Raw genomic sequence first — 129,765 nt, forward strand, 5'->3', positions numbered from 1 at the left:
TCTGGCGGTGGGTCCACCTCCATGGGCTCATCCTCTGGCGGTGGGTCCACCTCCATGGGCTCATCCTCTGGCGGTGGGTCCACCTCCATGGGCTCGGGTTGGCTGCTGCTCCCCATGAGCCGAAGCCTTTTTGCTGGAGGAGGATCCATCCTCCTCCACAGGGGCTGGGAACACTGGGTGGGAAGGCTCAAGCAGGTGGGAAGGCTCAATCTTAATTGCTCCTTGTCTCAGCCAGGTGCTGCCAAGGCGCAGGTGTGTCAGTGACTGGTGTTCTGTTGATGGGGTCCCCGTATTTATACCGGTCGTCAGGGAGGTGGCTGGTGACATCAGAAAGCCGTTCTCAGGTGTGACCCTCAGAATGCCCTAAGATGTCCACCAGGACATGGCTGTGTTGGGCAAGGGGAGGCTATGGCCTGAGAGCTGCCCTAGTTGCCGCCAGTGGGATTCGTCAGGGCCTCATGTTTGGACAAGGTGTCTTCAATGTTTTTGTCAATGACTCCAATAAAGATCTTGAAGTTGCATTAAGTGAATTTGTGGATGATGCTAAACTGGGCAGAGTGTTGACTCCCTCAAGGGCAGAGAGGTCCTGGCAAATCAGAGGGCAGTCCCCATCTGCACAAGGAAGAGCAATTGCTGGGTTCTGCACATGGGATGGGGCAGCCCTGGCTCTGTGTACGGGCTGGGAGGTGAGGGGCTGGACAGCAGGCCTGAGGGAAGGGATCTGGGGGTTCTGGTTGGCGGCAAGTTGCATCTGAGTCAGCAGTGTGCCCTGGCAGCCAGAGGAGCCAACCATACCCAGGGCTGCATCAGGGCCAGCACTGGCACCGGGCGAGGGAAGGGGTTGTCCTGCTTTGCTCTGCCTGGTACGGCCTCTTGGTGCAGGTTGGGGTGCCTCAACAGAAGAAGGGTGTACAAGTGTGAGAGACTGTCCAAATGAGGGCTACTTCCTCTGACCTAATCCAGTGTGATGATAGCTGGATTTCTGACATGCTGATTTCTGTAAGTTCTTATGCAAAGCCAAACAGACAAAGGTGTTGTTTCTGTAATTTGGCGTTTCTCTAGTCTCCTGCTCCTGCTTGTTGGTGTGCCTGCAGTTGTAATACACCTGGTTTTGTAATTCAAAGGGAATAGAGCAAAGTGGATTTTAGGATAACTGAAAGCATAGGATTTTGTTTTAACCTTAGCAATTGCATCTTTTCAATTTCAATCTAAATGCAATAAATTCAGTCTAAATTCATCTAAATGCTTAATGCAGCATTTAAGGTTCAAAAAGATAATCGAGCGCGTGTTGTTCTTGTAGGGTGTTTTGTAGAAAGAGTTTTGGTTTGTTATGGTCAGACTGTAAATGACCCTTACTGGAAGTTGCTGTGCTCGGCTGCTGCACGTACTGCTGCTTTTTTGTTTTCCCCTCCCCTCTTCCAGAGTAGCTACACTGTAAATTTAAATCCCAAACTGTCCCCTTTTTGGGCACGGATAGAATAGAATAGATGGGTCTTTCATTTTTTTCAGCAGCTTATAGGCTTTCCTGCGACGCCTTCTTGTGTGCCCCCGTGGTTTTCAGCTGGTGCACTTGCTCCACACGAGGGCTTGTCTTTGCTCTCACATTTTTATCTGTAACTTTCCTTGCTTTTTGCTATGCTAGGAACGGTTCATGGAGTTCCATTGGTTTGTTGTGGCTTTCATCCCTTTCTTTTTTACACAAGTAGAAGTAAAAATGTATACAAAATGGCAACAAAGTTGATCAACGTTGATGTGCAGTGTCATCTGTATGAGTTTGTATCAAATTAGTGATGGTTCAAGAAGAGCACGGGGATGTGTTCGTGTCTCTTTATCCAGCGTGTAACTAAACTTGAGAGTCTGTGAATTTCTGCTGTGTCCAAGTTCACGTGACTCAGCATCAGAAGGCAGAAATTGGAGTTGGTGATGGTGGTGTCTCCATCAGAAAAACAAAGCTTATATTGCAATTGGGCCCTCATTTTTGTGGGAGCGGGAGAGGTGAACGTCATGGTTTTGTGATTTTTGTTGCCAGTATTCCACATCGTAACGTCATGTAAAGCACTGGCAGTTAAAGAGTTAATGTTCTGGTTATGTGGACTGCTGTTTCTGGGTGCTTGGTTCTCGGAGGGGGAGGGAGAAGCTGCATGCCCCAGGGGTCTTAGCGCCTGGAGGGGGAGGTGGAGCTGGAGCTGCTTCGCACCTCTGGAGATGCGCTCTCTTCGTTTGCTGCAGAGAAGCACGTGGTCCTCCAGAAGTTTACAGAGTAAGGCCCCAGTTTTGGACACTCTCATTTTGTTCGCTTTGTTGGCCTCAGTTCCAATTGTATTGTGTTGTATTGTGTTATTTTGCATTCCGATATCACAATTAGTAAATTAACGTTCCTCCTCAGGTGGTTGCCGCTGTTTTGTTTTAGACCCATCTACTATTCCCCTACCCTTGCCCCTTTTCCCTTTTTTCCTGGGGTGTGGGTCCGCGGATCCCCTGCCGCATTTAGTCACGGGACTGGGCTGGACCAGCCCACAAACCGCTGACACCTTTTTTTTTCCTCTTTTCTTTCTTTCCTTTCCGGGCCTGTGGGCCTGCTGACCCCCTCTCATGGACGCAGATAGATCCAGAGATAACTCCGTGACAGGGAAGCACTGCTGCTGTCTTCTTGTGAGGATCACGGCTGGCTGTGCATGGGGTGTAGTAATGGAACGTGGGCTGTGCGGTGCTTTGTGCTCCTTAGAAGTGAGCTGGCAGTAAGCAGCCGCTTCATGCTGAGAGGAGACAGGACGCTGGGCCCTGCGCAGGGCGATGAGGGCAGCGAGGGGTCAGTGGTCAGGAACATCGTGTGTGCAAGCAGCGGCTGGGGCAGGGGTGCTCAGTCCAAGGAGAGCAGGATTGGGATTGATCCTGAGAGCATGCAAGTTCCTGCTGGAGCGAGCACGCAAGCCCTGACCGGCAACAAGGCTGCTGTGCAGAGAAAATCTCACAAAAATGTAGGAAGACTTCTGCTGTGAAGCGGGTCGGCCATTGGCGTGGGTTGCTCATTTAGAGAGGCTGCGGAGGAGATGTCTAAAAGCTGCCCTGGGCCAGAGCAGCCTGCTCCGCTTGGCCCTGCACTGAGCAGGGGTTGGACCAGAGGATCTCGGCAGGGGCCCTCTGGCCTTGCGCTGCTGGTCCAGGGTTCTGAGCCCCCTCCCCTCCCCAGAGAGCCCTATGTTTGTGGCCCAGCAGCTTCTTGGCCCTGTGCTGTCTGGATTGTATTTTCTTTTTCAGCTCAGATGCGCTGGTGCGGGGACAGCGCTGCAGCATGTGAGCTCGGAATGGGGGGTTGTATTAGAGCTGTCTTCAAAAGCTTTCACCTCAGCTTACATCGTGATGCCTGAGGTGTTTGTGGGAGTGCCCTGCTTCTTCTGTTCCCCACCCCCCCATCAGCTGCCCTCCACAACACGTTGTGCTAGTGTGCCCCGTCCTTTGAAAGCGTCTGACGTAAGCTGCATCTGCCATGCCGTGGGTTAACCGTGAGGGGGGGTTGCGGTTCGCTAGGATTTTGGTCATGTACCTCCGGCTACACAGCGTGCACACGTGTTAGGCTTTGTGTATGTATGTATATTCAGATAGATGTGTGTTACATACACAGATACAAATATGTATGTACTCGTATAAATTCTATACACTTATGCTACCATACGTATCCCACCATCTGTGGTACTGTAGTGTATGTATTTGATACCTAGTATTTTGTATGTGTATATATAATATGTGTAGAATGCTAGTTAAACTGTGATACTTTCATTTAGATTAAAACGTATGTCGTGTGTATATATATGGTATTTTTGTACTTATGCCTGTTGACAGTTTAGTCAGCTATTCACGAAAGAATTTGGCTTCATCCATTTTCTGTGGCACATGCCAGACAGTGTTGTAGGAAGATCTGCATAGGGGGTCTGGGCACACCCACGCTGCCCTCAGCCCCTACCTGGTGCTGTGGCACTGGCACAGCCTGTGGTGGTGACAGTCACTGTCCTGCCTTTCTTCTGCCATCAAACGGAGCTGTTAAGAGGCCATTTAACTGTTTCCCCAAGTCTGTGGTTTGCCTTGTTGTGGACAAATGTTTGTGGGTTTAGTTGTGGAAGCATCCTGCCTGTAGTAATATTGTATCTTTGACGTCCTCCAAGAGCAGCAACTTCCAGCTCTAGCAGCAGAGCTCCTAGCTGTGTAACAAGCAACAAACCTTATTTGGGTTTGTTTTTTTGTTTTTTTGGTCTAGTGTGTATCCTTCTAATCTTCAGGGCTCTTTGCATCAAAATGAAGTTGGACAAGGGGCTGGAGCACAAGACTTAACAGGGGCAGCCGAGGGAATTGGGATTGTTCAGGCTGGAGAAGGCTCAGGGGAAACTTGTCACTCTTTACAGTGACCTGAAAGGAGGCTGTGGCGAGGCCGTTCTCCCAGCTAACAGCGATAGGATGAGAGGGAACATCATTGCCTTAAGTTGTGCCGGGGAGGTTCAGGTTGAATATTAGGAAAAATTTCTTCTCTTGAAAGAGTGGTGAGGTTTAGGAGCAGGAGGCCCAGGCAGGTGGTGGAGTCCCCATCCCCAGAGATGTTCAAGAAGAGGATGGGCGTGGCACTTGGGAACGTGGGTTAGTGGGCATGGTAGTGATGGGTTGATGGTTGGACTAGATGATCTCAGTGGTCTTTTCCAACTTTCAGGATTCTGTGATTGCCTTTCAGCAAAGCAACCTGTAAGACTTAACGTCTTAAGTATAGAGATAAGCCACAGGGTTTCTTTTGAGAATTTCTTTTTTTCCTGTGTTGCTTTGTTTTTTTTCTGTCTTTTCCGAGTTGAAACCAGACCCTGTGACCAAGTAGTTGCCTAGCAGACTTCTCTGCTAGGTACAGAGGCAAGTCAGACCCTTGATTAGTTTTGCTAAGCCCCAGCAATGTTGTGCCCAGTTGTTGGGGTGCTAGGAACTGTGGCAGCTGGCCTGCAGGTGTGAGATTGAGTTATCTGCCCCTCTGCAAAGGGCAGGTCCCCTAGGGGTAATGGCAGTATTTACAGTGGGACTGTTGATGTTTGCAACGTTCAGCCTGCTTTTCTGATGTTCCAGTGAGCCTAGCTGTGGCTATCTCATGTAATTATGGGAAGAAACCACTATTACGATGGTTAATTTTAAAAAATTTATTTCACACATCTATACAAATATCCACAGGTAATTTCTAATAATGGAATGATGTAGCATTTTTAGCTGGTTTAAAAAAAAAGTTCAAAGTAAAAGTACACCAGTGACATGACTTGTTGAACATCATTTTCAGTTTAACACTGCAAAGACATTCATGTTCTTAGGGGAAGGCCACAATCTGCTTTTAAATCAGTCGGGTAGTTGGTTGTCAAGTGTCTTAGCACCTCATTAGCCTGGCTTCTTATGCTGCTGAGCCTTTCGGTGAATAAGCTATTTTTCTTAAAAGCTCAAAAACTGAGTAACAGCTACATGGATTTGTCAGGGTTCATAAAATCAGGGTCATGTACTGAGATTATTTAGTGGGAGGAAGAAGAGCCTACTCAATTAATGCCCTTTCTATAAACATAGCATTTTAGGTGACCATAGCTTCTAAAAAGGTATTTTGAAAGTTAGTAGCAGAAATTAGGCACCTGACAGCTGCCCTCTTAGCAGGTTTTTACCCTCTGAGAGGAAAAAGTACCAAGAGATTTTTGCATAGTTCTAACTGCTAACAACTAGTGAAGGTACATCTTGGGCAGAATTCTGTTTTATGTGGAATGAACAACTGCAAACTGATCTTCATTCTTAGACAGTACCAGTGCTTTAGAATGAGGGTTAAAAAAAAGTGAATTCTTTAAAGAGTTTTATCAATGATTGGATTGCTGACAAGCACAGTGTTGTGGCTGTTCTCTTAATAACGTTCAGGTATTCAAGAGGGTTCAGTAGTCTCAAAATGGATCAGCTCAGATCCTCATAGTTAAGTTAGGCATATACAGCCTCGTCAAGTGCTTCGTAACAGCTGTAGTAGTCAAGATCATTTGCCAGACAGGAAGTCCTTATGAAGCTGGAAAACTGTTACCAGAGAACCTCTCACTTCTTCCAGTAAAGTATAAAACTATCTAAAAACCCTACCTCTGCTTGGTGTCAGAACTGTTAAATAGTCTGAAGTAATGTACAAAGTCATCTTACAAGACCGGGTCGTTCTTATTAGATCAAGATACAAATATCAGGAAAAAAGACCCTACGTACATCACTGGAATAAATATTTACATTTTTAGAAAGCGTTGGCACCTTCAGTGATTTATTAAAATGCAGCGAAAGCCTCAGGTCTCATCTTCTGAAGTTCGTAAGCACAGTGGTTTCAAGATTCAGGTAAGTCTTTGGCCTAACAGTTAGTCAAAGACAACAATTTATAACAAAAATAAATACAAAAATGACTAAAATATATATACAAAAAGTACATCTAATATTCAAGCCTCTTTTTAAAAAACTAACAGACAAAACAACCTGTGTATATTTGTTGTGAGCAAGATTTACATCATCTGATTTTAAAAATTGAGCAACGTGACCGATTGCGCATACAACTGAAGATGATGCTTTTTGTAAGCCCTAGCAGCAAAGCTTATGACTAAAATAGAATTGCAGGTCTTCAGATGATACTTGAACTACGTACGTTAAGGCCACAGTGTGTTTGCAAGGGACCACACGTCGAGGGAAGGCTGGAGAACCTGTGCTGACCTCAGTCATGCATTCCTGCCATTCCCAGGAACGTTAGGATCACAGGAAAAGGTCTGCCAGAGTGGGTATGCATGTTCTGCAGAAAAGAGCCCAGATCAACACAGTGTCTTCTAAAGCCTGAGTTAGATTTGAAGGGGGGGAAAAAGAGGCAGCGTAGAAATTAAATAATGCCAGTAAGGACTGACAAAGCAATTTTAACTGTGCAAACAAAAGCCGCAATATAAGTAGTAATATCTACAATCAAACAGTGAAGATGTCCGTAGTGTTCATAGGTCTAACTCCAAGAGTTTACCATGATGAAAGCAGTACACTCTATCTGAACTTTGTGGAGGGAAACAACAACTTTTCCCTAAGAATAACTTTCATTCTCATTCCATTTTGTGAACCACTGTTTTGTCTCAAGATCTTTCCATTTCCCGCCTTTGATCTCTCGTTCTTCTTTTCGAATTCTTACAGCATGGTAGCGGGGGACACTGTCATCGTACCTGGAACGCTGGAAGAACCCGCACTGGGGCCGAGGAGAAAAAGAAGAGTTTAGGTTGAAGTTGCTGTGGAAGTACTACAGTTACAGAGGCAATGCATTCTTCATAAAGGTAAGAAAACTGAATACAGAAAGATATAGACTCAAAACACACCGTATGAGTCTTCCTCTAAAGCTGTTCTGTCATATATTGAGAAAACTCCGTGCTAAACAAAGATGTACATGCAGCTCAGGAACGCTTACTTCTCCTGAATCAAAGGAAGGCATGTACTTCATTATCTTCCTGCATGTTGACATGATTTACCATTAAACTTATAGAAAGATTGCCAGGGCTTTCAAGAAAAGCTTACACTAGGGTCTTCTTTTCAAAGCACCATCACTACTATAGTCACCTTAACTAACTACACATACGCAGTTCTAGACCACAAGTCTTGCTTAATTTGCCACAGAGTGAAAAACAGACATAAACTGAAATTTTGTAGTATTCTATGATGAACATCTCCCTATATGAAATGCAGGAAACCTTATTTGTGACCCAAAAGTTTTCTTCTTAATCAAAACCATTATAAAACCTGATAAAAAAAAAAAAAACCTACTTAAGAATGGACTGACATGAATGTTCAAAATAAAATGAGCTTTGGCCATAGTGGTACAGTGATGATGACCGGCAAACACTTGACATGTTCACAGGTTTCTGAAGTCAAGACTAAAAGTATGAGACGTTGTGCCAAACTGTCATTACATGCTCCTAGCAAAAAAATAAAGAAGAGGTAGGGCTTCATTTATGACTTGTTTTTAAAAAAGCTTCAATAGACATGTATTTTAAGTGGGGAAAAAAAAAAAAGCATAGCTAAAAATTTGATCCATCACTTAGTAAAAATATCATTACCCATAGTTTCAACAGATTTTAGATAAGAATTCCTTCCCAATCACTCATCTCAAAGCATCTCTAATTAATGTCCTGTCCATGCATGTATTATCTTGAGTAAAGGGTGGTAAAAGCATAAGTTGTCATGCATCCTGGTAGTTTCAGCAGAGAAGTTTCTTCTAGGAAAGTATACTCCAAACTGAAGGAAAATAGGTGTTTCCACAGCAATTACCTTTTATTTATGAAAACTCCTTTTGTTATTAGCAACTTTATTTTTAAGCATGCAGTAAAAGGTTAATAAAGCAAGTTTATCTTCTATGTGGTCTTAGCTGTAAATATTAACTCTGCATTGTTGATTGATTACCATCTCTAAAGCTTAAAAAATAACTTACTTATATTGTTAAAACATCGGTTAAAAAGACTAAAAACCATTGCAACAGATCGATATGTTTTCTAGAGAACTAGAAGCTTCTTAGACCAAGGTAACCACCTGTGTTTATGCACACTAAAAGCTGAAAATTATTAACAGAATAAGCAAGCAAGTACTGACAGTCTGAAATGCAAAAGTTAATAGAACATATGCAGGAAAAGCTTCATCGTTAGCCACCACACCCACAGCATGTGCCACCACAGCTAAAAATTAAAAAATATCATCAATTACCAATTACAGAAGTAGATCAATACTACGCATCAGAAGTAAGCCTCTCTTTATCAGATGGCTGAGCATGGATCTCAGCCTTGTGATATGTGGCATCGTAATGATCTTTCTTACTTCTTTTGAAGAAACCACACTACAAGGAAGCAAGGCATTTAGTCAATTTCAGTGGACCGAAAGAAGTCAAACCTATTAGAAGCGACTAGAACACACTTTCCATAATCCCTTCACAGGCCAGATGCCTGAAGTTCTAGGAAGTTTTCACAAGAAAAGTCAGCTGCTGTTACTAGATTTGAGAACTTCTGGGACTAACTTACTCTGTAAAACAGCAAAATAACCCAGGGTGTAAGGAATATTCTTTAAGAGGCTTTGTGATAAAAAATTTTAATGCATTGTTTTTTGAAGAAAAGCTACTTATAAAGCACATCTGTAGCAACTAAAGCTGTCTGTGAAGAGCAGCAAGATCTCTCTACAAAAACCAATTTATGCACAGGGTAAATGCTTCGACCTGTTCAACAGGAGTGTTTGTCTCATCCCCAGCCATGCAATTGCCTATGATGTACAGTGTTTGTCCTTCCTAAGATGACTTAACTGCTTGCCATCAAAAGAAGGAGTTCACAGTGTGTGTATGAGAGCATTTTCATGTGCAGTAGAAGACTAATAGTTGTAATCTAACAGCCCATCCAAAACATTAACGATAATTCATTAGGAAGACTTGCAACAGAAACTGCATTTCTTTGAGAAGAAGGAAATCAGAAGTATCCTATGAGAAGTTATCTGTAACAAGCAGTAAGTCCACCAATGGCACCTGCTCCAGTTTCTCCAAAAGAAAGTGATAGGATATTTCTCTTCACCCACTCTTTCTAAATGACTGTCTCCTCTCCCCATCAACTTATACTAATTGCCTAAGCCAGTAAATAATAAAACGACTACCCTATTCTACTTGGAACCACAGTTAGTTGGGGAAATGCCAAAGGCAGTTTAAAAAGTACTTGTTTTATTTCTTTTGCAAATTCTTAACTTTTCCTTTTAAATACTGATTTACTCCTTTAGGGTTTCTAAGATAAGGAGCCCATACTACAGAAGCTGAACACACAGGTAATGTGCTATCTTTGTATCTTTTGTTGTTGTTTTTTTTTTTCCATCTACTCTGAGTTTAATGGTATTTCTAATGCTATGAGAACAAAGCCCTGCTAAAACATCTGTGGATCGTTCACAAAGTTTTACACCCAACTGCAGCAGCCCCAGTCATTATCCATCTGTACTGAAGTAACTACGGTCTCTGGCCAGCTGGCTGAAGCTTTGCCCAAACCTCAAAATATTTCCTTTTGAGGATCTAGAAACAGAAATATTTCCTATCAAGGACAGACATGTGTTTTCTTACATGACCGTTTTCACGTCAAATGTTCCAAAATTGAGAAACTGACACAGGTAACATACAGTTTGGGCCATTTTGTTGTGTTTTGAGTCCCAAATGCATAGCAAAAATACAACTGTTCGCTTAATTTGTTTGCTATCCTGTCACTTGTATACCAGGAAACATGAAATAATCAAGTAAAAACTTACCTTCCATAACAAGAATACCAGGAGCGCAAGCATCAGTACTCCAGCAAAAATAGCCACTGCGATGATCCACCAAGGCACTCCTGTATAAAGTGCTACTGGTTTTGCAGGAAAGACAGTAACACGCACCTAGATGAAAGAAAAGAAGATTGAAAGAGCATTTCAAAAGCATTCACGTTTAATATAAAGCTGTAATTTACAGTCTTTTTTTCCTACAAGGTCTTCTCTTATTACATAATGTTTCTGGAGAAAAGGTTTCTATGGGTATCATTTCAATACAGTAGCAAGTTCTGCCAAGCAAAATAAATGTGAAAAGGATCACTAATTCAAAATTTGACTTAAAAAATCCAATTTATTAGCTCCTTTTGCTTTAGAAGGGTTTATCTTTTCCAGTCTTTGAGATAAGCTGGAAACATAACATGATCTGTGGCTAGCATTAAATGCTGAACCTACCTGAGCAACTTCATTTGTGAGTTTGACGTTCTTAGCTGCAGCAGGAACACTGATCGAGGCTCTGACAAGAATGTCTAGGTAGTTCATTTTGGAGTATTCCTGTTCCAAAATAAAATACAATTACTAGACATACGACAGGAAAGAACCCAAAACTTTCAGAAATGGCAAGAGGACTTACTTCCAAGAAAGTACTGTTCCACAATCTGGAACGCAGCAAGATCGATGCCTTGCTGTCAAAACCCTTCAGAGGACATTTTATGTCCACGCACCGCGCATTCACCTTGCAGTCCTGCAGTTACAAATTTTTACATGTAAATAAAAGCATCTTTACTATTCTCCAGCAGGATTTAAAATTGGACTCTACACATCATATTTAGGCACAAGAACCAAAATCTGTTTGTACCAACAGCAGTGGGAAATGCACAAAGATGCAATTACTGTTTATTTAAGCATAGATAACTATGGAGAAATTCTTTCCTAGTTTCTTCTCATCAGCAGGTAGGTAAATATAAATTAACACATTCTAAAAGCATCAATACTTGGATTTAAGATAGAAACAAATCAAAGCCCTATCATTTTTCACACTGCCAAACTCCAAAAAGCCCTCTTAGGAGGGGAGAGGGAGGTATCCAACAAGACTGTAGTTGATGCAGTATGCTTACCAAGGTCTTATATTTTCTTTCTGAAAATAAAGAAAATGACTTGCTGTCTGTAGTCTGCTTCTCTGCAATCTCACGCTTTCTTCTTGAGTTATGGGATTCCTTTAAAATAAAATGTTTTTGTAATTTCTCACAACTGTGTCTTAATTCTGTCTCTTCATATAAGCACAAAACCAATTTTTCTTCCCAAATCAGCATGATATACATGCAGTTTTAATAGCTAGAATTACAACTTCTCCCAAATGACCTTGAGATTAGAAACAGTGAAAATGAGGGCTCCGGGGGTTAGAAAAGCTTGCTAGGTTGGCATAATGAAGGACTGTGAAACTCTTGTTTGATTAAATTTAGTGTATTTCTTGCAAATAAATGGAAGTAAGTGCAGCTCTTTCTCTTTTGAAAAAGTACAGGAAATTCACTCATGGTGGGGGCAATGATTACTGTTTATTTTTTTCCATGTAGGAAAATAAACAGCTTTCAATAACGTTGATGAAATGTGTTAAAGCTAAGAGCAATTTCATCCGGTGAGAGCCACCGGTGCCCGTGCAGATACAGTCACCATGACATAGCATCCATCCTGTAGCTTACCTCATCATCTATTACCAAGTCTCTCAATAAGCTTAGCCCCTAATATATTGTTTATGTATCATGCTTACAACTTTACTGAGACAAAAAATTCCTTCTGGAGGTAAGCTCTTACACCCTGTTATCACATGCTGTAGTGCTTTAATGGTGAACTAATTAGTGAACAGAAGAAGATAGGAAAACATACCGCAACATGCAAAAAATTTATTTCATTCTGTGGTTGACAGGAAACCTTTTCCAAGCCCTTGGAATCTATTTTCATCAAATACAGCAGCCATTTGCCATTACTAATTTCTTTTGGCCACTGGATGTCCAGGGAAGCTGTACCAAATGTTTTCAGTGGCCTGCCCAAGTTGGTTACCTGTGAAAATAAACTTTCTTTATGTTGTGCAATCTGTTCCAAAGGGATTTATCACCGTTACTGACTTGGAGTCATGCAGTTAACAGGAAATTAGAAAGCCACTAAAAGACAGTGACAACAGCTTAAAGGCAAAATGTATATGAAAACTAGCACATCTGAAAGGCAACTAAATGTCAAGCTTGAAAGATTAAAAATCCATAACATTAAGCTGCTGATGTTGAGAAGTCTGTCTTCATATGAAACAACCGCTGTTTAGAGTTAACAAATCTTTTGTCTACATAACAGTAGCAAACTCCAAGTTTATGACAAACTTTTACACAGAAAGATAACCAGATCTTGCTCCTGTTGTTTGGGAAAATCCATTTTCAAATCCAGCAACATTTTTGAGAATCAAAACACATAAAAAGAGAAACCGTTCTTTAAATGTGAAGCAGCTCTTAATCTAAATTACTCACTCTGAATTCATACTCTATGAGGTTTCCAATATTATCTTCAGATTTCATAGCACTCTCACCAACGATGTTACCTCCAAAATACACCTGAGACGGCTTAGCCACTCTGTTCGGGTGGGGTGGAGAGAGGAGAAGAATCAGATTTTAATGAAGTCTGCTGCAAAGGTGCTCTCCCCCCAGCCTGTGCCCCTATTTGTTTTGCTATCAACACTTACCCAGTGAGCGATAAAAGCAATTCAAGAACCACTTTAGCGCTGGCTGTAATTGTAGTCGAATTTAGTTGAGTGCTTGTTCTACAGTGGAAAGGAAACAATGCTGCTGATTTTACAAGTTTAGAAGTTTTTCACTTTACTATTAAACTGCTCTTATGAATCAAACCATTAATTCAAAACATTTTCAGCTGTATGTAAAAACACAGCGTGCACAGACACACACACAAAGAAAACTTACGTCTCTAACTTCAGATTAATGTCCAAGTCTGTTGTATCAACATTAACTTTAGTGGTACTTAAGATCAGATAGAAGGTTACCTAGGCAAGAAAGAACATCCATGACATGTGAACATTTTAAAAAAGATATTACTATATGCAGTATTACAGTAACACACCATCAAATTCTAAACTTAAAAAGACAGGTCTAGACCATATCTCCAGTTACGACACAGAAACTGTGGAAGACTGCAGTCAGGAATCAAATTGTCTAGCATGAGTAAAGTAGGTGCAACTCACATTGGAATTTCTCTTGAACGGATTTCCAAGTTCACACTCTGCTTGAGAACCATTTTGGTTAGCACCACACGTGAGCTGTTTTTCCTGAATAAATAGAATACATTTATAATGCAATTCATGCTAGAAACATTTTAAGATCTGAATACCCTTTCTCTTAAAAACACTTACAGGATATCCCCTCATCTCCCTGAATGCAGAATAAGTCAGACTGTCTGGAAAAGTTGCAATTAGTTTAGCTTCGTATGCATCTTCTCCATCTTTCTGTGGATTTCTTGCATCAGATGGATTATTTGTCACTGTTATTTCCAGGGCAATATCTTTCTGATCTTTTAGAACGAGCACTGGAATGCCATTTTCACTGCAGAAACAGAATATAGAGCCATGCATTAGGGAAACAAATGTTTCAAGGTTTGTTTCTTACTATGGTTTACCCAAACATAGAGGACAAATGAAGAATTACTGTAAGGAACATAAACACAGGAATCGTCATAGTTTTTTGTGGCACCCTCTGCTAAAGGCTGACTGATCACAGTAAGTAAACATTCTTCCTTCTGCGTTTTCTTTTTTACATCTCCTTTGTAGTACCACTGGCCCTCCAAGGAGGAGGGATGCAATGCGGTGCTGGATTTGTGTTACAGTGTAACAATTTCTCCATTAACTTCTCTGTAACGGCTTGCCTTAGGCTACTGGACTAGAGTATACTATAACTATACAGCTAATAGTACCACACAGAACTACTGCAAAGCTGGTTATCATTTCTCCAGCAGTTAGAAACCTTCTTCTAAATTTTAGACCAAATCTCCATGGTTGCAGCCACTCTATATCCACCATTTTACTCTGTACCATCACTCTTCTTCTAAAGCTCAGCCCCACTCCCCCACGACTGTCACCCTGACAGATACAACTACACAGGACTCCATTTGCCAGGCCAACAGACCAAAGCTATTCTATCTCCCAAAATAGTCTAAAAAGTTGGGTTTTTTTCAGCACTTATCAATAATTTGAATTTTAGTAGTCATTGCTAAATCAAGTCTTACATTGGTAAATAGGTAAATCTGTCTTCATTTCCTTCTCTAGTGCAAAACCGGTACTGAAGTTTCAGATTGCTGTGACATTCATTGTCTTCTCCACATCCTTCTTTCAAGAACTCCACCTAAATAAAACCAAAGCACTTTTACTGCATGCCACACGGTACTAACTTAAAACATGATTTCTGACACGCAGTGCATAAAGCAGCTACAGGGAACTCAGTAACTTTCCAGGATATGTCACTGATGCAGAGCTCAAATGCTGTTTGCATCCTCTCCATGAAGGAATTAGACTGCACTTTTTTGTTGTTGTTGTTATGTGGGATAAGTGTCCACGGCAGGAGATGAAAGATTCCAGTTCTTATTTAAAAGCATACTTCCTCCTAAACGTGTTGGGCAATAGAAGAACCCTAACAGCCATATGATCTTATGTTACAAAAGAAATGCAGGACCAAGTTCAGAACATTTTGTAACACATTCATAACAAAATACAAAACATAAGCCAGTTCAGAGTCACACCAGTTATTTCCTTTGGTCATCATTTAGTTTTCTACAGTATTTAATGTTCAGTGACTTATCACAGTACAGATTTCTAGGAAAACATGCTGTTAAAGACTTACTTTTGTGACCTTTGTTTCAGATTCATTTGAATTTAGTATTGGTATAAGGTCCGGAAGCGCTCTCTCTTTTCTGGTGGATGATGAGCCAGACTCCAGGCCAGCAATATTAACACTGACTGCTATAGGAATTGGGCGTAGCTTATCTTTAATTTTTTCCTGATAAAAATGTTAAATGGCATAGTTAGCATACAGTGCAGAGAAGAAATACAACCTCAAGACTATCTTTTGATACACCTTTTACAACAAGAAGTAAAGCAACACCACCTTTGCTACATTTTGCAATATTACAACTATTCACAATTTAGAAACACATAATTTTCTAAAAATATGCATGAACACAACAAATCCTAGCCTTACTGTATTTTTTTTCTGGCTTCTTGATTATTTCTCTTAGAGTTAAGAATTACTAGGAATAACAAATGGTAACTCAGGCAAATGAAACACACTATAACAATAAAATAACACACTTTCTTCCTGTTAAGTAATTCCAAGGTCTTGAATTTCCTGTGGCCAAAAGCAACACTGGAAGTTCATTACTCCTGAGCCACAGATAGAGAATTTGTTCAGCTTCTGGAGCAGAGTCGCCTTTAGGGGCCAGCACAGCAGCGAAGTGTGAAGAGAGCACGTACCAAGCTTTCCTATTGTGCCCATTCAAGCCATCTAAAATCCATGGCTTGAAATCCTTTTCCTAGTCAGTCACACTGCTAAATTCTAGAACTACTTCTGTGTCTTCCAACAGCTCTCAATTTTTGGCATTTGTTGACTCTCTATTGCTCTAAATTGGTTCAGCTCTCTTGACTTCCACAGCACACTGCACTGGCTACAACTTTTATTCACTCTTTGAAAGAAAGGCAGCGGGAGGAAGCAACATGTGTGCAGAGAATAGTAAAGTAGTACTTGGTTCTGGTTTTCTCATTTCAAAGCTTTATATCGTACATGATTTTTAAGTTGCATACAAAGATATCACGAGGCTGAAAGAGCATCATGCTTTGTTTTAAATGAAACAAAAATTAAATACTCTGCCTTACCTGCAGCACAAGCTTGGCTGTCACACACTGTTTGGAGTTCTGCCCCATTAGGGTGGTACTTGCAGTGAACTGATCAGATAGATGGTCTTTAAACCGTACCCTAGATGGCAGGCCTAATTGCCTCCTCTCGTTTTCTGCTTCAAATGTATAGTTGATCTCTATATGAAGAAATAAACTAGTTTGCTATAAGGAAGAAACCTTGCCATGGTTAAAAAGAAAAAAAAAATCAAGTATGATTTTACAGCAGCATTCTAGAATAGTTTCACTCAGTGCTAGGCTTTACAAATTCTTTCAGTTATTTACAAAGCCCTTTCCATCTGTTGTTTTATCCCCCTCTAGTGAGGGGACACTACTTCCAAACAAAATCCTCCTTCTCATCTGTAAATTCCTGTTACTTTACCAATATTTAGAGCTGGCTGCAGCAGTTGTAATTGATGCTGTAGAGCCAGTAGGGGGCTGAGATAAGAAACTGTAAATGCTCTGACATGATTCTTTGCTTTCTGTCTTGTCCCAGATAGCACCTGAGCTAAGCAGCGAGCAGGATTTTGAGGTCAAGGTACATTGTTCATTTTAACACTGAAAGCAGTAGTCTCGAGCTTCCTAGCTATGTCTGCTGAGGCAGGGAATACCATGGTTTGACAGATGTGATGTCTGTCCATCTTTTAACCATCTCTGTGCTTATCAAGCTAATTTGTCAGTCCTTAGGAGCGTGCATGTGAGTGACCTCCAAGTGCTGGAAGCACTTGGGCTGCTGAAGGACCAGGACCCTATTCAAGTACATCTATGGATTTTACATGTAATTTCAAAAACCCAACACCAAAAGAGGAAGAGGAGGTTGGGGCTTAAAATTCTTCTTATTTCCTATCAAAATCCTACAGAGTTTTCAGAAGTGTAGTAACAGCAGCATTCTAACAACTTATGGGAAAAAAACAGGAGATATCAGAAACTGATGCTTTACGTTTTTAACTACATTCATGACACAGACTCCTAGCCTCCTATTAATACAGAGATTTATTACTTCAGTTGCTGTTTTCCACAAAGCTATACACACAAATATGGAACACTTCCTGTAGGGTAAGTCTCCAATGAGAAGCAATGTTTATTAATGATATAATAAAACAGGCTTTAAAACTATTTTCTAAAGCAGCAAACTGGAGAGGCAAACTGGTTGTCATCTGCATGGCAGCCATTTGCTCACTGGCAGCTACAAAGTTTCAGTTGAGTCTTTTACCAACAGAACTTCCTAACATCAGAATTTCTTTACTGGACACTATGTGCTGCTCCAAATACAGATACTGCGTAGCTGATTGTCCTTAGTACTAAGTCACATTTTAAACCTGTCATAGTTTGAGATGAGTCATTATAATTTAAGTACTATTCTTCCATGATACCATCTAAGTTTTATACACACACACACACACAAGACAAAGATTAAAATTATTTCTCTTTAAAACTTACTTATTCTTGGATTTAAATTACGAGGGTTTGCAGTATATTGAAAACATGCTTTCACATCCATCCTGTAAAAAGTGCCAAGAAAGTAAAATAAATAAGATATAGTCCAATGGACTGAAAAGTTTTAACAGTCCACTGAATTATGTTACGAGCCTTATGATTCTGCTTTTCATGCTAGAACAATCATTTGCTGCTTACTAAACTGAATTAACAAAGCAACTAAAAAAGGTTTCATGAGCAGTTAGAAAAAATATTTTCTGGAATTTGCTTTTACATGTCTGTTCATGAGAAAGCTGTACAAGTTAAGATAACATTTAGGTATTTTAACATTAAGGTAACAGTCCTAAGTGGCAAAGCAATATTCATCGGCTGTCATATTCCCCCCACCCCAACAGTCACTGACTGGATGCATTTTGACAACAGAAATCTCAATACACCACAGCTTATAACATTCTTGACAGAATAACAATTTAAACATTACCATATTTCACTGGGGTCTTCAGGGTTCTTTTTCTTTAGATCAAGTCTGTCAGGCTGTACTGTAATGCTTTTTGTGATGCTTATGACAGGTCGAGATCTTTATTTGGAGAAAAAAAGAGGAATGAAAAGAAGGGGTAAAAAAAAAAAAAGAAGAGTTTCAGTTAAAATTAATGCAACAATTCATACAAATCCAGATGTCTTTATGCCTGCACTGATCTGCAGCAAAGACATCCCAAGAAACACGAGGTTTGGCTTTCAGAATGGTAAGAAACAAAACAATGTAAAGCTAAGCTAAGCAAGTCAGAATAAGTGGCTACAACAGTGAGTAGAAAATGCCTAATGAGGGAGCAGGGTACACTAATGCAATGTTATGGTTGTTATTTTATACACACACAGGAAATTCAAAGCGATGGTTCCCATACCAATGGTAATTCAACCCTTGTGAGCAACTGTAGGTACTAAAGTTCATTCAGATTAATGTCCAAAACAGCTTTAATGTGGAGCCTGGATGGCTAGGGGAAACAATGTTTTTAGATCCTGACTCCACTGCATGCAGACTGCAATCATAATTTAGCCTTGCAACTTTTCCTTTCTTTCCCTTTTTGGATGGGGATAAGAAAAGGCAGCTGTTTCAGTGAGGGTCCAAACAAGCCACCTCACCCCTTTCATCAGATTTAACTGGGTGACTCCTTTCGCTGTTCATAAGCATAAAGGTTGAGTTCTCACTTCTATAAGTTTTTTTGTAATGCCCTTATGATTAAAGGTTCTTTTGACTAAGTAGAGCATTTAATAATCTAATGAGCATCCATTCCACCTAGTTTATTCCCTTCCACAAGCAATATGAGCTGCTTTTGTTATACACTGTTTCAGTGTATTTAAAGGCATTCCAATTACATACACAGATTCTATACACCTTAGAGATACGATCATCAAAAGATTGTAGGAAAGGCAATTCTCCCTGAAGGGCAGACTTCTTTTCACCACCAAAATTAGGATAACCAGTTTGGGAGTTTCACCCCTCCCTTTTTGAGACCTGATTATCACCACCAAAGCCTTGAACTTCACACAGGATTCACTGCTCTGAGGAAGAGGTAGTCCTCTTCCTGCTCATTACTAGTGCATTCATCTTAACAGTACTTTAAAAGAAAAACAACCACAAGGTCATCCTGGTACATCCTCGATTAAGGCCTGTGCTACAGAAATCAAACAGGACCCTGGCTGCAGTGCTTCTTCAGTGCTATTTCATAGATCCCACCACAGCCTCAGCACTTTTGAATCTCAGCTATGGAAGCGAGGTTTTCCTTTATTTTGTTCTATCTTCAATAAAGTAGGATTATGGTTATATAACAGCAGCAAAATAGAGCTGCAGTGCCCATCAGCATCCCACATCAACTGCACACATTCACCCTCTTAGCCTGCACTAATCGGAAAGCAGCTTCTCAATAAGAAACTGGGAATAAAGTAACCAATCAATTCATGGATATTTTTTCTCAGAATTTCCAACTTCTAACAGGAAAAATACACTCCAGTCCTAACATCTTTTTTGTTATTTCTAAGCAGTTTGTTTTTAGAAAACTGAAAATCTTGGTATAATTAGTTACAGTCCTGTAATGTAATACCTGAATACAGATACAGAATCTGAAAGGGAACCAACAGCAATATCAGGATAGGAATTTTTATCCAGGTCCATGTTTCCAGCAATAGAGTAACCAAAGAAATTGGTGCCTGTTTTTTCACCATCAAGAATCTAAAGAGCAAACAGATGAGGGAATTCAGACATTGAAAAGCTACAGAAGTGAAATACTTAAGCGAACATCATTGCCTTATGGGAAAAAAAAAAAAAAAAAAAGAAAACCTCTAACTTCAGATAAATGACAATGAAGTCCTAAGGTAGCTTCCTTTGTATAGAAATTTTGTCCGTCTGATCGTTACTTGTAATATTTAGGTAGTACAGGCACTTGAAACTTAAAAATGTATTCTAGAAAATACTCTAACAGTATTCTAGAAAGTATAGTTAAGTTCCCTTCTCACCTTGCTAACTGAACACAGTGGTCCTCAAGAAAAAAAAAGGCACAAACACTTTATATTAAAAAATGAAGGGAGGAAGTCATGGAAGATAAAAATGAAGAAAACAATATCTTCAGAAGAAGAAAAAAATATATATAGTTATTTCCTCTGTGAAAATTCTTCATTAATGTCAGCATTTTATCTGAACCAAGGGCAAGGAACTGTTTCAGAAATCCAAGAATTTCTTAAAAAAAAAAAAAAAGGAAAAGAAAAACTTATGTATCTACAAAATTTTTTACTTCTCTATGTATGATTGGTACCAATGGACTGTCCCATGGAAAAAAATGTACATTAAAAAAAATCAAGAACTCATAATTCCTTCGGTCAGTTGTGCAATCTTTGAAGGTTCCTATAAATTCTGCATATCCACCACCCAATTACAGTAATGAACTGGCAAAAGACAGATAGCTCCGTCATTCCCTTAATTTTGTGCAAGAGTAATTATGGACAGTAGAAGTTATCATTACCTGTGCTGGTTTTGTATTTATTCCATTCTTGGATCCATGATAAATATATACTTTGCCAAAACCATCGTACGGAGCCCCTACTGCAATATCTGTTGAAAATAAGTTGCAATACATAAATAATTCTTACTCTTTCTGCAGCTTTCAGTTGTGATAAAGACAAATGTTCTAAGTGTGGCATTAGCACAAAAATAATGTACATTCTTCTGTTAGTCATTATTCACTCACCTGGATATCCATCCTGATTAATGTCCCCAACATTTTCAACTGCAAGACCAAACATCGAGTCAGTGGTCCCATTTAAGCGAATAGGTTTTATTCCTTCCCATTTGCCTCGCTGGTTAATGTAGATGTACACAGCACCACCAATATCTCCACTTCTATCAAAGTATTGCGGGGCTCCAACAACAATGTCTTGCCATCTTAAAGAAGGAAAAAAAAAAACAGTGTTTGTACTGAAGAACTCTGAAAAGTAACTGATAAAGACTACAGTCTCAAGGTCATCAGCCAACTTGCTGCTGAACAGAGGTGACTGAAAAGTACTTTCCACTTGTTATGCAAAAACAGCTGGCAGACGATCCACTGAGACTGCAAGCCAGTTACACTCCCTGTGTCACATACAAGGAACTTCTTGGGCCTCCCTTTATTATGAAATTTATTTCTTCTTTGTTTACACTAATCTTAGGAATTTAAGTACAACTCATTTCTGTAATTAAAAACATAGACTGCGTTCTGCGTGATTTTCTAACATGCTCACCGTTTCCTCCAGTAAAACATGTAAAACTGTTCCTTACACTTCAAATGTGAAAACCAAAGCAGAAATGCATCAGTCTGCTATCCTGTATAGGCAGCATGAGTTAACTAAGGCCATACCCATCACTGTTGAGATCCACAACAGCCACATCATAACCGAAAGAAGAAGCCAGGCCTTCTCCTTCAAACATGTGCTCCAGTGAAAGTGCTCTCTGATTTTTCTCTTTTTTCAGTAAAACAACTGCTCCGCTATGGTTGGCTCTTGGTGCACCAGACACAAAAGTCATCTCATCTTGGGAGACGATTCCTTTACCAGAGTCCAAAGAGAAACCTTTAACAGAGAAAGAAACAAACAACTAAGTGCTTGCACTGTTAACAGGAAAAGTAAATTACCCTACTATATTAAAGTGGCATATTGAATAGAAGTTTTCTAAAACAGAGTATGATATACTGGGAATTCTGTGTTTCTCTTTGAACTGGTGGATGCATGTTTATAAGTCTACACTCTTTCAATGTATTCCATTTAAGTTATCTCCCCACAAAATGTACTATTTCATTGCTCACTCAGGTCTCCATTTTGCAGACAGCAAATACAAGATAATTTTTTTTAAACACATCGGCATAGAAATGACTAAACATTACCACTTGAATATAGCTTGAGTAGTTCACCTCCAACAAAATTATTATAAAACTTGTACGTACAAGTCAATATCATTCTGTTGCAAACATGCAAGATGTACTGCACATGCTTAACATTCTACATTAAATGACGTAATACGGTATTTGAGAATCACTTTATCCAGTAGTGGTGAAATTGGCAATTTTAATTTAATGCAGCTCTAAAGGACACGTTTGAATGAATTTTGTCTCAAGTATCTTTATAAAAGTTAATTGATTTAAAAATACATTAAAAAATGGAACAAAAGCAATATAATGCATGTACCAACACAGCCAATAAAGCTCAAAGTAAGATGATGCACACTGCAAGGAAGAAAATACCAGCCAGTAATCTCCTTTTTGAAACACTTCACCACTACCATTGAAATTCTCAATTACAGCAATTCACAACAAGACAGTCTCAGAAAAATTCAGGAAGAGGAGTCCACTTTGTGGGAGAGATGAGACGGTTTGGAGAAATGCATCATAAATCAGTGCTTCTCTGAAGCCAACTTATTTTGCAAGTTACTCTTCATCTGAATCCCTGCTGTCACATGCTTTCACTTGCAATCTCTTTGTAATGAGGATGGAAGGGAGAGTATCATGTCAAAGGTCTGGAGATTGTGTTTGACCAGATGCTGTCACCTCAGGTGGTCACAAACCTAAGTAGCTATTCATCATTACATCCACTGATTTGTCCACCTGTATGCTGGGAGGCAATGTTTTGTATACAAACTGATCTGGATGAGTATCAGATACTGCTGTCAAAAATAGAAGACCTGTGAACATATGAGTGAAAGATTGAAGAGAGAAGACAAAACAGTTGAGCACAGCAGCTATAATCACATATATTTACTGTCTAAATATAGGGAACAGCAATGCCAGGGAATGCCGGCCTTGCCTTCAAGTAGTTTTGATTATGACAAATCACAGGCAGCATTTACAGTTAGATAAACGCAACATTGCATTTATTACGAAATTGCAAAAGTTCAGTTTAGTAAGACATATACAGTAAACTGTTTACAGCAACAGACACCCCTACAGCACTACTCTCCTTCCACATGAAAAGGCTATCAGCTTGCCTTTCTGAAATAAGCTCTTTGAATTTTTTACACCCAGTAAACACTACTCACATTTAGCTCAAGTTTATTTCTTCTAATAGACATGCAGCTCTAAGTTGGCTCTTTACTTAGCTTGCTTTTATATTGACGTCTTTCCTATTTGTTCAACTTTTCATCATTAACACAGAAATTCCACCTTTGAGTTACCAAAATTGTATCCGCTGCCTAAGCCAGAAGCACTACATTAGTATAGCACAAAAACCTGTACTAGAGCAGAAACATTCTTCACACTTTGCGCTAGAGGTATTTTCAAAAATAGAGAGTAACCTATTCTCTTTACCAATTTATCTTGTGAGTGCACAGGAATACTCATTACTCTAAGGACATATTTTTGCTTTTTTGTTTGCACAAAGCTCAAGACTCTCCTCTGCAACACACACACACACTTAAAACATAAACACTACTCATGTTGCAATATTTTAAAAGTCTGTAAAAAGGCCACTGTGGTTTTAAAATCTTCAATTAAAAAAAAAAATGCACTCAGCCCAGAAAATTACATCCAGAAACCCAAATGTTAGTAAGCCTTTTGATACCACATAGCAGTGACCTTGTGACTAAGGATTACGGATCTAAACACAGTACTTACCATTAGACTGTGATTATAATCACTCCCTGAGAATGTGTAGCTCTTCATCATCGCTCTTAAATATCTTATTTCTTTAGCAGAACTTCTAGGTACCTCAGCAGAGTACCACCTTACACGTAAATGTGTGGAGGAAGATGTGCATTATCCCTAACAATTTACATTTCACAGGGTCCTCACATGAATAGCTTTCTCCTCCCATTCCATGTTATTGCACCAGACCAGGATCACAAATGTTTAAGAAGCCTAAAGAGATTTACCGTATGTACTTTGTCCTACCTAAATAACTGTTAGCTGGAACAGGAACTAGATTCTTATCTTGGCGGCTCTCATCACCAACTTCGTAAGGCCCATCATCAAAGATACCCAGATCATAAAATGTCTGATTCTTTTGCTCTGCACGAACCACCCCTGAAGAAGTGAAATGATAAAATAAAAGCAAATGAATGGTAAGGGAGAAAAACAATACATAAATGGTTCCCAGCTAGTACTAATTACCATGAATGAGACAGCGACTGCTGTTTAAATGGGACAAACACGGATCAGCACACCGGCCTTTCAACAGGCCGTGAATTTCTAAGCTCAACCTGTGTGACAGAGCTTCTTGCTGTTACATGGAGAGGTCATGCAATGATCTGGAAAACATGACTTGGTGTGGCTCATGTAGCAGGCACAGGTGTACAAGGGGGGGAATATTAATGATTTAAGGATCAATGTTCTAAAGGACGGAAGCACTTACAACTGTTGGTGTAATTAAGTGCAAAGGGAAAAATGACTAAGAAAAAAGACAGTATAAATGTATGGAGAAAAATCCAAGTTTTTTCCCCCAAGTTTTGGAATATTTCCTATACATGATATAGAGTCTTTGTCTCTTAGTCAAACTATCCATGGAATTTTACTTGAGTAAATATCTATGGATTTAGATATGAATATAGGTAGCTTGGCTCTGTTCAGTTATCTTCCTGCAATCCTCCGGTATAGAATTTGGGAAGCACTGCCTTCTACAGGGTTCACAAAGAATGAAGAGAATACTGAAGGATATAAAAAATATCTCAGCACAGCTATCTAAAGTGATCAAATTCAGAAGAAAAGTTTGGGCAAATAACTTCTAATTAATTTAGTAATTGTTAAAGTGCAAAATGTCAAAGCAAGAACTCAGTCCTACCATAAGACTAATAAGGGAAAAAATTGCTGTACATACGTGCAAAGTTCCATTATCGATTCATAAGCAATCCTTCATAAATATTTAAAGGACCTTCAGTGAATATTTTGGATACAGAAGTGAAAAGCGTGTAAAACTGTAAGAACCCTGTAAGGTTTATTGCCCCTTCACAACCCCCAGAAAGGCAAATAAGAACCTCAGGATACAACATTTGCAAAAAATCTAAGAGGTAATGGGTAGTCTAGATTTAGGGCAGTCTAGATTTAGCAAGAAGAAAGCTAGGTCATACCTTTCCAATTGTAAGTGCCTGGGGCACCAAACACAATGTAATGATAGTCTCTAGTAAAAGTAGCAGCAACACCTTGCTGACAGGAACCAAACTTCTCATGGCCTCTTAAGCGACCATCACAAAAACTCCATACTCCATTATCCATATCATCCTTAATAGTGAGATCCTGGCTCAGCACGTAGCACCTTCCAATGATATCCCGGGTTTCCTGCACTGTGTTTACATACTGCCTTTTCTCATAGCGATGTGCACATGTCTGCAAGATAGAAGATAGTAAGTAATTCTTTTTGTATGTTTGTATGCAAGTTATCAAAGAAGGCTGGTCTCCATAAGCAATACTTCATGCTAGCAAAGCTCTCCTTGTAGACACATTTATGCTGCAATGCAGAGAGAGCCCAGAGTTCCCTATAAGCACCTATGGACCCAAGTCAGAGCAATCAGCTTCCTAGTCAGGGAAGGCAGCATGGTTAAATGCCTTTCATTGATACCTAATCCTTCTCTTTCAAAAACAGAGTGGAGAACAACTCTATCTCTTGTAAAAAATGTACCTTTGTGTGTCCCCCCAGCTGTAATACTTAAATAATCTACTTGCTTGTGTAGGACACAAGGAGCTGGTTCAACTACCATCTACCTTTTCCAAAGTCACCTCTTTCAGAAAAGTGCCACAGGCAGGAGGCTGAAAGCTTTTCCAGTGAGAGCAAGGGAGGAAAGAGCTGTTCCTGTTTCTTAAGTTGGGTGTTTCCTTTATGGGATAACCATCACTGGGATGGAGAAAAGCAACAGCAGTGAGTATAAGCCATCCTTTAACCTAGCTGTTAGACTTTTCACCTAGGAAGAGAATTCCAATCAAATACAAATTATGACGAGCCACCAGGATAAGGAGTGTAACCACCAAACCACTGTAAAAAGAGGTGGAACAATCAAACCCCTTTGACAGTGGTGTTTTCTGCAGATCCAGATGAAGAAAGCGCAGGATGAGCATAAACAAGACAGGTTTCTCATCCGACAGAATGCCCTTTCTGTGGCTCCTACTGAGGCTGAAACATTAAGCAGATACACAGCCAATACTCACTGAGGTCACTGCCCTACTCTGAGCTGTGCTAAGAAGTACTACGAGCTGCTTGGCTGCACTGTGATCTTCAGGCTCCCTACAGCCTATCTGAGAAGCATGTTTGCCACTTATCACTCATAAAGTTCCTTCTCAGAGAAACTGCATCTCAGGCAAGATGGCACTAGCTGGTGAGGAATTAACTGAACAGGACCACTTCCATCTACTCTTCCTCCCTTGGGTTCTAAGTCAGACTGGAGCAGCTAGTACTATCCCTATAGCCATAAATAACCCAGAGTTGTACCCTGAAGTTGCTTTATTCGTCTTTGAACGAGTGAGATTAAGCTGCAAGATGGAGAATCCTCACTGCACGCCCATTTTATGATGTAGCTGGTATCCTGCAGCACCATGAGAGGTGAATTTGAGAAAGAGCTATGAAGCTACAAAAATAACATCTGCTACATCCCAAAATGTTTTTCTCTCAGTACTGTATGAAAGAATAGCTTGCATCATCATTGTTAGTACAAGCTCTCACTGCAGCATGCTCTCACTCCTGAGTCCCAGTTGCAACATCCAGAGCTACATGAATACATAGGAGCAACTCAGCCGATGGCCTTCATTAAAGTTAAGGCTGATCATCCTATGCAACAGGCTGATGATAAGAGGGCTCCTTTTTTAAACTTCACCAAGATATTTTTCCTTGTTTCTGTAGGAAGTGTTTTTTTTTAAAGAAACAACGTATCATTAAAAGACTGGTGGACAACCTGAAAATAAACTGTCCCATAGCGAAGATCCATCCTGTTACCAAGATTACAAAGAAAGGCTAACTCAGAGTTAGAAAAATAATTTAAAACTACAATCTCAAGAATCTTATTTTGCTAAGGAGACATTTAAGTCCTTAATTCTAAGACATTACAATAATACAACAAAGGAAATTACCTTTCAGGAAGCTGCACAGAAACACAGCCCATTCTGAACATTTACAAAGGCATTCTGGGTCTACTGTAAACTAGACCTGTAGACTTACCACCACGTTTCCTCCTGGCCCCTGACTTTGGACAGTTACCCCCATCCATTGGTCTTCTTTGCTCTCCGTCTTTGGGTCAGCTGCAAAGCATCACAGTACAGATTCAAATAAAGCAGCTAACTTCTTTGTCTCTGTAAGAGCTTCATATAGTGCATGAGACAGTCTACAGATGGCAGTGTCTGCACGTTCTATCACATTCCAATGCAAGTAAGTTATGTACAAATCCAGAGAAGCAACTGTGTGATACAGTCAGTGGAAAGGACCGCATCAGATCAGAAAAATCAGACAACAGCATAATCTTAAACAAAAGACTGAGGAACTTACTCTCTTCATCAAACACAACGCGTGTGCAGCGCGTGTTTGAAGATGTGATGTCACAGCTGTACAGCCCTCCTGTTCTGTTGGCTTGTTGGGATGGAAAGGCCTTTTCCCGAGGAGCCCCAACCAGTAATCTATAGGGAAAGAGAAATAACTTCACGGGATCTGCAGAGGCAGTATTAGAAAAGAGGAAGGCAGCAGAATCAGGAAATGCTTTCATCACGTTGCTAGAGGTTTGATGTGCAAACATTTAAGGTGGATTTTCATCAGTCAATACAAACTGCTTTCAGACTCTCTTCTGTGTTTGCACCAGTCCTATGCCACCATCCCCAAGAGTATTATCACAAAATAACCACAGACATATATATTTGCTAAATGAGAGTTCTCAGTCAAAAAAATGTTTTTCTTCAGATACTTTTGAGAGTTGCACATATGCAAAGCACAGCCACCTCAACTTCCTAACTGAAACCAGTGTGCAATAACTGCACCACAGTTTGCAGAAGAAATAAGAAACAACAAATTCAGCTGAAAAAAAAAAAAAAACACAAGACTCAGAAAACAGCGTGTAGATGGGTACGGTACAGTGGGTACAACCTCCCTGTGCTTGCAGACACCAGTCAAGATAAATAAATAAATCTGAAAGAAGAGATCTGATACTATATTATCAAAGAGAGGAAAGTTTGTTTAAGGCTTCAGTTATAGAGCTTTTCTGTTGAGACAGAAATTTTTCCACATACTTTGTAACACCCATGGAGCAAAAAGCATGCTGCTGTACCTCAGAATGGGTTCTTTTGGTAGGTGTGTTGTTCTTGTTTTTGTTTTTAATTAAAAACAAGACTCACTTTTATTTCTGTCTAACATACACCAGCCTAAGATCTACACATTTTTGTTATTAAGGAAACATTCACTCATACGTCACTAAAGTAATGAGACAAAACGAAATTGATGTCTTATGAGAAAACATATATTCAGAACAGAAAGTTACATATGTAACAGTCATCTCTTCACCACTTTCACATACATGAATTTTACATGATTTGCCCTCATAAAGGTAACTCCCCTGAATGGTGCAAACTTCAGTTAAAATATTTGCTTTTGACTGATACACATATAAAAACAGGACAGGCAGCTTGGGTGGGTTTTAGTTTACTGTACTTCTTTTTTTTTCCCCCCTACATATGTCTGGCATCTTTTTCAAAGATTTTTTTTCAGAAACACAGCTGTTATCACAAGAGTCTTTACTCCAAACAACCATGCTTTTAGAAAGGCCACTAACAACTTCATTCTCTAATTTTGGCAATAGTGCACTTAACTCTCATCTCTTAACTCTTTTGCAAAGCAGTGGCTTCTGAGTTGCTCCTAATGTAGGAAGAGGTATGTTTTCCCTTCGGTTCTGTTATCCCCTATGGAAAGAGACAACATGAGGTTTGTTGCTGTTGTTAACACTGGCAGCCAGAAATTTATGAAGTAGAGGCACTGATTTCCCACCTCTCAGAAATTTTTACTGTTTCTACTTCTTCAAAACTTGGTCCGATTATACCCCATTATTAAAATACACACCTACCGATTTCCAACTAAAATTCTAGTCTCAGAGCAAATACATCAGTCCTGTTGCTCTATTGGTTAGAATTAGATTAATTATTGCTTTATCTTAATTACCTCTTGGAAAGGGTCCCAGCATCTACTGGCTCTAGAGAGGGATTGGCACAGCGACGCTGGGGCCCCAGCACCCACCACACCTCGCTGCCGTGCCTCCTTGCCCCTGGCAGAACCACCAAGCCAACAAAAACTTCATCTCTTCCATTGCGCTAAGGGCCACTTAAGCCTCAGAAAAGGCATCAAAGCATCTTACTGACTTCCCCAGTGACGGATCAGACCTCGGGGAAACCATATGTACAGCGCGTGCTTCATACAGCCACAGAACTCCAAGCACAGAGAAGGCAGCGGCAACTCTCTCCCTGGGGCCTGTGCTCAGCAAGCACTCCACAAGTCAGATAACAGCAAGAAGCGCTGTCTCCTAACTCCAATTAGCCCAACAGAGTTATTGAATCCAAAGCAAAACACACCCGAAACAGCCTTTCATTTCTACAAGCACCAGAGAATATTAAGCAGTAGGGTACAGCTCTGAGACCCTCTCTGCTCTCATCAGTGACTTACGAGAAGTGCAGCAGTGGCTGTAACATCCCTCTTGGGAAATGAGAATGACAGTGGGAACTAGGAGAGGTTCTGCTCACAGCCACCTGAACCTCCTTCAGTACTGTCCATAGAACTCCCTGGCTGCTTCCAGCAGGAGAACTGTACTTCAGATGAGACGAGACAAGTGCATCAGAAACAAAATCTCCGAGCCCCTGCAAGTATTCCTCTCACTGCGCAGTGAATTCCTTTCCTCACTCACAGCCTGGAACCTTCTGAGGATAACATACAGTTTTCACAACATACTTCAAAGAAGAACAGTTGTTAGCAATTCATTGCAGTATCTCAGGAACAGACACTAACTAGAAAGAAAAGTCTAAAGGAGGGAGAACACCTTTAACATTTTTGGCAGGAAACTCTTGTTCATCAAAGGAAGAGGCTTCCATTGAGTAAGCTACATTGTGATTTCAACAAATACAAAAACACTGTGGTCTGCACTGAGCTCAGACACTATGTCTTCATTCCTTAAGTTCCTTTCTTTCCCACAGTATCTTCTACCCCAAACAAGGCACCAGCCTTTGCCATCTTTTCCTTAAAAGTAACAGCAACACATTACTAGTGCCAGCTCTGAGCTTTAACAGACTGGAGTAGAAATCACTGGAAGCGTTTCCTGGGTAACCAACCATTAGCCATTTCCACAAATAGGCAGAATAAAATAGTCAGTGGTGTAAGTAATTTCCAATTTTGCAACCTTCATTGAGCACAAATGTTCAATTTAATGTTGCTATTCTCAGTAGCAATGGTGCCACTGCACACTTTGCACTTCATTGTGTTTTCAGAAAGACTCCATCAGCACAAGGGGGGCAAAGCTGGGAAGCAATGAAGCTAAATGCTGTACAACTTCTCCCACTCCTGGCTAGACAGAGAGACTCCCCAAATCCCTTCCTCCTGCACTCTGCCTCAGAGCATTCCATTCCACTGATGAAGAAATGAAACTAACAACCACTGATTAAATGTATACTACCAATTCACCAGTCACAGTACCCAGACACCCACCGTGTGTCCAACAGCTCCCAGCAGAGACAGCCTGTCTCCATGCGGACATCTGCCCAGAGCCCTCCACAAGGATGGACCTTCAGCCACCTGCACAGCTTTGTCCACCTCCATTAACTGGTTCAGAGACCCCCCACACCACCTCTTTAGCTGTGCTCTACTCTCAAGGCAGAAACAGCAGGCAGGCACCCACTCTAGGGGAGCAGGGTGCCCCCAGGGGCACTGCTCCTGCCCTCCCTCAACAAACTGTGGTCATGGAAGAACTTCCTCATTAGGGGACAAGTGTATCAAGTGTCCAAACTTTAGGAAAGGGTAGGATGGGAACATCAAACCATAAGGCATCTCAATATAAGTGATGTTGGTTAATGGGACAGACTGTTTTTAATCCCAAGCAGTACTACCTCTGCTGTGCAAGGATCTGGCTTCTAGCAATAGAAGCAGGAACAGGTATGGTGGTTTCACACCAATAGTCAGCTGAACTCCACCAGGCTGCTCCCTCACTCCCTCTCCTCAAACGGGAGGGGACTATGAAAATATGACAGGAAGAAAAATGTTCACAAATTGAGATAATAAAAGGGAAAAGAAAGGAAAAACAAGCAAAGGCTATATGGAAGCAAAAAGAGAAAACAATTATTCTCTACTTCCCATCGTCAAGCAATGTTCAGCCACACCTTGGGAAGCAAGGCCTCAATACACTTGGCAGTTGTTTGGGAGGATGAATGTGTTCTTAACAGGAACTTCTCCTTCCCTTTTCCCAGCTTGTATTGCTGTGACATAGAATATCCCTTTCGTCAGCTTAGACCAGCTGCCCTGGCCCATCTCCTGCCCGTTTCCAGCATGCTGGGTTTTGGGTTTAGAGAGAGTATTTATGCTGTGCCAGTACTGCTTATCCATAGACAAACACTGGGGAGGTACCAAGGCTGTTCCAGCTACAAGTGCAGAGCACAGCACTATATAGGCTGCTATGGGTGAACTCCATCCCAGCCAGCACCAGCACAAGGACAGGAGCACCACAGACGTCCTAGCACAGAGCCCTTCGCACTCAGGCAGTAATGGGGACTGGAGCTCAACCAAGAAAATGGGCTTCTGAAAAAGCAGCTGCTCCCAGCAAAACACAGCCAGAAACGATGTCAGTGAGGAAATTGTTCACAGTGCTTTTTGCAGATACCCACTGTTTCCAGGCTGTTATGAACAGCTATTTTAAGTGACGGATGATTCTCCTAATCTGCTACTGCACTGCTACATTTTCCTACTACCAGCACAAAGCCGTGGCCAAGTACACCATTAATCTCTGTTGCCCATAGGCCTGGCATTTAAAGGAGTGTGATTTTCATTTTATTAGCTCAGCCTTTTTCAGGAAGCAGATTACGATAGGGGTTGGGAAAAGAAGCCAAAAGCAGCATAAGGGCCAGAGCAAGCTACAAAGCAAAATGAACTACAAAGCTACCTGTTGTTCTGCAAAGGCCCCTAATTATTGACTTTCTGAAAGTCGCATGGAAAAACAAACACTTTCCAATGCTTTCCCCTCACGGCCAAGAGCTCAGTCTGTATGGATTTGAAATGGGTTTTGCAGATCTCATTTTCACTGGCAAAAGTGAAAAAGTCCTATTTCAAAATACAGCTTTCCATTTTGTCCAGCATGCTCTTGCTGTAACTGGGAGATACACTGCATTTTTTTTTTTTAAACAGTCAAACAGCACGTGAAAACTGTGTAATTCAATTTTAATTCCTCCCTTACAAACAGTACATCTCCCCCAGATTTAAAAGAAAGAGCACTGGCTCAGGAATAGACCTGAGCATGAAGTGATACCATAAAACATTTATTAGATTGTGTTATAATTAAACTGTGATAAAGTTATTAAAGATACAGTGTTAAAGGGATTTTCAGTCAGATTTTCTCTCACAGTGGTGGTCTGTTACTGCATAAAATCCTTACAGTAACAAGAGGTTTAATTCAAAAAGTGACAAATGTGTGCTCAAAGAAACAAGCTCAGGAGCTGATGCCCTGGCACCCAGCTCCCAGCCACCCTATCCATGTCAGACTCAGGGGAAATCCATGCCAACCCTACCACTGTCAGCCACTTTACCTGTGGGCGGCCATGAGGCGCTGAGCTGCAGCATCAACAGGGCCAGCTGGGGACGTGGCTGCAAGCAGTCCCAGACAAATGCAAGCACAAAAAGAGTTAATTTCCCATCCCAGCCGACCAATGCTGTTCCAAACACCTTTACCTTCCCCACCCTGGGCATGCTCATGACAATAGCATCGAGTGCACCCTCAGCAAGTTTGCAGATGACACCAAGCTGAGCAGTGCGGTCAATACATTGGAGGGAAGGGAAGCCATCCAGAGGGACCTGGAGAAGTAGAGAGAATGAGAACCTAATGAGGTTCAACAAGGCCAAATGCAAGGTGCTGCACCTGGGCCGCAGCAATCCCAGGTATTTATACCAACTGGGGGAAGAACTCCTTGAGAGCAGCCCTGCGGAGAGGAACTTGGGGGTCCGGGTGGACGAGAAGCTGGACAAGAGCCAGCAGTGTGCGCTGGCAGCCCAGAAGGCCAACTGTGTTCTGGGCTGCATTAAAAGAGGAGTGGCCAGCACGGAGAGGGAGGTGGTGGTCCCCCTCTACTCAGCTCTTGTGAGGCCGCATCTGGAGTACTGCGTCCAGGCCTGGGGCCCCCAGCACAAGAAGGACGTGGAGCTCTTGGAGCAGGTCCAGAGGAGGGTGACTAAGATGATCAGAGGGCTAGAGCACCTCTCCCTATGGAGAAAGGTTGAGGGATCTGGGCTTGTTTAGCTTGGAGAAGAGAAGGCGCCAGGGAGACCTCACTGTGGCCTTCCAGTACTTGAAGGGAGCGTATAAACAGGAGGGGGAACAACATGGGTGGATAGTGACAGGACAAGGGGGAATGGTTTTAAACCGAGACAGGGGAGGTTTAGGTTAGATATTAGGAGGAAGTTTTTCACACAGAGGGTGGTGATGCACTGGAACAGGTTGCCCAAGGAGGTTGTGGATGCTCCATCCCTGGAGGCATTCAAGGCCAGGCCGGATAGGGGTCTGGGCAGCCCGGAATAGCGGCTGGCGACCCTGCACTCAGTAGGGGGGTTGAAACTCGATGATCGTTGTGGTCCTTTACAACCCAGGCCATTCTATGATTGTATGCTCACTTCACAGGCTCCAGTGACCAACAGGCAAGGAATTGCTGTCTTCTGCAACATACAATTTCAGAATACATATTTAAATGTCATCTTACTTGCAGGGCTTGTCTTGGTACCCCACAATACACGCCAGCTCCATTTGGACTCATCAAAATGAAAGCAATCTAGGTCCATGTTTTAGACAACAAATGCTGAATTAATCAAAGTACAGAAGCAGCTGCTCAGAGTTCTTTTTCCAAGGAGCAACTTGGCAGAGCAGCACTGCAGGCAGTATGTGAAGGCAGTGCTTGTTGCACTAACAACCAGAACAGGCACGCACTGTTCGTCAGCATGCTAAAGCCATTAAAAAAAAACAAAAAAAAAAAACCTGCAGGAGTTTTAATACAGCACAGAACAGGTATTTAGGTAGAGATGTCATTCCTCTATTTCTTTCACTGGGTGAAGTACATCATTTTCATATGAGATCATGAAAGAAGCTCAGCACAAAGAACAGACACCTTGTCATCCCTCCAGGAGGAGCAGCCATCCCTGTGCTAACCAGAGACATCTCCTGCAGCAGTCTAACTGCTCCGAGACACTCGCTGCTCACCCTCCTCCCAACACACCACCTTCTCCTGCTCCCTCTTAACTACAGGGATAAACAAGGCAGGACAAGATCCTTGCATGGGACGCATAGCACAGGCTCTCTCCGTTCTGATGACGCACAGCAGCTCACCCACATGAGCCCAGGACAGGAGGCTGCATGGAGCCATCCCTGTTGCCAGAGCATGGTCAGTCACTTGCACACTAACGCACAGGTTTGAAATCACTCCTTCAGTCTTAGAACCATCATAGCCCTGTGTTCAACACGTGCAACAGGATCAACAGCTTTGCACGGCTTTTCTTCAAGCCAAGAACTTGATCACAAAAGCAGATATGACCCTAGGTACATGTACTGACACATACTCCCAACATTAATTAACTGGAAGCACAGACTTTGACAGCACTTTGAAGAACATCAATCCAACAAGATGATGTGTGGAACTAAGGAAATGCCCCAACAGTCAGAGGAGCTCTTACAAAGCCTTTTCTAATGTTACTCACAGATACTGAAACAGTGATCAAATACACAACAAACTTCTCCCTGTACAGATCTGCAGAGGACGTTACATTTTACTATGATCAGGAATGTACAAACTGTGAGAATTCCAATAAGCTTGCAAAAGCCGAGAACAAGATTTTCTGTTTGCAGCGTAGCTCACACCTGAGCCATGCCAAGAACCCCCCCTGCATTCTCTGCAGCCCAGCACACTTCCCAACAGGCACACACCCCATTTTACAGCCTCTCCTCCCACATTTTTCTCCATCTCCCACCACTCCCTACGTTCTCACTGGTGCAAAACCTGGAATTATTTCTTTCAGGAACCTTTAGCGCTCTGTTCTCCTGCAGGCAGCAAGTTGTGCAACCAGCACTTCAGCTGTGACTGGGACTGGATCTTACCTGGCATCAAGAACACATTCTTCTGGGATGTGCAGGAACACAGCATGGCTAAGAAGAAACCCAATTCCTCAGCTGTGTTCAGGGGCCAGCCTATATAGTTACCAAACATTTCTCTAGCAGAAAAACAAGCTGAATGAAAAATTTAGAGGTCTTACACATATTGTTAGTAGCTGCTTCAGCAGTTGGTTGCATATGAAATAAGGAAAACATAGTACTGTAGCATCTCAGCCAAGAAAACAATGTGTTTCTCACATAAGGCTTGCTTCACACTAAGCAAGCATGGCTAATCACATCCAAGCTATGCTCCGTTCTTATACACACTGCTGGACACAGCCAAGAGAGCCAGATTGAACCGCCATGCGGTTTCAGCAGCACCAGTGGCAGGCTGACCAGTCTTTGGGATTCCCTTACAGACACCTTGTGGAAAGAGCTATGAGAACAGAAGGACTCAGACAAATCAATTACACATAGGATCACGTGCTTGCTACCAGCAACAGCTGGCTCCCACCTCCAAGCACTTCCAGGACAAATATGCCTTTCCCTCAGACCTTTGACCCACACACGTACTGCGGAGCAAACAACCTCTGGTGTTACAGGCATGAGTTGTTGCCAGAACATTTTCCATCTTGTCCTACTTTATATATTAGAGACATATTTTATAGGGCTACTTATGAGGAGGGTATCAATGCCAGCCCAATCAGGCAGAAGCTAAACGCATTTACCTCCATTTGAAAAATCTCCTTGGCCATCTTCACTAAAAAGGAACTGCTGTCAGAAATTCTGCCATTCCTATGGACACCATCAGCGCAAGTTGGTGATTTCACTGAACAAAATGCTGATGGTTCCTATTTGCTGTTCCTTGCATCTCCAGGATCCCCAAAGATCTCTGAAAGGGAAAAACAAACGTGAAGAACACAGCTGAACAGCAACCTACAAACTCATTAGCTGACAGCGAAATTCATACATGTGACCCTGGAGAGGCCTCAGCTTGTTTTGTTGAGCATCCCACGAGCACCTCACTGCTATCCATGACCCTGGGCAACTTCTCCCTTCCCAGTGCAGACATAACATCCTCACACATGCTATTACTGCTGCTTAAAGGAAATCAATATTAGGAAATTACATATTTTTAGATGCAGTTCTGAATCAGGAAACGAGAAAAACAGCCAACACTCCAGCAAAGCCAAAGCAGGCCAGTCCATACTAGCAAACATTCCAGAAAAACCACCATTTAGAACCAGTACTTCATACCTTCTACTGTCATTTCAAAGCCATAAAATTCTCATCTCACTTCACAGAGGACTACACCTGGACTGCTCTTTAAACTGAAACAAGGTAGCTACAGTTCTCTTTTTTCCAAGCAATAGCTCTTGAGTTCACAGAATGGTCCTAAAACATGTCAAGCTCTCGGTACCTTAGCCAAGGGAAGACCATCTCACGAAGGATACAATACCTTTGAAGCTAAAATCAAGAAGGGAGCTTTATTAACTGTGGTTCAGTCCACTTCTTTTTAATATACTGAATAATTCACTCAAAAATGGAAGAGAAACTTTCTTCCCCAAATTCAAGTTTGCTTTTCTAGGTTAGATTCTCCTGACATTACTTTCAAAGCAGCAACTTGCTTTTATATATCTCAATCAACAATATTAATAAATGCATTATTCAGTACTTTCAGACCATTTTGTATATCAATTCCTTCAAACATTCCTTTTACTGAAACCTACCCTGTTTTATACCAGGATGAGGTGTTGATTTTCTAGCGAACATTTCACAGTACAGATCACTTATTCAATAATATGGATTTTTGCTTGTTTTAAATAGCCATTTACCTGATAGCCTCATCTCAATTGCGTTCTTTCTAGAGCATGCCCCCAAAACGTGTTAATCTTAGTCTTGCTAGACTGAGCCAGCCATCCCAGGCAAGCTCTGAAAGAGTCAAAGACTGATTTTGAACAGGAACTCGTCTGAAATGAATAAGGTGTCTTCTATGGAAAACGTAGCAGATTACATTCCTTACAAAACTGACAGTTGCTCTGGTACTTGGGGAGAAGGTTTTGGGTAGAGTTCAGCACAGGAGAACAAGAATGGCCCATTCCAACTGTTGACAATTTGCTGCTCCAATATGCCGGGCAACCCAATATGGGAAATGTTTCACTGTGTGGATAATCCGGACAGCAACAAATTAGACTGGTGAAACCATTCTTCTCTGCTTGTCATCCTTCAAGAAGAACCATTTATGAGAAGCCAAGATACCCATCTCACTTCTGCGTAAGTTTATCCTTGTTATTTGCAAATTAACATCAACAGCATTAGTAACATGTACCACATGGAAAACGGCACTTGTTTCAGCTAGCACCATAACAGCGATTTTCTCCTCCTATTTTTACAGTTAAAGACAAAGAAACAATAAACAACACTAGAAATTACACTGATATTTTTGGATGAAAGAGCCAATATAACTGCAGAATATTTATTAAAGGGCTTTATTTATTTATTTTATTTATTAAACAGTAAAGAGATTCCTAAGAAGCTTAGATTTTAAAAACTGTTAAATTTACATGCTTAATTTGATAGTTCCACTACAAAGATTTACAATAGTCTTGTACAGTTACAGACCAGCTCCATCAAATAGCCGAGATCCAGGCTGACATGGTTAGCCAATACTTCCAAAAAGGTTACAACACAGAGTATTCATTATCTCCTGCCAAGACACAAAACATTTTTCTACTTGACTTTAACAAAAAAGGCAGGAATTAGGACTACAGATGTGAATTAGTTCTAACAGCAGACCATGCAGTATATACAGCCTCACATCCGGATAAAGATAGATCCATACCCGATGGGAGGGTTGCCTTACGGTTTATCCTTAAAGCATATGCCAGCTTGAGGAGTCTTCCTCGCCATCAAGGCAGGTAGCACAAGAGTGAAACTGCTACAGAGCTTGTCACACACCTTCTGACAGTGATTCTGGCGGAGCTGCCTCTCTGCCTGGCACTACCGGTACACCCCATCTCCACTACTCTCCAGGCCTTGGGAAATTTGGAAAATGAAAACAGAAACCAAAGGAAACTACACTCTCAAATAAAAATGCTAAATTTTAAGATTCCAGTTCACAGATAGTTTAACTGTACAGGGCTCCTTTAAATGCCCCTGTTGAGGAAAGGCTCCTGGGAAGCCTGTCCCAACCCCTGGTGCTTGGGAACACAGCAGCACACAAATGCAAGCCTTGTGTCACGCACGGTACATTCTTCATGCTTGAATGGCACGTTCTTACTCCCTGCATCTTGGCCAATATTGTCCGTCTCCCTTGCTTCCCACCCTTCTGTGGCAGAAGGGGTTACGTTTTAGGTCTGAAGAACACCATGAACCTTCCTGTGCTGGTCAGCTGGTAGGAGGAGGCCAGCAGCTGGGCTCAAGCAGCTGTCTGCCAGCTGAAGGTCTCAGGGTGCCTGTGGTAGGAGGCAGCTGTGCACCAGGCAGGCAGGCAGCACTGCCAGACAGCCCACCCCTCAGGCACTAGGAGGGGCTGCGGAAAAATGCTGCCCAGCTCCCTCCCGCCTCAGGCCTCTGGCACAAGTACTCATTTCAGCCCATCTGATACTGTTTCCAAACAGGAGTGCACATCAAATAAAAAGGGGTACAAGGGGTACTTTTTATCCCAAGCACCTCCCAGTATTTATAACAATATGACATATTACAGTTCCATTTCCTGACAGACTATTTCACAGATGGTTTCACTGAAGGCTGTCAGTCAGACATGCACACACAGGTATGTCTGCTTTGCCCGTCTGTGTACTTCTATCAGCTGGTTTGAGAAGCAAGGCTGGCACAGCAGTGGGGTATTCCAGCTGGGAGCCAACTATCAGCCCCCTGCCCAGCTCTGGGACAAACTTCAGCAGCACTGCCTCAGCCTCTGCACAAGAACAAAACAACCTGTCAAGGGGAATGCTCTTCCTTTGCCCCTAACTCCCACGCTGTGCAGCTCATTAGTTTCCATTCTGTTTTGTGATGTGAAAAACCCCCTCCTCCTTCCTCAGACCAAGGTCTGCCCTCGTCCTGTGCTGCTTTGTTCCCATTACACCACTCTGACCCTGTTGGTTTTAGAGGATGCAAGTTTAGCTTTCTGATCCTGTTCCTCTTGTTTCTGAGGTATGTCGGATACTTTGGCAGCAACAGAGCTCTCTGGGCCAGCATATACTGTGTCTGTCAGGGTTGATTTATACCCTGGTATTATTTAATAAGAACTGCCCAGTATATATTCAACCCTTTGAGAAAGAATAAGTACAACAGATTTGGACCAGAGGAACTTAAAGCAATTTCGGGTAATCGAGCCATTACTTCTATTTTAATGCTCTTGCAAGGGCTTGGCAGGGCTGCATTCGACACAAAACATTCTTCCCTTTCCAAATACACAGCCCAAGGAGAGACAGATTTGTGCTTCTTCAGATACCATTCACATTTATGGAGACATGCAAAAATAAGAAAGCATAAGCCAAAGCACTTCTAAGTCTGCATCGCCTCTACCCCATGCATTTTAATGCCTGAGCCAAAGAGATGATACCTATTATATTACAGTTATATTACAGATACCTATTATATACCAGTTATATTACAAACTGATTCACTGATCAGGCTCAGCACAGTGCAAACCTGAAGCTAGGAGCTGCATCAGGTATATGCACCTACCAGTAAGAGCACAACGACATTAGGGGCTTTCACTGAAGCTGACCAGGCAGGCTGTTCCTCAAAGCTGCAGTCTGAACTGAACATTTATCATCACTACAGACAAAAGCTCTATGCTACAGTCCTCGCTTCTGGAAGGCTTCCACTAGTGCAGCAATGAGTTACCATTTTACTAATGCTTAACAATATCAAGGTAAGTGTAAGATTCTTAAGCACCTCCAGGTTGATTTAAAAAAAAAAAAAAAAAAGAAGTTACTTTTCGCAAAGAGGTATGTGACCTTTTGACAAACAAGTTCCAGGGACGGGAGGACTGGGAACGAGGCCTGCTGTACCCACGCAGGAGGCTCAGCCCTGTGCTGTCAGCACCTGGCATGTCCAGCACCACCGTGGCAAGGCTGAGCTTGTAGCGCACACAGCCACAAGAAAAGGACTGCGCTGAGGCGTGTCCTGGCACAGTCTTTGCAGAGCTGCCCAGACAAAGCTGTCCTCTCAGAAGCCCGCTGTCACTGTGTGGCCTGTGCCTGGGAGCAGACACACCAGAGCAGCTACGTGAACACATCTCCCACATGCGCCCCGTGCGGGCACAGCCCCACCTCCACCTGCAGCACACCCCAGCAACAACAGGAAGCCAACACACACACACACAAACATGCCATAACCAGAAACCAGGTGCTGCAGACACAACTTGCAACAAGCTCGCTTTTGCTGTTCAGGAAACATGTTTTGCCACCGCGGCAAAGAAATCCCCTGCCCAGCCCAACGTGCTCTCTAGAAAGCTGTGCTGGGCAGGCAGGGCCTGGCCGGGAGCTACCGTGCCCCGCGGCCCTGCATTGGCAGGAAGGAGCCAGCCCCACTGAAGCAGTGCGACATGCAGTCCCACGTAACCCACTCTCCTGACAGCATTCCCATTACTGATTTTACTTTTTCAAAGTCACAGATAAAAAACCCTGGGAAATGGTTTAACAGCTGATAGCAGCGCACAAGCCGGCAGAAACACACTGCCGGGCTCTTCAGTTCTGTTTGCATCAGTCTCCTCGCCTTGAATTCACTCGGCTTGAAGTTTCATCTGCTCAAGTCTGTATCAGCTACTGATTTAAATGCTAACTTCTTACATCTAGTGTCAGATTCAATCAAATTATATTAGAGGAAAAGACTGTAAGAAGTCTTATTTCTGTTACTTATAAAACCAAGCTTACAGTGAATTTAAGCCAAACTAAAGCACATCTGGCTTAAGGCAAAAAATAAGCAAGCCCATGTACCCAAAGCGCTGCTCTTTCTCTACACTGACAGAGTGGTTAAACTAGCACAGCTTTCTGATGCTAAATTCGACCTTCCTCCCTCAGCAGCATTGGGCAGGACTGAGTGCATAGTTCTCTGTTCCTGTGTGGAAGATGAAAAATGAAATGAAGATAATGACCTCTTCTTTTTCAGCTGCAGGAATGGGTGACAGATAGTGACAACTACACGATAGAGTCTCCAATCATTTGCAAACCTGACCACAAAACCTATCAGTTGTGTTTCTGCCAGAGGTAACCCAGACTAACTCAAACTTAGCATAGAAGAAGGATGAACTTTCTGCAGTTTTATTGCACCTACAGCAGCCGGATCTACTGGGGGGCAACCCATAGCAGGGGCTTGGAACCAAGTAGGCTTTGCGGTCCCTTCTGACCCAAACCATTCTGTGATTCTATGACTCAGTTCCACATTCTTCCCCCTTATGTAACGTAAACAGCAAAATTATCTCCTTGCTGCTTTTATGCATTGTATGACTATGATGTATCTATTTTAAAATCTTTCCCTTACTACTACAGGGGAACTTTAAGAGTTCTCCCTCCTCCTTCCCAACTTCACTTGATCCTGAGTTTTGCCACAGGACATCCATCCTGAACATGATACGAAACCGTTCTACTATTCACAAATAAAGTAATCGAGCATGCTAAGTAGGTTATCCAAGAACAGCTTTCATAGACAAAAACAGAAACACATAAAAAAAAAATTCTCAGGGCAACAAGACAGTAAGGACAAGGTCTGGAAAGAAAAAAAGGACATTTAATAGCAAGCCAATTTTTTTGCATCGATAGAAGCTCTAAAGATGAGCATTGTTAAAGTCTTTAAATCCTGAAAATACAAACACACACTGCTATGAATTCAGTCCACCTGAACTTTGAATTACTTGGTAACAGCTCTGCAAGCAGAAATTTACATTTTCCAGTGCAGATGATAATAATCCAGCTCTTTTTTGTTGCTAGAGCAGTGAGCACAGGCCCTCAGACAACACAGAAACACTGGCTAAATGCCACTGAGGATGCACTGCAGCAGTACAGCAATGTCAGCAGCCTGCTGACCAAAGGCAACTCTGTTTTATATCGATAGAATGGCTCACAGTAGAGATATGCAGTATCAGCAGAACCTGCCATGAGTAAAAATTCCAGTAAGCAATCTTTTAGGCTTTATAGTTCCTAATGACCAGCACAGACTTGGCACAAAATGCCTACCCTATGCTTTTCTTCTGAAGAGGAGATCCTGAATGTTGATTGCCACAGCCTCATCCTTTTTTTTGCCTTAAGCAATAGGAAGCCTACATGAATTCAGCTTCATTTCTCTATTCAAAGTAATATCAGAATTGATTGCAACTTACATGCAAATGTAGGTGTTCTTAGGACTTGTGCTCTAATTCAAGAGATCAGCTTAAACCATTGTGAATTATAACCAAAAGGACTGAAAAGGACCATCTCACATGCTGTACGTATACACACTCATATTTTATATCACAAGATATATGCACACATTATATATAAAACTATGAGTAAATTAGTACTAAGTAGCTAATAATATTTATAATAACAACATACAGCATACAGTAGCTAACGTACCACCTACAGACGTTAGATACCCTTGCATTCTCCATCACAAACTAATGAAACTAACTCCAATAGCTACACTGTCCCCAAGTCACAGTCCGTAGGGCACGGCTGTCGTACCACCACCACCTCTCAGAAGTACAGGTCCCATACTTTTGTCACAATGACAGATTAAGAACAGAACAATCTCACACAGGCCAAGAAGCCCAGCTCCCTGAAAACTCCATCAGTGTTTTCTGCTACCCGATTCATTGTGCTTGACAATGGACCAGAACTGCTCACAGAAATCCAGGCAGGCTGCCCTCAGTCCATCTAACAGTAACATCCGTGCTTCCTTAATACATATTAAGGCTGCATTCAGCTCTCTTTCACACCCACATGCCATTAGCAGATCACTTTCAGTTACTGTGAATTAATAAAGTTTTTTCTCCCCTTCATCTGATGGACTCCCAAACTTTTCTCACTTGAAAGTATTTATATAGAATAACAAAATGCTGTTACCAGTCCCCAACCTTCTATAAAGTACCCTTTACAAATAAACTCGATGCATTTCTTGAACAGTCACCTACCCATGCCATTGAGAGTTAAGCAATTACTAATTAGCAAATACAACATTAGTATCTAACATGGACAAACACAAAAATTGCCATTCAAAGGTAATACGTAAGCCACAATCTTCTGTAACTAGGAAAAAAAAGTGACCAAAAGCAAACACCATGTTTAAAATCAGTCCATTTCAGCTGTACCTTCATGTGTCACACTTAAAGACATTTTCCACTCCCTTTCTTACCAAGGCATTTCATATTGCTTAACGCGGAATTACCTAGCTGAGGCAGAAGAGAAGGCTGATTGTTAAGTGATTCTTACCTGTGAATCAGCTTAATCAAGTGAGGCAAGAGGAATAACTAAGAATCTGTAGCTTTACAGACTAAAACATCCCTTCAACAGAACTCACGTATTTCACCATTTCTCATTTGTTTTCCCAAGGACTTACTGATCTAGCATACATCAGTAGTAAGTGCGTATAATGTCACGAAGCTGCATGGAGTGGCTGCAGTTGGTGGGGGATTTGGGGATCACGGTTCCCTTTGAGATAAGAATCCAAGTGTCAATTAAGCTCCAAAAATGCAATAGGGTTTGTGTATTTTGGTAACAACTAACTAACTATAACTGAGTTTTAAAGGTGGCACCCAATGGAGAAGATGTGATGAAACAATTACTTCTATCTGCCACAAGAGAGAACTGCACATAAAAGTGCTTCTGCAGTAGAGCTAGGACAGACCAACACCCTGTGGACAAAACACGAAGCTCCTGCAGCTACAAGTAATGGGCAGCATGCAGGGAGCAGACATGTCTCCCAGTACTTGACCTCAACGCGATCTCCATTCCTTCACCTCTCACCTTCACCAGTTACCTGGATGGAAAACACAGTCTGCTCCACCCACAAACATCCAAGCTATTTACAAACTGGCATCCACAGAACATGCCAAATGAGTTGTTCAATATTAATGTCATTCATTTTTATCTAAGCATTTATAAAGATGCAACCTAACATGGGAGCCTTTGCCCCACTGCAACTCCGCGTGCTCCACAGGGCGTAACAAACTGAGCTTAGCGTACCTCAGTCCCTGTGAAAGGCAGTTACAGTTCAGCACATCAACAGACAGAAAAACGATGCTCAAAGCAACCGTGATATGCCTGTGCTACATAAAAGAACCAAACGTGGGTTTTCCAAGCAGCTTCCTTGGGTAGCAATCCAATTCTTTACACTAAAATTCACACAAAGATTTTAAAAACCAACCAAGACATCTCATACTCAGAACCATGCATCATCACAAAACAGTTTCTCCAGTCAGGTTTTGTCTCCACCTGAGACCCCTGCTACCCATGAAGGCTGGGATTCAGCACACCATGCCAACGCCAGCAGCATCTGGCTATGCCCATCCCAGACTGCCTGAGGAAGTACTGTGCACACAAAGCACAACTTTCACGCTCATAATCTCTGAAGCATTCCAGTCAAACACTGCAGACTAGCTCCAACACCGTGACTTCTGCTAATTGGCCTTCTGTCTCTGCGTGTTCTGACACACTCATTCTATCAGCATTTGATAACACAATGACAAACTAACAAGCTTCAAACACTGCTTTCATAGCAGAACTGAACAAGACCAGCGCACGCGTAATCCTGTCAAGAATTAAGATAAGGGCCTCTGGGAAGTAACTCGCAGAGCTGTATTTCAGTCTTCAGGATGTACAGTTGGGACCCAGAATACCAGACAGAAGGTGGAAGGTCGTTTATGCTCCTTTACACACTGTAATTCCTATTAAATCACACAGAACACAAGTCTGAACAAGGCCAGTCCAAAGAGATTTTAACTAAGTTTACCAGCTAACTTTATTGTGGATATGACTGCTGCCCAGCATCCTCCTCCTGCACTCTCTATCCAGACCGCAGCCTCATCTTCCCTTACATTAAAGCTAAATGTTCAGAGACATTTGTTTCACAACAGTGCCTTATAGGAGATGCACTCCGTGCAGCAAGTACTGGCAGGGCAGGTGACTGCTCAGGTGTAGCCATTAAGAGGCACGGAGCCCAAGCCCTCCTCAGGACGCACAACGGACCTCCCTTAACTCTCAGGACGCGGGGAAGACGCCTCCTCACCCGCGTCCCGCCAACCGTCCCAATCCTCTCCGTACCACCCCGTGCCCCGGGAACGATCGCCCAGCAGCACGGGCGCCGCGCTAGGCGGTACGGCGGGGGAAGAGGAGACACGGCGGGGGGAGACGCCCCGAGCGCCGGACATGCCCGCAGAGCCCACGAGCGCCGGCCCGGCGTGCACGGCCGTGGGCCCCCACCGCTCGGCGGCGCCGCCCGCCGCGGACGGCTACCGGGGACTCAGGCGCGGAAGCCCCCCGTCCGCGGTCGCCGCTCGTTTGCCCCCGGCTCCTCCCCGAGTCCCGGCGGCCGGCGCCTCGCCGCCTCCGGTTGCCCCGCGGCAGGTACCGCCCTCCCCGCCGCCCCCCGCCGCCAGGTGAGAACCCGGACGCGCCGCGCCGCCAGGGGCAGCCTCGGCGGCGGAAGGAGAGCCCGGGACGAGGCGCGGCGGCACTTACAGCCGTTTCTCCTGCGGCTGCAGCTGCCGGTGCATGGCCAGCGAGAAGCCGAAGAGGCTGCCCGGCTCCCCGCGCCGGCCGATCACGTTCTCCGTGTCCAGGTTGAAGGCGCCGGCCAGCCCCGGCAGCAGGAGCAGGTAGAGGAGGAGCGCGGCCGCCATCTGCTCCCGCCGGCACGAGAACCTGCCGCCGAGCGCCGCCGCTCCCTCCGCGCGCCCGTCGCGCCGCGCCTGATCCCGTCCCGTCCTGCCCCGCCCCGCCCCCCTCGCCGCGGGCAGCCCGGCCCCCGAGCTGCGCTCTCGCCGAGCGCCCCGAGCCGCCGCAGCGAGGGCGGCGCAAAATGTCGGCCGGGTCCGGGGCGCCGCCCTGCGGGGAGCTCGATCCGCCGCGCCCCGGCCCTACGGCCGTGCGCTTTGAACGGACAAAAACCTGCGGGCGGGCGGGGCTGCGGCGGGCGCGGAACTCGAGCGCGGGGTGCAGGGGCGGCAGCGGTCCGGGGGAAGCTCGGCGCCGTGCGCGGGCGGCGGCCGCGTGCGTCGTGCCTCGCCGGAACGCGCCGCGGGGCCGAGGGCAGCGCCGTCCTCGGGGGCTCCCCCACCACGCCGGCCTTTGAGGCTCTTCCGACGGCACGCTCCTTTCTTCTCAGCATTTCCTATCCTTAAACAGATTTCTTATCCCTACACTTTGTTTGAAAACAGTATCTTCCCTCGTGCTCTCACCCGTAACTCGAAAGCAGAGCTGCAAGCATACCTTAACACAGCCCCGCACCCAGGAGAGGCATCGGCCTGTAACCCAGGTGTGGCTCAGGGCCGTGCCTCGGGGAAGTGAACGCAAGGCTTTAACACCTTCCAAGTGCCAACGGCAGAACAATGCTTGTTTTCCAGCGGTATCTCAAACAGGAACAGAGAAGCTCCTCTTCACACAAAAGGTTCCAGAAAAGAGGGATAAAGAAAAAAAGGAATAAAAGCAATTGTGCTCTCGCACGTTGGTATTCCAAATAATTTCTGCTGGAACAATGCTACGCTCCCTGGGAGTTAATCCATCCACTTTCTCCAGGGTGTTTACTCCAGGGTAACTCCATGTATAGACAAGTCTTTGGCTCAGGACCAAAACACTTGATCAAAAGAGCAGAAAACACACCAGAAATGTGCATCTAATATGAAAACAAAACCTGTTGTTCAGTGAGACTCCCCAGTAGTTACTACTAACAGGAACTGTCCCTGCAGGCTCCTCACGCCTCACTCACAGCCTTAAGCTCTCGCCCCATCGCTAGGCAGGCACAGCTGTGGCAGAAGCACGGCCGTGGCGGAAGCACTGCCCCAGGTTTGGCTGCAGGCACACAGAAGGAAGGTTCCGGACTAATTACAACAAAGCAGGCTTACCGCAATCCCCATATTTCACAGTCATTAGCAAAGATCTGAAAACAAGTCTTTTAAAAGGGTGTTGATGTCTGTACCGAGATCTGAGCAGCGTGGTCTTAAGGAGCACTTAAACACGTATGCTTTTAATACTTGTACGGTAGCTATAGTTACTTGTTCAATAATACTTGTGCTCAGTAACTTCTGTTAGGAGTCACAAAGTACTGCCATCCCGAACCGTGCACTGACACGCACCATGTGAACAATTCTGGCAGGAGCTGCTGACTGCTCCCTCTCCCCCACCAGCACTGCCTGGACGCATTTCACTGCTTTGTTACCCACAGACCCCGCTGAGGGGAAACAGTTCTCCTCTCCAGAGGCAGCAGCACATGGTTACACTGAAGCCTGTCTCAAATGACCACAGCAGAAACAAGAACAGACTGTACACAGCTTGGAGTTACCTTGGATGGTCTCTTGTCATTTTGTACTATTATAATGCGTTCTATGTGAGGAGAGGGGGAAAAAAAAAAGTCTGAAACAAAGTCCATATCCTTCCTTCCCTCTTCCTCCAAAAACCCTGCACTGTGGTTTATAGATAACACACATACCTCAGCAATTCCTCTTCCGCACCACCTACGGGTAAAGAGGCACCAAGGCTAGATACAGCAGCCTGTTAAGCAGCCCCTCTGCTCTGCATAACTTGGCTGCTTTAAGGAAGGCGATGGCCAGATCAAAGTAGAATTTCTTTTTGTCACAAATGCTTTGCCATAGCCAAGCGTTCAAGCTGGCTGCCGATTATTGGCATGCTGGTACTCAGCCAGGTGTGTTCACCTGCTGCGTCCATGTATTGAGCAAGCCTTTGTGCCAGCAGTACTTTCCTCCTTCATACAACTGCACAATTAATTACAAAGGATTAAAAAGAAATAAATAAAAATCTGGAAAGTAGAAGAGGTGAGATGGAAAAGCTACAGCTTGGCAAGATGCTTTAGGCTTTCCCTAGGAGGAGGGCAAGGAACAATGCTTTGCATTTCTAAACTTTTATAATTTATATTAGCAAAACATACTAGGCACAAAAAAACGTACAACTTGCAGTGTTCAGCTGTGCAGTCTTAATGCAGCTCATCTAATGGTCCTGAAAAGCTAAAATATGCAAACATCCCCTTCATGTTTCATCATTAAAAACGCTCGATTTTATAATCTATATAATTCCAGATGAAAGATTGATACAGGGCAAAAAAGTCGGTTTTCTGTGCACGCTCTCACACTACAACGTTGTTCCAGTTCCAAAAGTGAAACTAGCTGTAAGGGTTATTAGCCTGCATCAACATCCTGGATGGTTCCTGCTGAACGCAGCACACACAGCACAGAACTGCTCCATCCTCCACATTTTTACTGAAAGGATGCATCCCAACAGCTACAACAAACAGCTGAATTTTTATGCAGCCAGGCTGCTGGATCATTCACGCTGGTATATCCTCAGTGCATTATGGGTCTGTGTCAGCAAGGTTAGGATGAGCAAACAGTGATGCAGGAGATGAAGGAGCTTATGCCAGTGATGGAGATAAACTCTTCAATATCATATAAACAAAAAGTTCCAGCAGTCAAGAAACCAGAGTCTCTGAGTAATTACATTTACACACTTCGTGTTCTGAAGTATTCAGGACTGATTCTTATACAATTTGTAACTAAAGGAAGATTGTCTCAATCTCTTTTACCACCTTTTGAGAAAGATTTTTAAAAAGCTCTTTTCTTTTTTTTCTTTTTTTTTTTTTTTTTTTTTTTTTTTTAAATCAGAGGAACTTCAGTTGCTGATTAAGGTGTCATGTTCTTACAACTTTTCGTATCCTGCTTGGAGTCTAAAACAGATAATTCTGCCATTGTATGCATGTTTACAAAGTAAGGAACATGCTGCCTCTGCAGATAAATTGTTTAGAGTTAGATATATTTCATACTTAGTCATTAAGTCAGACTTCTAACATTTAGTGTCATGGTTTTAACATTATATCTATAGGTAATACAGCAATACATTTGAGCTGAAAGAAGAATTTCTGTCCAGATTCGGAAGTTTTGCTGACACTGAAACCCACATTACACAGCAGGTGTTTAAGCTTTTTACCAGAAGAGAATATTTTTCCACCCACCCCAGTTGTCAGGTGCATTCCTTTGACAGTTTCAGAATGACTAGCCTAGGCTGTTTGGAGTGTAAACATCTCTGTAAGCATTCCAGCAGGAACCTTCTGCACATAGCTAGGCAGGGATCAGAATGCTGGTGACAAGTGTGACCTAGACACCATACTTTGGATTGCTGGGGAAGGAATTAAGGATGTTTCTTCAAAATTACTGGTAACTGAGGCACAAAACCACAATCATTGTGAACATATTCATGTATTCTAATTCATTGGCCACATACAGGGGGTATCTTACATAGCAATGTAAGGGTAACCTAAGCTTAGACCTTTTTATACATAGCATAAGCCCCTTTGAAGAGGAAAGGGGAAGCTTTACGAACAAGGTATTCATAGGACCTTCCTGGAAACTCTCCCCAGGAACTTGGGAAGAAAACTAAGTCTTCATGGGCATGCTTTAACTCCATCAAGAACCAAAAAATAAAGTCCACTGCTTGGGACAAAGCACGTGTTCTTCTAGCTTACACGGAGTCTGACTGAAGGGCCCTTGGCCATCCCTGATAGCACAGCTCCCCACAGCCTTGGCAGGACTTACCTCCAAAAGCTGCAGTGGGCTGGATGCACAGGGCCCAGCCCCAGACAGTGTCTGCAAAACACGAGACCAGGAATTGTCACTGGGGGAAATCTGCTCCAGGTCACTACCTCGCCTGTTGTACTCGCACAGTGGTGCTGAGACCCCTAGCCACAAACTGGTAGAAGCAGCTCCTTGTTCCTGACCACGCTTGCTACAGCTGCTGCCATCAATGGTCCTGGATCAGCCTCAGCTGAGAAGGCAGCTGGGGGGGAGGAAGGGAGGGAGGCGGGGAGGGGTGCAAAGCCCAGGCAGTTTGCACACAGGTTTCCAGTGATAGATAAGAACAATGGAAAATAAATAAATAATAAATTTTAAAAATGCTGAATCTCAGCAGTTAGGGATAATGAGAAATCTGTCCCTTAGAAAAAAAAAGATTAAAGTTTTTAGTTTTTCACAGTCTCTAGCAGTTCTGCAGTTTTGCTTATACAGTCACCTTACTCATATGCCAACCAGGCTGCCCACCTCTGATTCAGCAGGAGCTGAGTTCAAGACATGTTCCAACACAGATTTCAGACCCCTGGAGGCAAAGCCAGCAAAGGCTGCTTCTCTGGTCAAGGTTGGAGCTAGCAGCCTCTACTTTCCTTACCAATAAAAGTTTTTGGTTTTTTTTTTTCATTTTAAATAAAGTCTAACAAATGTATTCACGTTCCTCTTTACATTAACATCCTGAAGAACAGATTGGACAAGCTAGAGCTGACTGCAGTCATCTTCTTTTATTACTTTTTTTTTTTTTTTACTTCCTTTGGATCATTATTGTGCAGTGCTTCTCTGAACAGTTTCTAGTTCGTATTAATCTTAGTCTTTTAAATCAATACATAACAAACAAATTCCATCTTTGGTTATCTTAAGTCACACTTGGTAACATGCTCACTAACAATACAAATTTAAATTACGTAAAGGCTAAAGAGAAAGCCCAAAAATAAAGTTTGTGAAGGCCCCCTGTCAGGATTTGGGCTGCTGACTGAATGACAGTCAAGTTGTTCTGTCTCCCTGCTCTGCTTGGGTGTGAGCACTGAGAACACACTGTAGTTCTACTGAGCTTCCTTCTGAGCAAAGCACCCTTCTGTTTCTGGAGCTTCCGGTTATTAAACAGAAACAAAGGATTCTTTAACCTTCAGACCAATCTACCTGTCGTGTATTTTTTTTTTATTACATACAAAAACTATTGGATACTTTCACTTTCTCATTTAGTCCAACAAATTAAGAAGCTAGGAAAAAAATAATCAAGAAAATCTGTTATCAAAGAATTTTTAAATGCCATTTTTTTTATCCAACTACTAAATGTGTACATCCAAAGGTAAACTGAGGATTGTCACCATATGCAGTAATTTCCAATTAATATCACTGTTTAATTATTAAACAGAAGCTGTTAAGCTTAAGAAGAAAAAATAGTTTTATTCCATAATAAGACTGTTTGCATGGAGTTAATCAGGACCGATTTCATGTTTGAACAAGCACTACAAATGTACTCATACAAAAAAGAGTTCCTCTGCAGTTCCCGTTTTATTCAGTGAAAAAATTCATTGCATGACACAGCTGTGACCAGGCAGGCTGAGTGAGCAAATTGCAAATCTAATCAGTTTTGTGAAGGGTTTTTATGGAAGCTGCTGTGTTGGTTTCACTAGTGTCGAATGAACTGTTTGTTGCAAGCAACTGAAATCAGGGGCCGGGGAGGAAGGAAAGGTCATTAAATATGAAAGTGCAAATGTCTGTATTGTCTTGAAAAGATTTCAAATGCAAGGTCTTAATAAACCTTCGCATACTTTGTTTTCTCACTATTTTTTCTCCGTTTTTCTATTCTTCTAAATTTCAAGTGCCCTGTGTAGCAAAAGACAAAACGCCCAATGCCTTCCAGGTAATCAAGATCGAAGGTGCAGAGTTTTAAGCAATTATTCCAATACCACGTGGACGTGTACTGGATGATCTTGGAGGTCTTTTCCAACCTTGGTGATTCTATGATTCCAATACCATCATAAACTGGTAAAAGATTATGGCACAAACATACTTCCAAATTCATATACAGTAACTCCTCTGATGCGTATTTTCAGGCCATCATTTTCTTGGTCAATCTCTCCAGATAAATTTTTCCACGAGAAATTTTCGAGTGCTAAAAATCAGTTTTTGAACTTTCCAATGGCAATCTCATTTAAACAAACCCAGACTTGCATGGTAAGAGGAACCACTGTAAAATTCAATTTGTAGTAAACTACACATTTTCTTATCCTGTAATTAACTGTCCCTGTGCAGGGCAGTGGGAGTTCTCTGCCTGTTTGTTTACACACTTCTAACAGCAGCAGTCTCAAAGAGAACACCGGAAACGTAGCAGAGCTCATTCCATGCATCAGTGACCACAAACAGCTGAGAAAGGTAAGATGCTACAGTCAGAGGGAGGTTCTCTCTGTTTTCGCTTGGATTGTTCCTGTGATTTCTCACATAACACACTTAGATAGCTTTAATTGCAGGCATGTGATTTTGATACATACTACACAAAACATACATTTTTCAGCATAAAATCATATTGACTTCTGTGAATTTCTGACCACACTCAGTGAAACACATGCATCAGTTACTATTGTTCAACTCTTTCTAAAGTCAATTGGCATCTCCAAGGTCAAGGTCCACTTTTAAGCAATTCTGCAACCTAACTGGCAGTTAGATCAAGGCTTATTTGACCCCTTGCAAATAGATGTACACTGACGCATTTTCTGTGGATCTGTTCTTCACATTAACCAAGTAAAATGGAGTTATTCAGCAGTAGTGTGTTTTCTGCGCAGAACAAAAAAAGGACCATCTCAAAGCATTTTCATTCCTCCCTCATGAGGTATAGCAGTATTATAATCTCCATTTCACAGTCTACTTAATGACAAGAAAGTGACACAGTATCACAGACAAAAGCTGCAGCGGAACCCACTACCAGATTCCATTTCTGGATTCTCCCTCCCCAGCCTCACTTAAGAATAAATCTGAAAATCAACAAGTTCAATTTTGCACAGCTATCAGCTGCTGAGCTGGGGTACCAGAAGTTATACACACTTGACTGGCATTACCCATCATTTGGGTAACATGCTGTATTAGGGGGAAAAAAAACGTTATGCTGTAGGCAACTACTGTAATGCCCCTCATGATGTTCCATCCCCTCATCTTCAGGAATTTTTGCAGTGCCTTATGAGTTACTGCGGTACTTATCAACGAGTAAGAGTTTGGAACAGAAGGAATATTTTTGACACCACTTTGTTTTCACATAATATTTGAAGATCTCAGCAGTTTGCTCTGTTCCACTCCAAACTGCAGTATGTCAGTTTTCAGGCCCTTCACTGTCATCCCTGCAGATGTAACTGATCTGCCTGTATTTGGGCAGCTACAAAAAACAGATCCACCAGGTGTGCAGCAGCTAGAAAAAAAAATGTGTGCAGATGCATGTCCTGCAGACAATAAACAGCAACCAGCAGATGCCACAACTACTTGCTGACCAGCTGCACACGGCAGGGCAATCACCATGCAGTGGGATCAGGTTGTGGTACAAGCCTGTGCCTGTCAGCACTGACTGCAAGCCCTTTGGATCCTGTGTTCCCAAGGCTGCATGCCAAGTTCATTTCAGCCTCAAGATGCCAACATGACAGCTGGTCTGGGAGAAAAGAGTCAGGGTACCCGTCTTAGGTGGAAAAGTTTGCGTCGTTCAACAATCTGTTTGATAGCAGAAAAGAAGCTATTACTGGAGATAGTCAATTCACAAGCATGAGTAACCACTGACCTGCATGCAGAACCAAGTATGGATAAAGCACAACAATTAACATTTAAGTCAGTTAAGAAACGTAGATGTTTAGGCAACATATTGGCCATACACAGAAGCCAAAACATCGTGAAATATGAAGATAAAGATACCCTATTGTAGATATGAAAAGCTGACATACATTTGGAATTACTCCTACAGTATTATGTGGTCTTCATATCAAATCGCCACATTGCTTAGCAGCAGTTCTGCAACTTCTTCATGGCTGGTGGGTGCATGGCTTTTATTCCAATTTCATTTTCATTGTAATTGAAGATATTCATTATTTACTTCAATTTCAGTGGTGTCTTGTTCAATTTTATGATATGGAATGCTGTGTATTTATGTTTCCGCACATGCATTCCATTTTGTAATTACTGCTGCATGCACACGGTCTTCAGGTGATCTGCTACTTTTAACTGCCAGGTCCTGCTCCCTATCTCCAGGTAGCCTGTTGCTATTTGAGGTACAAAGGAGAAAAAGTGGAACGCCACAGTCCACTGGAAGAGTTACTTTAACACACACTTGATTTACAAAGTACTTGAACTCTTTCATCTTTTGTGGATAACATCACACAAAGCATTGAAATAACTTGGGTACCTAGAAGCAGTCTGACTATGGCAATATACAGATGCCACGGTGAGCCTGCATTCCAGTATGTCAAGCTAGGCCACAAAGGTATGTTAGGTATCTCCACTCTAGCACAGACCTGCCCCAGTGCATCCCTCAGAAGCCCTTCCCTCTTCCACTGGCCAAAGGTGCTTTTGCATAAGGAGCGCAGGAACACATGGGCAGCTGCAGGTTGTTGGTGTGCCCCAGACAGAGAGAGGCTGAAAAAGCTGCCACAGCCTTTGTCCCATTTCCTGACATTTTACTTTATCCAAAACTTCCTCATCCTTTCTGGAACATCTGAATTCCTGCAGACTGCGTACACCTGAGCGTCCCATAGACCCACACTGAAAAGCTCATAGCAGGGCACTTGCAAAAGACGTATTTTCAAACACTGTAAAAGCCAGAAGTCTAAACATTGTGACTCACAGCTGCAGAGCTCCAAAATGCAGCCAGACTGGGCTATGCCAGTGGTGTCATGGAATTGCTGCTGGTGAGCTGTTTGCAATAATATTATAATGCTATGATAACACTGAGGTAATGGAGCAGAAACTCTTGAAGACTGGAAACATTATTCTGTCAGACCAACATAAGCTAAGAGGTATATCAGCAGGACACAAAACAACGTGAATATATTCAACAGGAATAAACATCTCTAGTAAGACTCTGTTGTAGAACAACCATAAGACTTCTTTCAAAAGACATTTCAGTTCTTCCTAATAATTTTTAATAGAAATAGTAAAATAAATGTTTTCAATGACATTTTGCTATCAAGCCTCTGTTATTCTGGCATCATAAAACATAAGACTTTCCATTCTCAGTACTAAGAGTGTTTTTGCCCTGGTTAGATTGAGGTTAATAACTAGCCAAATCTTCTGCTTTTGTTCTTCTCCTCATTATTATTAGTAAGTCAACTGCATCTTTTAGTATCTTGCAAGACAAGTTTCAACAAAGGTGCAGTGTGATTTTCCCTGTGATGAGTAGATCAAGACTGGAATACATGCCCACACGCATCCTCCACGATCAATCTGAGAGAGAGGGAGAGGTGGGGAAAGAGAAAGGGAGAGAGATGTTTACAACCTTTGTTGCACCATTCACTCGTTATCTCTCATTCTCTCTTATAATACATTGCCCAATGTATTATAAGATCATAAGTGAACAAATATTCCTTAGTCATCTTATTCATGATTTTATAAGTTTTTGTCATATCCCATCTCAATCACCTGTTTTCACACAGAAGAATTCTTGTCAAATTAGTTTTTCAAATAGAAATCACTATATATTCCTAAACACTTGTGGCATTTTCTGTGCTTCTATCGTTTCACTCTACCCCTTTCTGAGACAGAACTGTCAGAACATCACACACTTTTCAAGATGCAGCACAGACAGATTTATAGCAGTACTGTAATTATGCACTCTGTTTAATACGGTATTCTGTTCATAATTCCTCATTTTCTAATTCCCTTTGTGACTGCTGCTGAATACTGAGATGACAGCAAGACTAAGATCTTGACTCATCTTTGAACCTACAGGCTTACTGTCTCCTTTAAAGAATTCCAAGAAGTATGATGGCCCTTAGCAAGCACCATATTTCTCATGTATTCACCAATACTGATCTTATTGGAAATCCTATCTTGTTGCTGACTTTGAAGCCAGCTTAATTTCCGTAATTCTCCTGATCAACCTATTTCAAACCATTCTCAGATTTGAGCACTTTTATTCCTCTGGTACCATGATGACATAAGTGACAGTTAAAACTCCATTTCAGGGTGCTCAGCAATTTCATACATGCACTCCTTCCATTATCTCAAGAACAGTAAATCCAGCTAATACTGTACCAACTTATGATGCACTGGGCAAACAGGATGAACACAAGCACAGAGAATCCACACTTCCATGCTAATAATTGTGCACGTATGCACTGTTGGAACGCAAGCAATTGCCAAATCAGAGCCTAAGAGCTGCAAGCTGCTATGTCTTCCTGACCCTCAGTCTTATCAAGTTATGACCTCAGGAAAAGACATGTTATGAACTCAGAAGTCATGTCTGCGATTCAGAAGGTTACTAATATTTTCTCCCTAGCAACATCATGCCACAAATTACCAGCCAGACAGTATGTCTCCTCAGTATAAATAATGCCAAACGCATCTTCTCTTTTGAAGCAGGGTGCTGATGGCAACTGCCTTGTTCTTACAATTCAACTGACACCATCAAAATTCTCTTTGACAGCAAGAACCTTTATCCCATTAATTTCTTTGGGCCCCTGTTCATTTTCCAGCAATGACATCACTACAAAGCAACACCAGTTTTTTTGAGTTCTCAATACTACCTCATTGCTCAGTGTTACTGACTTCTCATCTGCAATTTCAGGAGCATTTGGACTACTGCTGTGCACTTGTTTCTTCCTTGTTCATAAAGCTCCTCATGAAAAGCAGTTCTGAAATATTTTACGAAAAGATATATGCATCTTTTATGTTTAAAAAGCTGCACAACTACAGTAAGCCAACACCTAAGTGCTTCCCTTGTCTCTACATGCCTTTATTAGAGACACATAACCCCAGGTGTTATTTATATGAATGCACATTCATAGCTATAAAATTCTCAGCAGTTCCATATTATCATACTTAGGAACTGCATAGATTGCTACAGATGCTTTTGGTTGAGCAATAACCTTCCAATAGATCAACCACTGTCACCACAAAAGAAGAGAGTTCTCATGCAGGCTTGTTAACCTCTACATGAACAGATAGGGCTCTACGCCTGTGCTATGTTTTTTAAGACTAGACAAATATTTCATTGTGCAAGAACGGCATTTAGCCATTAGCATTTCAGTCCATTGTTATCTAGACAATGCTGTTCTACTAATCACTGATCTGCTAATCACAGGACAAGCTAGGACAGAGAATATAAGGTACTTCAAAAATATTTTTCTCTGTAAATACAGTTTCTTTCCCTGCTGTTTTAGAACTTCAAAACATCCTTTAGAGATGAAATAATCTTTTTTCTTCAAGTCTGCATTTGTCAAAAAGAGGTTAATTTGGAAAGAATTAAACCAACAGTGACAACACTGTTTTTGAACCAGCAGGTAGATTTCTCTCCCTCTCCTTTCCCTCCACTTCCTCTTCTTCCTGTATAAAACAGTAACTTGTATGATTCTTGTCATACAACTTAATTTCTTGACTATTGTTTTCTACTCATCAGTATTATTTAGCTAGAATAATGAGAGAACAGTTGGGAAGAGAAGCGCACAATTTAGTGAAATCTAAGCCCTATTCCCAAAGATGCACATATGCTAACTTTATTAACATGAGTACTTCCAATGATGTTATAGGAAGTAATCACTGGAATATAATTAGGCATATGAATGAATACATGGAAAACAAAGGGCCTACTCAGCTGCTAAATATAGAAATTTACTCACTTTGTAATTTAAAACATGTTCAGGATGAGATCTACAGAACCCTTAGCAAGGCCCATGGATGCCTGACAACTGACTTTGGACAACACAGAATCATAGAATTAGCTAGGTTGGAAAAGACCTACAAGATCATCCAGTCCAACCATCCACCTACCACCAATAACCCCACTAAACCATGTNAGAAAGGTTGCTTAAGCCACAAATCCTCTTGCAGTCAAAGAAGTGGTAATTTGTTCTCCATGGCAGTCTGTATGACCATATAGAATCATAGAATCACAGAATTAGCTAGGTTGGAAAAGACCTACAAGATCATCCAGTCCAACCATCCACCTACCACCAATAACCCCACTAAACCATGTCTCTCAACACAGCATCTAAATGTTTCATGAACACCTCCAGGGACGGTGACTCAACCACCTCCCTGGGCAGCCCATTCCAGCGTCTGACCACTCTTTCAGAAAAGTAGAATTTCCTAATGTCCAGCCTAAATCTCCCCCGGCGCAACTTGAGGCCATTCCCCCTCGTCCTGTCACTAGTTACAAGAGAGAAGAGACCCCCAGCTCACTACAACCTCCCTTCAGGTAGTTATAGAGAGCGATAAGGTCTCCCCTGAGCCTCCTCTTCTCCAGACTGAACAATCCCAGCTCCCTCAGCCACTCCTCAAAAGGCCTGTGCTCCAGATCCCTCACCAGCTTCGTCGCCCTCCTCTGAACATGCTCCAGGGCCTCAGTGTCTTTCTCGCAGTGAGGGGCCCAAAACTGGACACAGTACTCAAGGTGTGGCCTCACCAGTGCTGAGTACAGAGGGACAATGACTTCCCTACTCCTACTGGCAACACTATTTCTGATACAAGCCAGGATGCCATTGGCCTTCTTGGCCACCTGGGCACACTGCTGGCTCATGCTCAGCCGAGCATTGACCAATACCCCCGGGTCCGTTTGCTCCACACAACCATCCAGCCACTTCCAGCCTGTAGTGTTGCCTGGGTTTGTTGTGGCCAAAGTGCAGGACCCGACACTTGGTCTTGTTGAACCTCATCCCATTGGCTTCAGCCCAGAGATCCAGCCTGTCCAGATCTCTCTGTATGGCCTTGCTACCCCCAGGCAGATCGACGCTTCCTGTCAGCTTGGTGTCATCTGCAAACTTACTGAGGGTGCTCTCAATGCCCTCATCCAGGTCATCAATAAAGACATTGAAAAGGACAGGCCCCAGCACCAACCCCTGGGGAACACCACTTGTGACTGGTCGCCAGCTGGATTTAACTCCATTCACCACCCACTTTCTGGGCCCGGCCGTCCAGCCAGCTCCTTACCCAGCAAAGAGTGCACCTGTCCAAGCCATGGGCTGCCAGTTTCTCCAGGAGAATACTGTGGGAGACAGTGTCAAAGGCTTTGCTGGAGTCTAGGTAGACCAAATCAACAGCCTTTCCCTCATCCACCAGGCGGGTCACTCGATCATAGCAGGAGATCAGGTTGGTCAAGCAGGACCTGCCCTTCACAAACCCATGCTGGCTGGGCCTGATCCCCCAGTTGTCCTGCAAATGCCACGTGATCTCCCTCAGGACAATCTGCTCCATCAACATGTTCCAAAATGTCTTTTGCAGAGAAATAGTTAGACACGTTGAATAACGTGGACACAGTCTCAACTCATGCTCGGTGACCATTGCATCTTCTTAGCAGAATATGTAACAATACAAAAGACATCACCTCTAGAGCAAAACATTTGAAGTTAGATTAAGCTTTCCTTCACAGGATCAGAATTCAAAAAATGACCCTTTGACTGAAGCTTTCTAGTCCCTTTAGTTTGCTTCCCAAAGGCATATTTTCTCCCTGAGATCATGAAGTGTTAATCTCTTATACCATTGCTTAACTAATCCTAACAACTTCTTAAAAACACAAACATACTGATATAATCAAAATGTGAATTCAAACTGATTTTAGCTTGTAGGACTCAAGTATGACCACCTTTATTTAGCAACAAGAATAATAAAAATTAAGCTAGTGCTAAGTGATGACAATACTTCAGTCATACTGGAACAACTCCTATCTGATACTTGTATATTTCAGTGACAAAAAAGCGGCAGACATTTACCTGCTCAAGTCTTTCCAGCCCACTGCAGGATTGCACTGGGATGTCAGACCTTAAGTGAAGGACCAAAAGCAGTGATTCAGAATCCCAGATACTACAAAACACCCTCCCTCAGCATGGTGATGACCTAGAGACTAGAAGGGGAATTGTAGCCAGTGCTCCACCTAATTCCTATAGTGCAAATTCATATTTCTCTGAAGCATCGCACCATAACATGCATTAAAGCAAGACTACTTCACCTAGGAGCTGCAGTAGGTAGAAGCTTCTGGTTTGCATGCCTGGTGATGCTGGTGGCACCACAGGAGCTCTCCTCCTCTGCAGAGGAGACTACAATACACTGAAAAAGACTTTTCTTCCTCCCAGATAACATGCCCTATCATGAACCACAGAAAGAATTTACTCAAAAGAACAAGCTTCAAGACAACTAGAAACAGTCTTTTTTTCCTGACCTATTTGACATACTAGAGCTTTGTGTATGGCATGTTAAAATGCATAGATAGCTTTGCATCTACAGTCCTACTCTTTATGGGAGAACATGTTTTCTTCTGCATCTTGCCCTCATTTCATAGAATCATAGAATCACAGAATTAGCTAGGTTGGAAAAGACCTACAAGGTCATCCAGTCCAACCATCCACCTACCACCAATAACCCCACTAAACCATGTCTCTCAACACAGCATCTAAACGTTTCGTGAACACCTCCAGGGATGGTGACTGAACCACCTCCCTGGGCAGCCCATTCCAGTGCCTGACCACTCTTCTCACTGTGTTGGTAACTCAGCTTTTGAGGTGGTAGTTGCAGGTACTTGGCAAGATTTACCATCTTTATTTACTGCCTAATATTGCTTTCATTTTCTACTTAACCTTAGACAATTTTATATAACAGAATGAAACTAAAGCCATAGCTTCAGAGCAACGCACGTAGCTTTAGTTTTACAATATTTCTGTTCTATTTTGTTAGCTATTAGGTACTTTCATAAGCTTTGAATTTCACATGCAGTGGAGGAAAAAACTGTCATGATTTGTCTGATTTCTGAGCTCCATCATGTGATCCATTAACGAATTAAGAAAGAAAGATTTGTTTCATCATTATGAGCCCACCCCCATCTGACTTTCAGAATACTGGCAAGTTTTGAATGAAAATATGTGGAGAATGTGCAGTACTCTTAGGAAGGATACGGCATTTCAGTGATCTAATTTAAAAACCTCACTAAATGAAAGCACTGAAGTGCAATGTGAAAAGGAGAGATCTACAGTTTATCAAGAAAATAAATCCATTATGGTACAATTTTCAACCCATTTTCCCTGTAATTCTCAGTTTGAATAAGAAGTTGCTATGCTACAGTATTGTTTGAGAACATACCTACTCTGTGCTAGAAAAGTAAGGAGAAGTAAACTGAAATTATTCACTGGAGTTTGTCATGGCCTTCGGATCTCAGCAACAAGCAAGGAGATACTCATGATCACAAACCCATTGGAATTGACAAAAAGTTTGGCTAGAAGTGTACAACAAAGGTCATCTTTGGCAAAGAAGTGGGACTGTGCCATTCCTAAGGCAACACACAAGGACTTTGTTGCTAAGTAGCTCAAACTGCAGTATGAAAAGGCTTTTAAAAATTGTCCTTAGCACATATTGCAAAAGCCTGGAATATTTGTTTCAATTTCATTCTGCATTTTAGTCCTAGAAATATCAGAGTAGCAGTCCCAGATTCCTTGGTCACTGCTGAAGGATTTCTCAGGAATTCTTAGATATTTGCTGGGTCAACAAATTGTTTAAGTTACACATCTTTTTTCACCCTCCAGAAAGTAATTTTAATGCACCAGAGTTGATCAAACAAAACACACCAACCCCCACCAGTCCATGAAAAACCACATAGACTGCCTCAGATCTCTGCATAAATACACTTGAAAAAGGAACACTCTCCAGGCTTAGCTAAGAAAACCCATGAAATAAAGCGGACGGATGAAAAACAACATCATGACACTCACTGGCATTCGGGAGAAGGCAGAAGAGAATGCGCAGCCACTCCTCTCTCATGCTCCTCCAGTCAGAGTCAGCTTACAGCCATCACCCCTACTCGCAGGCAGTGGGAGGTTCCCACACTGTTCTTTTTCACAGCAAATTGAGAAGACAGCGGCGCTGCCAGGTGTTTTCACCTCACTTACCACAAGCCATGCCCTGCATCTCATGAGAAGCCTCCTCTATGTCCTGCACACAAACACTCTTTACTAAAGGGGACCTCCAGCTCTTGTTTTTAATTCTTTCACTCCAGTAATTGCTGTTTTTCCCCCTCACCCATGCCTCTGAGGGTGACAGAGTCAGGCTAGGGACCCTCCTGCAGCCACCCAAGACCTTGCCCTGGACAGGCTAGACCTGGGGGCCAAGTAGGGTTGACTCTGCATGGATACAAGTAAGAAGCCCCCAAGTAGCACCCACGTTCTCCTCTCAGCCCTCACCTTGGCACTGTTAGCGCATACCAACAGCACGTTGCTGGCCTCACCCAGCCTGTGCCTTTGGGTCAGGGTGCCCAGTACATGCCTCTTCCTACAGAGAGCAGCACACACAAAAACTAAAATGCCAATACTCTGCTCCTATCCCAGCATGAGATGTGAGGGGGGCATCTCCAGGTCTGTCAGCACTGCAGCTGTTCTCCGCAAACCTTGTAAGGCACAGAGGACAGGATAGGAGCAGGAGGACAGCAACCAGTCCAGGGAGCAACTTCATGGTCTGCAAAGTCACCATAGGAATGGAGGCTATGGGAAAGGAGAGCAGTTCAGACCAGACCCAGCCGTCTTGAGGCCTAAGAAATCAAAGCCAATTAAGACAGGCTGTTTCTCAGTTCCCACCTTCCCACTGCTGGGGGCGCTGCCTGTGGGTAAGAGGCAAGGGCAGTCTTAACAGAGAAACAGTTGCTCCTGATCCTCCAGCTACAGCAGCTGGGCAGCGGGAGGGAACCCGCTGCTCTGGTCAAGGTCCCACAGCTGCTGCTCTGACAGGTGGGAAAGGCACACAGAGCTGCACAGCACCAGCTGGCGGTTAATGCATACAGGAGTGAAACCCAATGCCCCTGACTGGGATTCTCTAAAATCCCAAACAGCCTTCCAAGGGAAGCTATTTCCAGCTGCCCACTCAGCCCCCAGTGGCAGCACAGGAGCATACGGTTCCTGTTGATTTAGCAACTAGGTCATACGGACACAGCAAGGCACAGCGTTAGGCAGCCTGAGGATTTAATGAGGTGAATTTGGTTGCTGCTCAAGTCTTCACTTAACACACAAAGGGAGTTGTCCAGCAGTACCATACCAACTAACACACCTCTTACATTTTTTTGCACCTGTCTGTTCACAAAACCAACTCAATAAATATGGCTTCATACCCAGTATTTACTGGCCCCTTTCTGTGTTTCAGGCCAAGTACCTGACCTGTTGACTTACAAAACACAGGACAGCAGACCTCCTCTCTAAGTTTACCCAGACCGTCTCTAAGGTCAGCAAGGGTTTACATACACACAGCAGTCCAGCTGCAAGAACCTGCATATTAGAGATGCACTAAACATGCAGCTAATGCATGGGACCTTGTAAACCATGGGATTGTATCGTTTGATACAAGAGAAACTCTTTAAAAGCATTAGAAAGAGAACACTGAGCCTTTGTAGTTGTTACACTGTTTAGAAAGAGTTTGGAGTTGCCTTGTTTCCTTTCAAGTGCCCAAAAACTATAGATGGGAAGCAGTTGTTTCCTGCATACCAAAACGCTTCGTCATTCACTCAAGAAAACTGCCTGAAACAGTTGTCAACATTTGTTTTCCCCTCCTCTCCAAATAAAGATGCAAAAACAGTCAGCCTTCTCCATCCTTTCATCCACCTTTGATGCTGATGAATTCACTTTTGGCAGCCAGCATTCCCCTGCTCACCAGAAAGGGACATGTCTTGAATCTAAACTCATGTTCTAGCTGTAAAGTCACTCCCTCCTCCCTCCATGGCACGAGCAGGATATTTATGGGCCCTTCCGCAAGCCGAATAGCCTCTGAGGAGTGGCTTAGGCTACAAGGACAGAAATACCACTGGCAGGAAACTTACGTTGCAGGAATGGTGTGGTGGGATATCCAACATGACATCCAGAGGCCATGAGCCGGGGCATTTGAGAGACCAGAGAAGCGGCTCAGCTTCTTTATTCTCAGAAACCACTGATCTCCAACAGTGGTGCCTTAGCAGATACACCTGCTTTTTGCAGGGATCAAGAACATGATGGAAATGTCTGCCAAAGTTTCCCAGAACTCCCAAGGGCATCTCATGCACAACCTCTCCCCATGGAGGGAGAGGCTGCCTCTCTCCACAGCAGGCTTACCTTATCACGTCTTTACTTTGTCCTCACAACTGGATTTCACTGCTAATTCTGGGCCTGTTCATCCACCTATGCACCTTTGCACCATGAGCAAAGTAGATACAGCCCTTGGAGCAGCAAGGAAAACTCTGAGGAAAACGCAGCAGAAATTGAGTGGAAAAACCAAAGCAGCCACAGTCCCTACTGGTACAACAATACACAACAAAGCCCGTAGTCACCACTGTTCCACTGGCCTAAGACCTCACTTCAAGTATTCTGCTTTTTATTCCTCTGCTCCCTCTACAGCCTGACCATATGCAACACTCATCCAGCTGGACCCATCTCTCGTACTAAGAATTTTTTTTAGTAAAATTTTAAAATACTGGAGCTGCAGCATATGAAATCATGCAGCCAATTGGCCATGTGAGCGTAGAAAAAACCTTGGCAGAGTTTGGATTCTAGCATGCAGCTTTACTAGCGCAGAAAGGAGTGGTAATAATGTTTATAAATTGGTATTTTCCAGCAGCTACTGGGAACTGATGGCCGGCATTCTGGGACAAGGACAAAGACAGTAGCATTCCTTGTGTGGCCACAGGCGCCACTGTGATGGGCACTTGGGTGACTTCAGCACACTGATAGTGACCCTGCAGCAGTGTGGACACTCACACATGGATGAACATTCAATTACTCACCCTGTGGCAAGCAGCAGTAAAAGTGAAGACTACAGCCATGCAGGCCTACGCAACTTCCATTTCATAATGCACCATTAAACTCTCATCAAATAATGACAGCTTTATCCCAGGGGCTGAGGCTGAGCTCTGTCTCATTTCACAGAGCCCATGGGGACCCAGCTCAGCTGCTACTCAGGCCTTTACCTACTGGCATCAGTGCCTGCCCCAGGCAGGACCTGAAGCAGTGACTTTGTGACAAAGCACTCCTGCCCCACTCCCTGTACCCAGATCCTGCCGGCCTGGTGGACCAGACACAGGGACTGTAGCTCTGTGACCTCAGAATTAAATAAATCCTCCTTAAGAGCTGAAATACACTTTTTATTATTATTTAAAACCAAGCCCTAGGTTGTGGTATTGAGTCACAGATGTGAAAGGCGTAGCTGTGCAATGGAACAAAACTATTCCCAGTGCTCCTTCCACAACTCAAGAAGTTGTTTTTGAAAGATCAGTTCTAGGATACTCATGGTTAAACATACCATCAGCAACAGCTCCGTTTCCTTTTATGGACAGGTTCTTAGGACAAAAGGTATTTCCAAGGATCCTTAAGTGTCTAAATAGACAGATAAGCTCTTCAGAGATTTTCTTCGGCAAGGGAACAGGGAAATCACTCAATGACTCTCCAGCAAGCTAAGCTTAAAATCGAAGCTAGAGGCTCAAACACACAGGCATTTTGTAAAATCTACTGTGTACCTGTTTGCATCTTTAGAATCTGTGAATAATGATGATAAATTATCTCTACAGCGTTACTATACTATACATGGGGCCTACATTTTTAAAAGTAAGAACAAAAAAAAGGGGGTTTCCCCTTCCTCCCCTTCCCCCTCACCCAGCTTGAAGCAAGATCTGTTTTCTTAGAGATGAGACTGTACTTTGGCAACTATCATTACTAAAAGAAAACAAACAAACAACAACAACAGCAAAACCTTCATCCATTAAGTAAGTTAAATCTGAGATGCTCAAGTTTTGCTGGGCTTCTGATTGGGACCATCTCCACATATGCAAAGTCATATGGGAAAAGAAACAAGTATAAAAGGAACACAGGAGACATACACGTGACAATTGAAAATAGAATCAGCAGCTTTTTTTTTTTTTTGCCAGTTTCAGCATTCAAAAGAAATGAAAAAAATAGGCAACTACATTAAAACATTTTGAATTTGCTGATGCATCTCACAGCTTTGCAGATACTCTTACTAATAATATTGTCACAGTGGTTGTAGAACAAATTTGCCACTAAACAGATAAAAACTGTACATTCCTGCGAAGGACCCAGCAGCAAGCATTTAGGGAATGGATTCCTTGGAACTGAGCATTCATAATCCAGTGCCTACTGTGCATTCATTCCTTTCAATGGCTATGGTAATTAGGCTGTCTCACGTTATTGTGACCCACAATCTATCTATGGGGACACTCCAGGGGAGCTTTGGGTCCTAAATCTACTAATTTCACATTTAGAAAGACCCAGGCATTGCAACAATGCCGAATTGATATGCAGAACATTCAGATAATTTTAAACACTTGAATCATTGTCCGTAGATGAAAAAAGATCAGGGCTTCCTTCAAACGCACATTGTGCAAATTCACTGGGTGTGTCACATTACACTGAAGGGATGTTTGCTGAAACGCAACTGGGCCATGGAAGTGGTAGCTGATTAAGTGGAAAATAAGGAGCCTTGGGCACAATGACCTTTATCAACCATGCACAAAATTTAAGCTGAGATTTACAGAATGCTTTTCCATGCTGGTAGAAGATAGTGTAATATATTAGACAAGTTAGTTTCCTGGATAAATAACCTTGATATACAACTTTAGTCAGTTATCTAGCTTCTGACTTTAGCAATATAGCACCATTTGATCCAATCCTAATAAACAGTCCAAACAAAGCTAGAGGGCAGTGATACAGTCATGTGAAACAGCACCTCAGCGCATTAGTATTTGCAGTCCTGGATGATAGCCTCACTGCATCCAATATGTTATAGCCAAATGGTAATCTTATGGAAGCTCTGTAAACAAGCTTCCAGTTTAGGGCAGAGCACCAACCCAGATCCAACAAGTAACCCACAGTCTAATTCCACATGAGCAATGTTTCTGGATCTTCTGACCATCTCCTTTACTCATCTCTAACTGAAGTGCCATTTCTTAGAGACATCATAACACAGGCAAACATTCCTGAAGAGTTTGAGGACACTGACAGACGAGCTCAGCAGAAGCCTGCAGCAGCTGCACTTGAAGCTATCGGTCACCCCACCTTCACAGCCCTCCATTAGCTGCTCACGGTAGCACAGCAGCCTGAGGACTGGAGGAGCGAGGCAGGAAGGAGTACATGCTCCCCTTCTGCACTGCCAGAGAATGGAAAGAAAGAAGAGGGCAGGCACCTACAGAGAGATGTCAAACTCCCATAGCAAGATTTACTAGACCTTCCAGAGCCCTTATTAATGCAATAATTTCATTTTGGGGGAGGGTAAAAAAAAATAATCCAAATCACTGCCACAGTGAATGCTTAAATTGCATCCTATGGGTTAGATTAAATATAAAGTATGTACAGGTTCTCCACTGAGAATTCTGAATGTATTTATCTTTTTAATTGAATCCATCCATATAAAATGATCCTCTTAAGTCGATTAGAAATCTGATGTACTGGGCCCCCATGTGGTTTACCTTTAATATTTGTGCACTCAATTACTGTTTTTGAAAAGGCAGGAATTACTCGCTGAATCACTAATGCTATATTTATTCAGGATTTAGGCCTATTTTAAGATTAAGCCTGACTTAATTGTACCAAACTATCAGCAATGTTGGTGTCAGCCTACTGAAACTCATTACCATACATCTGCCTGATACTTGCATTCACCAATCTGTGAAGAAAAGAAATACTTCCTCTTACTTCTGCTGGAACAGAATTAGAGGACATCTAAGGAGCCTCAGAAACATTTTTATCCAGATGGTCCAGTAAAGTATTTATTTTTTGACGAAAAAGAAGTTAAAACATGAAAATTGCTCTAACAAAGGAGAGGTAAGACAGAGGGAAAAGTCTTACTTGCATCTCACTATGTGGAGAGAATAGTAAGGAGCTGCTGCACACTGTATGGACCTGGGAGCTCACAGGAGGTGAATAGTCCATCATTCCTAATCTTTTCCTTTCAGGAGACTCACTGACATCTTGATTAGGCCCACAGAACAAAGAGCTGCACTGCTCTTGCTCAAGGCAGAGCTAGAGAGATCAGAAACAGCCCATCCCCAAGGCAGAGAACAGTCCTCTCCTTACCATGCAATGCCAGCCCTCGGCTTCTTGTCATTCCTTCCCAATTGCACTGCTCCACTCAGCTTCCAGAGGACAAAAGGAAACTTTAGATGAGTAATGGAAATATGGTCAGATATTCTATTACTACCACTGTTTCTGCATTCATGCCTTAAATGTCAACAGCAAATTACATGTATATGCTTGATTTCTAAATCTTTCTTATCAGTGTTCTTTGTTTGACCATTAGCTAAGTAAGCATACATATGAGCATGCACTCTTACAGTATTTCCAGTCTACTTCTCCCTCACTCACATTGCAAGTCTTAGGGAGATTCCTGTCATGGTTTCTGGAAAAGCCTTCCTAAGCATCATGTTGAAGCTCCTGCAGAAACCCTAGCTTTGACCTTGCTCAAAGTGAAAGGTACTGCAGGAGTTCAGCAGTTTCATGTGGTTCTAACTGGAGCTTTGTAGATTAAATTACTTGTCTAATGAAGCTGAAGTGTTACTTTCATTTGTCAAAAGAGATTAAAGAGCAGAGGCAGCAGCTACAAGGACAGAGAAAGATAATTCCTGAGAAAATATTTGTAGTTGTCTGTCAGTAAAATAATGCTGGTAAATCTGTAGTATATTTGTATTTGAAATGAAAACTGTACCTCATAATGTTTACTAAGAGTCTGGTTGCCCTTCCTATACTTAATGACCCTTAATAGTAAAATCACTGTAACACATGAATTAGAGCAGTGAATTAATGACAGTCACGGTAGTTTTCAATGCAAGACAATATATGGTTCCATAAAATAGAAGAAGGCCTTAGACCCTAATAGAAATGCATCCATAAGTATATGGCTATACGGACTTTAGAATTCTCTATCAAGTAAGGCAGCCGGGTTCAGGCCTTACTAGTGATAACCATAATACTTAATGCATTAATTTTCGTCCACTAAAAAACACCACACACCAGGCTTCTAGTTTAGAATGACTTTAACATATATTTTTCTGAGGAATTAAGTACTATACTTGCAGTTAAGTTCTGTAAAAGAAACAAGTGGGCAACCTTCCATTTACAACATACAGAGAACACTAACAGTTGGAGTACCTTAAAATAACAAGATGTCCCATAATACACAATGCCAAGGAACTCTTCAGTTTCATTACATAAATATTGCAGTTTTTCACAAAATATTTATAATGCAGTTCAAAAAAACAAACGTTTCATCTATTATTTGGTTTTAAAAAATAAGTAAATGGATTTTGAGTTGTTAATTTCTACCTTACACAGAACCAATCTGGACAGAGTCCAGATACTTAGTTGTAAGGTTGTTATCAAGAAAGAAACATTCTGAAAATGTAGAGGCCTCAAAAGGTTTTGTTTTGATTTTGAAATAGACGATTTGTCTGAAGGTCAGCTTTACTTCAGTGTCTGGCTAGAAAAACCTTGCCTTTAGGATTTATGTTACATGGAAAATAAATGTTTATTGTGGAGTAGTTCTGTAAGGTACACATAAGTCATTTTTAACCACAAGCGCTATGTTTATAGTGAAAATTAATTTAGCTACGTAGATAGCTCACTCAGCTCATGAAACATCTGACAGAATGGAAGAGGTATTTGACAAGCCCTAACTGGTACTCCCTCTCTAGTCTTTCAGGTACTTTCTGCCTGTGAAAGGAAAAAGCAAGAAGAGTATATTCAGAAAGATGCCTGCTTGGAAACAAAATCCCCCTGAAGTTGCAGGGGCTAGGGAGGGAAGCAAGTTGAAAAAAAAATTCACAAATGTTTGCTCCAGTGATCAAACCAGCATGTAGCCAAGCCCCCACCACAGCAGCACTTGTTTTCATGTAAAGCACAAATTCTGTCTGACAGAACAGAGGGTCAAATCACACAGGTGTTCATTTCCAGGTACTTCTCATATTGCCATTACCAAATTATTCATTCACCTCCTTCACTGAGGCTGTCAGAATTAAAGCCAAGCACCCTTATTCCTCCTACTTCTTCAAAAGCCTACCGTACCTCCAAGTGCAAGGGACACTACTGTGGGTCTGTGAGAGATAGCACCTTGTGCAGAAGCAGTTGCCATCTGAGCTTCTATGCACTCAAAAGGACAATGTGTAAAAACCAGGAAGAGAAACAAATTTGAATTTGTTCCTACAGTTGTTAAGTTTTAAAACGTATCTGGATTTCTAAGGAGAACTTTCAAGCAGAAGTGAGTAGATAACATGTCAAGACAATGAATGGCATCGTCGCTAATGACCTTGACTGTCTTTTACTGCTTAGTAAGCTAATTATATTAAAAAAAAAACAACGGAGGAAATTAGAAAGCATGTTGATGTTTCTATTCCTTCCAAATCAAAACAGCAGCACGAAGCAGGAAAGCCCCTTCAGGCTACAGGCACTGAAAATGCTGTAACAACTAAAGCCAAACAAATGTTCTAAGTCTATTTTGTGTTTTTGTTGGTTTTTGTTTTGTTTTGGTTTTTTAATAGCCAAAGGCTATCCACACTGGTGCTATGCCATGATGCATTATATATGCTCTGTGAAACAGAAACCTACCCTCCATGTCAGGCTCTAAAAGAACATTATAGCTAAATGCAGAGTAAAAGAGCAGAAATTTTCTCCTGGAGACCAACATGTTTCATAGCCTTGGCATAGGTAATAAAACTTCTACAACACATCCAAAAGACTGAGTTTCCAAGAAGCCCTCTGGAAAGAGGACTTCTGAATTTGTGTCACCAAGCTAACATGCAGCAGTCATACCTCCAGCAATACCTACATGCTGATGATACATGCTGCTAGTATAGCTGCATCCTGCCACATGCAATGACCTGACCATAGATCCTTGTGCATTCCAGGCTCTGCCTGCCTGCCTGCTACGGTTAATGCAATATCAGGACCAATAATTGAATTACACGAAGACTGGGAAATTAAGAAAGTAGCAGCCCCATTCTCATGCTTAGTGCTTACCTCACAGGCATAAAGTCAGCATCAAGGAGCATATGCACACAAGGAGATTTATTGCTGCAAACCCAAGTAGTGTGTCTGAGCAGAGCACTAATGCAACAGCATCCTGTGCTGAACACACTAACTGCTAGGTATGTAAAAAGCAATAGAAGCATCTCAGATTCTTGACACAAGTGTAAAAGCACAGATCAGCGCTCCATCTGCTGCAGGCTGGCTCCAGCTGCAGCATCCCACAGGACCACCACTCACTGACCCCCATTTCCCTCATGTTTTGCTGCCCATGCCCAGGTCTGCAGGGCTCCTCCGTGCCCTACAGTGAACTCACTGCAGCCTGCCTGGGTAGCAAGCTGGGCACATTTTTTGTACTACAAAAACTTGTCCAAGTTTGCCAAAACTGGTGACCTATATTGAAGAATAAAAGGCGACCTTTACTGTTGGAAGGAATTTTATTCTGGTAAATATATCCCCCGCATAGTGCCACATACAAAGCAGCTGGTTGGTCACAGAGACAATGGTGACCAGCAAATGCAGCAGGGGTGATACTGGTGGGAATATCTCGGTTTTACACTTATGGTGCTAGCGAAACAACGCTTTATCAAGCAGTTCCCCACCCCCAAGAATCTTGCTCTGCTGAAACACTGCTGCACAGCTGCTTTGTGAAGTGCTGCATTCCTGCCAGCCCCCACCCCCAGTCCTTTCCCAGTTCACCAGGGCTTTTATGTAGCGTTGCAAATCAAGGATTTGTAGTTTCAACTTTTCACTATATCCAAACAGCCTCAGTCTCTTCTCTTCTCACTGACCTCAACAATGCTCAACCCCTCCCTCCTGCAGAAATAATCAAGGAGTTTGGCTCGATACCAGAACAGTGAAAATGAAAATTAGTTTTAAATTCTGCTCATGTAGTCCTGCGTCTCTGAACTGAACACACATTTTCTGCACTTTAACCTCTAGACACAGCAACACAGGAGAATGTGCATTAAACACTAGGAAACATAAAGCTCTAAAGCAGTTACTCTTCTCTTAGATTTACCAGTGACATATTCTGTGATCTTAAACAAATCATTCTGTTTTTATCTCAGCTTTTTTCTCTTTAAAACGGGAATAACACATGCTAAAGTGTCTGAGAATACTTTAAAACTGTAAAAACTTGGAAGAGGGTTTGAGAATATTGGGTCTAAATAGCAACCATCATTTTTACAGAATGCAGACTGGACATCTTGGGATAAAATCTTGACTGAGTAATCACATTTAAGACAGTACCATATGCACTAGAGTATTTTCAAAGAAAGTGTCATGTTTTTAAACTACATGTGCCACAACCATATTTAATAGGGAGCCTTCACAAGGCTTTCAGTGTTGTGAGTCTTCATAATAAAAGCATTTGGTTTTGTATTAGACTATAATGGCTCTGCAAGAGCTGTCAGGATATATCACATCAAAAATCCATGCACTAAAAGAGGAGTGGCTGCCCAAAGAGGGTTTGGTACTTTATAGGCATTAAAACCCATTTCTTTAGAGATAGCACACATTTGTGCACTTGAGTTCTGTGGCTTATCTTGATCATATTGCAGCATTGCCTTTCCAAGAGGCTTTTGTTGTGACATTTCAGCAACAGTTCCATAGACAACACAGGTCAGCGTTTAGGAGTAGTCAGGTGAGAGGTTCAGGTGCCAGGAGCCCTGACAAGCCCCAGAGTCTCTGTGACATCCAGCTCTGCGGGGCATTACTCTCAGCACATCCACATCTAGCTGAGTGTTTTGTGTACAGCCTAATTCAGCAGCATGTTGATAGCATGAAGTCATGTGCTGTCCTGGGTTCAGAAGAACCGTTAACTGACAACAGGGTCCCCCACCATGAGGTTGCCTGAGATACCAGCAAGTGACATTTCTCAAGTGTTTACTGACCCGTGCAGTTCCAGAGGATGAAGACACATGCAAAGGTGCTCGTGTCCCAGGAACCAGCAGACTTTTGTAAATATTCTTTGTGAACATTTGTCAGGGCAAGAACAATATTTTTGTTTTCCAATATCTCATTTATTTCTGCACAGCCCTGGTTGAATTAAAAATAAAGAGATACATCTCTTATCATGCTTTATGCTTTCTCCTGTATGCCAAGAAACAGGATCTTGAGTTTGACAAAAGACCGTCGTGATGAATAATTAAGCTACCTTTTACTTACAGCAACTGAAAAAACTCATGCGACTTCTTCCTCAAAAGAGCAATTCAACTTTTGTTTAAAAAAAAATTGGCTCAACTATCTTCTGGTGGGAAAATATATTATAAGCAGAAGAAAAGAGCTCAAAAGAAAACAGTCCACTCAACAGTTAGAGAAGGATTCTTGTTCTGCCCTCCAAAACTAGATGAGAATTATTAGATAATAACATGCTGTATGTGGAACTGTGATCCCTTTAATTGCATCAAAAGGGAAGACAGTCTACACAGATTCAAAATATTTCAAAGCAAATTAAACTATCAGTAAATCACAATAATTTGCCACTGCCATGTATATATGCAGCTTGAAGTTAGAAACCTGAAAGTAATTAGTTCTGCCAAAAAAAAAAAGTTAATTGAATGAGACAACTAAGTGAGGATCTCTTTACTAAAAGCAGTGTCCTGAATTAGCTGAGGCACAAATAGCAAGAGACCAAACGTGGCTGGTTTTAAGCGGAGTATGAAACTACTGAAGTCTGCCTTAGCCAGCAAAAGATGGATGGATTTCTGAGGAAGAAGTGGAAAGGAGAAAAAAAACACATTCATTGATCTGAAAATTTAAAAAAAAAATAATAATCCATCCTGTCATGTTAGGATACTGATTTTCTGTTGTTCTGTAAGTTAGTACTTAAGACTAGCAGGAATTCCCAGCTACACAGACCATTTTTTACTCTGACATTAAACCAAGACCAAGGCTTTGTTGCAAGAAAGATGCATTGCTGTGAGAAACAAGAGGTTTTGTTTAATCTGTGACATGCACACCAGACTGTAGTATCAGAAAATGGGAAGAGACATAGCTAAGCGCTGGTCACTCCTTGGGGATATTCTCAAACAAGGTGCAACATCTTAATCGCTCTGGAAGTCAAGCAAGACCTTAAAGAACTGTAACCTTTGCTTCTTGTAACTAGTAGCATCTTGTATCTAGTAAAAAATAAAAATAAAAATAAAATAAAAAATCCACTCCTGATTGTTTTATATAAAAATCTGTATAACAGCACTCTAACAGTGCGTTATGTGTACACTTTACGTGCATTTACAATGTCACAATCTTGAAATAGTGCCCAGAAGAGTCAAGCTCAAAAGTATGTTTTCTTGGTGGTGGTTATTTAAAACCAGAGGAATACATTTTGATGAAATCCATTACTCTCCTCAATTAAATTTCAGCTACACCACTTCCAGAGTCAGCTCTCATTTCTTCATATGTTAACAATCTGCCTTCTCAGCTAGCTATGGTTTCCGTTCTCAGTTACCATCCAGTCCAACCTGAGTGTACTATGTATATCAACACTTTAGCAGCACTGCTGCTGTGTATTTGTGTTTTCTTTCACAAAACTTTCACTGAGTTTGTTTTAAAGCTACCAGGCTTTTTTGTGTAACACCTACTTCTCTGATGCACTGAAGCAACAGTTTCAAAAGAACTTGAGTTCAAATTTCAGTTCAAAGATGCCGGTAATTGCTGATCACTTTATCAAGTGCTGTTTGGTTTTAAAACATTTAGGCATTTTAAACAAGGCCACTTACAACTCACCTTTACTGAGAGCAGGAGTAACTCGTAAATCCTGCTATGTATCTTAAGGTTATACTGAATTTCAGCAAGCAAGCTGTTTGGACCCTGTTTAGCCAGCTATTCTTTCCCACTGTGGTACTGACAGCTTATAACAGCATTAGTGGAGCAGGGCAAAGAGACAGATATAGCAGAAATATTCTATTGTCATAGCCCATTAGCTGATCAAATCTAGAAAATTATTTGCCTCTCTCCACTCATGTCTTATTCCTGCAATTGAAGGATAGAGTAGGTAAGGGAAGGGTGAGAAAATATGTTACTACCTTTCCCCTTAGCTTGGTTTTCAGCTGAAGCTATAAAAAATGTGAGCTCTTTGAGATTTCAGGTGACAAGACATAGGCAAAATGCAGTTCTAGAGAGAAACTCAAAGTTTGTTTGGCCTGCCAAGAAAACAAGTGGCTGGTAAAATCATTTAGGGGCACAGTCCTATGGGAGATGAAGGCCAATAATCAAAAGAGTTGAAAGCTGACTCAGCTGAGCAATGAGTCATCTAAGCAGGAAAGAAGAATGCCAAAGCACAGATAAAGTTCTTTATCAGAAATGTTGGTCACTGAGTTTTTTTTCCTTGTCTGAAAACTATCAATTTGCTGAACGTGAGCTTGCAGCTTCACTACTGGACAATTCAGCCCTCTGATCCCAACTATTCCTAATGAACCTGTTAACACACCAAATTATGTACGCTGTATGTATGTGGCCCCAGTCTCCCTGCTCTGCCCTGGCAGCCCACCAGCTTCCCCTGCCAGTGCTCCATCACACCCACTGCAAGTGCTTCTGTTCACTTCCAGTGAGAAGTCAGAAAAGTGAGCTCAGATTACACTACCTTTACCAGCTGTTTAAAACCACTTATTTCCTTACCTGTACTTGACATCTAACATACAGCATGCAGGAGTAGTGGGTGTGTATAGATGCATGATACATATAGAGGTTCTAATACAGGTTTCAGCCTACCTGAAGTTGTTTATACAAGTGTACTGCAGAAATCACCTGTCAGGTGAAATAAACCACCCATTAGTAAATCTACTGACACCCAGGTGCCTGGTGTGAATTCCAGGTGAGAGATAGCCAAGCAGTGTCCTGACAAAGTATCTCAGCCGTTTAATAAGCATGCTAGGCACTTAGCCCTCACACAAAGAGTGTCACATACACTAATTTAGAGGAATCCCAATCAAGAAAGTAAGCTTCATGGATTTGTGTCATGACTCATACACCCATACGAGATAAAAAGAAAGAATCCAAGATATAGGAGCAGACTGATCTTAACACTGAGAAAGCTCAAGAGTGCTGAAGAAAGGTATACAGAACTGCATGAGTGATTTTGACTAGAACAGTTTCTTGTAATAACTGTAGAGAACAGATTCTGCAAGTGTCTCAGGCTCCATACTAAGTGCTTCAGCTAACACATGTCCCCAGAAGGTGTACAGTAAGGCAGAGCTTCTGCGAGAGGAAGAGTGGAAGGTTCTGCAGAGTACGAAGGGCAGAGCTAAAGGGGAAGGCATTGAATGGTATTGTGATGTGCAGCTGGACCATCACTCCTGCAAGCAGTGATAGAGGGGAGCGGGATTCAGAAAACTCCCTTGAAAGGCTGTTCCTCAAGCACAGGAAAAGGAAGAGCAGCCCTGGGAAGCCTAGCAGCCTAAAACAGACCCAGCAATACGTTGATCTGGTATGCATCTCTCAGGAGGTACTTTATGAGGGCTGTGACCAAGAAGTGCCTCTTAAAAACAGGGTTTTTTAAGCTGACCTTGTGATTTGAAAGGCTGACTCACACACTTGCCAGGAATTGGCAGTGTTTTATGTGTAGGCAACTGAACAAACACAAGTTTTGTAGGACTTCTACACTTTCTTGATACAAATGATTTAAGTATCTGGAATAATTAACATGGACTTGAATTAATTTTCACAAGCATGTAGAAAAAATAAACATTGAAATACTATGAGTTTCATGTTATTTACCACCATACAATTTCCTTTATACGACACCAATTCATCATTGTATTTTTAATTAAAAAAAAATCAAAGAAAAGAAACTAGTCTCACTGTCAAAAGAAATATGCTTCTGTTTGCAAAGATCTATCACTAACCAACGACCAACAGAATAAGTGATTTTTATCTTATTTTGTATTGCTCCTCACGTGCAAAGAGCAGAAGAAGAGATTACTCATTTATAACAACCTAAAGCAGAGCATATGACATATTTCAAAACTTAAAGAGTGTTCGCCTTCCTAGGAGAAAAACGTGTACCTTATTGTTATCTATAGAGAGAACTGTGAAAAAGGATTAATAGTTAACAAGGGTAAAACTGTGAAGGCAACATCTGCTCAAAAGAGTCCCTTTGAAAGATTTATTCCTTCAGAAATATATGATGAGAAAAAGTTAAGACAGACAACATCTAGTCTTGGTATGCACAAAAAAGTGACTGATGATACCTTGTTCCAAAGCACTGGTTTTCACTACTGACATAAATCAAGGCAGGGAGGTAGCTTGGCAAATCCAGAAAGACAATAAAAACATCATTGAAAGAAACTGGCAGATAGAGTTAGCAAGGAATGTTGTGTCCAGAAATACCAGGTGCCTTTATGAAAATAAGGTATGTTTTGCTAAGCAATGTCTGAAAAGTGTTTTGCAGCCAAATGACGCTTGATCTTTATTTAACAGTTGAGTAACAGAGGTCCTTATTATCTAATTAAGCACTCATTCCAATCCGCATTTATGTAAAAAGCCTGAAACTAAATGATTTTGCTGCAAGGCAAGAAGGTGAAATGGAAAGGATCTATTCATATAAGACTAGGAGTCATGAATGAGGCAACAATTTCACCATTAAGAGCATTTGCTGCTAAACAAGGAGTTACTGTGGAACATGAAGTGCAGACTAGCTAGTTTAACAAAATGGCTTTTGATTGGAAAACCATTCCTGCACCACACTTACAGAGGGACATTTCCCTCTTGTTTTGATTTGCCGTCACTAGTCCTCATCTCTATGGAGTATGACATCTCTCTATCAGGCATACATAACACAGCACATATACACCAGCAACTCTTAGGCAACAACTGTAAAGTCTGACTTGATTTGCCAGGGAAGCCTTGTACTACTCAGTTATTCCTTTCATTTATTTGACAGCTCCCTCTTTATTAAAAATATCCCAACTTGCCCCTTTTCAAGCGATCACGTGCCCTTCATTCACACACAAAAAACATTTTGCAGATAATGCGACTAAACAGCTGCCTTTGAAGCCAGCTAGTGTATTTCCTCAAGCATGTACACTGTTGCTTTTAATGTCCAAGCCAAGCCTCAGAATAAGTGCCAGATCTTCCTGAAATCCATCCCACTGCAGCTGAGCCGGTGTGTACACCTTTGTACCGCAGGGGATGTATCTACCTTTAGGGTGCTCCCTTCCCACAGAGCAGCAGAGCCCCACACAACTAGACACATGTAGAAACCAGCACAATTTTGCTTCAGGTACAGACTAAAGAGAAACCCCATGGATCATATGAAAAATGCCAGAAAGAGACATGATATGCATACTGGAGCCTTTAATGAACACAATTTTATTAAGCAAACAAGACCTAATAAGCGCAAAAAGGAAATAACCAGGCACTGCTACAACAGGAAACACACCGGAATCCTGCCTGATCTAGAGTTGGCTGGGAAGTAAGCTATTGTCAGGAGCTCAGAGTTGAAATCCTCTGATATTCCTAGCTAACTTCAGCAAGCTGGTGTATTAGCAAAAATAATTTAAGAAAAAATAAAATAAACAAGGAGACTGGGTGCTTACTCCAAGGGAAGCAGCTCAGAAAGAGTCTAAATCCTAAGTGTGCTCATACTGCAATGGACAGTTGTTCCACTGAAGTAGACAGAAACAGTAACATTAGTTACTAGTAACATTCGTTTACAAATACGTATAAATACATACACCTCTAGATGTGCCTGTTTTAAATCTCACTGAGAGGTTTGTATACTTTGATGAAGGTGTTGTAACTTAATTCACACAGAATAAGACTTCAGCTTAATTTTTACATCTTTTATGGCCCTCTGTCAAATTACTACATTACAAAATTACCAAAGATTTGCTTTCACATTAGTGAGGAATTTTTGAGACTGGAGAATGGAGCTAGAAATCATTTCACAGACTGTCTCCATGCTCAGCTACAGTTTAGGAGCTGTACTGATTTGGACTGGTCCCATTAACAGGTCAATTTAAACTGACCAGTTGTTCATAATTTTCCCTGTGCACTGGAATTCATCTGACCAGGACATGCTCTGTACTAATAAAGCATTTACTGAAGTGTTTGCTCTCCTACTAACATGGTTTTGTTTCCTAGTCACAGCTATCCTGTAAAACCACGTGTTGCAGCACACTGCTCCATCCAGCTTTGAGCTGGAACCCGTGGGCACTCTGCCTTCACCAGTTCCTCTTCCCTCCAGCTCCATGGGAACTGACCCACCTCTCTTCAGTATGGCATGGCATGGCCTGGGTGGCTGCACAACTCCAAAAGCAACAAATGTGAGGCCTCCCTGACAGGGGCAGTAGCTAAATATTTTTCTAAGAGAAAGCACAGGTAGCATACCACTAAGTGGATGCTGCTTATCCTCCACTACCATTTACTTTGTTATACTCTGCCTCAACTAGTGTTCCTATTCCATCCATACCTCTTTATACTAAATATGCTGTTTTATATTGTGTACCATACCATTAAAAAGTCAAACACATATGCATATCTATATCTGAGCAAATAAAAAGAAAAATAAAGGTTTCCCAGTATGGACCAGTGTGAGCATGGAAATATTTAAGTAGTAACAAAGCAGCTAAACCAAAAACATGTCTGCTGAGAACTGGTGCTGCTCGCTGGTAGCCAGCAGAAAGGATGTTTTTACCCTTCAGAGATCATGCAGATTCCATCATTTGGACCTGAAAACTTATTGTGCAGACTATTGGGCACGCAGAGAAATCCAGATGTAGATACTTATTTCCTTCATCTTCCCAGTGTGAAATAGCAAGGCTCAGTGTATCAGAGCTGCATACAGAAAGCTCATTAAGTAAGTGACAGCTATAATATTAAACTGAATAGAATGATAATATAATTCAAGAAATCTAATTGCTACTATGCAGGAAAATCATTTTCCAACAATACATAGAGAAAGCTGTCTTAATCACTAAACAAAAATCCACTCCCTTATAATTTTCTTTCATTTTCAATTTCACAAAAGCAGCCCCAACTCCTCCTATACACATCAGCACTTAACTAGTCAGTCAATCACCAGAATCAATCACCACACCTGCTGTCTCCATTGTTATTCCTTAAATAAAAACATAAGCACAGGAGAACATGCACTGACTAGAACCCACCAGGAGCATATTAAAAAACAAAAACAAAGAAGTATTCTTGTGGCTGAAATTAAATACCTTTTAAAACTGTCAGAGAAAAAGGAATCTTTCAGAGGAAAAAGAAAAATTCCTAAATTTACAAGTAAAATATGTTAATTCTGTGACAAAAATCATTTGAATGTGATATTTATCTGAAAATAAAAACCCAGCTCTTAATAGCTCTTTCCACTCATTATCCTTATAACACCTTGCCAAGGAAATCAATGTCATTATTCTTTCCTTAGAAATGGCAAAACTGGGAAGATCTCAACGATGTCAGACATTTGCAGATCAGCAGAAAAGCTGGGAAAACTACTCATCTCTCTGCCATTCCAAGGCAGAGCTTTGATTTCCGGCCTGACTTCTGAACAACAGAAAACAGCTCAAAGATCAATTTTGAAGTATTTTGTAATGATATCAAATATTTGCATTCCCAATTTTATTATTTTATCTATTCTCATCCCTTAAAGTCAGACATGCAGGAAAAATATATATATTTCCTTGTCTAGGACAAGGAAAGGAAAAGTAGGAAGTATTTAATACATTTTCTACCAGTGCACAGGTTGTGCACTTTCCATATTCTAAGCACAAATTAGATGAATCATGAACTATCATCCCCTTTCTCCTTCTAGAGATTTAGCACTTCCTTACGGGTAGGTCACCAAGGAGCAAACTCAACTGAAAAACTAGAGAATTAACACACCAATCCCTGACAACAACCAGAATCCCTGACACAAGGTGGTTTTCTGTATATTTGTGGCAATAAAGACAGAATCTTTCTGGGCAGGTGTCCTGCAATTCTCCCAGTGCTTTTGACAAGACTGAAGAGCCCACATTCCACACAGCAGCTCATCTCCAAATGACATAAATAGAACTTATAACAAGGAGATGCCCTCCTGTGTATGTAGAACGAAAGCTAACACAAGAAGAAAGGCTGCACCTCATTTTGGTTTTGTGGGATACATTTGTCAGACAATGTCCAAAACAATGCTTTTTTTTTTTTTTTTCAGTGTTCACTGTGTTACCTAACCACATTGACTAGTTTTTCCAGACAGTGACAGTTTTGTACAAGGATACATCCAGCTCTGTACCACAGAGTGCCAGCAGCATTCTATGCTGCAATGCAGCGAGCGTCCCACCAGTGCTGTCTTGTGCCCCTGAGCACAGCATTTGGCACTTCAACCTCAGTGGGCTGCACAGCACCTGAGCTCCATTTTGTGCTCATGGCAGAAAGCTGTGCAGAGAAACAGCGTACACAACACTTTTACAGCCAGTGGTACCTCAGTTCATGAGTCACAGATATAAAACAGGCTCTTTTACAAGCCCCTGAATCTGCTTTTTCATTAAGGAAATCCTTATTGTATAACTACATAAGGAATCATCTTTTCAAAGTATACTGTGTATTTTTCCACATCCAGGCAATGAAAAGGGCATTTACAATTAAATATCCTAACTTCTGTATTACAGAATTCTCAGTGCTTTAATGCAAGACACAGCCACTGGGAAGGCACAAGAAAGGGAGAGTCTCTTCCCAAGAAAAAAAGTGATATCTAAACATCCCAGAAGTCATTCCTTCAGCCAACATCAGGTTCCTTTTAGTTCCCTTTAGCATTTCAATACAGTGCAGAAGTTTGAGATAAATGTAACAAAATATCTAAACCTTAATTGTATTTACTTCTTCAGGACTTAGACAAAAAACTGCCAACCATATGTTGACTAAAGTTATGCAGCAAGTCTTTCTAGCCAGTCACGGAACAGTTAATGAACTAATTTGTATTTTGCCATAAGGGTGGTGAAGCATTGGAACAGGTTGCCCAGATATGTGGTGGATGCCCATTCCTTGGAGACATTCAAGGTCAGACTAGACGGAGCTCTGAGCAACCTGATTGAGCTGCAGGTGCTCCTGCTCATTGCAGGAGAATTGGACTAGGTGACCATTAACGTCCCTTTCAACTCAAACAATTCTATGATTCTATAAATATCACAGCAACAACATTACAGGCACTATCTATCTAACAATCAGTAAGGTGGAGGTGTCTAACTTCACGTGATTTCTTAGAAATAGTGTGCTGTAGCTAGACCCAAGACCAACTGCATTTCCCCATGACTCCTCCATCCTAATGGTAGCGTGAGACCCAAGGACTGCACATGCTGATTAAATAAAAAAAGAACAGCTCATAGGAATGCGTCAGATCTGCCAAAGGATGCACAAGGGTGGTTGGATTTAGATGCATTTTCTTTTCATGCCCATGAAGGCTCTTACTCAGAAAACAAATCCACGTATCACTTCCTGACCCTGCTGCTGGGCAGGGTATCCTGCTACAGGGTGGAGCATTAAATTGTTCAAGAAAAACACTGGCTAGCAGCCAGTGGAAATTTCATGTTTTATGGATCGGGCTGCTATTCTACCGTGATTCATCAGCTTCAACAGCCATTGGTGATGTGTATACATGGCATATGCCACAGAGTATATTTTCTGTTAAGTTTTCTTTTGAAATATTTATCCTAACATGTTTAGCCCAGGCTTATTAGCTGGAGGATAAAGGAAGATCTAACACCAGCATACACTTATTTCAAGGGCAGTATGAAGACAGTGGAGCTCAACTCTTCCATTACTAACAAGGAGAATTTTTCAAGTAGAAACTGGAACACTCTATGACTCTACAGTCTTATTTATCCTCAGTCAATGTTTCTGACTAGTCTGATTCTCCACCCAGAATCAGAAAGTCATTCTCTTCTTGGATCCAGAACCCAGACGTGTTTAGACGGTTGCAAGTGCTGCAAAACATTGCAATATGCATCCTCAGAGTTTAACACTCTGGTCAATAAAATAGAAAATGTCAAGGCCTCAGAAGTTAACTTGCAAAGTTTCCAAAACCTTGAACCAGATTAACAAAGATAAATGGGGTGCTGAAATAAGGATGACACACAATATTTTGTTCACCTGACACAACGGAAAAAGATACAAGCTTCTACAAGCATCAGCCTGAATGTGCAAGATGAATTTCCTTTGGAAACAGGAGCAAACCTGGACAGCTTTTGCTCCAGATTACAAGGTAGATACTTGTCATCTTCCCTAGTAAATACATTACTTTAAGTGAAGACATCACCCTCAAAAAAAAGAAAGGATTTTATATACTTCTCATACCAAAAAGGAAGCACAAGAATAGAAAGTGTCACTAGTACACAGAAGGTACTCTGATATTATACTAACAAATACCATATTCGCATAGGTTTAACACAGGTTCTTATTTTCCTTTGTATTTAAAATTCAGATAATCTCCTCTTTTATCACACATTTGTTCATTCTCTGGGGCTGGATGAGGAATTTGAGTAGAACCCGAACTAGAATATATCTAGTTTTGTATTTATATGCATATGCAACTTAACATTATTTTGATTGCTGTGATCTTCATAACTACATGCCACTGAATGTGCTCTCCCCAGCTGAAAGGACTTTCTTCAAACTAGGAAGACAAACAGGCACTATGCTGTTCTGACTCAAGTCAACAGAAGTTGCCAATCAATTTAATTTGAAGCTGGATTAGGACTTCTGTGAAAAGCTACATACAGAGAACCATGTACTGTAAAAATGTAATCCTTTACAGATCAAGTCTGCATACTGTTTAGTTAGGTAATCATTTAACGAGCCCAACAGCTGAAAGTAAATAATTCTTGTGCAAAGTTTCTAGGATGAAAGGCTTGCCCTGCACTTGGATCGAGGAGCAGCAAGCTGATTGACCTTACAATATAAAATGGTTTCATTTCAGGAGCTGCCTTTTTTCCCCCCCTCCTCCAAGATTTTTTTTCCCTGAATGGCATGAATATTTCATGATTACTGTGCATACCATGGCAGACAAAGAGCTAATAGATTAGTAATTTGACCTGCTATTTATTTGAGGTGCCCCAAACATGCAACGAAGGAGACTCCAATTATTCTGTAGAACAATCGTGAAACAAAATCTGGTTGATTCTGGAAACTTTACTTTAGCTGAGCTAATTGCAGTGAGTGGAAGAAGCAAAAGGTATGATAAGAATTCACATCTGGGAACAAAAGGAGTGGAGTAGTTAGACATGATAGAGCACTTCATCTTAATCACACCAGCAAAACAGAATTTATGTATGCTACCTAGAAACTCGGCTAATCCCTCTTCTGCTAAACTTCAGCAGTGGATTTAAAATAAACAACCCCACAAAAACAATAACAAAAAGAAACATGCTAAAACTATCAGTTACACATCATATTTGTATGGTAGAACCACAGGAGTTAGTTACATAGTTTCCTTTTTCAGATTATGAATGGCATTTAAGATTGATGGATAAATCTTTTAAATGACATGCAAATATGTCTGTAAAGCAGTTCTCAGAAATCATCCCTAAAGATGGTATTGAAAAAAAAACCACAGCGAAAAACATGAAGTTCCAAGACTAAAGTGGTTTTGGTTGACTGACCTTGCACAAAACAAAGACTTAATTCATCCTTTTCTTTCCTGCTCAAAGAATATGAGCCACTAAAGCAGGCAAGTGTAGCAGTAGACTGGCATAGAGGGAAAATGTTCAACTACATAAACATTTTCGTGCATTAAGAAGATATGTAAACTCGCACTCCAAAGAGAATGTTCAACTTAGCCATATATGAATAAATAAAAATCAGTGTATTACCCTCACACTGTGTAGCTGGCATCCAAGTGTAAAAATTCATCCAAAAGTTCAGTAGATTAGAAACTGCCAAAAAGAGTGGCTGAAAAAGTACTATTCTGCAACATTTAGAAACGCACTTGCACATTAGCACAGACCCAGGACTGATCCGATCTACTTTCTGCTCAGTTACAGGGTATAGGTTATGATAGCTGCACTCCAACCTGTTAGTGTTCCTAACTGCTGCATGCCCTGATTGCTGTGCTCTAGCACTTCGTTTGACCTAGGGAAGTCAGGTATCTCACATTCAAAATTTATGCAACTGTGGAAGGAGTGCATATGCAGACTGAAATTCTGAATTTGGCTAATCTAATCTACACTTACCTCAAGAGATTTTATAGTAAAGTTTCCAAATACTAGGGAGAAAATAAATAGTACTACTTGTCACCTTCAAATAACGCTTCCTAACACTAGTGATCAGTCCATGGTCTGGAAGCCATCCACAGCTCAGCAGGACAAGTAATTTGAAGTCTTGTTCCTCCTACCTCCCTGTCACTGCTGTCCACATTGAGTTTCTTTTGCAAAAGGAATACTTCCTAAATACACTTGTGATAATCTGTGCAACAGAAGTACTTATTTTATTATTATTTTCTAATGCTATGGAAGAAATAGAAATGCTTTCTGAAGCATCCTTAAAATTAAAGCAGAAGCATGACTTCCCAGATACTGCTGTTGAGGAGGCTAACAGGTGAAGAGTGGGAACAAAATCCCTCAAGAAAGGAAATTGCACTACCAGACTTTGTTCTCAAGCACCTCTGTCAGTCTACAAGAAAGCAGCCAAGGGCTGTCAGCAGTCACAGAAAGCGACAATTCTGACACAGTTCATGTGGTATTTAAATTGTGGCTAAATAAAGACAAAAGGCAATTAACTAAAAGGATTAGGGAGTCCCAAAGTACTTTGGTTACTGTACGAAAAAAGTGAGATCATACTTTAAAGAAGTAAGCAAACAATCCTGAAACTTTCTTCAAATATGGATGGGAAAAAAAATGGTAAGAGGCAGAGAAGAGCTTCAAAAGAGGCGAGTGTGCTGGCTCCACCAGACAGGCTGGAGACTAAGGAGTTTTCCATCTTGTGCCTTGCTTATTTATTGAATGTGGACAGGTCATTTCACTTCTTCTCTTCCCCTCCCGTAAAAAAATAAAAATTTTAAAAAAAAATCAGTATTACGGTACTATCTCTTGTTGTGTCTTTCAAAGGCACAGCAGAATGAAAGCTGAAGGGAAGGAAGCCAAAGAAAGAAAAGTCAGACTGACCCACTCAGCAGACTTGTAAGGTGAGAGATATGGAAAGCTATTTGTTCCTCTGCTAGACTGGTGTGATCCCATAGCTGCAATAGGATGCAGACAGCTCATAGGTATTAACATGCTGCGTGCCTCTACAGCAAGTCACAAAGAAGTTTCTACAATATGTCAAGAAATCACCAGCTTAAGCTTCAAGTCAAATCTTCGTTAAAAATAGAAATATTTCATTTTACAAATGAACCTACATCAGCTTCTAGCAGTGGTAGCAGTAACAGCAGCACCATGCCAACTAGTAATTAATCTGAACACTTCAGCAGTCTCCTTCAGGTGTCAGCCTCTGAGTATTCCACAGCTGAGCAGCAGTCCCCTTTGCAGGGAGGAAAACTGAGGTGCTGTAGCACACTTATTTTTTCAGTAAGGTGCATTTATAGGTCTTGGATATCTTGCTGTTATTCTCTTTCTTATTTTCTCTAATGGGCCTAATTACACGTGCTACAAACAATTTGGAAGTTTGGTGGTGCTTCCAATTTTAGTTAATTTCAAAAGCTTCAAAGATATCAGTCTGAAGGTCTGTCTCAGACTGAAGCTCTGTATCACAGACCTCAGGACAGGCTGAAGCTAAACGTCTGCTGCTGAGAGGACATTAAATGTTTATCGTATGTCAGCCAGGTATTAAAGAATAGGCTGCTGTGATTCTCAGCTGTCCAGCAGCAAGAAGGAGTTAACACATAACAGTGAAACACCTTGCTTGGGCGTGCTTCCAAACCCTGCTCTAAAGAGCCTGGAGAACTACTAAAGGCAGTTCAAGAAAAGAGAACTCTGTATCAGGAGTATTCCAGCAAAGTGACCCAGCCATGTGCTTTCCTTTGATCGCTCTCACTTCTACTGTTGTGCAAATATGACTGCGTCAACTTGCTTTTTACCTTCTATTTAACCTGCACTAATGTGGCTGCAATGTAGATGAAGCAAAATCATAGCCTGCAAGTAGATTCTAGATCACATTGAAATATTGGTCCTAAAGCATTAGCATTTCCAAAAGACTTTGATAATGCAGGCAGACAGTAAACATAGAAGATATTTAATAACAACTTTTGCAGCTCAGTTTCAGTTTAGAGATTCACCAGAAGCAGAAAGCCCCCTGCTCTCCATCCTTTACCTTATCTCCCACCCTCACATCCAAGCGCTGGTACCTCTGGTGTTATTAATGCTGCATTTAAGTTACTTTCTGGAAGAAGACTGCTGTCAATGTCACTGCAACAGCAGAGTAGGAGAAAACAACTTATCCTGCTGTTGCATCAGACAACCAGCAATTCTTCTTTTACCACACCTGTACAGTGTGAAGTGCACAAGTACTCACCTTCATTTCTATCACACGGGGAAGGAACAGGCTGGTGAGGATACACACTACTTTAAATCAATAAACCCACAACATCTATAGCAATCTGGTGAGAAGCAGAGCTTCAGTTTGACTTGCTACACAAAGAAAGAGTTAAGGTATTTTTACATTATAGAGATTTTTCTTTGGGGTTTTAGATCGTTGTTAGAATAACCCCAGACTGTGCCATTAAGTAGTACTTGGTAATGCTCCCAAGTTCAGGATATCTACAAACAGCATTGCTCTTCTGGCAAAAGCAACAAGATGCATCCGGCTAAGCTGGGCACAAGACTAAGTTATCTCAAGAATCAACTGGATCATGAAACGTCACAAACCATGGCAGTTTTTAGCTCTTGACCTCTCAGCACAAGTGCATAACAACATACATAAGCTTGTATATACACACAGTTCTAAAAAATCCCAAATAGAACATTTTCCTACGAACACCTCCTTAGAAGAGAAGAGAAGCAGAGCTCTGGTCAGGTACTTCTCCATTTCACTTCGTTTACTACTGCAGGATGATCAGACACAGCAAGAATGAACATAGAGTCTATGCAACAGCAGAGACAACTTGGGCATGTCAGTGGATTTTACAGCATTCAGAACAGCATCTTTTTACACAGATAAATGCACGTTTTCCCCATTCTTTCCCAGAGCTGTAGTCTGAAATTAACAGCTCTTTAAGTAGCACAGTGAGATTTTATTAGTGCACAAAAAGGACAAGACTAAAATTATATTTCCTGCACATTTACCACATGGTTACATTCACCTTGAATAAATGCAGCCTTAGCATTCAATAGAGGTGCCTAGTGCCAAGCAGATGTGCCTTTATGAATTTAACACCCTTGTTCCTTCAACTAGTCACAGAATCATCATGACAATCCCCTAAGAAGGGCATCCTCAGTTTCCTCCAGTAATTTCATTCATTAAATTCAGAATGCCCATTTCCCCCAAGGACAGCCCGATGTCAAGACTGGAGAACGTAATGAAATCATTATGGTTCAGATGTTCTACCTTGCATCAGAAATTCACATCCTTTTAAACGCACATAATGTCAGTTTAAAATCCTCACTTCTGTATATGAAAGGTGCATATGAAAGACAACGATGCTGAAGAACAAAGCACCTCATTAGCTCTCTGAGCACAGCACACTGCAGTTGTCATTATCTAATGTATTCCTTGCAAGCCCCTGGGCAGTGGATAGAGCAATCCCTGAGAACTGCATCACAGAGAAATACTGCTGACAGCCAAGCACCACCAGAAAAGGATATTGCTCAAGATTATTCATCCTGGACAACTCCTTTAATATTAGAGGTGAGGGGCAAAAGAGGACAACAAACAGAAAAGGCGCTACTGAGATGCAGGAATATTGCCTTCGAGTGAATTTATTAATAAAAGCCACTTATGAGAGACCTGTCTCTGGCTTACCTAGGGCCTTGACCCAGCAACTGGTGCATCCTACACTGTCATGTACCAACATGTTACAATGCAGATTTCTCATTGTTAACAGGAAGTTCAACAAAATGGAATAGGAAGAGAAAATATAAATTGTTACTGTAGTTTATAAAGCATTTTAATGTGACCTTTGTTGAATCGTGGCTGTTCCAAAAATGTTAACATTCTACTTGCTATACAAGAAGCCTTTTTGAAATGAGGCCCACAGAGCTTTTTTATACAGCTGCAAAGACTTGTTGATACTGCAACACAGTCCTCAAGGCAATAAAATATCTTGCAGATGACCCAGGAACAGATTCATGAGATGGACATTCATGGACTGAATCTATTAACCAGACACCAAAGCCCGGCTGCTGTGCATCACAGACCAATTCTTCTTCTCACCCCATCTGCCACTGTGGGCTGGAAACAGAACCCTCTGCAAGAATTATTCTAAATATGCTATTTGACCCACTGAAGTCTGGAAACACGCAAGGCTATTCTGGTGTACATCAGCTGTTTAGGCATTGAGCATATAGAAGAATTCACCAGCATCACAACAGGATATGAATTCTTGGAGCATAAGCACTGGAACTAACAGCCAGATTTCCTGGGTAGCCTTGAACAAGCTTAATTCCCCTGTCCCTCAGCTGTCTGTGCAGGGCAGTATATCCCCAGCCTATGGGGGTGTGGATCCATTAGTGTTCTTCCCTATACTGACAGCACCACACAGTCAGCCTGACTGTATGAGCGTCATGGTACCACCACAGCATGCCTGAATCCTGCACGCACAGCACTATTTGCAAACTACCTTTCTTTCAAATATCATTATAATTATTTAACCAACTAATTCTATTTCTATCTATTTATTCTGCTAGTTTCTACTGTGTTGCAGAGGCTTTTGTATGTAATCAAGACACAAACATGCTTTGCTTTATTCTAAATTTTGTTTAATAATTGGTTTCTAACTAGTTTTAAACAAAAAAAGTTCACACATGCACAGACATGTATGCACAAGGAAATCAGTGTTAATTGTTTTTGTCCCCCAAAGGACTGCTCAATTATTAGGTAGTGCAGAGTAAAATTGTTGCAAAAAAAAAAAAAAAAAGGAAAGAAATCCTGAAACAAAAGTAAGTATAACAAGACACAGATGAGAGGAAATTGTACTCCTCTGCCACTGAAGACGTCCTCCTTGGAACTGAATTTCCTAAAAAACAAGAGAGTGCAAACATTTTTCCCTCATGCTGCCTGTATGTGAAATTCTCCAGTATCTCTGAAGTCCTGAAAGTCAAATGGGACAATCCACAGATTTACAGCTGCCAGCCCAGCTTCCCCACTGCAGGAGGCTGGCACAGCAGCACCATGTGGGCATCGTGAGGCTGAGGGCTGCTGGTGCTGAGGGTCACAGGGCAGCAGGCAAGCTTGTCAGGACAATTCATGCCCTTAAAGCTAGAACTGCTCATTTCAAAAATATAAAGGATGATTTCAGGACATGTTTTAAAACATCCCACTGCCATACTGGTTCTTCCCTCTCTGTTTTTTGGACTAATGGAAGGTCAGTTCCTCATCTGGGCACTGGGAGCAACTGGCTTTTTGCTGGTTGAAGCTAGTGTTTTCAAAGACATCTATGACCCCAAAATTACCTCCCATCCTGCTATCTAGACTGCAAAGGCACAGGAAGAGATTTTTCCTAGCACTAAGCCAGAAAAACAGTTGCAAACAGAAGTTTAACAGTCCCCTTTCCCATCTTTTAAATCTCCTTTAATTAGTAAGCACAGCTAAAATAAACCTTTTCCTTGTTTTGATTTTCTTATTTCTTTGTTTCTTGCAGAAGAAATGCATCCTTCCTGCTGATGGACCTACCCACTCTGCTATAAATAAAATTCACTTGTGTAGATAGATGGTCCTTTGAGAGGCTTCCTCATACAACCCATTTTAAAATTAAGACTACAAGACGCAGAAGTAAAACTTGTCTTACAAAGCCTCTGAGGAGCAAAGGCATTTATTTGGGTAAGAACACTATTGAAGCCACAACTTGTTTTATGTAGAGTACAACAGCTGACAAGCACAGGGCTTGTCAGTAATCTACCAAAGCAAAGATACATTTGCTTTAGTGCACCATAAGACATTGTTAATCAAACATCGTCCTTTCCTAAAGAAATGCTGGCACACAGGAATACATCACTTATTGCTGTGCTATGTAAGCAAATTTCAATACTGAACAGCATGGTGATTCCCAGATACTCTAGGCTATAAAGAGCACAGCTGGCTCCTGTCAGAACAAATGTTTGTCAGAAGATCTTAGAAGTCAGGGGAGCTGCTATAGATGAGCTGAACGCGCTGGTGGCCCTTTCATTCTATATCCAAGTTGTGAACTACAGTTAAGAATTAGTCCAAATACATGGAAGTTCTTGAATCACACTGGAATGTTTAGCATCTTAACATTTTAGCTGTATGGCTTTGATTTTAAAATTTTAATTTTACTGGGTGGGAAAAGAACTGTTAATAACTATGCACTGAAAGAGACATTCTATACATGCCCATATTTCTGCTTTCTACAAAGGATTTGATGTGGAAAATGTGACCATCCTAAGCTTCACTGAGAAAAAATAGCGGAAATAGACAATTGCATTTGTACATTAGAAAAAGCAAAAATAATAATAATAATGCATTAAAAAAAAAACCGTGTCACATAGTTTCACATTGAAACAAAAAGAAAACAAGTGTCCCTCAATGTATGAAGTGATAATGGGTTTGTCGTGACTGTTTCCCCCCACCTCCCTCCCGCCCCGGGAGATGATGTCTCTCAGGAGATGACATCCACTTAAGGGACAATGAACCACTATTTATATAAACGTCCATCAAGAAAACTAAACAATTGCAAATATTGACTGACATACAGCAGATTAATTTGGCTTCACTGTCATTGGGATATACTGTAGACAGTTCTTGTGGCATGGCAGATCTTTTGCCTTCATACTTGACACATCACAACTGAACATGACATTTCCATCAACAACAGAATAAACATTTAGTAGTCACTTTGTTTCCTTAACAGGGACTTGTGCCTTTCTAATAATATGAAGTACTCTTTTTTCTGACAAATACTATCAGATGTTTCTTTGTCATAATACTAGAGATTACCCATGTTAACAAAACATGTTTCTGTTTTCTTTCCACAAGGAGCATCTCCAATACATCCAGAAACACAAGTCTGCATTCTGCTACAATCATTTAAATGGGATGAAACATCAAAAATCCATCTGTAATGCACAAAAGCATTTTTCTCAGTTGCAAGATCTACTTTTCTGTGGGTTTTTTTGGTTGTATTTATTAACACAGCAAGTCCTTTAATCCATCTGCAAAGCAATTAGAAGTCTCAAATCTAAGTGAAGAAAGCATCCGATGTCAACTGAAACAAGGCAAAACAGCACTGAGAGGAGAGTGATACATCCTGCTACTGCATCTAAGCTCATAGTTGCTCAACCTATACTTCCCACCTCTGCAGTTTTCCTTACAGAACTGCAGCTTTATAATCCTAGCTGATATTTGCCAGCCTCACTGCAATGCACTCACAAGGAGTGCAGTTCCCATGACATGGGCAGGACAGCTGAACTCTCAGTAGGATGCAGCAGAAAAATACTGGGCATTTGGAAACATCTAGTTTGTACTATTTCTGTGACTTCCATACGGGTTTTGGACACTGAACACCCCCCCAAAAAAAAAAAAATCAAACTGTGAGAGGAACTGAGAAAACAAAACTAGATGCCCACTTTGCCTTGCTTCTACTTATCCACACAACAGCAGTTTCAGCATTGTGGCCTTAATTGTCATCATAGTCATATTCCCATCTGAGATTTAAAGGAAGAGTGTTTGTGTACACTAGCATAAAACAGGAGGATGTAGCCACAGGAAACTGATAATCAAAATATTTTTTTTTTGTAATGCACTTTAGTTTGTCTTCAGGACTTTATTTTGAACAAACTTCAGAAACATAAATCCTTGTTCTATTCTATTCACTTCACCCTTTCAATCACTCCAGCAGGAGAGAAGGAAAGTTGTTCTGAAGTGGGATTGTTAGGGACGTACACTGTAATTGTTAAGAGCACTGAGCACAAAGGTAACACTAAGACAAGCTGCCCAAAGCTGCTTGGGCCGTGGGAAGTGGTGTTACCAAAGTAATCACTGTCAAACTGTTCTGCAAGGCTGCTGGGGAACTCTGCATCAAGAGGGATGCGTAAGCCAAAGCGCATTTCCTGAAAAAGAGAACACAGGCATTCACTGACGATTTGTAGGATTTCCATCTTTTGTCTTAATATGTATTTCTAGCTTGCTGCAAGTTGGAAAACTGAGCTCATTGTGAGCATTTCAGATCTTTCCCTATCACATCCTGAATCTTGATGTTAATTTGAAAATCAGATGGAAGTAAAGGCTAGTAACTTGAGAATCACTAAGACAGCTTCCAAACTGGACAAAGAGACAGGTTAGGTATGGTCTATATATAAATGCTCGGGGTGAAAGTGCAAGGAACCACGCTTTCCCCACACAGTAGATTAATAATTTGCAGTACTCATGCTTTCCTGTGTCAGCCCCTTGTAGCAGCCCCATAGGTGCTAATGCTATTTTTGTGAGCTCTGCAGGAAGGCTGCCAGCACTCAGCATTCACAGGAGGAAGATGCAAGCCTGATAGCTCCTGCACTGAACTCTTGAGAGCAGCACAGAGGCAGTGCTTTTTAGTTCTGGAGATCCATAGCAAAGCTTCCTCTGGCCCTCATCAGGATGGCTGTCAGCCTTGTTCTCAAGTTACTGCAACTGGTCACAGAGGGGCCAATTCCTGCCCCTTAGACCTCACTCTCAAGCTGTTACTCCCTTACTTAAGTGGACAAAGACACGTCACTTGCAATTGGAAGGAGGGGACATGAAAGGAAGGGGGTAACAACAGAAAAGCAGATGCAAGTTTCCTGACCAGTGGCAAGCAAAGAGGGACACAGCATTGTGGCAGCAGCACAGCATGGCTCCTGCCTGCTGGGCAGTGCTGGGGACATCAGAGCAAGGCTGCTTCCCAGGGACATACAGGAAGGGTTTTCCACACATAGTGGTAATGTGCCCCCTCTTTGCTGTGTTTGCCATTCTCAGATAACTATCATGCTCCTTACCCCAGGTTACAAAAACAAACAAAAACCTACAGAGAGAAGATATAGCCTCACTTCAGATGTTTACATTTTTCTGTTTTACACAAACCAAGCCATGCCACAAAGCAATTTTTTAGCCACTTTAAAGGTTTTCAGTTCATTAACAAAAGCAACCGGATCTCATTTGCACAGAGCCCATGGATAAGCTATGAAAAGGTGGAAGTATCTCCAACATTGCTTCCTCCTAATACCCTGCGTTCACAGCCAGGAGTAACTACTATCATGTACAGGATTTTAACTGTATTTCTGTGCTTGAGTTGCGCAGGACATGCTTTCTCAAGCCTACACATCCTAGCCTCAAGTTATCCATCAAGCTTTCACTGCACTGCTAGAATATATCTAACTAGAAGTTTCCAGAGTTTTCTCCTCACACCAGACATGAACTCCCCAGGAAAGGGGGAAGCACATTTCAGAACAAGAAGTCTTTGTTAAGGACATTAGTTACTATGACCCATCTCTTCCTAAATTCTTGCACCCATGAATTTGGCACCTCAAGTTATCTCAGTTGTCACTATTTCAATTTCTGCACATAGAAATACTCCTGCACTTCCACCATTTGTTTCACTTCAGTTTTTCGTAAGTCTATATTAAAATGAAAACAAAACTAGAATGTAATTAAGTCCTAAAGCCATTTCAGAGATATTCAAATATATTCCCATCTTTAAAATTCTGTTTCTGTTGATTTGTTTTAGTAAGAATGTGGTCTTCTTCAAACATAAAGGGTCCAACGCTACTGGATTTAAAGAATGGTAGAGATAGGGCAGTCTGTAAAACTGTAAGTCTTCATTCCTTATTGACAGCTTTAGTGAAAAATGGCAATCCTTTAACCTTGGGACATCGTTTCTCAGGGGGCTGATTAAATGAAAAGTCTGTTTTGGTCAATGATAATTATAGCAGAAGACCTCACTGTAACCTTTAAGTGCACACGTTCTGCCTGGCACACTGTGCTAATTAAGTAGCTGTTATTCATTCCTTCAGTTCATCTAAAATTACATTCTCACGTAAGGCAAAGTATTGCCAATACAATTTACAATATGAGCAGTGTCCCTTTATATTTGCCCAACTAATATTAATTTCTTCCAGGTCAATAACGATTAGGAAGAAAAGAAGCCAAAAGTTTACTTTGCAAAATACAATTAAAATAGAATAAAAGATGTTTAAGATACAGGTGGCTGTGTTTGTTCCTCCATCTTCTCACTTTCAAAGATAGATTGCTTGGGTTAGGGTGCTTTTTCCAGTCTGAAGTTTGGGGATTTTTTTTTTTCTCCTCTGAGGTTTTTGTTTGTTTGTCATTTATCTCCCCTCTCCAAGTCTACACAAGGAAGCACCTAAATAACAGACCAGGACATCAGCTCACAGAGCATCAGTTGACTGAAGTCTGCCTCTGCCTCTCACACAGGAAAGCGTAGAAAGTTTGTACCTCCTTGCTTGTACTTCCTAGTCTTACACCAGAGTGAAGTAATGGAGTAAAGCACTTCTCCCAGCTGTTTTTGATAAGAAAGCAAAGTTAGGACCAGTTTTTCCCATTTTCACTTGACAGTGATCTGAATACCAGTTTCTGATTTCTAATTGGAAGTGCTTGTTCTTTACTATTAAGAAAACATAATTCTTGAAAGATGACACAGATTTTAAGCAGTTTGTATATAATTTTGTTAAGCTCTGCTCCACTGTGCAAAAAGAAATAGTACTTTACAAAAGACATATCTGTAAATAGAAACAGAAGCAAGAGCAAAGGGAGCATCATTTCAGAGCAGAGTCCATCTTCCAATACCTTAACACAAATATCGAACATGCCAGCCTTGGATGAATGTTCTGTTGCACTCGGTTAAACTTGTTCCTGCCAGCTTAGCAAATACGAAAAACATTTTACATCCCTTGCCAGCAAAGCCCCTTACTTAGATGTTTGCCTGTTCCTGTTGCCAGTTAGGATAATCACAGAGCATGACTGTCAGCTTGGACCAGTTGCTGTTTAGAATGTCTTTACTCATGTTTTTTTTTTCTTGTTGAGGTTTTTTTGTTGTTGTTGTTTTAGAAAACCTCTGATCATTACTATGACCTTATGTTTCAGGGTGTTTTAAAACCTATGAAGTAGCATGAGGTCACATAGCTGATGTGGGGGGGTGAGGGGATCATGACTCAAAAGGAAGATAAAAATGGCATATGCATGAAATCTGTGTTACTGAATGAGAGCAAAGGGTATTTGTAATGTTGAGTGGGCAAATGTGAGCATGAAGCCACTTTGCTGAAAAATCACTGCACTGCCTTAAACCTGAGGTTATAGTTTCTTGTGACTCAGTCTTAATCGCACCCAAAAAACAACACTCAATGCCTCAGCGCCTTGACTTAGCATGAAGACTATGTCTCCAGAACAACTTCCTGCAGCACAAAGACACACGGTATGTCCAGCATGTGATTTGTTCACTTGTCTTAGGGAAAGAGCAGACATTCCCTCACTGTGGATATAAAGATAGAGTAGCCCTCTCATTACTCAGTGATGAGCATTTCCTGGTCACTTTCCTCTAGTAAAAATCAATGAAAACTGATTAATTGCATCTCTTTTCAAAGTGAATTTGAAAATGACAAAGTAAAGATTCTGCTAGACAAATGATTCCTTGTTTCGCCACATGCTGGTTTTTCCCAGCAGGACAATGAATAAGTGTAAGAAACCACAGTATTTGTACGTTCAGACTTCTCCATTACACAGCATTTTGCAAATATCCTTCAAAATCCAAATGAGAATGTTACAGCCATGTTTATAGAGTGCTACATGTATCAAAGAAAGTCATTCCACTGTAAAAATACCTGAGCCCCATCATTAACCAGTGTCTCATACTGGTTTTAACATTCTGAAGAAATTGATATTCTTAGGTTTAAAGTACTTTGTAGTTTGAAATAGATCACTGAGTGAGAGAAAGCCACCTCTCACTCAGGTTAAATAAGTTAATCATGTTAAGTTTCCTCACATTTCAGTATACAACTAAATAAAAAACTACACCTTCCATCTCCAAAAATAAGATAAAGTATCATAAAAGGCATTGCATTCATATTTCATATAACATAAGCATGTACGTATTTAAATGGAATCACCAGGTATATGTCCTCAAGCCAGAATAACCTCTTGCTCATAATCACATCTGTTTTATAGTTATTCAAGGGAGTAGCTCCACAGGTACTTGCATAGGTGGCCTGAAGTGCCTAGTAATAACCTCCTGACTTTGCTGAGAAGCTGCCATCATTGCCATCACTTCACAGATCGCCTCACCACCAGCATGACTGCAGCAATAAGGACCACCATCATCAGTGTTAACATTACGCAGTCCCACAGGAGAGCAGACTAACAAACACTGTCCCCATAGGGGCCAGGAGTCCCCACAGTCTCTACTCCAACCCCCGGGGGGTTTGCTCCCCCTCTCCAGCACAGGAGAACAATTTCCAGCCCATTCCATACCACAGGGGACGGGACACATGGTACATTGGTTCTATCAACCAGCATTTTGGCACAAACACAGGAACATCACAGAGTGAAGGTGCATGCTGTGTCAGAGCAGCGAGTGTGCTCCTCAACCAGAACAGTGGGAACAACTGCCATTGCATTGGAAATTCTCACAGTTCTTGAAAGAGTTTAGGGCCTTACTACAGCTTTTTTCCCCCTTTCCATTCTCTTCATTAAAACCACCTCACCATCACCAGTGTTCCATTCCATGAAGACATGTTTATCTGAATAAACCAAACAAGCAGTAAGGAAGTACCATGATGCCACAAAGATCAGTCGCATGGAAAGGTTACACCAACATCAATTTTCATCAGTTTTTCTCCAAAACAACACTAGCCACATTTCTTACTGCTTTGATATTATTGCTAGACAACGGCCTCTGAAATTCTTTGAATTGTGCAACAGTGGTGCTCACTTTAAGAGCAGATTTCTTTTTTTTTTAAAACCTATTTATTGAGGTCTTACTCACTATTCAATCTACAAATATGTGAGCCTTTGAGTTACATTAAAAGAAATACTTTTTTTTTTGTTCACCTCACCCTAAAATATTCTGCAGCTTTCTGAAAGCTAACATCTGACATTACATTGATTATCTCCTTGTTTTACCAGTCTCTGAGGGGGAGAAAGGGACTGTGTATGTGTGTCTAATGTTTTCACTAGTTTTACTACCATGAGAAAGCAATGCATTACAGAGCTAGACAGCCATAAAGTGATTTTAAAGGGAGGGAAAACCAAACAGGGAAAAATCATTAATCATCCCAAAAATGACACAAGGTGGATGAAAAACAAGCTAATTAAGCCTTTCGAACTTTGAAATCCTAGAATACAGGAATATATCCAACAAGTTAACATTTGCCCACTGGATAAACACTGGCTCATATTCTAGAGGTTTTCAATGCTGGCACCCATTCAGGCCCTAGCTAATGAGATAGCATACTTCCATTTTTCAGCCCTCAGTCACATCTTTTAGCTCTAACTCACATCTTTTTTGATACAACTATCACAAAGCACTAACTCAGGGCTATAAAGAAACAAGAGCATTTGGCCAAGCAACCTGAAACATAAAATAAATGGCTACAGATTTAGATGGTAACTTAGATATTACGTTATCCGTTATAATGGTCTTTTTTTCCTCCACAAATTCCCATTGAAATAAAAAGGAATTAGCGTACATTAAGCATAAGAAAACTGAGATCCTAATAAGGGGGAAAAAAAGACATAAAAACACTAACGTCATTTGAAGAAAATACACTTTCAATCAAGAAGTGCTAATGGCAATATTTGCTTCAATTTTCTTTAATTCTCCATCTTGCCTTTGGCAGCATCTTCACAACTCAAATATTTCCAAATTGTCTCCTTATCACTTCACATCTAGATTAACAACATTTTCCTTTATGAAAGCCAAATGCACATACATCATACATGAATTGTCTGACATTACTGCAATTAAGGCATAGTGACCACTTCTTCAAAGCAGAGCAGAAGCTCCAGCAGAACTTTCTAGCAGCCTTGCCCATACCATCATGTGGAATTTCTCTACAGTATTCTCAAAACTGTGTTTCCAAAAGCCTCTTTTCCTACAGACATATCCTGGGCTCCTTAGCCCACTTACCCCTTAACACTCCCACTACTCTGTGCAGCCAGACAAGTGACATCTGGGCAATGATGGTTTTTTGGCTGACCAGAGGGTGTGAGACATGTGTGCTCACTGACCAGCTGGCTGATGCCTGGGAGAGGTGACTGGAGCCAAGATGTATCTGCCCTTTCTCAGTGGGAAGCACTAATTGGGCTGTTTCCTTCTACCCAGCTGAAGATTTTTTTCATGAAATTTGTAGGAACTTAAATATATTTGAGATATCTTGCTCTGGGTTAAATTTAGCAGCCAGTAAGTTCAGGAGTCACTGTGGAATAAAAGGAATAAAAAGAAGGATAGAACAAGTGCACACTTTTCCTTGCTGTTGAAAACCTGCCTACATATATGCCACAAAGGTTCACCAAGCATCGCTAAGTAGTTTTCAGTTTTTTCCACTTGTGTACTTCTTGCCTTAATTACTCTCTCAAAAATGCTACTCATTTTCACTAAAGCCTGACCCAACATTTTTCACCTGTCATTAAAGCCCCCCTTCCCTCAGTTCCTAGAACATTTCTCTTTCCAGTTCAACCAGGCTTAAAGAGGCAAGTAGCATCTAGAGAGCGGAAATATCAAAAACATACTGTGAATAGCACAATAATATACTACAATAACATACTTCTCATTTATTGCATGTGTGTTTCAGATGGAGGGAGAAATGTCTGTAAATCATGACATTGTTAGATCCACAAATTCTCCACCTAATTACATGTTTGCTAGCATGGCAAGGTAACCATTCACATGGCTACAGCTCTTCAGCACTCAGTATTGCCTGCACTGGTCAGCAGGAACTCAGAAACAGCCTTGCAACCAGAAGCTATGTGTTTCAGGGAGTATTTGTCAGCATTTCAAGCTCCAGATTTTCCTTAAGATGACACAGGACAGGCTGAGCACAGTCTGCCAGTACAGGAAGCTCCCTTCCAGCCTCCATCCACCCACCAAGGCACAGTTTATATGTGCTATTAGAAATAAATACTCTGGAGCTTATGTCTATGAGCCTATATGAAACAACTACAGGTTCATGCCTACCGCACCGCAGGTATTTCTAATATTTTTGCAAGATGCATTCAAGCATAAATTTCTACAATTCGATGAATACAAGTGATTCTTAAAAGCTGATAATAAGAAAAAAGGTCGCTTAGGAAGCCAGTAGGGCTCACATAGGCTAAGACGTGTAACAGTAGCTCCTTTTGTTATTCAAATATATAGCATAAGTGAACGCTATTGCTACATTGTGTGTAACAGCTTGGACAGTTACAATAAGAGGGAAAATGCAGTTTCATAAACAAAACAGTAAGAAGGTATATCTGAGATGGCACAGCAACGGCAGATTTCCATGGTATTGTTTGTAAGAATACTACAAACAAGTAGTACAAGCAAGCAAGTCACTTTCACAAGGCTGCAGAATACCTAGACAGTCATTTTAAAATTACTAGGTCCATGCTTTCCTCCAAACAGTTATAACTAGCATCTCCACTGTAAAAAAAAAAAAAAAAAGAGAGAGATTATATTCTCTCACTTCAGAAGGAAGTGTCCTACCCACTACTTCTCAAAAACACAGCCAAGGGTTTTGATTAAGTCCTTGAAAGCATCATCTCCATTATTGGCTGCCTCCAAAAGTCAATTATGTTATTAAAAACAGAACAAACAGCAAACTACTTTCTGCTGAATAAATCCATGCTTTGTCCAGGCCTAAAGGGCAGTCTGGTTCCCATATCTCAGTGCATGAAAGTTTCAGAGGAGACAGTGAGGATGATTGGAGGCATGAGTAAGCCAGGCAGGTTATCACCCCTCAACCTGCGAAACAATAGCTTCAGGAGCAGGTGGCAAAAATAAATACAATTAAAAAAAAAAAACAACTCATCACATGGAAAGCAGGATGGAGAGGTGGAAAACGATGTTTATAATCTCTTCTGATATAAAAGACTGAGTCCAGCAAACGAAGCCATCAGGAGCCAGTTCAGAACAAACATACACAGCAGTTTCTCACACAAATGATGGAGATCTGAGCCAAACCATGCCCTAGAGATGCTGGAAAGCACTCAGGATGGTGTGGGGGAAGGGAGCCAGATGAGTGCTGCTACAGACTACAAACATCAAGGACAGGAAATCCCCTGGGTTGGAAAAAAAAAAGTGGAGAAGGGAAGCTACTGGGTGAGAGGAGAAGAGGTATGGGGTAAAGCAAGTGCCATCTATATTCACCTGTTGCCTATAAGTTACAGACCCTGTTGGCCCAGAAAGACTGTGATAGCTGTCACAGCTTCTCTAGGCTTATACTCACAAGTTGGCTTGCAGTTCAGGATTAAATTCACTACTAATGCCTTGTAACTCAGGTGCAGCATAGTTGCTTTCTCTGAAGTTGTTAGAAACTGCCATTAACAGAAAACGCTGTCCTTAAACTAAGTTACCAAGACCTATCCCAGCAGCATTCTCAGTGCCTGCAAAGAAGCAAGGCCACAGACCAAAAAAAAACCACTACAAAAACAAAGTACCAAACAAGTCAGTCCTGAATAAGCCAATGAAGGAGTAATGTTGTCCAGGGATCATGTTGGATCAGTGTGCAGTCAGCTAAAATGGACTAACAGTTTGGCAGTGTGGCAAGCATACAAAGCTACTATCGCTGCCAGCAAGCTGATTACTTGAAGAAAAGAGAGGGATAGGGAGCCCTTTCACCATTTCAGTTTTCAGGAAGTCATAACAACACAACTGCATGCTCCAACGCCACCCAATAACCTGTCAGGTCAGATTCATCACTCAAATCCAAAGCAGCTCTGCTGTAGACTAGAAAAGTTTTTTTCAAGACAAAATTGCAGAGCATCTTTTTCTTAATGTGGTTTCATTGTTTTGCTTAAGTTTGCCAGTACCCTAAACCCAGAGTATAGCTGTTCTATACATATTGGATTTACTTTCCTCACACTCATGATGCAAAAAACAAAGTTCCCAGACTTAGCAGGCAGACCCTGAAAGAGCACAGGGCAACAAACCTCTGTTATAAACTCTAATGAAGTGACTTAAACCTTGACAACCTACAGAGGTACTTTTGGGAAAGGTAGAAAGCCAGGTACAGTCAACACATGCAAAGTAGGGATTTTATTTCTCTGTGCCACTGCCCAGGCAAGGCCCATTTCTAATCCACTTCACTTGTTACTCACTGGGTGATGACTATCACAGAAGCTGTGATGTCTGTGCAACGTTCAGACCACACTAAAAAAAAAAAAAAAAAAAAAAAAAAAAAAAAGCCATTACTGCAGTAAGCCATTCAAGTGAGAAATTTTTTTGACTTTAAAGGATGTATGTGACTTTCAAAAAATGTATCAACTGTTCCACTCAAACCCTCCTGCAAGTTGCAATGCCTGCTACATAGCTGACTTCTTTGGAACATAAGAATTCATATCAAGATGTTGCATGCTCAGTAAAAGCAAATTACTGCTGCGTCTTACGATAATAATTTTAGCTGATATACCATAATAGCCTTCTTAGGAAATAAGATTATTCATTTGAAATTAGAAGCCAGTTGTGAGTGTTGCCTTTTGAGTACAGGAAGTTATTTGACTCTTATCAAGACCAATAAAGAAGTTGTTAGACTGTAGGTCAACACAGACCAGTAGGATGTTGGATTTCAGACTCCTCTGCAGATAAAGTGCAAGTTCACATTGGCTAGGGGAAAAAAAAAGGAAAGAAAGAAAGCTCTCCTTGGTTTGTGTTATTCTTAATTCCTCCTAAAAGCACAATAGAAGGACTTTCAGTTCCTGAAGCATTTCTAACACCATGAGTACTGTACACCAGCCATAAGATAAGCACTTGCTTTTCCTCTTGCTCGTACTGTTTCACCTTACTGGGCTGCACTTATGGGCACTAGCCTTTACAAGTCCCACAGCCTGCTGCAGTCATGTCTCATTTCACAGCCTGTTGCCACACTGCACCACCTCCCAAGCACACTCACAGGATATTACAGGACAACCCATACACTTGGTCTTACAGCCAAAGGAAGAAACAGTCCAGGCCTGCAAAATCAATTTCCTGGCAAAAAGCTACAGTTGGATGGCATAAATTGCTACATGTTGTAGAAATCAATCCTAGCCACCCTAATTGCCAGAACCAAAGACTATTGCTTTTCACATCGCCAGTATCTCTTTTCCTCACTTCTGCACAAGCAACTACCATGTAGGACTGACGAGCCTCAAATGTTTGTTCAAGACCAAAGAAGATAAGCTCATGTTCAGAGCAGCTGAAAGAATACAAAAACAAGCCAATACTCTTTTAATGTCACTTGATTGCCACATTAACTACTTCCCTAGGCCAGGGAGCCAAGATCATGCTGATGGGACAATGATGCACACCACGCACAAAACTTTCAAATAAAATATTTTAATGGAGCTCCACAATGGACTTCCCCCACACTCACTGGCAACACATCTCAGCAACCCTGTGATGACCAACAGCTTATGCTGCCAGAAGATCTGCTAGCCATCTGTCCAGAGGTGGCTAAAGTTGAGGGCTGGCACAGGTGTCCTGAATGGCCACAAAGCCATTAGCACTGTGCTGCCTCCACCACCTGTCAGCACTAGACACATTCTTGAATTAGTTGCCATGTTTGAACTAAGGGTTGCCTACCCTGTGGATCGTAATCTGTACACCACTCCTACCCCTGCTGTTTCAAGTAGGACATGAGTAACAAACAAGGTAAATTGCTTCATGCTTCTTCCCGCTGCATTTCACTATAACAAAAGGTTGCTGCAGAGAGACCACAGAAGTGGCTTAGAACTATTATTCCAGACTCTTCAAATATTTTCTTCAGTTATGCTCTTACATCTAGAAGTGCAATGTGCTAGAGAGATGTTTCACCTGGTGGGAATCAGACTCCCCTCCCCTCCCCTCCCCCCTCCTCTCAGATTAAAATCTATTGAATGGACTTCTGCACCTGATAGTCACTGAAGCTGCTCCCACTTGGAGTTCGCACTGCCTTCTGCTGAATCTTATTTCTTTTTTGGGAGTCAGACTTTGCTTATGGACAGATTCTTCTATGCAAGCAAGTGCAACTATAGATAATCACAAGCAATGCTTTTTCATTTATTCACAATTAAAGACTTTAAAAAGAAATAACATGGACTGAGAACCTACAAGCTGACCTGAAGTTTAAACATTCTCACATCCTAGCTCTTCTGTAAAAATAGCAGGCTCAAAAAGGGACAAAGAGGCTGTTCCCACTGCTCCCCTGCTGCACCCAGGCCTGTGGCAGGCAGACCCCACAGCAGCCTCCTCTACTACCCACTGCCTCCAGCCTGGCTGATGCACATCAACCTGCAAAGCTAGACTGTTTTCTTAACTACTGCTGCAGGAGTACCTAGCTATAGGCACAGTATCTATGTCAGATCTTTGGTAAGTGCAAGACAGCTCTTCATAGTATGTTCATGGTATAGAAATCATACCACGATGTTCATGAATTTGAAATTATGCACTATATATATATATATATATGCAGGAAAGAATGGGTGGTTTATAAGTCAACAAATATTCCAGCGTACACTTCAATGTAAATGCAGTCTTTAAAACATGAAACTAATTCATAGTTAGAGTAGAGTAACACAAGAATACACAAAAGAGACGTTCATTGTTGAAGCACAATACGAAAAATCAGTGGAGGACAGCTTACTTGCAATTGCGTATTAATATAAGAGGACTGAAATGCTCCAGTGTGCATTGTATTGAGGAGAGAAAAGGATTCTTTCACCATCTCCAAGTAAACATTTCAGGTTTATATACTAGCAAGGACTAATCATATTGCACACTACAAAGTGACAATGGACATTGTTTCTTGTTCTTATTTCTATAGTACTCCAAAAAGCCAAACCAGAGAGTAATTATGTACATCTAGGTTTTATCACATCTAATGAAGTGACTCATTGACAAAAGTTAGTTGGACTAGGTAGGGCACACCTAAAGAAAAGCTGTGTGCACAGCCTCACACTCACTAAACTGCAAGTCTCAAACTACTGGAACATTATTTACTCCACAACATACCTCCTTCAATTGGTATTTGAAGTATTCAGTATTTTTTTTTTATCCTCTACAGTAAGCACGTGGATAATGCCTCTGTCACTCCCACCACCCAAAGTACTGGACACAATTTACACAGGGAAATCTAACCCTTATGTGCTAAACTTCATCCTCCACCCTGCATTTAACATATGCTCTCTCAGTGTAACTTCCTTAGGTGTTATTTCCTAATATTTACAGGGGTGGGAAAAAAAGAATTCTAAATTTCATTTCTTATGAATCATATTCACAAAAGTAATTTTCCTAAAATTTACAGACATTTTCACCCTCAAGCATACATGTATATGTATCATACCTTGAAAATATCAGCCTAAAATACTAAAATTTGTAAAGCTATAAGCATCTGAAGAAGTGATCTTTCATAAGTGCAAGACAACTTTTATTTAATTCAAGTGTTAATTATAGATAGGTGATTGTATTAGGCATATACATTGCATAAAGTACCTTTGTATTTTGCAAATTTTTACAATTAGTACTGCGGATCTTGTGCTTCATCTTTGAAAAGAGTGACTGAAATTAAACACCCAAAATCAAAGCACACAGTTGACAACACTGCCCTCGCTACAGGGGTTGGAACTAGATAATCTTTGCGGTCCCTCCCAACCCAAGCTCCTCTATGATTCTATGACACTAGAGAACATTTGGAAATCTGTGCCTGTATCATAGTCATTGTTAGGAACTGCATACCTACAAAATTCTTCTGACATCTAAAATTCTCTTGTTCTTGATCAGAAAGGTAAGCATGCTCTACTTTACAAAAAAAAAAAAAAAAAGAATTTTTTTTGCTATTTCACTGTAATTATGTGCTATGATATTCTTTATCCATTTCAAAATATACACCTGCATACAAGCATACAGAAATATCCCTAGTTTTAATTGCAAAAAGAGATCATTTGCCCATGGCCATTTTTCACAAGTGGTTTCTGCCATATATTTCATTTTTGTAATAATGACTTTACTTTGCACTACTGATCACTGCAAAGAGACAAGTTTTCTCTGGGCCAGAGGGAAAAGAGAGGACAAATCATTCTGAAACTCCCAAACACTGTGAGGTTAATTAAGTGCTAATTAAAATATTTTAACAGTCAAGTTCACTTAATCTTAAGAAGCCCTCCAAAACATGAGTAGCTTTCCTAAGGTAAACTCTCCTGCTTCACCTCACTATATTCAAGCTGAACATGAAACTTTAGCAAGTCTTTTTTATGCTGCAAGACTCCAGCTCTACAAAGGACACATTTGCAAGCATTACTCTGGTGCAAGGACAAAGACATCACCCAGGTGTCCAGTAGCACCATGTCACAAGAGTAAGACACCCTGAGGCTCTGTAAAAGCAACCCAGGTCTTCCTGTTCAAGCTATACATTGACCCAGTGGCAAAATACTGTTTATCACAATTGTTAGTTTGCATAGTGAGGCAATTCAGACATGGATTTATGATTTTGATAAATGATGGGTTGCACACAGCAAGAACAAGACAAGGAAGACTTGCTCATACAGTGTACTGTGCCCAAAGAACATTTATTTCACAGAACAGCACCCACCATGCCCAGGAAACTGGCTCATTAGTACATGTGAGTCAGGTGCTTGCTAAGAGGAATCCTGAGTCACTGCTGGACTCTGGATCATGTTCACAATATGCACAGACAGCACAGGAAACGCATTCTTAGGCCATGAGTAAAGTAAGCATCTTCAGTATGAAGTCAGTATTACATTTTTATTTTTAAAAAAAAGAAAAAGTACCAAGCAGGGAAGAGTTCCAAACAAGCTCAGCAATTCTGAATCTTCCTTCTCAAAATAGCACTAGTACTGTGACCTTTCTCATCAAACGCAAAGCAGTTTTTCTGCAAGCTGGCTAGTTAGTCAACAGGCATCACTGTGCTGGCCCAGTGACCCCAGCCTATCCTCCAACAGTCCCAGCCAAGCAGTGCTATGGACACCTCTCATTAGTCTCTAGAAGGCATACTGGAACATTTTCCATTTCTACAGAATTCATTCATATAAAACAGACAACATCATTCTGGGTACCTGAAGGTAGAACTAATATCTTATCCATTTATCACACTGTTAAGGTGCAAAACTCAAAGCCCTCCCAGATTTGATAACAACCACATCAATAGAAAGGATTCAGCATTGTCATATATATTGTATATACATAACTCAATTCAAGCTACCTATTCCCCAGGTTTCAGAGGGCACAAGTATAGCAAACAAGTGCAGCATTATCTTCAGCAAAAATCAGGTTTCCATCTCATCCAAGAATAGAGCTTTCTCAAACAATCCTGAATTCCTACCGCATTTACACAGCATGACAGCTTCTCATCTTGCACTGCTCCCTTGCACACTCCTTTAGCCCTTTGCCTTACACACAGTTGGACTAGATGATCTTAGTGGTCTTTCTGAAGCTTCATGATTCTATGTTTACAAGATGGAGCCCTAACACCCAGACCAAAGTACCACAGCTGTAGACTTCCCGAACACACTACAGTTTGAAACATAAGGGAAAAGTGTAACTCTTACTCATAGCAGCACAAAGCAGCAACCTAGACCAAGAAGGACTTTATGACTCCTACAGCCTCTTTTCCCCCTTAAAATAAGGAAGATGGGCTTGGGTGGGTATTCCAATCAGTTTCCTCAGTAATCACTGAGGAAATTGATCACTGAGGTGATTCAGGGTTTAGAGGCCCTGTCGCAGCAGGTAGGGACCAGCTGTGTTTGGACAGGTGTGACAGCAGGCCACTGCCTGGTGGTCTGCCTAAGTTAGGCACTACAAGTCAGCTGCACTACATGACACAGGACAAGTGCTCCTGCAGAATAGAGGAACTAGGGGTATAGTTGTGCTGCTATTCTTAAGGGACTAAAAAGGTCATTATTTAAAAAGAAAAAGAAGAAGTCTGACTCAGAAACTAAATAAAACCATAGGGAAGTTTGACCGTGCCTTAAGCATAAATGGGAAGAAAAAGCAGTTTACAGAAAGGATTCCTTACACCAATTTTACCAATGGAAAGCTAAGTTTGGAAGACATGTTGCAATAACTACCTTGAATTTGATTATCCTGTAGAATATTGTTGAAGCTACATATTAACACCTGATTATGCTATAGAGTAGCACCAGACTTCCTTACAAGGTGCCCACTCCTCCTTTCCACTTGAAGCCATTATACCAGGAGAGAGCAGCAGTAATCTCCCTGCTCTGCAAAGCTTGCCAAATGACTTTCCCCTTCCCTGAGGGGAAGATGTAGCCAGCATTTGCTAACTAATAACTTCACTGACTAATTAAGGAAAGGCTTCCACTGATAAACTGCCAAGCTGCAAGGCATAGCAAATCAAGTGTTCCATATTTCAGCCTGCAGAAAGCAGGTATGAACAGAGGTTGCTTTCTGGGAATAACATTTCTCAGCAAGCACTCTGCTGTTTTCTTCAAACAAATGATACAGTCAAGACTTTCTCTCAGAACGTGACCACCACTTCCTTCTCTGAACCACAAAAGAAGACCAAAAGAAAATTTCACTTAAGCTCTGTTAAAAAAAAAAAAAATCTCTTAATGAGTGTTCTTCTGCAGCTGTGATTAGGAGCTCACGGTACCAAAGTGAAGTTTGCTATTTTGTTTTTTTTTTTTTTTTTTGGAGGGAAACATTTTTGTAAATATAATCCAAAGTAAATGCAAACATTCTTGCTCACAAATTGTGAGTACATGAGGGAATATTCTGTTCACAGGTGTTATATTAATGAAGGGACCATAATGGTTAGGATGCAAGTCCTGTGGGTCCTTTACAGTTTTACTCTAACAGCGAACAATCTATGACTGTGAAACAGAAACAGTAGCAGCTGGCATTCTTTTGGTTGAGAAAATATAAGGCATCAGTAATGCAGGGCATATCCTTCTACACAGGATGTGTTATCCCTACCAATGCTTATGTTCCCCAATAAATAGCTTTTCTATGACTACCTTGTGTCAGCTGCCCCTTGACATTGAATCTCCTGCATACAGAGGATGTTCTTGGAGGGAAGTCAAATTGTTGGTATGCACCAAAAGAAAGTTATTTTTTTTTAATATGTAAGGAGCTTACGGCTATCTTTCCTCAAGTCACTGCCTGCAGTACCAGGAACAAAATTTACCTTTCTTCTTCCAAAGGCCAACAACTGATATTATGGCAGTCTGTACAAAAGAAGCTGAATGGGAAATGACCGCTTGGTCTCTCACATAATTAAGTTTCACTCATTACTGCTACTTTTGATCAGGCAGCAGACTTTAAACAAACAAAAATGTCTTTTCATGTAAAGAGCATTTACATTTGTAAGCTTTTAAGCTTTCACAGTATCCTGTGTTAACTGTATAAATGGTTTCAAAAAGTGATTAGACATATTCTTGGGGTACAAGTCAACCAATGGCTGGTAAAACTTAGCAGCTCATGTGCCACATCTCACCCTGCAAACCCTTTCTGCTGCTGTTTGCTTCATGCTGGGGGACACAAAAGGAGCACTATATAGTTTTCTTGTTTTTTGTTTACATCCCCTCCCTGATATCCAGTCGAACATTGCTGGAGAAAACATCTAGGTAAGTCTTTTCATCCTGTGGCCATTCCCATATTACTATTCAGCCTATCTTTCAGCACACTTACTTTTCAGCATCATACAGAAAACACACAGCTGTTGTTCATGCCCTGTGCTGGTATAAGCACAGCAGCTGCACTCTTCAACCACAACGTGCTTCATCAGAAACTGTACTGTTTGCTTGAGACATGGGTCACTTGGGAACAAGGAACCCAGGCTCCAGCCCAGGCAGTGGGAGGGAGCTGGCTGTTGGCAGCCTGGGCATGCTGTTTCACAAGGCAACGCACAGCAGCGCTCACAGATGGCACCAGGCCACACAGTATAAACGTGCAAGACAAAACAAGCCAGAGAGAAAGGATCCACAGAGAGCATGTGCAGGAAGAAGTACTTTTAACCTCTGTGAAGTAGGGTCATATTTACAGAGAGCTGACCCAAGTGAGTGGACACAGAAGGCAGGACTGTCAATGTACATCAGTCTGGCTCACAGTACTGAGCTGGCTAATCGTGGAAACTGCATCAAATACAGAGGCCAGTAATGAAAGCTGAGCTGCCTGGGAAATGAGAATGAATGATGGCTCCCTTCAAGCTGGTCCAATCCAGCTTTCCTCCAGTCATTGTCTTTCGGGTGGCATCAGATATAAGTGCCTGCAGAAGTCCATCTGTTGCATTGCGTAAACTGCGTCTGAATGACCTCAGGGTCCATGCCAAAACAGTTTCTAATTCCCCTCATTAAACCAAACCCTCTCAGCTGCACTACGGAACAGGATAATCCAGCTGATACCAGATCAGAGTGCTCTACTCTGAACACATAAATGGTCAAGTGAAAGAAAAGGGAAGCATACGTCACATTCAGCTTTGGAGATGTGAGGCACAGAAAAAGGAAATGTCTTTGTTCAGATGATACTAAATAGTTGTCTAGCTCATCTACAAGATTCACAGTTCATCTACGCAGATCCTTAGCCACAGAGCCAGACTTCCTGCATGAAGGACATTTCTTACAGCATTCACACGAATCCTATGCTATCTCAACTAAACTAAGCTACGCTACACATTATGCATTCTTTAATAATTAAAAAAAAGAGAGAGAGAGAGAGATGCTTGAAATCTTTATGAATAAAATATCTTTCTGTTATTATTCAGAATCTGGATACTGGAATACGCAATTAACGTAACACAGAAGGTCAAAACATCGTGCTTGTGTTACAAACTTTCATTTTTAAGCAAGTACAGGTAAATAAGAATGCATTACATTAAATGGATTATGTTAGATATCATGCTAAATAGTTTTCACTTTGTTCATACTATATAGAGATTTAGGAAGTATCTTTTCTTCCTCTTTCCAAACCATTCTCTCCAAGAATAAACAAACACAAAAGCCATCTCTTTCACAGCTGGTGGTCTATTGCTATTATTCCTATGTCGGTTTCCACCTTAAGCCTGTGCAGCAATTTTCTTTTGGTCCAAAGGCTGCCTTGTCACCGGTCAGCAATACTGTTCTTTTAATGATTAACTGAATTAATTAGCAACAAAGTCACAACTGAAAGCTGTGGAACAAGTCACTATCACAAAGGCTGTATTTTAAACCATGAGAGCAAACAGTTACAGTTTATGTGAACACTGGCTGAGATAAGAATGCATACAGTGGTTTTTTTGTTTTGTTTTGTTTTGTTGTTGTTTTTTTTTAAAGTAAAAAGCTTTAATTGGCTTTGCTACTTAAAAATCAATCTTCAGGGAAGACACAGCAAGAGACTAAAGTGTACTTAAAAACCCACATAACAACCCCAAGAATAATAATTTGCTAATATATACTCCAGCATTTTAAGGGCATGTTATTGCTACCATGGACATAGGTCCTAAATGAGACCAGACTGCACTGAAGATGTACCAAGCAGCTTTTTAAAAGAGAATAAATACAGCTGACTATTTAATATGAAATCTCTGATAAACTTCTGAAAAATTTCTGTCTTCAACATAGACAAAATACAGATTTCCTGGAAATACCTGAATTTCATCTGCCAGTCATTCACAGACAGCCTCATCTGAGCTGCAGCTCCCACACTGCTGAGTGACACAGCATTTTGCTACATCTGTTTCTCACTTTCTAATTCAGCTCAAAGAGAGAGTGGGTAAAAACTCTCACCCCTAGACAAGTCAACATAGCCTTGTTCAACCAGCTGCTGGTCTTACATGTCTGGAGGTGGTACATTACCGTGCCAATAGCTTGCAGATGGTTCTGTCTGGAATATGAGACGGTGTTCAGCTGAAGAGCAACTTTCCTTCCTACATTTAAGCATGCCCAACCTGCACTTCTTGCCTTTCCTTTCATGTTGGTGCAGGGCTGGAAAATAATGTTTAAACCAGAACTCTGTCACTCAGTTGAGCTCCAGACATGCCCCAGGCAGCTTTCCATGGACAAGTCGGACGCTTCACTCAGCAGCCATCTCTTGACTTCACGCACTAACATGGTCAGTGCTGCCTGGCTCCAGCCACGTGCTGCTGGGAGCACGCAGCCCTGCAGTGAGACGTTCTTGAGGCTGATGACACTAACTGCTAATTTAATCCCCTTTTCTCTCCTCTTCATGAATAGTGCCAACATGGGTATTTTCTCTCCTCATTGGTTCTCTGCTGGCACAAATTGGAGGCAGCCCCCCCCGGACTGATTATCATCACTGCATACCCAGCTGTACCATTTGGTATGCCTTACACACCACCCTCCCATCTGGCAATGGTCCTGAGTACAAGCTAATTTACACCTTCAGTATAATGGCTGTGTCTTTTGATGCTCTAGAATATGCTACAGGCAGCTGAAACAAAAGTCCAGCAGGGCATTGTCCACCATCTCTTGCAAAAAGAATGAAATCAGGCACAAGAAAGAGGTAATTTAAATTACTACATGGCTGGTTTTGTTTCCAGACCTCCCTGAGCCCAGGACAGTTTCCTTGCTGTTAAGTACGTCTTTTCTGCCTGCCACTGGAAGTAACTCAGGGGTGGGTAGAAATGCAGCAGCTCACTTACAAAAAAGTATTTGTGAGATTTAGAACCTCTTTCCTCTTTCTAAAGAGTTTGCATGTGTCTTACCAAAAGAAAAAATTATCCTTAGTTTGTCACTCCGCAGCCACTGGTGCACACAGAGTGGGATTTAGCCTTGTGTTGAGATTCTCAAAGCAGCCCTTACAGCTGAAACCTGAATACCCAAGTTGCAGGAGAAAAAAATGCCAATTATTCCTTGTTCTCCACCTCCTGCTGAAAAAAATTTTAACACATTTCTCAAAACTAAGTCCTGTGCCTGGGGTCATGCAATTGCTTCACTCTGCTTCTTGGACACACCTTATGGTTTACGTAAGGCCATGCGTGCCAACTGCATGCAAAAGTGTACTCCTCAAGGGCAGCCAGGCTGTCTTTGCACTGCAGTATTGAGCCACACTACCTGAGGCACAACTCATCAGGCACGCTCACGCCAGCACACACAGGGGTCAGAATCACCCAAGAGGAGTACAGCAGCAGCACTGCCTCAACTGCAGCACCAGCTGAAGCAACCAGCACGCCGTGGTGTGAGTGTGTGAAGATTGACCATCCAGGAGAGGCACAGAAAATAGCAGGATTACCCAGTGCCCTCATGTGATCTGACTTCCTTTAGGGATTTGCTGAAGCTCTCAGCAGTCCCTGGAGCCAGTGGTACTGGGGAGCAGCTGGTCAGCATGCTGCTCACTGCGGACAGCCGCTCCCCATACCCACCTACCTTTGCCTCCTCACCACACCCCATGCAGTCATGCCGCAAGCTCATGTCTGAATCAGGCAATTCGGATGAATTCACGGTTGCTAGGCCAGGTTTGCCTTTTTTTTTTTTTTAACAGAGGGATTCCAGCCAGCTCCGGGTATGGGAAAGTGCCTTTGCACTGCTAAGCAGCGTCTCCATCCTTGCGAGCCCTCACCCACACAGCAGACTTGTGGGGCTCAGTAACAAAGTTCCTCAGCTGTGAGTACAACAGGCACATTTCTTCCTGCAGAGGGAACATTTTGCCCACTCTTGGTTGCCAGCATCCCATCCTGCTTTATCTCTTCTGAGTGGTACAGAGTGTGTTTCTTGTGGCTTTTACATCTCAAGCTCTGACAAATAGTACAACCACCTTTTAGCAATGCGAACATAAAGAACCATTTGCAACCAGCAAACAGACCAAATCTGTACCATTGCTCAGCTCCACACACTTCCCCTATTCTTGCCATCACCACAACAGAGCAGCCAGCTTCTACAAAAGTTTGATCCCCCTGGGCTGGCCATTCCTTTCTGCAAACCCGTACAGACCAAACCCTGTGCACCATGGATAAGAGCTGCACATAAATGCTGCAATTAGACATGCCAAATTCACAGAGCTGTGAGTTCTGCATGAAAGTATTTCCATTTTTTAATGCCCTGCAGTCAACTACTCTTAGGTACCACATAAGTGGCAGTGCTTAAATAACAACTAGACATGAAACAAATAGTTTCACTCTTCAGATAAAACACAGCAAGATACAGGATGTAAAACTGGCAGCAGTGAGTTACTGATCCAGCTCTTTGAAACCATAAGGAGGACAGTTACTAATTGAAATAGGTTCCCAATTACTAGACTCTATCAAAGGTCTACCGCTGTCAGGACTGTCAGAGGCAGTAGGCTCTGGACACAGTGTTTGCAACATTCCAGAAAGATTTTCAGTCATTTCCTGATAAACACTCTCTGCCTACTGACTGCATAGGAAGATACCAAATCTGAACAGGAAGCCTAGCCATGCTGTCATGCTCCTTTTTTAATAACGGGAGAGAACATCATTTCTAATTAGAGAAATCTTTGGCAGTAATTTCAAAGGAAAAAAAGTTTTCCTCTTTTATATATATATATATAATATACATATTATATATTGTATTTTTAATATGTATTTTAATATTATACATATTATATATGTACATATTATATATATATATATAAATGGTAGCATTTTAGACAGTATCTTCTCATTACAATATGCCTATTTAACTTTCCTATTGTTATTAATGCTTACACTAGTTTCAGAATTCCTTCTGACTATAGTGTATTATACAATCGGTCAGTTCTGTTTGCTACGTTGTTAACCATGCTAAGTATCAGATAGTCACCAAGGCAGATGATCTAATGGTTCCCGTTGGTTTTTATCTTCAAAAAAAATGGAAAAATAAGATGAAAGGTCACTGAACTGAACTGGCTGAAACACATTTCACAGCACAGCCATTCCAGCCACTGAGACCTTCAAAAGATTTCAGCCCCGGGCTCCACAGTTACGCCTTTGTTTACCGCACAGGTACACTGGGACTCTCCTTGTAGCCCCATGCAAGTCCCAGCACTGCTAGGTGGGACAAGACAGAGCCTGCCGGAGTTTGAGCCTGAGAGGCAGGAGTGGGCCTGAACCAGTCTGTCCTGGAGTCAGCCCCAGCATGCTCTCACTGCCAGCGCCACGCACCGCTCCCCTCCCAATGACTCAGTGCTTCACCCACTGCTGCAGGAGGCTCACTGCACAGCACTGAGGGTCCTATCCAAACTGCAGACAGACCAGGATGGTGTCAGCAACTCTTTCCAGAGAGTGAAGGCTGCACCTAGCGCAGTCACAGCTCTCACTGGCAATGTAGTACTTACTGGTGCTGTACTTGCATTTGGTAGGCACTAACCAACTATCTGGTAACTAAAGGCAAGTAGCTTCTGCTGTAACAAACAAGAAAGCAAACACTGGATTACTAGATCCACAAGACTTAGGGGCCCTGCTAGACAAAAAGCTTAGCACGAGCCATCAGTGTACACTTGCAGCCCAGAAGCCCAATAGTATCTTGGGCTGCATCAGAAGAAGGGTAGCCAAGGACATGATTGTCCCTCTCTATTCTGCCCTCACAAGGCCCCATCTGGAGTACTGCATCCAGATCTGGAGCCCCTAGCATAGGAAAGATGTTGAGCTTTTGGAGAGGGTCCAGAGGAGGGCCACAAAAATTATCAAAGGGCTGGAGCACCTCTCCTATGAAGACAGGCTGAAGGAGCTAGGCTTGTTCAGTCTGGAAAAGAGAAGGCTGTGGGGAGACCTCATTTTGGCCTTCCAGTATATAAAGGGAGATCATAAGCAGGAAGAAAATCATTTTTTTAGATGGGTAGATAGTGAAAGGACAAAGAGGAATGGTTTTATAAGCTAAAGGAGGGAAGAATTACATTAGATGTCAGGGGGGAGTTTTTCAGTGAGGGTGGTGAAATTCTGGAGCAGGCTGCCCAGAGAGGTTGTGGATGCCCCATCCCTGGAGGTGTTCAAGGCCAGGCTGGATGCAGCCCTGGCCTGCCTGGTACTTGATCTACCACTTGGCAACCCTGCCTGCTGTAGGGGGGTTAGAACTTGATGATCTCTGAAGTCCTTTCCGACTCAAGCTATTCTATGATTCGTAGTCTAGATCCTTCAGAGGTAGTGGAGTACAAAAAAAGCAAAGCTGAGAAAAGTCAGGCATTTCCTTAGAGCTAGGAAGGAGGTGACATGTTAGCAAATACACAGGATAGCATCTTTGAGTAACCAGGGGATAGAGCCATTTCCAAGTTCTTTTCTTTCACAGCCTAGGGAAAGAGATCAGAGCTCCCTGGTTGGCCACACTCCGCCAGCCAGAACAAGTCCAAAGACGCTGTGCTATTTCCAGTCTGTACGCTGTGCTCCCAAGCTTACAGCAATGCTCCTAAATGGCCAGTGATACCTCAAACAGCCATGGCTCTGACCCACAAGATCACCAGGGATGGTAGTCATATTTGGCAATCACTAAAAAAACACTAAGGACACTATTGTATTACTTGCCCAAATACCAAGGGAGAAAGGAAATGTTTCCTAAAAACTAAATAAGGGAACTCTTCTTAAAAAAATGCATCCAGCATCTTTTGGTTTGACCAAGAAGACACACTTCTCACTAATATACACTTAATTTCAAGTTTGTTGAGTCTCCCACTAATGCCTTATGCAGAACACATCAACTCTGGAGTTCTTCCAGGCAGACCATTACTGGGAGTTCCAGCAAAGGTGTCCAAGTTTCATTACGCTTGTAACACAGGTCAACCCTGTGTGCCCAGAGTTTTTGTACTGTCATGTTGCTGCTCCTCAATTTCTCCCAGGAGGTTTGCTCTCCAACAACTCTGACTTGACAAACTGCCCCCCCCCCCCCTCTGCTTAATGTGTTCCCCCCTTATCTTGTCTTGAGGTTCATCTGCCCTTCTGAAAAAAAAAAAAAAAAAAAAAAAAAAAATAGCTCTGTTTAAGTAAAAACAATCAGGCCTTATTCACTTAATAATGGCTGTTTTGATTAATATACATTGTACAATGCAGACTGTTGCATTCTTGCAACATAAGCCACTTCTCTGACTCTTCTGCACTGCATCCATATGTCGGACGATTAGTACAATGGCCTCATTGTAATCACACAGCTTTGGCCTTGTGTTGCAAAAAAATGAAGAGAGCTTCCAGAATTGCAGAAAGATCAAAGGTTGAAGGCAGGAACTAATGGCCTAATAGGCAGAGGTCTAAAAGTCAGCAAACTCCCTAACCCTGGAGGAGAGGTCTTAGTACGATTGCTGCCGTTTTTGGATTACTGCTGTATAGTTATTTTTTCTCAGCTGTCAGCCCACATTTTTGTGGCAGATCCCCAGATTCCCTTATTTCTTTCAAGTGGAAAAGGAAAAAGGAGAGAACAAAAAGGGAGAAAGAGAGGAAAGAGGGGAGAAAGAGAGGAAAGAGGGGAGAAAGAGAGGAAAGAGGGGAGAAAGAGAGGAAAGAGGGGAGAAAGAGAGGANGGGAGAAAGAGAGGAAAGAGGGGAGAAAGAGAGGAAAGAGGGGAGAAAGAGAGGAAAGAGGGGAGAAAGAGAGGAAAGAGGGGAGAAAGAGAGGAAAAAGAAAAAAGGAAAAGGGAAAAAGAGAGAAAAAAAAGATAAAAGGGAAAAAGAGAGATAAAAGATAAAAGGAAAAAAGAGAGAGAGAAAGAGAACAAGAAAGAAAGAGAAGAAAAGGAAGGAAAAAAGGAAGGAAAAAAGGAAGGAAAAAAGGAAGGAAAAAAGGAAGGAAAAAAGGAAGGAAAAAAGGAAGGAAAAAAGGAGGGAAAAAAGGAGGGAAAAAAGGAGGGAAAAAAGGAGGGAAAAAAGGAGGGAAAAAAGGAGGGAAAAAAGGAGGGAAAAAGGAGGGAAAAAAGGAGGGAAAAAAAGGAAGAAAAAAAGGAAGGAAAAAAGGAGGGGAAAAAAGGAGGGAAAAAAGGAAGGAAAAAAGGAAGGAAAAAAGTGGGATTCTCCAGTTACAGCTGAAGTGCTCCCATAGCACAGATCTAAATATACATGCTTCCACTATCTGTTTTTAAGCTGTTCAGGAAATAGCAAGTTACTATTTTTTGCTACAAAGGTTTCCCTGTGGTATTAAGATATTAATGTTACCTTGTCATGGGCACTGCTTGTTCCCAGTGTATCACTGAAGTGTTTGGATGACCTCACCTGTAAGCTTCCTGAATACCGTACACCACTTTGTAAAAGATTCCTGTTTTTTCCTGATTGAATAAACTGTTTTTGAAACATTACTGTTTAAGTTTTATAGCCGAAGTTATTATTCTACTGTTGTCTTTAATTCAAGCCACTGTTTTGCACAGAAGTAAACACACATACTGGCTCAATTTTGTATTTGAAGTAAATGTCACTGATATTTACCAGAATATCAAAAGGGGGAAATGCTATAAATCCCTATAATAGAGAGTAATTTAATTTTGTAAGAGGAACATTTCTTGATTAAAATATCTCTAAAACCCATCACTCTCAGATCACGATCGATCAAGCACATTTTGAAGGCATAAATTCAGGTAATCCTTATGCACTAGCTATGAGACTTCCTAGAAAGAATTTGGCAGATGTATCCCAAATAGCTAGGGAGGGACAAGTTTAGAAGTTTTCTGCTCCTTGTTGTGACTGATGTTTAGTCAAAACCGGCGGTAGCTAACACAGCAAGTATTGGTGAAAGTACTCAGGCTCAACAGCTAACACAATATTACACCAAGGAAGACAAGGAAGAAGTCAAACATGCAGCTATCCACTCTCACACACATCAATCTCAATCTCTTTGATGACTCAGCCAGCACTTAGCACTTCATCTATGATAAGCAGCGTATAATCTTGCTACACAATGGTGTAGCCTGTTATTTCTATAAGTCTTCCCTTCTCAGAAGTTTTACACACCATGAAGCAGTGTTGTGGAAAACATGCTGGCAGCAATACAAAGATCCCACTGATGTGAAAGCCAAAGCCTTTTTTATAAACTGGGTGGTCAGGCTGCCAAGTAATGCTGTTTGTTAACGCTAAACACTGTTCTTCTGTGTGTGATTGTCAAAGCTAATGCAGTGTTTGATGGAGCAATATGGAACATAACAGGCAATGTCTGAATGAAGTAACCTATACATTTTAAACTATGTTCTAGCCTGAAAAAAAGAAAAGAAAAAAAAAAAAAAAGTCTGAGCAACCTTCACATGACACTTCCTCACTTGCTTTAACCCACCCTTTAATGCCCCTAATTAGGCTGCATGAGTCACGCTGCCTTTCCCCACTTGCCCCAGAAGCCCCGTGCCCTGCCAGCACCGACACAGGTGCAGCCAGGGCCGCTGGGACACAGGAAGCCTGGTGCAGGGCTCTGTGCTGCAGCTCTCCCCAGCTCCTGCCCAGCAGGACGGGTGCCAGTCCCCTGGCTGTACCCAGCTCACACCACCCCATCCCAACTCCAGGGCTGGTTTAGCACCAAGAAATGGTTTGCCAGAAAACTAGGCTGAATATGACATAGACTGAACATCAAAAGCATTTAAATACACAATTTCTGTGTTCAACATGTTATATTGGAACTAGATGATCTTAAAGGTCCCTTCCAACCCAAACCATTCTATGATTCTATGATTCTATATAAGAGCTGGTATGAAAGTGGGACAGAGGATGCAAGTTGTAGACGTTTATGCTATGTTCAGGGCTTTCCAAAGTTTTGTTCTCACAAAAGAACCAGATGCCAGAACACTGGAAACATCTCAAGAAATAAAAAGTTTTTCAAGCTCAAGTACTATTTACGGAAACAAGAACCGCGAGTGGATTTTTAAGGTAACATTTATAGATCTACAGTGCAGCCAAGTGGACACATTTCGAAAGTACTTACTCATTAATCAGTTTGCCACAGTAGTGATGATTATGCAAGGGAAGATGCCATGCTCCAGCACAGAGAAAACACAAACATAGCAGACATATTTTGACATTTCAGTTTCATGCAAAAGAAAGCTCAGGCATTGCTCTTCTCATAAGAAGAGTCCATTGATACACATAGGCATTTATAGAAGGATGTTCCTCTCCAGTAAGTACTCATGAATGCTGGGTGCAGATGAAGCCCCAGACTGTCCTCAGGCAACCTTTGCAACAGTGTTAGTCTGCAAAGTGCCCACTATTCCAGCTGCATGTTCTCTCTCCACAGGAGTACCTGACATCTTTGCTGCATGACAAGGCTGTTAAAACTACTCTTCTGATTTTTCATGAAGACTGTTGTGCTTTACACTGGCTCCAGTTTCAACTATCCATTTTCAATAGTGTAAATGAGAGAGAGTAAGAACATGGAAGTATAACCACTGTTATGGCAAAATATGTTTTTCTCCCAGCTTTCACAATATACAGCTTTGCTTTCACCTTCAAATGCCAACACTAGGGAGAAAGCCCAGGTTTCCAGAATCTCACATTAAAACTGCCAAAGTGATCCTCGCATTTGTATATGTGAATGAACCAAGTATTGCTAGATAGCATCATGCAATTAAGAAACATACATGATTTGTTTTTAAAAAGTAAAGCTATATTTAACTGTTTCCTTAATGACTCCCATGTGTGTGCAGCCTGTCCTTCAGTTAAAAACTAACAGTATGAGAATGAAAACAGCAATGAAAATTTAAGATGAACAGAATTTCAAGAGATTGTTTATGACTGACTTACACTGGTCTTGTGTTAAGGACAGTGTAACAACTCTGTCAGGTGAGCTGCTGTCAATAAAAAAAGGAAGAAAATGCCTGAGAGGCAGCAAGAAAACAGCTTGCTGTCACGCATGTCACATGAAGCAGGAAGGTCCAATCTGACTCCCTTCAAAATGCTCCAACAACTGCTGAGCAGCACATCAGGCAAACAGGACAGCAGCTGGTTCAGCAGCTTATCTATTTACCTTCTGCTATCCATTCACTAAGCAAATCAGCATTGATAATATATTTGTTAAAGCTTGGTATTTCTTTGAAGAACGGCTAATTACAACACAAAGTTATTACTAAGTCTCTGCAGTGCTCTAAGAAACCTAAAGTCATGCAAGCCACAGATAAGCAAAGACACACTTTCATCTTAAAGACTCTTACAAACTGCTAAATGATCCCTATGCTTCCCTCCATAAAACAGCAAGGATGCTTTTTCAGAGTTAGCATTCAAAAATATTCTTCACACATAACAAAAATGAAGTTCCAAAACAGTAAAGAAAGCTCTGGTTCAGTTGTTTTTACTTTATGTTTTTTTATAATTCAAAGCAAATATCTGGACTACAAAATACATCTTTTCCTGCCCCTTCCCACTACTGCTAGGTGATGGCTGTTTTCTCCTTCCCGTTTCCCCTACAGAGCCAGACAAGTTTCAAATTCCACAGTATTCTCAGTGCATTCCCAGCTCCTCTGCTACTGATGCAAGAACAGAATTTAACATTTATAGGCGTGCTAGATGAAGACCAACTGGCAGCTACAGATGCTCACCAGCTGGATTAAAGCTTCCTGTTTCACTTTTCCAGAGTTTGTCCAGAGAAGGCCTGGCTTCATTGCTGGATGAATGAAAGATGAAACTGCATTTTCTTCTTGGCCAAGGGGCTGGTGCTTCCGTGGAAACAAAGCTGTGCACAAATGTGGCTGAAATGTGCCAGCTCAAGGGAAGAATCTGACAATATGGCTGTGAATACACCTTCCTTTATGTCCTGGCTCTGGAACATCAAGACCAGGCCAGCCTGCGCAGGGGCCAACAACGTGGACAGAGCAAAACACTCCCCCCTGTTTTTATTCCTGAGTCAAGCTGGCTGATAAAATGGCACACATCTACTAGGCAAAGAGACAGTAACATCCAAATCCCCACTCCTGCAGCAAACTGGGAACTGCTACATTGAGTCATGGCAGAACTGCGCAATGCAGACACACACACAGAGCCAAAAGAGCTGTGACAAAGAAGCTGTGCGGTAGATAGAGACTGAGAGCATATTTCTTCTTGCTACTACACTGCCTTCTGTCTTAAACATTTACACAGCCAGACATGCAGTACAGGATGTGGTAAGTGACCTGGAGCCACCCAGGCAGGAATACCATCTCCTGCTTCATTCCCTCTGGGAACGAAGAAAGGAGAATTCATAACCCCAGGGCAGCCAGCTCCCTCATTGAAAGACTGTACTAATTCGTCCCCATTCTTGAAGGGGAAGCAAAAAGGAAGGCAGCAGCCAACGGGATATAAAAAGCATTATGAAGCATGCATGTGATCCATAAACTGTATAGTTTATGTCCAAAGAGCAACCATCCCTCTTATATACACTGTCTCACATAGCTCAAGAGCAACTGTACACAGTTCAGTTAGAGTACAAAAATCCCCCACTTGCAAGCTGGCCTTTCCCTTTGTTGTAGTGTACTTAGTAAAGCAATTACTCTTCCAGAACTAAAATCCATACAGCAGGGTTCTCAACTAGCAGCAGTGCAGGTTCCCTGCAAACATGGACTGCTCCCATGAGCCACTTCCTCAAACTGCAAACTGCACATGCTGTACTGCAGCTCTGGCCTTTCGGTTCCAGAAGTACTGTAAAGATTTCTCTACCTGGTGGCCAGCTTTCATAGCCAGATCACATCAGATAATATAATAGCTGAGAGAGTAGGTCTGAGTCCAGATTTGCAGTCTCTGGGCACATAGGAGCTCCACTGTTTACAACTCCATCAGAGTTTAGCATTTCATGCAAAGCCGCCTCTGATGTTGATGAGCCTGCTGTCTGAGCAGCAGTGGCAGCAGCAGCATGAATCCGATTCACTGGGAATCTTCAATGTACTACAGTGAGTGACAGCATACGCCTCCTTCATAAAAAACTTTCCACACTGGTCATGAAAATCATAGACACAAAAAAGCACATAATTTCCGCACATAAAACACCAAGCAGACACGGCTTGCTGGAAAACACTAGTCCCTCTCCAAGCCCTTTCAGTAACAACTGTAGAGATTTGGGCAGCATGTCCTCACAGACAAGAAAGTACATTCACCATCACCACCTCCCAAGGAATCACCTCTAAATGAAATTCCAGTCATCTGTTTTCTGCAGTGTAATCACTGTTGTTATTTAGACAGGTCTGGATACAGAGCTACCTAAAACAGGATAAAAAATCCAATTCCGGCAGCTGCCAGGTAAACAAGACCACAGAATGCTGCAAGTATTGCACCAATAAATTCAGTAACAAAAGGCAAGTGTACCACAGATACAAAAGTATAATTCACAGCTCCTGCACTGCAGAAGTGGCAAGTGAACCCATCAAGTCTCTCAGGGAAGAAGCAGTTCCTCTACAGGCTGAACAACCAAAATGCATGTACAAAATTATGAACACGGACATACTTTGTGATGCCTGTTTGTACCAGGCGTACGAAGCTCCACTGCATGAGTTTTCAGGCACAACAGGCTACACAAAGTGTTGTTCTTCAGACTAAATACTACCTGACTTCAAAAATCTGGCTGTGATTTTCAGAGGTGCTGAAAAACCAAAGCAACTGGATGGATATATTTGCTGTAGCTATAAGGAATTCCTAAGGAAAACATCACTACCACATCCTGCATATAACAATGTGGTCTTGGAAGTGTTTTCACACGCAGTCCCAGCCCTAACGATGAGCTCGTTATGCTCTATACTTGTGCAGCATCAGCCGCCATCTGGTCCTTCACACATGGCGCATACAGCATTTCAGGGCACATCTGTTATTTGGAAGCCAGGATGCACATTTTATCATTGTAGCTATTCTATGCATAAGCTTCCTGCATGGACACATTAATTTTGCAGAATGTCTTCCTTCTGCTTAAAATTGCCTTAACAGCCCCAAACCATTACTTTTATTTTCATACCGTAGTTTGTTCCTAGCTGCCTGCCTTGTCTAAACAAGCTATTAGAAAAGCACAACACCTCACTTTCCTAGTCAGCGTGTAAAACAACTGTAATAGCTTTTGTAAAAGCAGAAAATAACCCTTCTAAATACCTTTCTCATTCTGATTGGAGTGACCAAACTGCATTCACGTAGAATGAACACCCATTGCCTCAAAAAAATCAAGTCTTGTTCGTTCCCAGTCCTTGGAATTTAAAGGAGAACTCAGACAAAAAGCAAGTGAGGCAACCAATACTCTCCCCTTTTAATTTTGCCAGCTATTAGACCAGGTGTTAACTGATTGATTTATCAAAAAGAACTGGGAATATAAAAATGAATGCTAAACCTCCAACGTAAAAAGTGTCACACTTGTTACTTCAGTGTCTGGCTTTGTACCAGGAGATAAATACCCCATCACATACATTAGCATGGAACAGTGGGGACATCCTGTGGCCACTTACTTTATTTACAGTTTAATGTTCCCATTACTATTTTAATCGATTTTTCAATCAGTTCTGCAAATTAGATGCAAAGTCACTTAGTAATGTAAGAAAGCCTGATGGCAATTGAATTTTCTTAGCCAGCTTCCCATCTACCACCCCATCTAATCACTTATTAGCAGTCGCTGTGCTCTACCTCTGCAGTCAATGCTTTCTGTTCTCTTTCTCGTTCCGTGCTATATGCTTCCAAGTCAATTTAAAAAAAAAAAAAAAAAAAAGGAAAAAAAGAACATTCAGGGAGCTTGAGGTAGTCTACGTGGCAACACTAACCCCTGAAAGCTATGCATAAAAGTGAAAAACAACATTCTAATTTCATTTACTTAGATTTATAGCAGTGTTCATAATAGGTATGTAATTCCCAGATCTAGGCATTCTGCCAATGAGAAAAACACTATCAGGTGAAATACAGATGAAATACATATGTAAAGCACCTGCCAACAGAGTAAGCTAAGCAACCACATGAAGTGAAAAGACAGGAACACTTGTGAATCTGACCAGTGCTTCTCTCATGCCCTTTCTTCCAAGGAAGGAACAATTTCAGGATAACTGTGTGTGCAGAATAGGAGGCTGAGTGCTCTTCATGGACAACACACAGACTAAACCCCCCTCTCTTTTCATGTTTTCAGCTACACAGTTTGAGGAAAGGGTCCCCCAACCAGTTCGTGGGACAGCCATGGCTCTGTAAGCCAAGACCACCTTAACTTACTCACTCCTGACCATGTTGACTTAATCACTTTTTAAAACAAAAAAAAAAAAGCTATTTAATTTTGAGGGCAACTATTTTTTTTTGTGGTTTGTATGTGTGTATTTTCTCATCACAGGAAAGAAAAATGCTTTCTTTTAAGTTTACATCTTTGAGCCATTCGCCAGCTCTAACTAAGCTGCATAAGAAAACTGGGACAGACAGTGCCAAAATCCCAGAGCACGTGCCCAAGTGTTCCCACAAGGAGGAACACAACGAGGTAGTGTTCCTACTAAAGTTTGCCCACAGTTTGAGTCCAGTACTTGTCTCAGATGTGTCTAATCCACTCGGGAGGTATGTTTCTGAGCATACCTTCCTTAAAGAATAGCAAACATTCCATTCTTCTAGGCAAGATGTTCATGTTTTCCAGCAGGGACAGACCTTGTTATTTGCCAGTCAGAGGTGGCATCAGCTCAAGAAACAGGCCGCAGCAGGAACGACACTCCACATCCCAAACAGTCCACTAACACTACACATCAGAACTCACTCAACCACACCAAGGCAACAGAGCATTTCTCAGCTCCAGATAACACTGTCCACTAAATTGAACCTTAAAATAATCACACTTAAAACAAAAGCAGTCTAGGTTATTCTCCACGTTGAACACTTTGCTTAAACTCTGCTCAGACTATACAGGTAAAAAATGTACAGATGTTGCAAGGAAGGCAAAAAAAACTTTTTGCTACTACCTGTGACAAGTGGAGCTCACAACGACACAAATGATCAATGCAGCCTACAAAACACGCCTCTCATCTTCCCTCACACTTGTAATCTACAGCAGTGTTAGAAACTACTTAGTGATTCACATTTAGAGTTTTTCCTGCATGCTCTTACTAAAGATTTTCACCATCTAAATATTCACATATAAAACACTTTAGACAAAGATTTGCATGTCAGTTAAACCTGAATTTGCTTAAATCCTCTAGAAAGTGGGCTCAGATCCATTCACTCCAGAGTGTACATGTCTGTAGCCACAGCTGAAGAGCCCGGGTAACACTGCTGTATAACACTATACAAAATACCATTTTGTAGCTGTTCTGCCAACCCCCTTCTTACAGAGAAGGGCATACTGCTTTTGTTAGTGCTATTATTTATGATACAATTGGCTATGGAAAAAAAAAATTCCTGGAAACAGGAGAGCTGGTCCAAGCAGCCAGAAGTACCACACTTCAGCACCAGGTGGGATTTCACAGCCATAAGAGAGGCAGGAGGGATTGCCCAGGAGCACTCTGCCTTATTCCAAAACCTGCACGCCACACGCGGAGGATCACTGCACTAGTGTCTTCATGTTCCACACACAGAAGACTTTCCATTTTCCCCCCAGTGTGTACAAGTAAGTATACCCACAAATATGATGATAACAGACACTCACCTCAATGCAGGCTGTGCGTCTCCCCAGCATAGCACAAATGGACAGCTGTGCTAAATAACACTGGGCTAATGAACTACTAAATCTCACTGGTTGTGCTCCAGTCTGCAAAGGCTTCTGCTGAAGAAAGGTGCTGAGCTGCCAGTGAATCTCCACTTAGACAAGACAGCCTAACAAACAATTCTGAAAGGATCGTGCAGAGCCCGCTATCATGCTTGTATAGGCTGTTTACAACAAGGGACAAAGAATTGGCACCCTGGGGAGCCAAGCAAGGGGTCATATCCTTCCCAGAAGAGCCTGTGATTTTTGGAATGAAGTAATCTGATGCACAGATGGATGAGATGATAAACAGTTTTTGGAGAGGAAAATGATAACACTGGATTCTGAAACTGAGCACAGCAGGTAGCACGCTTCCGGATAGGTGTTGAAAAGGCTCGTGCAATTTCCTAAAAGCTGATAAGCTTAATTCCTCAGACACGGAACTTTTACCTGTTAACCATTACCATTACTCAGGAGCAATACCAGATCTCACAGATACAACACTAGCGAAAGCCCTCTCCACAGCTCCACATGGCACAAGATGTAAATGGCCCTTCTATTATCAAGACACATCCTCAGGACTATACAGGCATTGTGTTACTGTAAGTCCACTGGAAAGCATTTCACACAGCCATGAAAAAAAAACTCTCAGTGTCCTCACCAATGTGCCATTGCAGCTGAGACTACTGTGCAATTACTTAAGTTTTAACATTGTCGAAAATAACAGGCTCGTTTCCTGAGATTCATCACATTCGTACTTAAATAAGTGAAATGAATTGCTCAGGGAGATGTGGATTATAATGGAGCAAATGATAATCACAGCTACAGGCGATTAAAAACTAATCTCTTCTTTTAATGCTGAGCGTGGTTTCCTTCAAGTGAAAACTCCCATGGGACAGCTCGCTCTGTTGATCCCAGGTTAAATATTTAAAGACTGAGGACACCAGGCTTTAAGCATTTTCACTTTTTTTCTCAGATTAAGTTTGTTTTAGGAAAAGAACCACAACAATAATAATTAATAAAAATAAAACAGAACATACCAGGCAGGAGTTGCCGTAGACATTTCTATGAGTCATATACAATTGTCCTGCAAAAAAAAAGAAAATTAAAAAAAAAATTAATGAATACATATGGATCATCTGGAGAAGCGACTTTGAAGAGTGATGGTACTTTTATGTGTTGCACACAGTGTGTTTGGTGTATCCGATCAACAAGGCCCACAGTGCTATCTTCCACGTGGGGATGCTTCCAAATCAGAGAAGCCAACACCAGCAAAGCCAGCCCACACGTTTGGCAGCCTGTGGTGATGAGATTTGCACGCTGATGCAGAGTTCGCAACCAAAGCTTTGAATGCTTCACTTCCCCGCACAGAGAAGGCAAGCACCTTTGTGCCACGCGCAGCAGAGCGACCAGCCCCGGGAGGGTAAGTACTTCGGGTCGCCCAAGCACCAACGACGCGTGATCTACCACGCCAAAACCGAGCAGGATTGCCGGGCACTGACAGCAGGTACTCAAAACGCACCTCACGCCCTAGGTCCTTTCTAACTGCATCTAGGCAACATTCACAGTTCCCAACGCAGAGACCAAAACTGTGACGAAGAACTCCACGTGAGAACAGAAAAGCGCGTAACCACGGGCTGGCCCGGTGCCGCTGCTTTCCCACAGCCCTCGCTGGCCGCGGGGCCGAGTCACAGGGCCTCGTGCCGGGCGCCGAGCTGCCCGTGGCTCAGCGGGATCTCTTCCTCCCTCCTGCCGCCCGACGTCCCAGCGCCGACAAGGCCTGGGGAGCCGTGCCCTTCCTTACACAAACCGTTTAAAACAACAAGAGCGAACGTTAAGTAACTGAGAGACAATGAAAGCAGCTCTACGGGATGGGTCGTGTGGACATCTGCAGAAGCGGCACCCGGCGGTCGCTTCCGCGCAGCTGCTGCCCCGCGCGGGCGCAGACAGGGATGGGCGGCAGCTGCCCCGCGCCGGGCGGCCCCAGGGCGAACCCGCGCCGCTCTGCGGGAAACGGTGTACGTGGGCAGGCCACCCCCGGTGCCGCGGCCCCGCTCCCACAGCTGCGCAAAACGCGTTTCTTCCCCAAGCGCCCCGCCGCGCCCCCGTGACGGCCGCCGCGCCTCCCGCAGCCCGCTCCCGGACACCTGCCGCCGGCCCGGCCCCGCTCACCTCCGCCCTCCGGACGCGCCGAGCCGGGTCCCGCAGCGAGGCGGCCCCGCGAAGCCGCCCGCCCCGTGACGGGAGCGCGAGCGGCGACCGTCGGAGCGCGCGGCGGGAGCGGGAAGGGGCGCGCGCAGGGCTGCACGGACGGCGCTCGGGCGGGGGGAGCAAAGCGCCTCGCGCGGTCGGTGCCGGGGCCGTGCCTCTCGCCACGACGGCGGGGACGCGCAGGGGCACCGGGACAGCCGCTGCCGTGCGGGGCACGGCCTGTGGGAGCCGTCAGCCACCGCCGCGTGCAGTCGGGCGTCCCAGGGGAGCCGCATCGCCGCGATGCTGTACCCTGGGACCGCCCCGTCGGTGCGGGCCGGCAGCACGACGATAGGGTAGGGTAGAGCAGAGTAGGGCAGGGCACGGCAGGGCTCCGGGCTCCGACGGGGCGGCCGAAGCGGCCCCCGCGTCTCTCCGGTCTCGCGCCCCGCCGGGCCCCGGGGATGCGGCGCGCGCGGGCCCCCCATTGGCCGTTGCTAGGTGACGTGCGCCGCGCCCACGTGACCGGAGTTAAATGCCGCCTCGGCGGCGCGCGGCGCCGCAGAGCCCGTCCCGCTGGCGGCGGC

The 129,765-nt window shown here is 42.0% G+C and overlaps 2 protein-coding genes across 4 annotated transcripts in view; both read right to left on the reverse strand.

The window, feature by feature from the left end:
* On the reverse strand, nucleotides 5,151-46,367 carry ITGA6 (integrin subunit alpha 6). Of its 3 annotated transcripts, none has more exons than XM_021400200.1 (26): nucleotides 46,106-46,244; nucleotides 36,170-36,333; nucleotides 27,632-27,759; nucleotides 27,308-27,387; nucleotides 25,233-25,488; nucleotides 24,061-24,192; nucleotides 21,541-21,751; nucleotides 20,896-21,089; nucleotides 20,671-20,759; nucleotides 19,756-19,883; nucleotides 18,138-18,233; nucleotides 17,660-17,721; nucleotides 16,202-16,359; nucleotides 15,174-15,329; nucleotides 14,563-14,678; nucleotides 13,694-13,883; nucleotides 13,526-13,609; nucleotides 13,248-13,327; nucleotides 13,013-13,090; nucleotides 12,801-12,903; nucleotides 12,172-12,345; nucleotides 11,406-11,504; nucleotides 10,922-11,032; nucleotides 10,744-10,842; nucleotides 10,294-10,419; nucleotides 5,151-7,231 (listed from the first exon to the last, which is right to left on the reverse strand). In XM_021400200.1, the coding sequence occupies exons 4-26, from the start codon at nucleotides 27,350-27,352 to the stop codon at nucleotides 7,073-7,075; spliced, it is 2,946 nt and encodes a 981-aa protein (XP_021255875.1). In that variant the 5' UTR covers nucleotides 27,353-27,387; nucleotides 27,632-27,759; nucleotides 36,170-36,333; nucleotides 46,106-46,244; the 3' UTR covers nucleotides 5,151-7,072. The 3 variants fall into 3 exon arrangements, with proteins under 3 accessions (XP_021255875.1, XP_021255873.1, XP_021255874.1); XM_021400199.1 differs by lacking the exon at nucleotides 36,170-36,333 and adding an exon at nucleotides 8,734-8,863 and having other exon boundaries at nucleotides 7,091-7,231; nucleotides 46,106-46,367; XM_021400198.1 differs by lacking the exon at nucleotides 36,170-36,333 and having other exon boundaries at nucleotides 46,106-46,367.
* The window catches only part of DLX1 (distal-less homeobox 1), a 44,534-nt gene continuing 7,968 nt past the window's right edge, over nucleotides 93,200-129,765 (reverse strand). The window contains exons 4-6 of the mRNA XM_021399936.1: nucleotides 129,161-129,754; nucleotides 128,029-128,075; nucleotides 93,200-93,493 (exon numbers count right to left, since the gene is read on the reverse strand). Coding sequence (XP_021255611.1) covers nucleotides 93,254-93,493; nucleotides 128,029-128,075; nucleotides 129,161-129,754 — 881 coding nt within the window. The 3' untranslated portion in view covers nucleotides 93,200-93,253. The remainder of the gene's footprint in view (nucleotides 93,494-128,028; nucleotides 128,076-129,160; nucleotides 129,755-129,765) is intronic.

This window comes from Numida meleagris, chromosome 5 (assembly GCF_002078875.1).
Source record: "Numida meleagris isolate 19003 breed g44 Domestic line chromosome 5, NumMel1.0, whole genome shotgun sequence".
Taxonomy (NCBI): domain Eukaryota; kingdom Metazoa; phylum Chordata; class Aves; order Galliformes; family Numididae; genus Numida; species Numida meleagris.

Coding starts and splice junctions, on each gene's coding strand:
- ITGA6 (XM_021400198.1), bottom strand. CDS start 46,266: ATGGCGGCCGCGCTCCTCCTCTACCTGCTCCTGCTGCCGGGGCTGGCC. Junction 17,722..18,137: donor GAAGACCCCAGTGAAATATG/GTAATGTTTAAA, acceptor CACTTTTTACAG/GATGGATGTGAAAGCATGTT. Junction 13,091..13,247: donor ATTAATCTGAAGTTAGAGAC/GTAAGTTTTCTT, acceptor TTTCCACTGTAG/AACAAGCACTCAACTAAATT.